The sequence below is a fragment of the Leptosomus discolor genome, chromosome 9, assembly GCF_034619465.1.
Source record: "Leptosomus discolor isolate bLepDis1 chromosome 9, bLepDis1.hap2, whole genome shotgun sequence".
Classification (NCBI taxonomy): Eukaryota; Metazoa; Chordata; class Aves; order Leptosomiformes; family Leptosomidae; genus Leptosomus; species Leptosomus discolor.
This window is the reverse complement of record NC_141399.1, coordinates 19,978,415-20,122,593: the sequence shown is the minus strand read 5'-3', so window position 1 is coordinate 20,122,593 and position 144,179 is coordinate 19,978,415. Positions and strand designations below refer to the sequence as shown.

Here is a 144,179-nt window from a genome sequence, read left to right as displayed (position 1 = left end):
AAATTTAACCCGTGCAGGGAAAGCCCCTGATCCAGGCTCAAGGAAACCGAGGTGGGACCCTCCACAGCAGAACCACGTGCTGAAGAAAAAAAAAAAAGTCTGGGGAGGGCAGACGAGGGGGAGAAGGAGTCCCACAGGAGAGAAGTTTTAGGACTCAGAGAGGTCCCCCCACTTGGAAAGCCGACAGATAACCCGCACACCCTCACGGCTATGGGGTGGAAGAATTCTTTCCCACAGTGCCACGGGACAGCAGGCGCTTCCAGTTGCCTTGGAGTAGCCCCAGTCCCTGCCAGCACCCATGGGAGCCCCATCACAACTATCTCTGCAACCACCTCTCAGCCGAGGCTCTGACAGGGCCCAGGGGACCCATCCCCTTGTAAGGGGGTGCTCAGGGCTGGTATGTGGGGCAGAGAGGTGCTGCACCGTCCCACCATGCTCAGGGAGGGCAGCTGGGGCTCCACTCAGGTGCCTGCTGTGCAGGGGCACTGTGCTGCAGCTGCCCGGAGCCACTGTGGATGTTTGCCAGCAAGTGGAAGCCCCTCATAGCAGGTCACATCTGGGGGCAGCTGCACCATGGAAGGGCAGCAAGGGGTCTCCAAGCTGCCATGGCAGGAGCCAGGAGAGCCCTCGCACTTCACCCTGGTACCAGAAGGTTAACAGCCAGGCCATGGCACAAAGCGTGAACCTGCGGTAGCTGAGCACCGGCCACCTCCAGCTGCTATGGCCACAGGGCTTGGGCTATGTCGGGGAACCCTGGGAGGACATTAGACAGCAGCACGGGGATGTGCCAGGGCCTGCTCAGGAAGCCCCAGGTGCTCTTCTGGAGAGGCAAGGAGCAGAGAAAATGGCATGCAGTCACAGGTACCACATCTAGAGCCATGGTGCTGACTTCCCCCAGCCTAATCTTCATGCCTTGTCCCAGCACAGAGTCACACAAAAAGCCCCATTCAGAGAGGACGTGGGAGGGTCCCTCAGATGAACCCCACTATCCTGACCACCACCAGTGAGGACGGGCTGCACAGGGCTCTGGTGAGGGTCACACTCCAGCCTCCCACACGCGCCCGTAGGTGTCAACACTTGCTACTCACGACAAGGAAAGCCCTTGCCTAGGTGCATTCCCCAAATCCACCAGAAAACTGACAGCCTCACAGGGATGCAACGGACATCTGAGCAAGCTCGTCATACAATCAGTGTCACAGGGTTGTGCATGAGGTGGACACACAGAGCACAGGAGGGCATGACTCACAGATGCAGCACTGTCAAGTCTTTGGAGAAACTTGCATGAACACCATCAGTTAATTTGCTTTGTTACTTTTGTGGGGGGGTTTGATTTTTATTTCCATGGTGCATCCAAAGACAAGTTGTCCAGCAGTTTGCTCAGAACCCCTCGGTTTTCAACTCCTAGGATATGTTAAAGAAGAAAGCACTATTTTAATGTTTGTTTTTTTAAAAAAATAATTAAAATAATTTGCATAGCTAAACTGTTGATCTAAGGCTTCTATGAATAGTGTGGTTATGTTTGACAGACAATGTCCATTAAACAGAGAAAGACACTAGGAAAGCCCCATAACATTTTTTATTATGTTTTTGTAACACACATGTGTGCACACCCCCCTCCCCCCCCCAGTCTCTCTCAGGAAGGGAGGTCCCCAACTTCCAGCAGCCCTTTGATGGAGGATGTCAGGACATCCTGCCCTTTCCTACACTTAGTTGGTCCCAGCAAACACCAGCAACTACAGCTGCCACAGCCCCAGAGGTCCCCTGAAAGCTACAACCGCTCCAACATCCCAGCCATGCTCCAGGGACATCCCTCACAGGTGAGCACATCTCCTGCCTGGTGACACCCAGGTTCCTGGATTTCAATCTCCATCCTAACACGTCCACACACACAGTCACACACACCAAGTCCAGCTGCACTTGGGTAGCCCAGCCTCTCCTCAGGAGCCCTGGCACGGAGGCGAGCAGCCAGCATGTTTGCTGCTGGGGCTAGAGCCAGCCTCTCACGTGTGTGGCCAGGCTGGGCTAAGTGTAGCTCCCTGCATGGGGCAAGGCGCTTCCCTGGCAGCAACTCTGCCTTCCCAACTCTGCACGCCTCACAACCTTCATCCTCACTGGGAATGAGCACAAGAGGCTTCCACATGTGCTTCTCCACCTGCTCCAATATGACACAATGACTCCATCCTCCCTCCAGCTGCCGCAGAACACCTGGAGCAGCTCCTCCCTGCTCTGGTATGATCCCCTGATGGGGCACACCCAGCCAATGTGACACGCATCTACTATATGCAACCTCTGCAGCTGGCCCTGCTTCTAGGCTATGCTTTGGTCAACCAGCTGCTTCTCCCCACACAGAGAACCCAACAAGCAACCACTGCATGACGGAGGCCAGCATTTTAATTTTTTAATATGGAAATTAATTTAAAAGTAGAAAGAAAGAGTCCCCCAAACAATAAATATGTCTTCATGAAATAAATTAATGTAGAGATTCTGTGCAGGGGGAAATCGTTCCAATCACAGATTTAACAGCAATCAGCACTGGGTCCAGTGTCCCCTCCCAACCTTTTCCACTGCCTGGCGCTGTTCAGAAGCAGCAGCGAGCCCACCTACCCCTGGATCTGGTGGGCCACCGTGGGGGGAGATGTGGCCTTCACACAGCCTGGCAGGCCTGCAGAGTCAGGGAAGTTGCCAGCATTCCCCTCCGACAGCCACTGAGATGTCTGGGACTGCTCCCCTCATCTGGCACATAGAGCTGGCATCAGAACCACAGGACCAACCTACCTTGGACAGAACCCTCTCCCAGAAGGGCCTAGGGGAGCCCCCCACCAGAGCCCTGCCTTCCTCACTGCAGCAGGAGCCTGCCTGGAGCCCTCACACTAGTTTCATGTGAATTTGAAGAGGATGACAAATTGTTTGTGGGTGGTTTTTTTTTTTGTTTGGGTTTGTGGTTTTTTTTTGGTGGGTTTTTTTTTTTTTTTTTTAACATCAATCCCCACACACCCCCCTGGCCCCAACATACACAATGTAGAAGCCCCCCCACTCCCTCCCCGGTAAAAATGCTTCTTCCCCAACCTCTGCTGGAGTCACCCTCCCTGGCCCACACCTCCTGGAGTGACAGAAGTTCACAGATAAGGCAGTTCGTGTGAGAGGGAGCTCTGCCCTGCCTGCGGTCAAGCCCATGCCTCCAGGCCTGAGAAGGGCAGTGACTCGCAACACCAGGCCTCCCTCTACCAGACAAGACAGAGAACAGAGACAGACAGACAGACAGAGCGTGGGGGGAGGCATTCCTACAGTTTGCATTGCTGCCTCCCTCCTCCCCTGGCTCTTGCTACCCCAGCCCTCCCAGGTCCACTCTATCCCCCTCCCATCTCCCAGTCCCTAATACAGTTCATACCCTTGACAGCTAAAAAAACAACAAAACTGAACAAAAATAACAAAACAACCCCCACGCCACACCCTTCACATCCTTCTCCACCCACTGCCGTGGCCCAGAGGGGAAATCCTGACTCCCAAAAAGGTCCTGCAACTTTTGCCTCCTGGCGGAGCTGAGACCAAGCAGGAGCTGGGCCCATTATTTCCCTGTGATCTCTATAACATCGTCGTCTTTGTCCTCATCATTAGAGCTGCATCCCACCTCTGGGACCTCCTGGGGTTCAAACTGAGGCACCTGGGACCGAAGGGGGCCCCCAGTCGGGTAGCCCGAATGAGGGGACATGTAGCCAGGGTAGGCAGATGCCATGCTCCTGGGAAGGCTGCTAGGCAAGACGGGGGCTGGGAAAGGAGCAAACATCCTGGGCTCGGGCAGGAGTGACTGTGTGAAGGGAAGCGAGTAATTGGGCAGCACCCCCGTCAGAGAAGGGTTTAGCATGAATGAGGGGACGCTGGCGGTGGCTGAGGTAGCAGCAGAAGAGCTGGCGGTGCCGGCTGTCAGCAGAGGGTCAGTAGTCACAGGGAACACCAGATGAGGGTCTGGGAGTAAATTGGGCAGCTGGTAATAAGAGGCGCCAGTGCCCATGTACAAGGAGTTTCCTGGTTGGGATGCAAATGGATGGGTTAGGTTGTGGTTTAAAGAGACAGGAGGCATGGCGAACCCACCAGAGACGGGGTACCCGTGTTCATACGGCTGCACGGACGATGTCAATTGGCGCTTCTTCTGCTGCCTGCGGGGTTGCTCCTCTGGAGCTGACGGCGAGGTCGACTTGCGCTTATTGCCCCGTAAGTCCAACACCGAGTGGGCATCGACGTGCTGGCTGGTGGCTGGCAGGGCCGAAGACACAGAGGGAGCCATGCAGTGAATCCCCACACACTGCTCAGCTCCTCGGGCTGCTATGCCGGGTGCGTTGTCCGTGCGGGCAGGGTGGCCTTGTGCTGCATTGGTGCTGGGAGAGCTGTGCCGGGACTCCCGGGCAGCCGCTGCCTCTGCATACTGCTGCAGCTCACTGATGATCTCAGGGCTGTCAGGGGATATGGGCCGAGTGAGCTCCTCTGCGCTGGGGAGCTGCGGTGATGAGGCACTGTGTCTGCCATTGCTTGTGGACTCCAGTGAAGAGCTCTGGGAGCCTGGAAACAAGGAGACGGAGCAGGTGAGAAAAACAACCTTAGAGAAAAACCTGGGGGCCAAGAGGCAACGGTGGAAAGGGAGGTGGGGATATCACGGGCAGATTGCAGGGCCAGCTCTGAACACAGGCGTGATGGAACATGGCCGGTGAACACTACCCTAGACGCTTAGGTAGGAAAGCACAAGAGCAAGCCCTGCTCAGAATTCACAGGCCCCTACCTGAGGCACCTGTCCGATGGTCTTCATTGCCCTTTGGCTTCCCAGTGGTCCGGATAGCAAAAATCCGCCCGTCGCTGGTCCGGATATATGTCCCTGGAACAGAGGCAGAACAACTTCATTCGTGGTTTCCAGTCTTAGCTTAGGACCCTGAATTCATGAGCCCGGGAAGCTGCCCAGGCAGGAATAGGACAGCAGTGCTGCATAAGGCCAGCCCACAGATCATTCGGGGCGATCAGTGGGGGTCTTCTGCTCCATTCCTCACTCCTCACTCCCACCCTCTCAGCTTTCCTGGGTTGGAGCTCACCCTGTCCCAATGTGCTGCCAGTGGGAAATGTGGAACTTCATGCTTGGGACTAAGTTTGCTCTGGGAGCACCAGGAAGTGTTTGGCTGCCCTAGTACACGCAGTGGGTGTAGTGAGAATGAGACACCCAGCCACAAAGTTCAACAACTCCTCCCAGAGGTAGGAGCAGCCACAGCTGCCATAGCCCTGAAGCATCAGCTACAACAGCACACCCAAAGCATGGACTACAACAGAGACACCAGAGTCCAGATCTCCTCCCCTTCTTGTTTCTTTTCCTCTTAAGGGGCTGATTCATGCTTTTACATCCTTTTCTTTGCTAATTAGCATTGTCTAGGACCTGATCCACAAGTCCTGCCAAGACAAGAGAGACTTACCTTTTGTCCCTCGGATGATATGGATGCTCTCGCCAGCACTGATTCTTGCCTGTACATCAGTGGATGTGTTTGTACCCGGAATCACAATATCTGTCAGTGAGGGAAGAAACAGAAAACAGTGGCCATGAAATTACATGCCAGGCACAGTTAGGAGCGGGGAGATGCACCACCGAACTCCTTCGCTTGCAGTGCAATTGTCTCTCCTATGCACTGTGCTAGAAGGCAGCAGAGATTCCAAGGAAGCAAAAGCCCCACACTGTTCTGGCACAGCACCTCCCCTATCCCAGCAAGGACAACTGGAGACAGCTTTGCAGGCCCTCTGACAGGGAGTTCACTCCCAACAACCTGCCAGGCCCATGCCCTTTGCACACCTGCAGGAAAAGTCCTCCAGGTACAGGGAAACTACTCAAATGCAGAGAGGCAGTATCCATGGCTCTGATGCCCATCTGCCCACAGGCCTTATGGGCATCAACAACTCACCCTGCTCCTCAATTCACCATGGGCATCACAAACCTGTGAACACCAACAACTCACCTGTGGTGGTGACAATCTTCTGCACAAAGACACCAGCTCGCTGTAGATAGTTGATGGGGAAGTTAACAGCAGGGTTGGAACTTGAGGTTGATCCTGCACTGCCCATGGGGACATGCCGGGGCATCATAGGAATGGGGGTGGATTGAACTGGGCGGACACTTGCCACTGGCTTGTCCTCACCCTTGAGGGCTGGTCGCCTAGTGAGAGAGGAGGGAGGAAAGTCCTGTCAGTAGGGGCACTGTACTAAGCGTCCTCTGCCCCCTCATTTCATGTCTACAGCACAGGAAGAAGGGGAAGAGGCAAGTACTCACCAGTTCCTCTGGCTAAAAGCAGGGATGCTTGTCAGACTCTGGTCACTGGCTGGGTAATACTGTGCGTAGGACGGCCGAGTGTAGGGGACGGATGCTCGCTTTTCCTCCTCATAGCTCTTCTTGGCTGCTTTCTTCTCTGCCTTGGTCAGCTTGTGCTCCTTCCGGTCGATCAGCAGCGACTCATGCTGAAAAGGCTCCTGCAACCCCACAGCACCGAGGTTTTGACACCAACAGACCACAAGAGGGAACCAACGTGCCCCAAACGGCAGCCACCCTGCATCAACGCTGCCTCTATACCAGGCTGCAGCAGGGAAGAAGGGAGTTGGAAGGCAGAGCTAGTCATGGCGAAACATATGTGGGACAAAGCATGGGTGTGACCAAGGCTTAGCTTGAAGAGTGACAAGAGTCACCTAAGCTATCGCTCACCATCACTAAGCCTGCCCAGCCAAGGCCATCACTTACCATGAGCACACAGCAAAACCCACAAGCCAAAGGCCAGGCTAAAAGCACAAGCACGGAGCCTACAGAGACATCACAGAGCCACCAGAGCCCCATGGCACCTGGCCACAGGCCCACTCTGCAGCACCACCCTACCAGTGAAACTCTTCACAACACAGGCAAGTGCTGGCTGTCTCAGCTTTGTTTTAAAGCCACCCCAGGAAGAGAGCTGGCAGCAAGCCGGGATATGCCACCGCCACCTTCCTGCCCAGCATCAAGTTGAAGAAAGGGATGCCCTATAACCTGCCCCCAAATCTCTCCATCAGAGGTGGCTTTAAATGTGTAGAAGATATTGCAAGGAAGGGCAGGGCTCTTAGGGACGTCTTTAGAGGATTTTTCACCTATTCCCAATAGCATACAGATGCTTACTTCTTGCCACCATGTCTCTATCACACAAGCAGACTCCTCCAGATCTCCTCCTGCCTGTGCAGTGCCGTGCCAGCAAGGAAGCAGGTTAGTCTTACCTTGGTGATGAGGTGAGGATACTTGAGACAGGCTAATTGTAGAACAGACTCCTTCATCTTGCTTGGATTGAGGGAGAGCTGAGCAGGGTCAGATTCCTCTTCCACAAAGTGCAGCAGGTTCTCCACCTCCCGTCGGGTGAAGTTCAGCACGGGGTTCAGATCATCCACCACCCGATCTGGAAGAGAAAGAATGGAGTGAGCAGAGAAAGGAAAAGTTGGGTAGTGTTGCCTGCTGCCCTTCCTACACTCCTGTCCTACTCCTTGCAACCTGCACAGTCCTCAGAAGCCTTCTGTAAATGTCAGGGCAGGGAGAAAAATCATCAGCCATGTTCAGAGATAAGCCTGTTTGACCAAATCAGGCTGACAAATGCCTTGTGCTCCAGAATGCAGTGCAGGCCATTGAGCTTCTGGCATGCAGGAACATGAAGCTAGTTATGGATGGTGTCCCATCTGACATCACAAGGCTAAAAACGTACAAGCCCTGGAACAGAACGGCAGCCACATCACTATGTGCCTTCCCACAAATCCCACCAAAAAGGCTCAAGTTAATAACCAGGTGCTGAAATTCACAGAACTCTGTTGAGTCAAAAGCTCAGAAAAGCAGCCATGGTCCCTCACTCACAAGAGCCTGAAAGTTTTCCTTGGACATTCCTGCCTGCACACAGGGCAAATGAGAACACATGGAGAAAACACCTATATCCAGGACTCTCCACGGAGCTGGGCCAGCTGCCAGGGGACTGCACCTCAAGTGCAAGACAACACACTGAGCCAATCATGCTGGGCTGCTGCCTCTGGAGTTGGGTTTCAAGACAAAGAAGGACACAGGCAGCAGAACTCTTTTTGGGTCACACAACCCTCAGCTGCATGCTCTACAAAAGCAACTCGACAGCTCCCACAAGCAGCACAAAAGATACGTTTGGTACAAAGGCAGGTCAGAACTGGAATGTATTAATTATTCTTGCCTCCTAAGTAAGCACTATCAGTCAAAGGTATCAATATATATTTTAATGTTGCTATTTTCCCTCTCTTGCTGCTGGAGAGAAATGGAGGTATAGAGCTATTTAATAAGTACTGCCCAGTTTAAGATAAGTAATGCCCAGGCACAGGGGAAAACAGGATTACCACCCGCCAAGTCTCCAGTCTTGTAGCAGCCAGGAGAGTCGCAGGGAAGGTAAATGGCACTGCACTGGACTGGTAGCACAACCTTGCTGCAGGATGCTGGCTCTACAACCCCTCCTGCTCTGTCATGAATTTCTTACAGGATCTCATGTCACTGCCAACTCATAAACATCAAACATAGCCCTAGGATAGTGTCTCTATCACTTCTTTGGCTGTCTAGTTTTCAACCTTAAAAAAAAGCACAGAAACAGGACTTAAAGGCGTTAAAGGGAGTGAAAGCCAAGAGTGGAGTGCCATGTCCATCCACACTTACCTGACATGCCCTGCTTGGAGATCTGACGGTCATAGATCTTCTTCTCAAGGGTGTAATCAGAAACCAGTCTGTAAATGTGGCATGGCTTCTTCTGCCCGTAGCGGTACACTCGGCACACGGCCTGGGCGTCATGGCATGGGTTCCAAGAAGCGTCAAACACCACCACTCTGTTTGCTCCAATGAGGTTGACACCCAAACACCCAGCACTGGAAATTAAAGGCAAATTTCAAATTGCTGCCTTGGCCAATTTTCAAAGCTTCTAGGCGGGGACAATAATCACAGCAAAGAGTCCATGAAGTGTCTACGGAAAGTTCCCTCCAGTTATACAGGCAACTTCAAACCCATGTTTGGTTTCCAAGACTGGTGTTAAGTTGTTGCAGAGGACTAAGGCTAAAATCCTACACCCCTAAGGAATTCAGAAGCAGAGGGCACTATCATCCCATAGAATCCTGAGTGCACGTTACAAAGAACTGAAAACCCATATGTGTGCAGAGCATAGTGCGAGTCCTCCATTGTGTCTTTCTGCTCCAGGCAACTTACCGTGTGGATAAAAGGAAGAGCCAAACAGAGGTGTTGCTGGGATCATTGAACTGGTTAATCAGTCTTTCCCGTTCCGAGGCAGAGGTGCTGCCATCCAGTCCTGAGAAGGAAATTAAGGACACATTTAAGAGCTCTGTATGTTTGGGGGAATCCCATCACAACAAAACCACTTCCCAAACACTGGGCTTTGGCACCGATTCCCAACCAATTCTAGGGCTTCCTCAAGTCATGCACTCCAGGCCCTCAAATTGGACCACTCTGCACCTCTAATTTGCCCAGCCAGGCAGGTGCAATGCATCCAGCCAGGTTGGGATTTGTTCAACTGAAAGGTCAAGCAAAACATTACTCAAGCTTGGCAAGGCCAAGGCTGGGAGTGCTACAACACACCTAGCCCATTAAGGCGCCATATTAGGCAAGACAGACAGCAGGAGCAGCAGACACAAAGGCCTCACATATGCTGGAAGCTCGAGGAACCAAGAGAAAGCAAAATTGTAAAAGCCTTTGGCAAAACCCCATAGACTGGATCTGTGCACAGAGAATACTAGTCTAAAGGAGTGCAGGGGGTGTCAACATCTCTGTTCCTGGGCAGCAGCTCATTTCTGGCAGCTCTGAAAAGATCAGATGCCATGCAAAGCAACAACCCATGCCAGAACAAGATTTAAAGCTGAGGAAGAGGGGAGGAGGAATTCACAGCCCCAAGCTAGTGAATGCGTTCCATAGTGATTCTGATTTGGGAAGCAAGATCTAGAAAATAGCCAAACAGGAAGCAAAAAGTGGCTTTTATAACTTAAAAAAAAAAAAAAAAAGCACTACTGTGTAAGTGAGATGTTAAAGATGCCTAACATCTTCCAAGTAAGATGTCAAAAAGAGGATTTAGAAATTATCAGTTAGTTGCTATCAAACTGACACTCTTTTCCCAAGCAACTAAAGTAAGAACAATCTGAAAGAGACTTCATCAGAAGAATGTTTCAGAAGAGCATTTTCACACCCAGGGACAACTACAAGAAGATGGTGGGTTACTTTCAGGAACCAGTCTGTCACAGAGATTCAAAGTGTCACACCAAAAGAGAGGAAGACTGTCTGCACTCACTGTAATAGTTGATGTTTCGGACCCAGTTGTGAACTCCTCCATCTGAGACTGGAGGATTTGGCATTGGTCTCTCTGCCAAAAACTCTTCAATGACGGATAACGTGGACAAGCTCTGGCTGCAAAACCAAGACCTCTGTTCAGGAGAAAGCCCCCACAGCAGCAAAAGCAGAGTATCAGGACTCTTCCCAAACCATGACAGCATTGCTGTTGTCAAACCCCATTTGTAAAATGCATGACAGCATTGCATTTGTCAAACCTCTCATTAGTAAACTTGATAGTGGCAGAAGTACAAAATCCACGGAGGAAAACCAGGATCTTATACAACAAAGAAGAAAAGGGGAACTGCCACACCACTCACCCTGTGTAACAACATCCTAGTATCAGGAGTGGTTCAACTACTCCAGCATTGAGTGACTGTAGGATCAGCTGTTGATACTTTGCTTACCTGAAGACCAAGATTTTGTCTCCGAGCTTCACACTTTCCTCAATTAGGTGGAACAGTAACACCATCTTGGGGGAGTTCTCCAAGACTCCTGTCTGGTAATTACACAAGATGTCTTTGGCCTACCAAGAAACGGGAGACTATTAAAGGTGGAGTTGCTCATTCCCTGTTTAGTTCAACAATCCTGCCTCAAGGTGAGAGAAATAAGTCATTGCAGAGAAGTTATATACATCCAGCCAGGTCGAGGTGACAATGTTACTTCCAACTACTGCTGCTACTTCCCATTTCAGAAGCTCTAAATGACAAACTTCTTGGGAGTATGGAGAAAAGGACATCCTCTTAACCTCTCTATCCCAAGACCTGTCCTCCAGCCCACTAGATTTACCACCATCTTATCTAGACTAAATTTCACCCTAACACCTTTTTTAGAATAACAAAGTCTACAGCCTTTTTGGTCAGATGAAAACAATAGTGTAAGAATATGTGCCTGCATTGCTGCCTCAAGAGTCCCAAAAGCCCTACCCAGCACCATGCAGACATGCTTATCAAGATGCTCTGTGGCAGAGAAAATGTAAGAGACATCCCCAACTCTTAAACAGAAGAATCTTTTCTTTGCTCTGCTTCAGAAAACTGCCCTAACAAAAAGAGGTACAGTCTTTCAGAGTAAGTATCTAGTCTACATTTATTATAACTCTCCAAATGAGGACTTTTCCAGCAGTGGTACTCACCCACTCGTAAGTAACAACCTGATTTGCTCTCTCCTGAAAAGGGTTGAAGCCAACGCTCTGGAGGAACTTGCTGTTGGTAGCTTCTCCAACTGATGATGCCAATGCACTACTCTCTGTTTTGACTTTAATTCCCTGAGGCTGACAGCGGGAATTAGTACTTGCTGTGCCAAGGTCATCCACATCCAAATCCTGCTCGTTTGCGAGATTCTCCTTTTGCAGAGCTTCATACAACACATCTGGATGGTTCCAGATCTGAAGGGGTAAGAAAAGAAAGTGGTTAGACCTGCACTGGCCTGCTGCTTGCCAGTGATTGTGGACTGAAAGGCCCCACGGCTATTCAAAGGAAAGAACTAATACTTCAGTCATCTCCTCACCATCCCCACGTGGAATTGTAAGACGCTGCAGAGAAAACCAGTCTGACTGCATTAATGCAGTGAAAACAGAAGACACGATTCTGCCATGACACAAGGTATAAACCATCTTAACCAAGGCTTTCCTGACTTTAAAACTGCCAAATCTTTTCCTTGAGAACAAACCAGAAAGCCACTATGCAATCCCACACAGCACAAACACAGATAAAGCTGCTTGTTTGCACTGCAGCAGGTAAATGGTTATGGTATCAGCCCAGTACTGGGTTCGGCTACTGGCCGCAGGTTTCTTGCACAAATTAGAAAAAGACATTTATTATCCCTGCACCCCAGTTCTAGGAAGTGGGGATAACAGCTCTGCTGGGCCATTACAAGGCACTCTGGGGAGAGAAGATGTGCCTAGCCAACCACACTTTTACCTCCTGTTTCGACTCATATTACTGTCTTTCCCGTATATACTAGAATATTTCTTTGCACCTCCTGCCAAAACCTACCTTACAACAGACACAGAAAGCTTTGAGTGGGTTCAGTCCCAGCCAGCCACTGTTGCCTGCATCCCGGAACCGGTTCATGAACTCTGTATAAAGGGCCCGCTGGATCTTTGATAGACGTACCAAAATGACGTGTTCTTCCTTAGATGGGAGCTGAACCTTCAGCACATTGTGGCCTCGCCTGTGGAGGAAATAAAGAAAGAGAGATAAATAGAGGGAAGGGAATTTCCCAATCTGATCTCTCTGTAGCTGCCTGTAGGGTAAGATTTTGACTTCTCGCCCACCTGGCTGCAGGGAGAAAGACCTCTAGTAGCATGCTTCTCTAATGCATGACACTTCAGAGATACTCCCCCTGCAGCCAAATACCAACTGTAAGCACAATTACAGAGATCTCAAATGTTACAATCTTCTAGCACAGGTCACAGTGTTAAGAGGGTGATGCAAGTCCTGTTTTCCATGGCAGCTGAAAAACAGAAATAAGACCCAAGGTCTCTTTTCAGCCCTGCCAATGACTAAGACACTCCATCCAAATCACTGGTCCAGCACCTTAGAACCTTAATCGGAGAAACAAAAACGCTTTGTTTCCAGAGTGCTGGAGACATTGTCACTTTTCATAAATGAGAGTTCATGAAACACTTTCAGATCCTTGCATAGAGGATGTGAAAAAGTGAACATCCAAATTAACCATTCAGACATCAAAATAAACCTGAGGTGGCTTTGGTGCAGTTAGAGTCGTGGCTCTCCATTATCAGAGTCTGTGGTACCAACACAAACCAACTTTACTTCTACCCCCAAGGCAAAACAGAGCCATAAGAACTACTTTGCAGTTGACAGATTGAACAAGACAGAAAATCTGAGAGAAAAATGGAGGTGCTAACCTAAGAATGTCCTCTGTGGTTTTCTCTGTATGCTTAAGATCCTCCCACAAAGACAGATAAGGTATCTGTTTAAAACTCAAGCCTTACGAAGCTGGATCGATGGGCCAAGGCCACTTGTATGAGGTTCAATAAGGCCAAATGCCAGGTCCTGCACTTCAGTCACAACAACCCCATGCAGCACTACATGCTTGGGGAAGAGCGGCTGGAAAACTGCCTGGTGGAAAAGGACCCAGGGGTCCCTGTCTGAACATGAGCCAGCAGTGTGCCCAGGTGGCCAAGGAGTCCAACAGCATCCTGGCCTGTATCAGAAACAGTGTGGCCAGCAAGACTAGGGAAGCGATCATCCCCCTGTACTCAGCACTGGTGAGGGCATACCTTGAATACTGTGTTCAGTTTTGGGCCACACTCTACAAGAAAGACATTGAGTCGCTGGAGCACATCCAAAGAACAGCAACGAAGCTGTTGAAGGGTCCAGAGCACAAGTCCTGTGAGAAGCGGCTCAGGTAACTGGGGCTGCTTAGTAGGGAGAAAAGGAGGCTCTCTACAAGCACCTAAAAGGAGGTTGTACTGACATGGGTGTCAGTATCTTTTCCCACGTAACAAGTGACAGGATGAGAGGAAACAGCCTCAGGTTGTGCCAGGGGAAGTTTAGATTGGACATTAGGAAAAATTCCTTCACTGAAAGGGTTGTCAAGCATTGGGACAGGCTGCCCAGGGAAGTGGTTTAGTCACCAGCCCTGGAGGTATTTAAAAGACGTGTAGATGTGGTGCTTAGGGACATGGTTTAGTGGTGGACTTGGCAGTGTTAAGTTAACAGTTGGACTGGATCTTAAGGGTCTTTTCCAACCTAAATGATTCTATAAGGCAGCAAGATTTGCTGTACTGCATAAACTCAGCAAACAAGCAGGCTAATTTGGGATGAAGGAGCTGCTTACATGGACTACACCATTAAGAATTCCTTGTGGACTCACCGCTGCACAAAGCCTTCCAGCAGGCTATGCAGGACATGACTGCGATACCTCATGAGACGGACATCTTGAGGGGTGCTGTCAATACACTGTCCATTCAGGATAGGGCGCTCAAACATGTTGCTGAATTCCTGTCGTGAGCCTAGAAAGTCAGGTCGGACAAAGTCTACCATGCACCAATACTCAATGAGGTTGTTCTGGAGCGGGTAGCCAGTCAGCACCACTCGCCGTCGGGAACGGATGTTCTTCAGGGCCTGTGAAGTGCTGGCATGGCAGTTCTTTATCCGGTGTCCCTCATCACAAATAACCACATCTGGCCCAGGGCGAGACAAAGCTTTCTCAATCCCTGAGGACAAGGAACATTATGTGTTAGTTATTCATGAATAAGATAAAGTTCTGGTTTTATACGGTCACCAGTTTCACAAAAAAGCAAAAGAGGGGTAGTTCTGAAAGACAGAAAAAGCAGTATTCATGGGTGGCAGAGAGGAAGGCTGACTCAGGAAGTAAAATGTGACTAGACACTAGCTCAAATTTAGCATAATGTTGTAATGACCAGACAGGACTGTCCCTCGATTTCTCCTCAATGACCTGCATTGCATCAAGTTGGGTGTTTTGCATCAGATCAGACAGGCAAATCTCACACAGACAAATCCCCAAGTTCAGTGTACTGATTTCCATGCTTATTTGCAGCTACCGCAAGAAATGACGATCTTAGAGGTCTCTTCCAACCTAATGGAATGAAAGACCCAACCAAAGCTCAATAACCTTCTGTCCCCAAAGACACAATCCTGCCCAGCAAAGTTTGATCATGTCAGGGATGCTAAAAGCAAGTTATAGGTTGTCTCCCTGTGCTGCTAGAGTTGACAGGGCAGGACAACAGGATCACACTCTCCGTCTCAAGGACTGGCCTCCCACCTTTCAGAAGCTCTTGCTGCCGGTCTTCCTCATCCAAGTCAATAATGACAGGGCCAGCTTGTTTCTTTGTTTTCTTCTTCCTGCCAGTGGCAAAGGACTTCTTCAGTGAGAGGAGACGGTACATCTCGTATCCCATCAGCAGCACACCACCTTCTACCACCCAGTCATTCACCACCCTTGCACGTGCAGCTGTTGTCCTGCAAAACAAAAAACAAACCAACCAAATAAACTGTAAGCTTTCTCTCTGGTTTCAGTTTGAACCACTGGATTGGAGTCTGCTGAGAAAAAAGACCCATTCAATTAATTAAACCACTCTCTCACATCAAACCAGACAGAGGAATACAATGAAGTTTCTTAAGGAGACAATCTGGTACAGAGAAAAAGAAAAAAGCCTTTTATGTGCCACAGGTAGCAGGGTTGAGAATGACAAATCCTTACAGAAACTGAACTGTAGAAGTTTGTCATGTACAAAAGCATATCAAATTTGTGAGCATCGTTTTTAAAGAGCTGTTGAGGAGACTAACTCTGCAAAAGTCATTTTCAGAACAAGCTGCTAATGCACTTTGTTGTAATTGTCTAGTCATTTATCCCTTGTTGTTGTCTCTTCCAATGCCAGTATCCCTCAATTATTCTTTCCCTGCTAGCCTGCTCCAAATTGGTTCAGATCAAGACACTGTCCTCACTCAATCCTTCCAGAGCACACCAGATCCCATCCAATAGTAAACACATTGCTGGAGTAGCATCAGCAGATTCAAAGTACATTCCACCCAGAAGGTGAAGACCTCAACAGATAAGTGTATAAACATAACCAATGAACTGAGAGTTCCCTACAATTACTACACTGTCCTGATCCATGCAAGAAAAATGACCCAGAATGAAGCAGAGATCCACGAGCCAAGAATACACTCCACACCAGGATGTAACTGCAATCACTAATCTCACCTTTCTGGACAAGGAGGTTTTGTATAACTTGCCAGAATCCCTCAAGGACAATACAACTCACAGAAAGTCACAGTGTCAGGTAGAGGAATCCCCAAGTGTGAAAAACCTCAGAAAAAACCCCAAACAACCCATATTTAAAATACAAGAGACAGGTGGTATAGGGGGCACATGCCTCAGGAATCCCAGGACTCTGACAGGACTAGCAGTGTACCACCAGAAACAAACCACAGCACTTCTGTTACTCTCCACAGAAGTAGCTTTGTCTCTGGAACAGGGTTCCTGATCTCAGCACACATGGCGGAACAGAAAGGCGCATCAGCAGTGCAAGAACAAAGTACAAGTTACAAATATTGAACGAAAGAGACAGTAAATCTCTCACAGATAGCAAAATCCTCCCCTCAAGACAGCATCCACAACAAACGCAGAGTGAGAAAGATCTGGGAGTCGAGGGAACAGAATCAGCTCCAACCAAATGGTCTGCAACAGCAATTCTGGTAATAGTTCCATAAGACACAGTCCAAGAGTTCAAAAGGGCTTTTACTGGCACCTACTTGTGTTCATCATTCAAGATGTGGACTTTGAAGGTGCGGGGCTGAACCTCTTTGGAGTTATAATCAGCTGGAAGGTTTTCAGGTGCTGGGAGCCACATGTTGAATTCTGCTAGCCAGTTTTGGAGCGTATTCACCTGAAAAAATTAGCCACGGAAAGATTAAAAATCCAGTTGAGTCACTCAGGATTTTAAGAGCACAAACAAGAACAGGGAATGACACTCAGCTGTGCACAGACAGAAGGAGCAGACCACAGCATGCGAACTCAGGGACACAGAGAATGAAAGAGGAAAAAGAGCAGTAAGGGTACAATAGAGCTCGACATGAGACAGGACATTAATCAATATTCTCTATGCAAAGAAAGAAGCACTGCAAGGAAGCCCCTCAGCCAGCCCTTCACGTGGCTACTTACAGGTACAATGGCAAGAACAGTCTTTGCCTCTGTGTGCCGAAAAAGTACATCCAAGAAAGAGATGACCTGTATGGTCTTGCCCAGGCCCATGCTATGTGCTAAAATACACCCAAACCCACTGCTGGTTTTAAATCTCTCCAAGGACTCGACCAAGTTGTCATACAGGAATCGGATCCCACCAATCTAGACAGAAAAGTAGAAAAGGTATTAGAATGGTGGGAGGAAAAACCAAGATGGGTATGCATTTACAGACTGTCAAGCACATTAGGATTGCATAAACCATGAAAATATAAATGGGATGTTTCAAGTTCACTACAGTACTCTAATCTAGGTAAGGCTCAGAAAGTCAGTATTTTTAGATACTCATAAAACTTCCTGAGAATGTAACAATAAATCAAAATTAATCTGTAGCGAGAGAATCAGAATTAGGGTTGATTAGTTTTTAAAAATAAAATTATACTTATAAACAATGTTCATCTAAATATATAAAGATTTGATGATAACAATAGCTAAAGTTATACATAATCCTGGCCTTTCTTTAGTTTGCTCCTATCACTTCACTGTCCACAACAGCCACCACCACAACTAGACAGGTCATAGAGCTCACCAAAGAAGTTCTGCTGAGATTACAAGGCAAGCTTTCCAGAATTCATCGCATTTTCAACGTTAATAGAGCCTACCTGATGAGGTTTTACTGCATGTGCAAGCTGGGGAGCCAGGAAAATATCCTCCTCATTTGGTGGATGATTGATGTTAACAATGACTTGCCCCAGAGCATCTGACTGATTTAAGGCATCATTCACATGAGAGCCACTACTCTCTTCACTGCCATCCTCCTCCCCTTCATTGCCAGAGTCACTGCTGTCCACAATTTGGAGGGCATCATCCTCTCCTGAACTCAGCTCAATCACTTCTGTAAAGTAACCAAAAGAGGAGAGAATAAGGGCAAAGGTTAACTTGACATCAGGGTTCATCATGCATGGGAAAAAAAAAAAAAATCATATTGGGAAAATAAGGCTACACCTTTTGCAATTCCACACTGACCTAATAACCTATTCTAACAAGTAGGCACAGTAAAGGCACACATCAGGCCTCTCAGACCAGCATATAAAAGCATGAGTATCCCTGAGTTTCCCCGAGTTTCCCCATGTTTCAGAGCATTAATTTGGGCTGATCCAAACAGAACATGAGACAGTTTCTGTAAGTCTTCTATGTTCTCCTCCACATGTTCTCTTAATTCCCAAACCCAGACATGCATTTTATCTGTGGATACAATGTCTAAGGACCACCAAGGAAATCAGGCAGAAGTACTCTACCAGAGTGGTATAAAGGAGTCAGGTTAGATCGATTTGGGACAAGTGACACAAAACCCATTTTCAGTTGCAGATCAGAATACTTCGATGCAATTTTTATACACAGCAGATAACACTCATCTCATGTAAGCATTCTTCAGCAGAGCACTGAGCAAAATTAAGTACATTTATAAAGCATAAATAAACACAAGTTTGCAAGAGTGCCTGATAGGCCATTTTATAAATGTCAGTTTAGGGCTCAAAGGCCAGAACTGGCCATATATTTGGAAACCAGTAGGCCTACAAAAATCTGAAGTTATTCTCTACTGGAGCATCTGACTAGATGAAAACAGGAGACTTGTGGCTAAATAAACAGCATATTGTGAGAAGACCAGGCTGAGGCAATTGGTCACTTACCATCCTTAATGCTATTTTTTCCTTTAGCATCATCTTCACTGCCACTGCTGGTACTATCTAGGCAGATCACTTCATCAGCCAAGACCTGAGGGGGGAGCTGGGTAGCCTCTGCTGTTCTGAAAACGATGTCCTCTACAAACATAAATTACAAACAATAAGTAATTCATAATTATGGGGAAGGAGACAAAACTGTTCAGAAACTAGACAGTATTTCCTTCCACTTTTGCTCCAATAACTTAGCCCTGGAATTTTCCATAACAGACTCTCACTGTCTGCAATACTGCTATGACTCAGCTTCCTGGGTCACAATCTCCTCCTTTCTCAATATGCTGAAACAATAGCCCATTGCTGATGGTACCCTCTCTGTTGTATGCCCTGGCTGGGACACACTGACCATGCAACATGGTAAAGCCCCTTTTTTTCATTCTGTTGTTTTTTTTTGAGGGAGGGAGGGGTGTCTCAGAAGTAAAAGCTGGTTTTCATCCAGCAGAGAAAGGGAACTGAAGGGAAGATAACTGCCTTTTGTTAGTAGGGACACTGTAATAATTACATCCCACATATCATAAACAACTTTTACTGATCAAGACTATTTGTTTGCATGTTTAAGTATTGCCATGTGGGGAGTGAGGCTAGCAAACAGGGCCAAATAAGCACCGCTGCAGTGACTCAGCAAGCAATGACATTCTTTGGGGCTGCAACCTACTCTGCAACAGCTAAAGTGTCTTAAATAGCTCTTATTCCTTCCCCCTCCCATGTAAAAATGTTTTGAACACTTGCACTTAAGGGAGAATATACATTTTCTCAAGAGTCTTTTTTTTTTTCTTCTCTTGTTCTTACCCCCGACACAACTTCCAACTGCACTTCTCTGTCCTTTACAACAGTCTGTGAGGCTGTGCTATAAACCAGATCTCTGAAACGATCCAGGTTAGAAGACAATGCAAGATGACATATTCACTGGAAGACAAGGGTGGTGCTTAACATTCATACTGCCTGCTATTTCACTGCTTTCTGAAACAGGTGAGAAAACACAAGGCTACAACATGAACATATGTGCATCCAGTCTATTATTCCACTATCCCTAGTAGCAGACCCACGCATTACAAGACCATTCACAGTACATATATGGTCTGGACCAATGACATAGCATTTCTGTCAAGTTTGTTGGTTTAAGCTTCCATATCATTTCAGCTGGAAAGACAAGAGACCTGTTCCAGCATCCCACTTACACACAATTAACTTGTCAAAATATCTTCCACAAAACTTACCCAGCACCTGTCCCCATGCAGCCACAGCATCTGGATTCAGAACTAGTTCAGAAGGGGAACTGACTACACTGAACCAACAAGTGGTTTGGAACTGCTGTTTCAAGAGTTTACATGCAGTATAGAATCATAGAATGGTTTGGGTTGGAAAGGACCTTTAAAGGCCATCTAGTCCAACCCCTGCAGTCAGCACAGACACCTTTAGATAGATCAGGTTGCCCAGATCCCCGATCAACCTGCCGACCTTGAATGTTTCCAGGGATGGGGCATCTACCACCCCTCTGGGCAATCTGTGCTAGTGTTTCACCACCTTTATCAAAAAAAATTTCTTAGGATCATAGAATTCCAGGTTGGAAGGGACCTCAACGATCACGTAGTTCAACCTTTCAAGGTGAAAATACAGTTTAAATGATATGGCCCAGCACCCTGTCAAGCTGAGTCTTAAAATTGTCCAATGTAGGGGAATCCACCACTTCCCTTGGTAGATTATTCCAATGTCTAATTGTCCTCATGGTGAAAAAGTTTCTTCTGGAGTCCAATCAGAATCTCCCCAGGAGTAACTTGTATCCATTACCCCTTGCCTTTTCCATGGGACCCCTTGTAAAAAAAAGGAGTCTCCATCTTCTTGGTAGCCACTCTTTATGTACTGATACATGGTAAGAAGGTCTCCCCTAAGCCTTCTCTTCTCAAGGCTGAACAAACCCAGTTTTCTCAGCCTTTCTTCATATTATTTCTATATACTTCCTTGTATCTAGTCTGAATCTACCTTCTTTTAGCTTAAAACCATTACCCTTTGTCCTATCATGGACAAGCATGGCACGTTTCTCTTCATTCAGCTTCTATCCTTAAAAATCCTGCTTCGGGTTGCATCTCCCACTGCTTACCAGGAAGAAACTCTAGGGGTACGGTTGGTATAGTGGCTGGATAATCCTTCCGCTGCTGCTCTAGCCGTTTCCGTCTCTCCAACTCTTCCTGCTGGGCTGCTTTTGTCACGGCTTCCAGTTGGTCCTCACGCAACAGCTTTCTGAACACAGGAGCAAACAGAGAAACATGATTTGGTTACACTCAAACAATAATTCAAAAATGTGAATGGCTGTACTGGCTCAAAAGATGATTGATGAGCTACAGGTAGTCTGTTTTAGCTACACAGGCTAGGAACATCATTGGCAAAAACTACAGACAAATTCTACAGCTATTTCAAAACTGTACTCCCCAACTATAGGTAACACTACTTTTAGTCAAGGAAAAGATAAAAGTTTGATAGAAGCAAAATAATGAAGGAGAGAAAACATGAGTGGTTAAGTATATACCTAAACTGGGTTATCATAGACTAGTTCTTCTGTCTGAGAGGCTGTTACTTATTGCTATGCAGTTTATAAATAGAAAATGCACAAAGTCATGCAAAGAAGATATATGGGAAGAAAAGGCATCAATTCCCCTGCAAAAAGTCATCACCCTGATTCTCCTCTGGCATAGTATTTTCAGGAACTAGGACCTCTAATGGCTTTAACAATTGTTTGAAAGGATGCTCTCAAAACACCTTACCTTTACAGGTAGTTTTCATTACTTCTGAAAGTTGCTTTCCCCCCCCTTCAGTTTCACATGTGCAGCCCTGGAAATGAAGGCTCTTCTGCCAGAGGAGAGGTGCGGCACAAGCAGTGGTAAAATCCAGCTCCCTCAAACTAGCCTTTAAATCTGCCCAATCCCACACTGCAGGAACATCTCCTCTGTCCTAACAAAGTCTCCATTTCCAAGGCCTACTCAATGCTCGTTCCTTCGGCTTTAAGAAAATCAATCTGCACAAGCATAAATATGAACCAAAGACTACCAGAATGTTACATACAGGGCAAAAGAGCCACTTGCTGCAACATGAGTTCCTGCTTCATTATGACTCTAGGCATTTTAGATCCCCTTGAACAAAATTTCATAGTGAATTAGCACCTCACAACCTGTGCCAGATATATATGGTGACTTAGGCAATCAAACAATTACTGCTTTATAAAATCCAGGTGAAACTGATTTCCAATATTTCAGTCACCAGTCACAGTATCAGCATTCCTGCCAACAAGTACCCAGGATAGTAGAGGGAAGGACTATATTTCAGGCTGTTTGCAAAAGGATCCTCATCAGCAGATATCTGAAACTGGATATTTACTTAACAGTGGTATTGTGTTTCAATTACACGTCTTAAAGGCCAGAAGCAAATACACAATTTTTGCAATATATTCCATAACCAAATATTCACTCTTCTGAAATATCAAACAAGTTTGCACCCACATGCAGCACTCCAGTCTAAGATCATACTACTCCCACTGGTGAAATCCTAAGGGTTTGGAAAAGAAAAGCCATCTGGTCTGCCAGCAATGGCAAAATGTAGCTCAGAAGCAAAGTCCAGAGATCCTGTTTTTACCCAAAGGACTATAGAGGAACCTAGCTCTTTCTGTCCTGCTGCTTTTTACCTTATGTTCCTCCGCATGTGAGACGGTTTCTGAGCCCTCTTCTTTTTGGTGTCCTCAGAGGCCAGGCTCTTGTGCTGGTTCTGCAAGAGTCGCTCTGCCCGCTCACTCTGAGATGAGGTAGTTGAAGTAGAGCGCTGCCATTCTCCATCCTCCACATGTTCAACATGGTCACTGCTGAACACAGCTTCCTGGGGTTGGTCTGAAAAGACAAGGAGGTAATGACATGAGAACAACTGTGCCAAGCTGGCAGCTGGCTTTTACATGAGCGTTCATGAGAATTTGAGCTGAATAGGAACCAACCAACAATCCCTATTTTCATTTGTTTGCAAGCATGTTTCTCTGAGGGTCAAAACGGAGGCCCTTTCCAACAGCCACTCAGAGAGTGTTAAAAAGTTTTAGAGTGAAGGGTCTGTTTCCAGTGAAAGCGAAGGCTAATGCCACTCAACACAGCCCACAAGTGTCCTGACAGGAAAACAAGGCAAAATTATTTCAGTCCATGTAGAGCAGTTGCTGCTCCTAAGGGCCTGTTTTCCTACAGGAGCCTGACGAGCTCTGATTAGAACAAGGGACTCAAATCTCTTTTTCTCTGTTTCACAGCATTCAAGTGGGGCAGAAATTTCCGTTTATACAACACCTATGTAATCATCTTCAATTTAACAAAACATACCATGCAAGAGGTTATCTGGTTCAAACACTGGGTCATGGCTTAGCAGGTAGCTCAGTGGTTTTATCATCAGGCTCCACTCTCCTGATTTAAATGGTAACTTCTGGCAAGCTTTTTTAAAAACCAAAAGTAAGTGGCAATACTCTTTCCACATTATAATTCATATATATTTCTTTTTCTCTGCATTCTCCTGTTTTCAGACTTCCAGTAGTGGCTCATTTCAGTCTTAAGGCACTATGTGAAATGACACCTTGTTCTAGTGACATTTTGCTCAACAGGCTGCCAGTGACCAAGCTAATGCTCGCAGAGCAGAGAAAGGAAATGTTTCTGTTCAAAAGGTTCCCTTAAACTGTTTCTGACAAGACTTGTAATAGCTTCTTTGAAACATCCTGTCCCCCTGTGTCAGGCAAAGAGATACCCTGAACCTCATCTCATAATCAGCTTTCTTGTTTATACCGTGTATTTGAGCTAATGACTGAGCTGAAATGACACTTAGACAGAACTCTGAAGGAAAGACAACATCAGCGCAGAAGAATGTGGCAGATGAAGTAATACAGAACCAACAAGTATCACATTGTGACTCCGTGGGATCTGGAGACAAAGACCATCCCTTCTCAGGAAGCCGGGAACTTAAATGAAGGATGCTTCAGTACAGCATATTACACATACAGGCATCTCTACAGCTGCCATGTAAATATGCCTATTAAATTAACCTTACCACCAGCATCACCTCTTAAAATCAAGATGACAAGAACTAGATTCACACCTTCATCAAAAGCACCAACTTTGCAAGCTTCCTCTCCAGACATCCCACCAGACCTGCCCCTGCATTTGCTCAAAGTCTATGTCAGAATCCATTTCAGGGCTCACCCCACCTTGGACCAACACCAAACATTTCTGTGAACATCAGTCCCAACAAGTCCTACACATACTGGAAAAACAGGTATCCACAACTTATGGGATGAAACACATCTCCTGATGAATGCAAGAAAGTTATGTTGCATGTGAAGATAAAGGCAAAGGTGTTTGCCACTACAGTCACAGTATTTCTCCTACCACAGCCAAGGTCTTGGAGCCCTGTCCTCCCACCAAGCTCAGACATCACGCATCACATTCACTTGCAGACAGAGAACTGTGCTGGGAATAAACCCAGTTTCCCAGGGTTCACAGACAACAGCTCTGCTATTTGAGCTACAGACACATTTTAGTCACATTACCTGCAATTCTTCAGTACTATTTCCTTCCCCCTACCCCTCTCAACTCCTGGTTATATAATTAGATGAAAAGATTGCATGAAATAGGGCAAAGGGAAGCAGGGAGGCTGCACATGTGATCACGTGCTCTGAGATGAGTCATTAAAGCAGTGGCTGTCCCGGAGACAAACACTGCCATGGTTTCACTGCTGCCATCTCACCCTGGGCCCAGGGGACCTTGACAAGGCATCAGAGAGCACAAAGTCATGCTTGTTTTGGAAGAGGAAGCACTTCTCTCCCCATACCCCAGCAATTACTCACATCACCTCCTTCACCAGTGACTCCGCCACCCACACTGTGCCAGGAAAGGGTGCCTTCAGGATGATGCTAACAAAATCCAAAGGCTCAGCAGCCCAAAGGTAAGGCCATTACGCGACTCCTCTGTACATTTTCATATTTGTTGTGCAATCCTTATGTAGACTCATTCCACCTCTGCATTTTTCCTTTTCTTTCCTCTTAATGATATGTAACACAAGGTCTGGTGAAACTGACACACAGCTGGATCAGACACGTTTTTATTAAAATATAATTGTCATCTGATCAGGAGCCTGAAGCCCAAAATTTGATGACAAATTTGGTCCTGCACTGAGTACAGGCCCTCATCTGCCACAGCAATGTCTGCTCAGGCTGGTGTTTGTCCTGCTAATACCAGCTCTGAGGTGAGGAACACAATCTGTGCTTCAGCCCACATTCCTGACACATATGCATCCAGATACCGAGATCTCTTCCACACTAGAGACAGTACCAAACATCGCTCCGATTCAGCTGCAGTGGGATTCAGAGGATGGCTGGCTTCCCGAGGCTGGTCCCATCCTTGCCACTACAATGAATAAATCTGCTTTTCACAAAGCTTAACTAACACAATGATAAAATCACAAGTCTAACCATGCAACAGCTCCCACCACACCTGTGACATGAGCTGGCAGTTACTAGCAGAAATTGTTTTGTCACTGTTTTGTATTAAACTCCTGATTGTGTATGCAGCCTAAATCTTACTGCTTATGAAAAGCAAGGCTCCCAGCTGCAGCCATGTGGCTGTGCTCCAGCACTGTGAGCTCCAAGCTGTGTAACTGGGACCCACACTGGGACAGAAACACATTAAGAAACAATAACTACACACACACAAATCTATTTTGTACAAGAACAGATTTGGTTTTTGAGTTGGAGGAAGTGTGGGAACAGCCTTGTTGAACAGGTCTCATCAGGTAATCAATGGAATAATTCTTGCCCCAATTTTGCCAAGCCTACATCTACAACAGAAATGCAATTATGGTTTTGTAACAGGAGCTCAACACGTTACTCTGACATGGCTATACAAGCAGCTTTTTATACAACACAAAAACTCATCAGCCATGTTTGCATGTTGACAACTGCCTGATCATGCTTAAGCTGTTAGTGCGCTCTAGGAAGACCTGGGCAGTTATCCACATTGCTGCAATAAGTACAGCATTGCCACCAGTCCATGGGTAACAAACCAGCACAGCCTTGCCCAGGGACATCAGCCACATACGCCCAAGCACAGCTAGGTGAAGAGCAGGCCCAAGTCTGCTCAGCAGAAGACAGCCATGGGTCAGTCATGGTCACCAACAAGGATGTAAACCCATCCCGTGCTTACACACTGTCGGCACTGAGACTCAGCTGGAACACCAGCTGTGTTGCATGTTTTGCACAGTGCTCAACAGAAGAGGCACCAGATCCAGAAAGAGGGTTTCCTGAGAGTACTGGTGATAGGATCAACGCCGACAGTGAGATTGTCAAGGGTAGTGGTGATAGGATCAATGCAGACAGTGAGCTTGTCAAGCAGCTGCTCCTTCAGGTGGGTTACAGCTCTCTGTCCAAGAGGTCCCCAGGTAGTTCCCACTGGTCCTCAGCTACAGACACCTGCACACACCCAGGCACTCCGCCCTGCCAGTTACCCTGAATGCCAAGGGGCAGGACTACTTTAGACGTTTAAAATGTGCCTGCACTATCAAAACCCAATAGACCTGATTACAGCACAGCTCTGCTTTGTGCTGCAGACCAGGGGTTGCCAGTTTTCTTTGCTCAATAAGCAGCAGCAACCACTGCCCCCAGCTGTACATACAAGCAGGGGGAGGTGTTTGGCTTCTCGACTGACACTCGCAAATTACAGTTTAGAAGTCTCTGTAAGGAGGAGAGTTCTGACTGCTCTGTATAACTCTGCTTCAGATGCTCCCTGTGTGGTGTGACTGCCGGAGCTGCCCCTAAACACCACACAGAGGTGTGACTCATGATGCAGAACACAGCAAAATATTTGTCCCACAGTCAGGCACTTCCTATTGCACCCAAGCTTATAAAACTCACCTCATCACCCCCTTCTTACAGAATACTCTCAAATTGCCCTTAGAACAGCATGGGATGCAGCCCGGAGAATATTCTTTAGCATCTTTGATTCAGCAGTGAGTTGGTTTTGACACATACAGCCTGCTCTGCTAAAAGGCTCAGGTTGCCGTGAAGTGTTGTGAAGCAGCAGGTATGTTTCTTTGAGATGCCAGATTTCTGTAACTAACATAGTCTTCTCCTGACACTGAGGTGTGTGAGAAACAGTGCTATAGCTGCATCCAATCTCCATGCTCCAAGGCAAACCTCAGTAAGTCCAATTGTCTGTGTACACACAAATAAACATCTACAGCTCAGCTCTAGCAACAGTCCAACACTCCTAGGAGTACAGAAATTGCCATTCAGGTTAAGACCCAAGGGTCCCCTACCCCAGGCTGCTGCACAAGAAGGTCCAAGAGATCCCTCAGTGGACAGAACACTGTCTAAGATGGTTACTTCCTTGCCTCCTCAGTTACCAGCTAGCTAGAGCTACACCCTCCTCCTGGGAGGCCAACTTCTCTGCCAGGGTAACTCAAATGACTCCAGGGAAGACATGCCACTGAAAACGAGACACTTGTTTGTTTCTAAAATCGTTTCACTATGGAAACTCAGGATACCAAATAGCACTATTTTGCTGAGTCTTTGGGCTTATTTCCTACCCTCAGGACAGGGTTGTGTATGCATGGTGAGGAAGGTAGCTGCACGCAGAGCAGCGAGGAGTTAATTGTTGCTTTGGGAGCTCTCTTGTCCGGCACAAAGAGCAAGGAACAGTTAAATATTATTGCAGGCCTTTTAGGAACTTCCATGTAGCTTGTGGGCAACAGCTTGTCAGAGACTAGCTAGTACTAGCTAGTACTACTACAGCCGGTACTGAGCTGTCAAAGCAAGAATGGGAGGAGCACTGAGGGATGGCACAAGAAAGACTAATTGCACAGCTCCAGCTGCAACACTCACAGTCACTGACACACTGAACTACAACTGTGCCAAAGGCTAGAGAAGCGACTCTGCAGAGCAAACCCAACTGCAAAGGCACTGACAAGCTGGCAGGTGCTCTCTGGGGTTATATGATGTTTTCCCAGTGCACTGGGCACTGGAGAGGTGTGTAGGCGATGCCAGAGTTCAACTGTACTTGGTACCTGAAGAACAGCAGTTCTCTAACTGCTGCACAGCAATCATCTCGGAGGCTGGCAACAGCCAGAGTGCTCTGGCTTATCCTGTATTGAGCTGTGGAATATAAATTAAATATTTTCAGCATATTCTTTCTCCATATGCAACTGGTGCAGCTGTTGTGTGGATGCCACGCACGAAGGCAGGAGAGGTGTCTGCACAGAGCACCTGCTCATAGAGGCGGAATTACAAAAATACTTGAACGCCCCAAGGCTGGAGGCAGGAAATTCCTTGTGAAACCCCTCAAGGACAGTGTAGGTGAAAGCAAGGGGGAAGCTCAGACTCCCTTCTTCCAGGCCCTACCTGCTGCAACATCCAGGAGAGCCACAAAGCCCCCTCCTGGAGCTTGACACACATCAACGCCCCGTTCCTTCCTCCCAAAAGTCACCCCAAGAGGGGACAGAAGGGGGACACAGCCCCTTCAGGGACTCTGGACCATGGCTACCCCCTGCAGCCACTCTCAGGACAGCTAATTAGCCACAAGACTTTGTTCTGCTCAGAAAATAATTGGGCACAGTCTTTGACGGCAGGACGCCCCTCCCAGTCACAACTGCTTAACAAAACCCTAATTATGTAAGCATTATATAAGCCAGCACACCTACCCCCCCTCGCCGCAGCACCCGCTTGGCTGCGCTCCCCGCCAGCACGCCGGGACCCAGGCACCAGGCGCCTCTCGGCCCTCTCCAGCCACCAACAGCCGCCCACTCACTGACAACGTGAGCCCCAGCGCTGAGCTGGGATCAGCCTTTTGTCCACACCAGTGGTTTCTTGCATGCGTGGGATACTCCTGAGCTTGTCTGGGTGCCCCTCGTGGATGTCCTCTCCTCGCCAGGACTGCAGGTGTGGGGAGCTCCCAGGCCAGGCGTGCAGCACCCCATCCAAGAGGGCAGCCACACTGTGCGCCTCAGGCAGCACGACCTGCAGCCCACCAGCTCCTCGCTGCATGCTGTCCCTGCTCAGTTCCAGCAAAAGGCAGCCCACTGATCAGAGGAATAACCAACTTCCACCATCACTCTCGCCCCAGCTCTGCTGCCAGCTGCAATGGTTGGTGTCTTGATGAGTCACAGCCACGGTACTGCAAGACACAAAGGCATCTTTCGGGCTGAGCCTGCCCAGACTCAGAGCTTGCCTGCTCCCAGGGGAAGCTTCCCTCACCTGTCAAACAGCAAGTATATCAGCCTTAACATCTTCATTCCTGTTGCTCATTTATCTAGGAGTTAACCACCTCAGGTCTGTTGTTCATACTTGTCACTGTAACCAGACACAAAGACTGTCATATTGGTATAACAAATAGCATTGTTTGAAGTCTGAGTAACACATTCTTCATTTCTCTAGGTATCTGTAAAGAGATCAGTTGCTGTGGGCTCAGACACCTATGTGAAATCCGCAGATTGCTGGTGAGAGATGGCAGGCTGCCTCCATCCCCGGCCCAGGACCAGAGGATGGAGGGGAGAGACATGAAATGAGCTCTGAAGAAAACACCACCAGCACAGGCTCTGCAGGCCACAGTACGGGGAGGGAGCCAGACCAGGAACACAGAAAAGCCAAACCCATCTCCAGGCTCCTTCTTGGGCAGGAAGTAAGCCCCAACTGATGGAAAACTTTAAAAGATAAATTATAAAGCAGCATTGCCCTTCTTTTTTTCCTTCAGATGTCTTTTAGCGTATCAGTTACTGATGAGGTTATGCTGCAGAATAAAAGTCCTTTCCTGGCCTGAAGGAATCCGTCAGGAACAAAAGGCAGCAGAAATGAAGGGCAGGAGCAAGGAAGATACCACCCAAAAACCAAAGGGAAAGGAAGCAGCCAAGAAGTGCTGAGAGGCAAACTGGAACATCAAACAGCTAACTTTGGTGACAGACGATATATCTTCTAACCCTGGGATTATGCAAGCAGAACTGGGCCCCAAATACTCAAGAGCTCTTGTTCTGGCCAGGCCTCAATGCTGCGGACGCTGAGACCCGGGTTACATAAACACCAAAGAGCACTTATATAACTGTTGTATGGCACCGGCTTGCAGCCACCAGGACCCAGTGCCACCGGAGTGTGGCAGGTAGGTGCTCTGGCCAGCCCCACGCTGGGGCAGCTCTGCCCAGCCCCTCTGAGACCTTGTTCCCACTCCTGCACAAGCCCCCAAAATGCAGCCCAGGTGGGGTGCCTGTCAGGTTGTCCTCCCTCTCACAGGCACCATGGAAGAAAGGTTTATGGTTACTGCGGAGCACCAGGCAATTTTGAGTCCATTTCCAGCTCTGATACGCTCAAAGGAAGGTTGTGAAATTTCAAATCAAGCATTTTAATAGTGCTTAGAGATGGCAGGAACTGGAGAAAAGCAGAACACTGCTACCTGGCATCCCTCTTCTAGATATATAAACAAAATTACTTTTCCCAATAAGAGTCCTCAAATCTAAAATGTAAACTGCCGCCTCCTCACACAAAGCCAGGAAACGCATCCGTTAAGGTAGCGCATGAAGCAGGGATAGGTTACATTTGTCCTTAAGCCAGGGGTGTGTGACAGCAACTGAGTTACATAAAACTACTGCACTGGAGTCAGGAAGTGTTTCAGGCCAAGTGCTGTGAAGTTTTCAACAAGCTGCATACAGGAGGGAAGTGAAGCCTCCCCTTTCTGGTTAATCCAGTTAACTAGTAACCCAGAATATAATTTTGCCAGACAGATTACAAAAATTACCTTAGGGATCTAAACCAAAGTAATCAGATTTAACCATCAGACCTTATTTATTTTCACAATAGTTCAAAACTTTAAAAAATAAAAAAGTCTGCTCTATTCTGTTAAGGTGGATAGATATTGATTTAGGTAACAAAGATAAATTTCCCCTCCCAACTTCAGAAAATAGATGTATATAGGGGCTTGACATGTTCCCAGCACAGTGAATCCAGCTGGCTGCTACCATGACTCTTCTAGGGATAAATTTCATGGACTAAGAAAAGAGGACGAGTAGGGGAACAAGCATTCTGCATTATGCAATGATTACATAAGCATTAGTTTACACTAGGTAGCTGGGAGTTGTGGTATTAGTTTTATACTAGTATACCCTCAGAGCAATGAGAAATAATAAAGAAGGGATTATTGCTGCCACAGGCTTCCAAGGCCACGAAAATGGCAAACAAAACAACAAGCACAAGTCAAACTTTAATCTCTGCCTCAAGCCCTCACCATAGCTTCCTTCAGGACCTGTTAACAGGGAGGGGGGGAGAAGACAGCTGACACTCACTCATCATTTAAAAGAGCAGCATGAGAAATAATCCCAGCATAAAGCATCCTTCAGCATCTGAGTGCTCCTTTGTTGTTGCTCACGATGGCAAAGGTATGAGAGAGGAGAGATTTCAAAATTATAATACCTGGCATATTTACACTAGTTCAGTGTCAAAGGACTTCACAAGCAAGACATGGTCCTCACAATAACCTGTGAAACACCCGCCTGTCCATCTTGCAGAGGAGGAAACTAAGAAATCAGGCAGGCATCAGCACTCCCAAGCTGTTGGCTCCCTGTCCTACAGTGCAACCACCAGGCTCTCTTTCCTCTCCTTAAATATAATTTCCTACTTGGAAAAACAAAACATAGTTGTGGATTCTTTTAGAACTGTAACAAAGCACAGAACTTCAACTGCATTCCCTTTTTCTGCTTCAGTCTCTAAAGTAATTTCAGAGGAATTTTTAAGGACTCTGTTTAATGAGGAAGGCATCACTTGGGAGAAAAATGCAAACTGTTGAGTTCGAGCCTATGTGCCACCACATTCCACCGGCATTTCTCCCATCAAGCGCAGCCAGAAAAGTGACTGAGAGCACTGCAGAAAGCTAATAAGACCAGGATGAAACACCATCACTCAAAGAACAATTTGTTTCTGCTTTTCCTTTTCAAAATATTGGTGCTGCTAAAGGAGTTTGACAAAGGGCTGCAAAGTTCATGCAATTGGACTCACAAAAACTGAAGCCACAATGTCACAAGGACACCCACATCAAAAACATGTAGTACCCCAAAAGCTAAGACCATTACAGCCTGGAAAACTGACAAGCACTGGTTCCTTCAGAAGGCTGCTAAAATTACAATTACCTCTATGGTAAAAAAAGAAGTGTGTGTGTATATGGGGAAGAGACAGGGCTCTTTAAATAAGACATTTTTCTTGCAGGGCAACAGCATCTTTTCGAATGGGGGATAGGTAGCGTACTGCAACAAACCTTGATTTACTAGCTGGTGGGTGCTACCATAAAAATAATTAAAATCCTCCCTAACTTTCTAGAAACACTTATAAAATAATAAACTGCATATACTGTGCTTCCTACTCTGAACACCCCAAAGAAGTGATCAGGCATCTAGAGTGAGAAAAAGCCACATAAACCAGAAAGCAAAAGAAATACTGACCAGTGGATGAAGCACAAAGGCAAGGAAGAACATGATGCCTCAGTTCTGCCCCAGACTCATTTTGTGACCTTGTGCAATTTTATCATCCTCTCTGGGGACAAGAACGCTATGGAGAAGTGGAACCAAGACCCTCCCTGGATCCACCAGCCAGAGCACAACCATGTTAGACCAGTGACAAATGCATTCTCAAACAAGAGATAATTTTCCCACTGGTAGACCAGACTGTGATAAACCTTGCCCCAGACTTATAACTTGACGAGCAGTGCTGTACAAGAAGGAGTTCAATTTGCACTCTTGTTCTCTTATGTTTGTACAAATGACCCCAAAATTTTTGGAAGGCCTCTAACCTTGCATTCTCCCTCCACCTACAGCCTACAGTCTCATTTCCAAAAGCATCTTCCCCTCCCCTGTCTTCCCTTTTTATACCTATTATCTAGACTCAGTTACATAAGCCACTTGTATCACCCATATTCCTCATTTATCCAAACCCATTTTGTGTCAGAATTCTTTTCTCAGTTCACTCTCACAGAATTAGCCTCTTTGTCCTGCCACCACAACCAGAAAAATAAGAAAGCAAGCTAAGGTGGATTTTTTTTTGCTAGAATCCACCTCTACCTCCCCCACTAACAGACAATAAATACTGCATGGCTTATTTCTGTAAAAACACCTCACAAAGACTACAGTGCACTGGACTCCTATAATTAACCAGAAAAACCCAGAGCTGGAACTCCTGGGGACCATTTTTGACCAGCCTATTAAGTTCACAGGATGAACTTTGGAGATATTTGCCACGTGAACAAGGTGAAAGAAGTCTAGCATCCCCAAGTACCTGACCTCAAAGTACAAGTTAAACTACAAATGTAGAAAGTTTTTCAAATCTCAACAAAGTTTTTTTTCCAACACACAACGTTCTCCCACCAGCAAGCAAACTAAGTGGCAGCCAAAACTGTAAATTCATGTTAGGGTTTCACCAGTATCTTCCATTTGATTGTGAGGGGGAAGCAGGGAGAGCCAAGTAGCCCTTAGTCTATTAGGCACTAATTAGGGGATCTGGAGCAAGCACCAACAGCTCTGCCTGGTGCCCAGACTGCTGCCCAGTCAGCAAGTCACGAAATATTTCACTGACAAAAGAAGCTCGCAAAATTCTTATTGAGTAGGATGTTGGGGGAAAGTATACACAAAAAGTTGAAGGGAGTGGGGGAGAGGACACTGGATATAAAATTATACCAATATTAACAGCTGCTTCCTTTCTTGCTAAAAATTGCTTTTGCAGCATTGCAATATGACAGCAGCAGAAACAGTAACAGCCGGACCCAGAATGTCACATCACCAGTGTCTTCAGATTTAAAAGCACAAAGAAAGAGTGAGCTTCCTTCTCACATCCCCTCCATCAAACCAACAAGCATTGCGAGATTCTGAAAATTCAACCATTTCCATCCCTGCCAGGTACAGGCAGCAAATTAAAACCTGAGCCCCTGAGCTTCGGTTCCTGATGCACTTTGCTAGTCACTAAGTAAAGTGCCTTTGCACAGGGGAGGAGAATGAATGGTCTGTAACAGGAAAGCAAGAGGGAACAGCAAACAGGGGAGGAAAAAAAAACCCCGAGCAAAAAAACCACAAAAAGCCAACCTGTGTCCTACCTGGAAACTGCTGCGACTCATCCAAGAGTAACATGCTGCTCAGTGCACTGAGGCAAGACCTCTGCCCCAACGCTCACTCACAGCCCTTCCGCTATTCTTGCTCAGGGTCTTCAGAACAAAAGTTTCCAGTCACTCCTGACAACTTATCTCTGCCTGCAGCCCAGCAAGCACTAAATCCACTCTCACTGGCTGTTCAGTTCGCAAGTGGGAAATGGCTCCTGATAAAACAGTCCAGGGTACAGGCAGGGAAACCTGCACTTAAGGTTTCTGAAAATAACTTTAGTAAATAGCTCCTAGTGCTTGAATCCACCCAGTCGGTGTGACAGTACGCATATATCCTCCCTGCATCCAGCCAAGACGGACCAGGGTCACTGTTATATAACTAGTTAAATATGCCTCGTGTTCAGCCTAAATAAAAATTGTCACTATCTCCTCCCCTGCTTGGAGAGGCAAACAACACAGCCCTGCCCGAGGTAGATGCTGCTCCACTGGAGACTGATGCCTGGAGCTGCGCTGCCCAGCTGGTTTGGCTTCAGTACACGCTCCCAATCAGTGGGAGCAACCTCAGTCATGTCTGGGAAAAGAGTTTTAAAAGAGAGAAGAGCAGCAGGAAGGCTGAGTGGGTGTGTACAGGGAGGTCTCTCTCCTCTTGAGCGGCAGAGCTGCACACCGTTCAGATCGGATTGGATCCCATTCACCCAGCCCGTGATCCAGTTCAACTAGTGGCAGAGACCAAGACTGAGAATAAAATAAAAATCCTTACATAACCATTCAGGCTCTGGCGGGGCCCCACGCAAGGGGAATCCCAACAGACAACACGACGTTCAGAGCAGGGGATACATGGGACTGTAACCCCGCTTCCAAGTTTCACACCACAGAAGGGAAAAAGGGCGGGGAATGAGCTGCAAAAAGAAGTACAGCCTTTTTGGCTTTGAAAACAATTCTGGTATCTGTGATTTTATGAAGTATTTGCATGATGTCTGCTAACTTCTAAGAAACCTGGACAAGTGAGACTGAAAACTGAGCAATTCGATGTGAGCTAGTAATCTGTTTGCACAGTAATAGGTGAAAGAGCATACCATTCGCTTCATTAAATCAGCGGCTTGTACAGCACTGGTACTCCACAAAAGGCTCTCAGTCCAGCAAATGGACTATCAATGAAATTTCCCAGCTTTTAGGAAACAACCCATCAGAACTCGCAGAGTGCAAGCTTATTCTAAGCAAGCCTTCCTCCCCATCATTCATCTGCACCAGAAGGACAGGTACACAGGAGAATAAGTAAATACAGGAAAGAATAAGCACTTTAAAGCTGTGGTTGAACCGCTAAAGGCTAACCATCGTGCCTAACCTTCTTCAGTGCTACAGAGACTGATTCCCTTTCACAGGCATACCCAATGCCAGTAACGAACAGCAAACCCAGACTGATAGACATGTAATGAAACCAGCTTGCTCCTAGCAAGCATGTGTCCATGTAATGGAGTCAGCTCTTTGCTTGAAACAACTGGCAAGTGAGAGTCGAGAAAACCAGAACAGGCACAAGAAGCCCGAAGCAGGCTGTGTCTGAACAGCCCTGGCACAGATCTTCAGGACTCCAGGACAACGAGCTGCACTCATAACAGTAAAGGTTGATCTAAAGGTCTGCAAACAGAGCAGAGCCCAGTCACCCTTTGTATGACTCCAGTCATTTTTATTAGACCTTTCATTTGAGAGGGTGGTAGCATGCAGGGAATGCTTCCTACCATCAAAATATCCTCATTGCTTCAGGGTACATCACAACTTTGAAACAAACCCAAGGTGCTATTTTTGTAATTAGAGCCATATAAATTTTACCAAAGAAAAGATGAACTGTATTAAAATTAAGAGGCTCGGTAACAAGACAGCCTTTCACCTGTGTCACAAATTCAAATAGCCTGGCTGGTAGACAAGAACATAAAGCGTTTATTTATCAAGAGTGAAAAGAGAGACAAATATATTAAGAAAAGTACACAGCCAAGGATCTTGCAGCAGGCCTTATAAGGACTTTGTAGGGTTGGAATAAATAACCAAACACGACCTCAGCATCTGACCTAACAGATTTATGAAACTGGGAAGCAAGATTTAAAGACAAGTATTTGTGTAAATACAACTGGGTACTTTCCAAAGCATGCTTATTACAGCAATCGAGCACAAGGAAAATGGAAGTTCAATACACTGCAGAAAACAGATGACCTATACCTGCCCTTCTGCACACAGCAATAAAAAGGGAATTTCATTCTTCACCTGCAAAATGGAAAGGAATTTTCTAGCTTTTCTCCTCACAACAGCCTACTGGTGAGGCCATCACTGCTAGCCATGATAAATACATATTCACACAGCCAAGAATTAGATCTGGCAGAAACAATCAGTTTATAAAATGATCTCCTCATGGAAGGTAATCTTGTTATAGATAAGCCCATTTACTGAATAGCTTTTCTGTGAGGCTAGCCTTGCCAGTAAGAAAGAATGTCCTCCCTCCCCTACGGGGTCTGAAATCTTACCTAGCTGTCATATCTCACCTACCTCATGCTCAAACCACAAGCTCTTTGCAACTATATGCCTGTGTATACATCAGAAGAGGCTTCTCAAGAAACTGTTGTCACTTGAGAGGTTCCCTTGCAAACAACATAGGAGATTATAGTGATTTTATTTTTTTTTTAAAGTTCGTATTTTCATAGAATACCAAGATAAAGGCCCTTCAGAACATGGTTTTTATTCGACTGACAGGTCTTTTCAGAAGCAATGTCAGCATCTCTGAGCACTGCAAATTCCCAAACTCACACCTAAATCTTCCTTCCCATACAAAAAGCTTGATTGTAAAGTTTTTGAGAATACCAGCTCTAGCTCTTCTATATAGCAGAGAACATTGGGGGTGGGGGGAATCAAACTAAACTCAGTTCGACTAAAAAGTTTTAACAAAATATCTTGAAACATATCACAAGTGACCCTCCTTCCCCACCCCTTCAAACTGGAATAGCTCCTTCTCCTTTTCTCCATCCTGAACCTGGTGCTCTGCAGGCTGAGCAGCTCTGGGACTGCTCAACATTGACCTGATCCAAGCCCACCAAGTGCAGTGCAGGTGAGAGGCACTGGATCCATAACGTGCCACCACGCTCTTGGTCCCTGCAAGCTAGGGTGATTCCCTGCTCTCGAATGACTGCCCTGTGTGCTGTTCACCTTCATCACCACCCTGCAGAACAGAAGAGACCTTCCTTGACCACCCTGAACTGCTCCACGCAGATATGCAGTCCCTTCCCTATCCCACAGCTTTCTCACAAAGTTATTGTTAATAAGTTATTAAACACAAACTAGGCCTGACAGCCAAATTTCACTCTTGATTATCAGCTCCTAGTCGCACATACAAGTATCACTAAGGTCACTTTCCCTATCCGGTTTTCCATGTTGTTTTAGCAACATGGAAAACATACAAGAATATCAGGTTTGAGTTGGTTATGGCATAAGATGGTGTTTATCAACCGAAAACAGTTCAGACACAATCAAACTCAAACTCCACAACACTGTTTCTTGGCAACTGAGTATTGCTGAGTTTTGAGAATAATTTGCTTTTTCAAACAAACACTGCACCGTAAATAAAAACTCTTTTTGAGTAAGATCTAAACCAACCATGGAAAACCAGAGTCTTTCCATTGGCTTTAGTGAGTTTTGGACTGAACTGTTAAGGCATAAAGTTTGATCGACCTGTTTTTTCTCATTTTATTTGTATTCATACAAATCTTGGTTTATTTTCTTTCCCATACTTACCCAAATCATAACTGGGGGTGAGGGGAAGTTGTACATAATGTAACATATGATCCCACAAAATACAGGTAGTGATGAAACTCAGTGCCTTCTGCAAATGCTTTTCAGACTGTCACTGTGGCAAAATGTGACACTGCTTCAGACTTCAGCCCCAGGCTTTCAAAGGTGTTTGAATGTATTGAAGAAAACAAGCTGTTAGTAGACAAGATTTAATGATTTTAAAGTCAAAGGATTTATACCATAGGTATTTACCATCATCTTAATCAAAGCTAAATCCTTTGAGTTACAATCACAGCTATATTCAAGAAACTGATTGTCATCTCTTCCTATAACTTGCTCCATTTCTGCTGCTGAAGATGACACAATGTATTTGTGCACCACCAAAGAGTGATTTTGTACAACTTTAATTTCATTCCAGTTTTCATTTAAGTGCAAATTTGACATAAATCACAAGCTGTAAGTACACAAAAGTGCCATTTTAAAATTGCTTCTAATAGTTCAAGTGTTTAAATATTTTAGCTAGGTGAAGATTATCTACAGATGTTTTAATTGCAAAATTTGTTTTGGCAGAGATTTAAACTAGAAGTTTCTGTTCACCTAGCCCAAAAAGATTTTACCTTGTAGCTTTCTCCTGTCTCAATCCTATTTGCATATTTGCAAGTAAAAATAATGTCTTCCGACTCCTACTTAGAATTTTTTTGAGACTAAGTCAGTGAACTGCATGTTGAAGAAAATGCGAGTAAGACATTTTCAACATCTGTAGTACAAACTCCTGTTATTAAAATAAAAAACAGGTATTGCATCAAAAAAACTTTGATCCAAACATGATGAGCCAGACACTTCTGAAAGTTCAGTGTTGCAGTTTTCTATAAAGCCTAAGCAGGAAATTAAAACAACAAACAAAGCAAATAACTGTGATGTGATACTGTGTTTTAAAATCTGAAGAATACTTCTAATCTAACTAAAACAGTTCCCTCTCCTTCCAAACTTGCTGCTGCTTCTTGGCTAAAAATATTATACTTGCACAACATATAGCCACACGCACATTTCATTTAACCAGTCATTAAAACAAGCACAATACCAGACGTTAAGGAAAAATTAAAATAAGGACCCCTTGCATAGTTTAAACTCAAATGCAAAACAGAGAAGTGTTTCACATAATATATTTGAAAATAAAAGGGGTGCTGCTTAAAATGTAAAGCAGAGGATTTTCACTTTTGCTTCATTACATTCATCAGGCGACCTTGGCAAAGTCACTTTGCCACTCCTTACCTGTTCGAGGGAAAATACTACATTACAAATTTGCTAATTAGTTTCCTTGTGATTTCATCACGGTTTCAGAAGTTGCAGGTGATGGAGTACGGTATCTATTAGCAATGACTAGGTGCAGGACGAAGCTGACTATGGAAAATGTACATGGGGAAAAAGGTACCAAACGTGACAGAGAAGTAAGTGCGACTGTCCTTAGAGATACTCTGGCTGCTTTGTGAAAAGAGAAAAGCAAGTTTTTGGCCAATAAAGCACAACCCCCACATCTTGCAAGGCCTATCAGAAAAGCAGGAAGTAACAAGATACTTCTCCTCTCCATGGAAGACTTGGAGCAATAACCAGCTAATAACCACTCACTCATTGACCCTGCTCCCTGTGCATTCATGCTACTCTCACGTTTGTGGCAGCTTTAAGAAAAGAGAGCATGTAGCCACAGGTAAAAAAACATTTGAAAAAATCCATATACATATAGAGAGATCTGAATGCAGAGCCATGGATGTGGGCTGTTCTTGAACTGCATAGAAGGATTTCTATTTTGTATTCCATCATACACAATAGATCAAAGGGAAGGAGGAAGGAAAGAAGGGAAAAAAGCGTAGCTAGTTCTAATACCACATCATTTCATGAGATCAGCCAGTCCCTTGCCTAATCAGCGGGTCTGAGGGAAGCAAAGCTCTGGCATCATCACCTCCTTTTAAAGTAGTAAAGCAAGTCATTACTCCAGGTTACATAACACTTAGACTATTCCAGACCTTGTGCCACCCTCTCAGAAAGGAAGCCACTGTCAGAGAGCCTGGAGGGGGGCAAAGGAGTCAGGATTGTTTTCGTCTGCAGCTTCACCCTGCTTGGGGTAAGTAGAGGAGACCGGGAAACAGTCCCCACTTTCAGACAGAGCAGGCAGACAGCGAAAGGCACAGAGTCTGACCTGCAACATCGTCAGTCTGTAATTCCCTGTGAAGGGGGCTGGGGGGACAGCACTTGTCAGGATCTCATCCTTCCTTCCCACAGCAGCCATCACCCCTCACCCTGCTGAGAATAACCTAGTTCACAGGGTTAGTTAAAATGCTGGAATCAGTCAATAAAACCTCCCAAAACCCCAGGCACCACTCCTCCCACAGTCCTCTCCGTTCCTGTTACCTTCCCCTACTCCTCCCAGATCTACGGGCAAACAGCCTGTAGACAAGGGACTTCCACCTGCCTCTATCGCCCTCCAAAAACTGAAACTGCCCCGACGTAAACAAAATGCCTGACAAGGCAATCCACAGCTTCAGGTTCAGCAGAAAGGGAGCTAACAAAGCGTACAGTACTGGCTGTTCCCAGCAAAACACCCAAGAGGATTTTTTTTTTTTTTAACGTCACTATTTAATGAGTCCAGTAAAGCCACTCCAAGTGAGCTGGATCCCTGCTACAGGGTCTGCAGGGGCATTAGCAGCTCCCATACAATATGTTGGGTATGTAGACACTTCCTAGCTGGGCAGGTCCAAACCCCTCAGACTGCACACAGAAACACCATTTGTTCTGAAAGACAGACTGTATTACAGCGATACTGCCAGAATAAAAATAATGGGTAAAATATGCAGCCTCCTGTAACAAAGCAAAGTTCCCACAGAAATCAGTGGGGGCTGTTGCCTGCATGAGAAGCAAACCTTCTTCCCTGTAATTTCAACGTAACCTTCCTGCATTACTCAGTAACCACGATTGCTAAAACTGCAAACACTAGTATGCAGTCTCTTTTCACCTTTGATACTAACTATATATTTTGTATTTTTTTCAGCTGGACTGCGGAAACATAGAAGACAGCCAGCTCCCAACTTTCTGGGGTCTTAGGAAACGAACACAAGTCTTGAACACAAGATTTGCAGAGGCAGAAAGCGTATGCTTAACAGACACAAAGCAACTTCAGAGATGCTCTTGCCCCTTTCACAAACTCTGAAAACAATAAAAAACCCTCAACTTAATTATAGTAAGATACCTGAGAAATGCATCTGATTATCTACAGTCAGACACATGTTTGCTGATGGAGTTATCCACAACCAGCTGACTTGACGTTGAGCCCCACAGTCTGCACCTCTATGATAAAGCACATTTAAACATTCTGATCCATAAGGATCATTTTCTCAGGTAATGCAGTTTCAATTAACAATTTGATAAAGTTTAAACACATGTCAATATGCAGGATATTAATTCACAAGTAAATTCTTTCATATGTAGTGATTACCTTTGTACCTGTGTGATACCATACATGCCATCCTCTTTACATGCAATCATTGGTTTGGGAGACAGCCTACAAGAAATCACTACAAGCATTAAAATCTAGCTGGTTGTTTAAGGACAGCAAAGTGCACAGTGGTATGTGGAAGTTCAGGTTTGGCTTACCAGCCTTACAAAGATCAGGGTCATTGCAGAGGCAAAAAACTTACTGTTGAGAAGAGGTTTGCTTCCCCCAGGATAGCCCTTCTAGCTTTCTTAGAAATAATACTGGTGGACTCTAGGAGCTGTACTCAGCGGCATGAAACCAAAATTAAAAAAAAACCAAAACAAAACAAACAAAACAAACCAAAAACCCCAAAACCCAAAACAAGATAGGAAAGTCCATAAAGAAGGAAAAAATGTAAAGATGTCAATCACCACTCTTCCCTTGCCCCAAGAAATACACCTTGTGCTCTGCAAACAGCAACTTGCAGATTAAATTATAGGACTATTACTTACGGGCACCCACAGAATACAGCAGAGCTTAAAATTAAAGGAACTCTCATGATCATCTTCAGCGCTATTCTAGATTTAGGGAAGTGCTGACTTTTGTTTCTTTCCACACCTTTTTCTCCAACTCATCCGTTTTCAACCAATAAAAAGAGCCTCATCTCCACTCTGAGCTTACTCCAACAGGCCTGCACCTTTCCTTAGCCCCTGCCACCATCCCCAAGCTAAACAACAAGGAAAAGATATCAAAGTACATGTATCACCAGTTTGAGGCAGAAAGCAAGAAGCAATCAAGTTCACTGTGCCCGTATACTGCAGCAGATTGAAGCATTTCATTAAAGGGTTCCTCAAAGAGCAGGCATAGTCTCTGAGGCTGCCTCAACCTTGGGATGCTCAATACCACCCGAAAACACAGCTGTGAAAAGCTGCTTTCTAAAAGGAGTTGAGAGATTAAAGAAATAAGCATGTATTTGCTCCTCCCCTTCTTAAGGAATGCATCTCATTTTCTAGTAGATAGGGAGGACAACTTAAAACCAGTTTCCTAAGAGAAAATGGTGTGCAGTCTGGTCAAAAGTAGAAGGCAAAAAGATTTCAGGTTGCTGGGACTAATCTTCATCTACCAATACAAACAGGACCATCCAACTCAAGTAAAAAGTGCAGGTAAATTACTTTCTAACAGAACCCCACCGCACCCCTTCTTTTTTCTCCCAGCAGTATGGGCCTTTTAAAATCTGGATATAAAATGATACAGAATAGGATACCATTTAGCAGGGTATTATTCAGGAAACTGTCTCCACACTCTCAGTTTCATACAGGCAAGTATAACATGACCTAGTTTATAAGAATAACTTCAGATGAAAAGCAAAAACTCCTGTCTATGAGAAGGAGGAGACCACTAAATGAACAGATTTGTACCAAAGACTTTCCTTCTTTCCCCTGTAAGGACAGAAATTTGCTTTATTCCAAACCTCACACATCCAGCTGGGGACTCCCACACATACACCCCACAGTTTTGTTTTGTTCCAGCACTTTGCTGGGGAGAAAAGATGTAACACTTTGGGGTGGGAAGCACATGAATAACACTATCTCCCAAAATGAGCAGCATCTTCCTGCACCTCAAGGATGCATTCATGTATCATTCAAAAAAAATATTAACCCACACTTCCACATGACTTTAAAAATAGATTTCCAAAATAATTTCAGCTTTAATAACTACAGGTGCTAATGAACTTTCTAGTAAGTATGGTGTTAACTACTGATTTTTCCCATCAGGTTAGACAAGGAAATTATCCAAGCAGCTACAAATTTATTTCACTTTCAATATAATTGCACCCCTTGCTGCATGCACCACGATGATGAGCCACAAAGAGCCACAAAGGAACATCACATTAAACAAAAGCCATTCTTGCTATAATTTCGTGCCAACATTTTTTTTCCCAAACACCAAGTGAAAATTGTACGCAGAGCTGAGCCAGCAGTATCCATTTAAATAAACAGGCTTTCATCTAGCAACAGTTGAAGGAAAGCAAAGATCTTTTCAAACCTGACTCAACAGTGGCTGTCATCTGAAGTCAAGTGCTCCTGCCTTGGTATCTTGGGAAACTCAAAACTGTGAGTACCAAGTGGCACACAAGTTTAAACAAAAAGCAGACATTGAAATATATTTTGGATCATGCTCTAGAAACAAGAGGTAACTCTGTCTGGTCTGTCATGATACTATCCAATGTCATAGACAGGGATGAGCACAGCTTTAAGAGGCTAGGGTGAGGAAAAGGGTCTCTCTTTCCCCTGACTAACCTCCTAGGCCAATCCTTCAGAGGTTCTAAGACTTGGCCCTGGTACCTTCACCCTACTAAGAAGCTGCAGTGCAAAAGAGCACAGGCACCCGTGTGTCCTCCACTTTCCTGGGACTTCCGACTCTGTACCACCGACACAACTGTGCTCCTCATTCACTCCTCTTTAAGGGTCCGTATATCCACAGAAACCCCACACAAAGCAGTTTTGCTTTGTCCCAGCACTTTGTCAGGGAGGATAAGGAACAGTATGAGTCTGAGGTGGGAAGAGGGAGCACATACTGCTTCCATCTTCTCCTGTTCTCTGCTAGTCAAAGAGAGATTCCATGGAGCTAGCACACCCCGAGCCCTGTGGAAAGAAAGAGAGGATGGGAAAGAAGAACACAGGCAAAGTGGACAACACAGGGCAGAAGACAAGGCCAATTACGTGGAGATTGTCACATCACAACAGTAGCATCTAATACACTATTATTTGGAGTTGCCTAGTATATCTGTACATTAGGAATTGCAGTACTACCATGGTACTGGAAAATTGTCCACTGCTATAGCCCAAAAGCACTGATCCCAATCCCTTCTGCAGTACTGCACACCCTGTAATACGAACACAACTAGTAGCCTTTGAGAACAGTGTCTGAATGCCTGTGCTCATTAAGGCATCTGCCAGAGAACTGAAACAACCAGCTCTTTACACTTTCACCCCTCAACTACACTTAAAAAGAAAAAAAGTGTTTAACCCATATACTCAGAGTTAAGAAAACAAGCAACTTGTGATCACTATTAATAGCAGAATTACAGCAATATGTATGAGTAAGAGATAATGAATTCCAGAGACTTCAATCAGAATAATCCGAAGACATTCAGAAAGTGGAAAAACAGAGCACTACAGTGGGATTCATTCAAACACTCAATAGCCTTCCTTGGGAAAGCTCTGAGGTACGAACAGTCCCTGCATTTGGAATGACTTGTAAAATCCATACTGGAGGTTTGTTTCCTCTTTGCTCAAATTAGCTTTTATTCCTATGGAATTCTACACAGTCCCAAGCAACTACCAGGATCAGACAAGAAGTGCAGGACTTGAAACAGCCCTTTATCTCTGCAGTCATCAGTACATCACAGTTCTAGTGAAAAGGGTTTAGGGAGTTAACAAAGAAAGTTCTTAGCAGTCACGCACTAATATCACAAAATAAAACATGATAAAAAAAGTGCTGCTACCCACAAGTGATGAGAAAACAGATGCAGTGGGTAGGGATGACAAGGCTGGAAAAGCAGTGGAAGCCTCTGGCTAGGATTGAAGCACGCTGCTAGGATGGGTGTGCAGTCTGGCAGCCATTGGGAAGCAGTTATATGTCCAGGTATATGTCCTGGAAGAAGTGCTCTAGAAAAAAAAAGACTAACGCTCTGAGTGCACCTACATATGATGCTAAGGTTCATTAACTGACCACCACCAAAGAAATGTACAAAGGATGTAAGCTAGGTGGTTATTAACTCCCACTGGTTCAGAAATATTCAGAAAACTAACCTTCTGTGCTCTTTTTCTTCCTTGAGGGCAGGAGGAGGTTTAAGAACTGCTTTCATCAAGATTGAAAGTTTGTACCATAGAAGTCCAAACTAAAGTAAATTCTAGACCATCTATGGGACAGCCTATACTAAATGCAAACAAAATCTTGAGCAGAAATGAGGAAAAACTGCACCAAAACTGAAGATACCACTCTTAATTACCAGAATGTAAAAAGAACTCAAAGAAAATTCTGAAACTGAAACCACCGCAAGTACTCATTCCACACACAACATATATCAAAAAGGCAAAAAGATGTTAAACGTGCAAAGCACAAGCCACTGCTAAGTCTGAGACTATACTATCCACCATCAACAGGTGTGGATAACATTACGTTAACCCTGGAAGGTTCTTAAGTAATTTGAGTCACCATCAAAACATGGAAAACCTATGTTCCTTAAACAAAGACACTATTTTGCAAGCAAGCAGTAGAAATGTTAGTTTTATAATTGTTATAATGACTATTATTTAAAACAAGTAATCAGTTTCAGTTTGGAGAAAACATATATGCAGCCTGTCGCCCTTCCAAGGAAATAACTGTGAAAGACCAATAACCTTCTAAACCTTGTAGTGATAGAAAAATGCAAGAGCCCAATCTCAAGAGAAGGATCCTTGCAGGATCCCCAATAGAACATCTACAGAACAACCACAATACCAGAAGGGGAGCAGAACAGCACAGTTGGGAACAGGGAGAACAAAGTTTTAAAAGAAATTATTGAAATTAAGCTTTTAAAAAGCTTCATAGTATAAACATTAGAGCAGTTCCTTCCTTCTTGTGAATAAAAGTAACTGTCTGTTCCTAAGCTGATTTTTACAAACAAGGGTCATCTACAAAGAGACAGGACTATAAACATCAGATGGGCAAAATAAAATGATCCTCTTAAATTCTGAAGTTAGCTATACTTCATAGGCCAAATAGGAGGAGACTGGTTTTATATTAGATCTAAGGTAATACAGATATCAAATGACATTTCTCAGGCAGTATGTAGCTGTGAAGAAATATCAGAAAAAGCAGAGTGGACACCTTCACAGAAAACAATAATTATACAGCTAAGCACACAGAAAGCATCCTGATATTCTGACAGACAGAATTAAAGCTGAAACAATCGGAAACCTCAGAGGCAATCTAGCTTTGCTCAGATTGTGCAAGAAAGAGCTTTTCCTGTACCTTATGAACAATTATAAAAACATTTTATCTTAGTTATATGTAAATTGTCTTTTTACTCTTCTTCATTATTTCCTACATTCGTTAAAATTTATTTTTAATTAGTTACTAAAGAAATATAAAGCATAAACATGTTTCTAGTGATTTAAGATGAAAATAAGCAGCTGTCATTAACAGTTAGCCATGTTCTGATATACCTACATTGATTTTGTTTGCTTTGGAAGGAATAATCCTGAAAAACAATTATGAGTATTCAGCCTCAATAATACAGAAGTAGCTGGTAAAATACATAGGTCTATGACAAAATAACCATGGGGAATGAGCCACTTGGACACAACATACAGCCACTCCTCTCTGTTAATAAAAGTGTCTACAACATCATGCTTCCTATGGCTCTGCTGGGTGCAGGTTCCCATGAACAAAGTGACAAGGTCTCCACCAGTCTCTTTGAGACAAAGTAATCTGTGGCCCTATAACTCTCTCCTGGGAACTCCCTTGTTTCTTACCTGAACTATCACTTCCATTTCTGCTACTTTCTCAGTAGAAAAAGCCATCACGTGAAAAAAACCAAAGGAATAACATTCATTTGTGTAAATATTTTATAAGCATTTTAAATCAACACAGCGCATGGCTGAAAGAAAAAAAGCCAAACCACCAACACTTGAGGACAACAATGTACTTTGAAACCAAAAATACTTTAGTAACTAGAAGGGGAGAGAAGTAGTATCTGTCTTTAACACATTCTACACTAAGAAAAGGAAGACTATTCTCAGTAGGTTTAAGTAGGTGCATTCAAAACTGCACACCCTTTGAAATTCCTAAAAATCACAATTTTAAAGGAAGCAAATACAGCATCCCCTTAGGCTTGGGCTGTAGTTTTGTGATACAAGCAGCTTGGTGGTAAATACAGTGCAGGGAATTCCCACCTGAGCCATACATTTCTGTCTATGTGCCCTAGAAAATCAACCCTTCTGCTGGACCAACAAACATATTTCTAGGATCATGCCACGAACCAGAACAGTTACCTAATCTTGCTTAAATGTAACTGCACAGCGCAGGTCCACAAACAGCTATATTGGTCCTAACCGAATAGGAGAGTGGGGCAGTTATAACTAGGTGAGGATAGAAGGTGACAACTTAGTCAGCACTGCCACCTTTTATATTGTAAAACAAACAGAAATAAATCCAATCTTTACGCTGTCAGAAAACAACATTTTCCAGCTGTTTAAGATGATTATTGTAAGTGAGCAATAATTGCCCATAGCATCCATTAAATTGTTCACCTATGGGCCAGCCAGTGATGTAAACATATTTAATTTAACCACATCCTTTTAATAATACAAGTAATTGTAAATTGATTTATTTACTTATTTATATAATTGCTTCCCCAGAATCTCTAGCTATTTAAAAAATTCTGTCCTTCTTAAAATTTATGCTTGTGTCTTGTTTTCATGATGGAAAATTTTTTTGGTCAAAAGTCCAAATTTAACCTACACTAAATCCCTATTTTAAACTAAACACTCACATAAGCACTTCTCCCTGCAAAGCGCTGGACAAATCCTAACCCCTATGCTATCTACCAAGGTGTCACTCATGCAAATTAGTAACGCCAGTTTTGTATAACAAATGTATGCAGAGATTGACAACCCCCTTCACTTACCACTCTCATCAAGTAAGTCCTCCTCGTCATCCCCGTCATTGTCCTCTTCCATCGCCTCCTCCTCATCTTCCTCCTCTTCCTCTTCCATATCCTCCTGCTCCAAGTCCGGGTCCAGGTCCGGATCACTCCCTGAGATTGACTCGTCTGACATGATTCCCAGTAGTGCTCCTTGTGCATTACCTGCTCATGTTCTACCGTGAGGCAGCCCTGCAAGAAAAGAAAAGAGCTACATAAGGAGTCCAGTAAATTCCAACCTTTGAGCCTCAAGGCTCAAAATCATAGCAGGATTACTGCATATAAAAACACAAATCTGCCATTACTCTTTTAAATAACAGTTATATCAGACTATGCACAAAATCCTGTGTAGAAAATGGATGTCATAAGCAATGTAGCATAGTGATATAGGCCCAGCATTGTAGAATCAATATCAGAACCAATATATTAACTAATCACTCAAAAACCACCTCTTTCTTGCTGTCCTTGACACATACACAGCAGAAAGATTCTTAGTATCAATGTCTGATTATACAAAGATGCAAAACCAAATAAATTAAGTGAACAATTCCAGAACACTACCTTCGAAACACGAAGCTTAGAAAAAAGGATCAGACTCAGAATCGCATATGGATACCCTGATCCCTCCGCGCTGCAAATCGCAGTACGCAGACCATGGGTCACAGACAGAAACCACCCTTCTGACTTAGCTGTACTGGTGGCGAAGGTCACCCAGCTACTCATCACAGCTGGTCTGAAGTCTCCGTTCCAACCAACAGAACAGAGACTGTGTTACCTTAATAACAGCACAGACAGAAGACAACAAAGATCCAGTAAAAAAAAAAAGTTGTAAATCCCTTTGTAAAGCAGGGTAAGAAGCAAAGTAAACACAAAGGAAGGATGGATCAGAAAGAATTTGCATTTCCTTTCTCTAAAGGACAAGAACCAAAGCTGGTTGTGCATAACTCCTCTGTTACGCTGCTCCAGTGCATCACAGCAGAAATCATGGTACAAAACAATGACAAAGCCTAAAGAGAGGACCAGGGCAATCATGAAGTCACAAGTTTATCTGTTCAGATTATGCTCTGTCACTTCTGGACAGCAATAGGTACTTCTCTTCCATACACAAAGAATTATCATAAAGGAGCTCTCTAAAACGGATTAAAAGAAAGAAACACAACCAAGAAAGGAAAATAAAGGTGGCATTTTGATCTCAAGGAACATAAAGCAAAGGATGTGTTCAAAAACCAAGCCTCAAGAAGAATTACTACCCACACATTCCCCAGAAAGCTTTAAAGAAAGACAAGGGATACATTTCCTCACTACTCATTTTCCTGCCCCTTACTTACACTACATTTCCAGTGTAAACTATAAAATGTTTGAGAACTAATCAGCCAATTTATAAAACAAACAAACAAAAAAAGCCTTCTAAACAGATACAGCACCATACCTGTCTACAAACACTTCAAGAAACAGAAATTTCATTTTCAGCTGTGTTTCAGCAGTAACTACATGAGCTCAGAAACTTGAAGGTTAAAGACACAAGTCAACAACCCTGTAGCAGGGCTGAAAAATCTAACTGTCAAGTGTACTGAATTATTGCCTCCTTCAGCTCCTCAGTGACACTGAAGAGTGTCTGAAAGAAAATAAACACATGGGAAGAACAGTCTTTGCAGAGACTGGTATTGGAGCAGAAAGCCTTCCACCACTAGGTCCCAGGAGCACTTGACCACCAGGCAGAGACAACTGAAGTCCCTACACTATTACGTGTGTCACACAAAATAAGTTGGCTTAGTCAAGCAGATGGTCGAAAAGGCCAAAACCTAAATTAGCTCAGCTGGAACTGTGCCAGATTACACAAGCCACAGAGATTCATTCAGCTTCTGTGGTCTGCTGGTAGGCAGGTACCAAACCCTGTTGCTGTCAGCCTGCTGCAAATCAGTGACTCCCGGGTGCTGCAAGGTCCAAGACTGCTTACTTTCTGACATCTGGTGACTTCAATCAAGGATTGCGGACACAAAGAAATCTATTATCAGAAGTTTTTCCTGTCAAATGCTGTGCTAAGGTCTATATGTATTTAAAAACAAAGATTTATTTTTACTTTTAAACAGCAACAATGTTCCCTTCCAGCTGATATTCAGCCCTAAGGAAAACAAAAAATTGATTTACTCTTTACAGGTTGTACTCAAACGCATAACTGTAACACTGTGTTTCCTTACATTTCAGGAGGAGATGGTCAGCAGCGTTAACCTTCATGGGGCTCTGCTGGTCTGGTCACCTGGGATTTCAAGAGGATTTATTTATTCCTATATTGTCCATACTGTGCTATAAAGCACCTCACATGCTAGCTGCTGAAAACCATATCAACAGAAGCATATTAAAACATTTCCATACTTTACTATCCCAGCAAACTAAGCATCAACCAAAAAAATAATAAAAAAACCTAAATAATACAAACACTACTAAAATGACAGAAATTATTTCTCATCTGCAAACAGGAAAAGCAAAGTGCTGTAATGCCACTAAATGCTCCAGGTCAAGGAATGACACATGACAGAGTTTCTCCCATCAGTATCCTCTTGTGTGCCATCTCTCATGTTTCATTGCTTGTTGCAGAACCTTAAAAAAAAAAACCACCACAGAACACTCTGAAAATCGTTTGAAGGAAGGGATATGGGTCTTTGTACTTCTATAAATAAAATCAAACCCAGTGGAGAGCAGCTATCTCTCAGACTGGAGTACAAAAGGGCTCTAAACTAAGCTTTATTTTTGTTTAGCAGTACATAGATGTTCTTTATAAGCTAAATCTTGACACCCGCTCAGCAGCCCCCACCATATGCGTAAGAGTTAAACAGAACCTTTCGAGAGGACTTAATTAAATCTTGCAGAAGCTCGGTGAATCAAAGATGGTTAACTTCTCTGTGCCTATTGTCATGCTGCTGTCTGTCTTCCTCCCTCCCATCCTCCTGCTTGGCTCCTCAATGCTCTCCACTACGTAAGCCCCTGTCTCAGGAGGGCTCCCACCCTGCTTGGTGGCACTGGGAGCAGCCAGCAGGGCCACAGCACAACAGGAAGGTAGGCATTACACAGCTGTGAGACTGTCCTCGTTTCTCACACGGATCTGACCCAGTTTGGAGCCTTCCACCAAGGGGAATTACACAACAGGACCAGACTGTAGCTGTCGCTACTATTTTATGGCTGAGTTATTCCAACCTGCCCCATCTCTTGCCTTTGCACACACAGGCATGCTGTGCTCAACATCTAATCACTGTAGGAAGGGCACTTTGCAAGAGATAAGCAGATTACCTTCAACTAATCAAAGTTACCGTTTGTCCAGCTGCCCCACATTAGATCAACCTATGAGCCTCCTACCCTGCCACAAAAAGCGAAGCTGCACCCTGAGCCGTATGCCGTAAGGAGGGTTACCAGCACCAAGAAATACAAACCAAACCTGCTGCACCACAGATGACAACAGAAAGCCAGGCCAGAAGTCCATACAGTGCAGTGTCCAGTTCAATAAATGGTGAGGCCGCTGAGAAAATGGGGTAGGGTATTCAGTTAAAACACTTCGAAAAATTCCTCTTGCTTACTCAGGGAGGAGAAAAGAGCTGTCATGTTTATCCCACCCAGGAAGTTAAACCCTGCAATCAACTGCACATCAAATTAACATCCAAGACAGACTCTCTCATATATTATGTCCTATCTTCCAACAAAGACAAAAATAGTTCTGAAGTTTTGGGGGCTTTGCTTTTTTAAGGCAGAACATTTCATATAGTAAGTAAATGCCACGTGGTGATGACTGCCTCCTCCTCAGCCTGCACAGAAAGAAGGCCCAGTTCTGGATGAGGAAATTTCAAGGGCTTGCAAATTTGGACACATTTTTGTTGTCCTCATGTCTTTCTTTCACTCTGCAAAGGTTTAAAAATCACTATTTCTTCTTATATATGAAGATGAGAGACAAATGCGAAAGCAAACTTTTTCGCTTCTAAATGACAGTTCTTCACCACAGGTTCATGCATGCCATGAGCCAAACTATTAAGTGAAATGGCAAACATATGGGATCTGGTGAATCTGCCCATTTCTGTACAACATCATCACATTCATCAGAAGACTCATCAGCACTATTAAAAACCCCCCCTATTATTTAATTAACTATTACAAATACAAACAAGTAAAAAGGAAAGATGCAGAACAGGGCAGACTGGAGATCTCCCCCACCTGAGCAAGGAGGAGCAGGATTCCCCTGTACCTCCAGGAAGCCACAGAAGCCAAGGTGGCTTTACAGAAGCTCTTTGCCTGCTATGACACAAGTGATTTAGGCACAGGACATGCTCATAGCCAAGTACTCACCCATCCCATACAAATCCCTTCAGAAAGGGCAGGTTTAACACTAATGCTACTATCGTGCTGAATAGTAAAGAGGATTCCATCACCTCCCCAATCTGCAGCCAAGCCCAATATCTGGGACTCATCAAGATTTGTACCCTCAAAGCCTGTTTTGTAACCAAGACTCCAAACTGGTCATTGTGGTGGATCAAGCATGCTGGCAAATCACAAGCGGATTTGCACAGACAGCTTAATAAAACCAGGTATTGCAAAGTCAGTGCTGCGTAACACTCTTCAGTTTCTGCTATACAGTCATGTTTTACAGTAACAATAATTTCCTTTATCTTTTTTCTTTTTTGTTTCGCAGTGAAACAGCAAAATGGTTGGTTGAGGCCGTAAGATTCCTCTTACACACTCAGCTCACACACAAACACTTCAAACTGGATGTGTACAAAGGTAACTGCTGGCTCCTCGGGAGAAATCTCATCTTTTTGCTAGACTGCTGCTAGCACAGTTTTGGTACCTTACAGGTAGCCTTCAGTAACTAATGGAAAATTACTATAAAGCATACCGATGCATCACTAAAGAAGTCATGAGCTTAAGCTTCTCTATACAATTTAAAAAAAAATAAGTCTTGTAACAGTCTGCAAGTAGTAACTTGCAATGTCATTGCAAAATAACAACTAATTTTAAAAATCTAACAAGAAATAAACCTGAGGTCAGTGGGTTTGGACAGTTTGATTCTACCAAATATTAGAACTTCTCTAATCTACGTTATGTAACATTAACACCTCTATTTATCGTGTAAAAAACAGGGGGGGAGCGGGAAAGCACTTAAAAGGAGAAACATTTTTTCAAAAAAGATCCAACAGTGTTACTGACCAATACTAGTCTAGCAGACCTCCTATAGGTTTTGAACAAAGCAAACTAAAGTGTTTATTGAAACATCAACAGGAAATTCTCTCCCCCAGCCATAACCCCCACAAGTTGCATTTAAAGCCGTCCTTAATTGATTACTTCATGATTTAAATCCCTTCTTCCTTTGCAGTCTGAGACTGTTAAGACTTGAGCAATATAGTTTTTCAGCTGTGACTCACTGATAACTGGTGGCCACACGCTGATAGCTGGAAAGGAAGAAAACAATTCTCCTTCATTTCCCCCTGTGCAAATCGCACCAAAACTAACTGGCATTGATCTCATCTCTAAGCAATGTGTTTACTACAGGAATTTTAAACTGAAGAAAGGGAAAAGCAGCAGCCCATGAAATTATAAACTGGAGAGCATCTGCTTGCCCTGGACTACCCTTCTGAAGAAGGCAATTGTGCTTCTCCCCACCCCACATAAACTGACAATGCATCTAGTCTTCCCCCATATTTTATGTTGAGTATTAAGTAGCCCACTGTGATTTGTGGGGAGCAGGAACTGAGAGAAAAAAATAACAAAGTGCTTTAAAAAACACTTTCATACATCAGTTTTGGAAGTTGCAGGAGCTGCTCTTTTATTCTCTCTAGGTTAACAATCTCCTTCCTACAAGGCACCACAATACTAAAACCAGCCTGAAACTAGTTGTTCCCTGACAACAAAACCAACAAAAGCTGCTGCAAGAAGGGGTGGAAGCAAGCAAAAAAACCCCAAAAAACCAAAAACAAACAAAAAAAACCCCAACCCTAAAACTAACCCACAAAGAAAGAAAAGGGAGAGCTAAACCTTCCCCTCTTCTGACATGACAGTGCTGGAACGGAGAATGTGACAATGAACGTTACATAAGGCCTGGCTCCCACTGCAATCCCGAACAAAAACAGCTAGTGCCGAGTCAATGGCAGCATCTGCAGATCGTTACACAACCTGGACTGGTGGCCGCGGCACACACTGGCATCACCCATCAACCACCGCAGGAACCTCCTGCCACTGAGTCTCTCCTGCATTTCAGAAGGGATGCAGGTACACCCTACTGCCAATGGTGTCAACATTTTGTAACCCTTAAAGAAAAAAAATGAATACTCTTCATGAGAGGGAGAGAAGGGGTCAGCACTCAGTTCCACACTGACAAGCTCTCTACCTCTAGACAGAGCCAGCAGTAACAGGCAAACTATTTTTGTGTTTGTATATATGTAGGTACATAATTATTTGCCTAAACAATGTTGCATGGCTTTTAAAAACAATTTTATTCAATCATATTAAAGTAGAAATTGGCTTCCTATAAATGAACTCTTTCCTTTGAAATACTTGAAATGTCCTCACCAGTCAATCACCCTATCTAGAAGAGCAGTTTATTTTGTACTGCATAAAAGTTCAGGCTATCTAAGGTAAGAAGCATGCAACCAGTTTTGCTTTCAGTAATTACTGATATCTGTCTGGATTAACACCATCACAAATGAACAAAAATTTTGTCTCTTACTTCACAGAATCTCCATTTATGTTTTTAACTCTGGCAACTTCTGTATAAATGGTACTTGCATTCCCTGCTGAAGAAAACATTGAGAAAAGGAAGCTTTCCTTCCCTGATCACTGTTTCTGATTTCAAAGCAAACAGCATTTCAACATAAACACACTTTCAAGTGTGCTTTTACAGGTTTTGCCCACGGTGCTATAGCTATAGAAAAACAACCAGTACCTGTGAGAGGAGTAAAACCCTGAGAAAAGATTTCAAATGACGGGGAAGACTCAATAGTAGGGCATAGCATGTCAAGATTCCAAACTATATGCAACACATTTTATATAGCAGATTAATCTGTGGCAAATTTGGCTACCCTGCATTAATGATAACCATTCTCAAATTCCAAAAGACATATTTTAAAAATTAGCTCATGGGAGAGGTATGCCAAGCCTTCTCTTTGTGAGCACCCAAACTATATCAAAACATGACCCCATTTCCACAAGCAAGGAAGATCCAGATAACTGAAAGATCCCTCTAGGACTTTGAGCTCTTGTTATACATAGGTGCCAGAGAAGAAGTTACGTAATAAATCAAAAATCAATTATGTAAACAGAAGCAGTGGAACAGAGAGGAGTGAAAAGGCAAAGAGCTAATCCCCTCTCAAGTAAAGATCAGTCACTGTCACTCTATGAAGACAAGCTATGGCTTTGGCCATTGAGATACGCCAACATTATGGCTTACCTCCTTGAAGAGTATCCTACAGAAACAGACTGATATAGCTCATAAACAATGTTTTCATCTTTCAGAATAGGGGAAATTGCATGTTTTCCCAATACTGAAAGGCCTAGTTGATCTATCCTGCTTTCTCAGTATCACCCCATCCACACACTCTTCTTTCTTTGCCTCCCAGACAAGCACATTTCATTACAGAGGAAGGATTCACCACCTTTGTGTCTCTACTCAGGAAACAAGCTTTGCCATCAGCAGTGGTCCAGGGCAACGCACTATCCCCTGTGAGACAGACACCAGCCACCTCACACACTGTCATCAACAGATCACAAAGTAAACACAACTTAACCCTTCCTTTGGTCGTGTGTCTGCATTTCACTACGAAGAGTTGCAGAGGTCTGGGAGTTTGTTTTCAATGCCTCATCTTTCTTCCTCTTCAGAACTGGACTTAAAACCTGAGGTTCTGGTTTATAGATTTTTTAGAAAACCGAAGAATTCAAATGGTTTTGTTGCTCTTTATTCCCTACTCCACCTCCAGCAATGATAATTACACTAGCAACAAGAAAGCATTACTTACGCCACCTACAGTTTACCAAAGAAACTTGAACACAAGTGAAAAAAGAAAGAAGAAAAGCAAAAAATCCTGAAGTAGGAGGAAATAGAAAGAAACAGTTTTGAACTCACATGATATGAAGATGACAATTAGCACATGTTAAACCCAAGTTGCTCCAGTCTGTCAAGCAATCAGACATTAAACTAATTTTTATTGGATTCCACTGTAGATTAAAAATCCATTGAAGGATTAAAAACTGTCAGAAACATGGGTTTCTTTCAGAGTCATTCCCTCCAACAGAACATTCTACTTACACAGCGCTGGAAAAACTTGTAAGTGCCACTTATAAAGGTCACTTTTCTGCTGGTTTTGAGAACAAAGTCACCAAAACCTGTTGATCTTTGCCTTTTCCACTAACGGTCAAAATAAAACACTCACACTGATTCTTGTCTATCCTGCACAAATACATTTGTTTTGATAGCACTTCAGATTGACACTATAGGCAGCTCACATGGAAAGCAACTGGATGAAATAGCCTCCTGCGTTTTTGTCCTTAGTAATGGAAGGGCCACTTCGGTTGCGTTTTGCTCGTTCAAAACCTCCCAATGGTTTGGACAGGCCTGCAAGGGAAAAGAATGCAGCTTACTGCCTCTCACCATACAGTACAAACAATCCAACACACTGTTCAAGGGATCATTTGCATACACACAGAAAACACACCCTAGGTAGAGATAATAATACTTATTTCACAAAAGAAACTGAGCTATGAGTCTCATGATATACATACTCCATTTTTAGCTATAGAATTGTGAGCATATGATTCTACATACTTGAGCTTACTTTCAAAAGAATTTCAAAAGCAGCACAACGCAAGTTTCGCTAGGGAGATAGGCAAATATTAACAGAAAGATAAGAGACCCTGCAGGTCACCATACCCTTCTGGTAAACATATCCACGTTCAGCCCCAACCTATGTTAAAGAGGACACTACCATTACAATCAGGAATGGACATATCCAATGCTAAGACAGGAAGGTGCAACTGAAAAGTAACGTATTAGCAAATTATTAAAAAACACTGTACGGTGAATAAGCACCATGACAGTCACCTACAGAAGTAGCTGCTGGCTACTAGACACAACTCTTTTAAACTAAAAATGTCACTATCCCCAAATGTACAAATTCACTTAACATTCATAAATGCTATGAATGTCTTTTGTAGTACTTGTTCTTAGGAAGAGACAATACTGTAGAGATATTCATACCCATGCAGAATCCAAATGTTATGTTTCCAAGATTCAGAAGCAGAATGATAAAGAGCATTCAGCTGCAATCTCCAAAAAAACAGAACCTTTTGGGTATTCTTTTTCTCAAGTTTTAAGTGCAAGTTTCAGTCAACTGCCCTCCCCAAGTGACCACTTTTTCTATCAAAGCTCATTTAGGGTTTGTAAACGCTGCTTGACTGGCAGACGTACAGAGCAAGCAAGTATGGAAGGAACCGCAGGCAAGCCAGTTCTTCTAACATCCTGTTGACATGTTAACATCCCAAGCGAAGGGGACTGTATGTTGTAAGAAGTGAACATCCTTACACTCAGCTGCCATCTCCCAAAATGTAACAGGAAAGGAATTTCTTGTCCCATCTCTACTTTCCTCCCCTCCTCTTGAATTATTTGTCAGAGCATTGAATTATTAGTCTTGAATTAACGTTGCAAGTCATTTTACTGAAACTACCCATTTGTCTAACTGTAGGAATTCTTGATCATTATTGATTTGGGCTAAACTCAGAAATTTGAATAGTAACTATAACTCTTCTTTTGATGGAAGTTCTTGGGTACAATTAATGGCATTCTTTAACAGAGAAAAATAATTACATAGCACTTCCAGAGCAGATTTACTGACAATGCTGTAAAAATCTGACTCAATTTCATTCATAGCTCTCTCTGTTAGGACTGAAGGAAGCAAATGATAAAAGTTATAGACTTTCTAGAGGATGCACCTTCTCATCACAATAAAAGTATGTACGTATTCACAAAAAGGTTCCACACTAGCAGCAGAGGCTAACAATTTGTATCTCATTCTGTTAAAATAAGCATTTTCCTGATCAGAAGTATTGATTTAGTTGAAATATAAGATCTCCTCTCTTGTTTTTCACAAGTGCTATGGTAAGTACATGAGAAAGAAAAAGGCACCTCTAAACAATTTTTTTTTTTAAGGGAAAGTCAGAAAAAACCCCACATTTTCTAACAGTCTGCATGACTAAGCAGATCACTCATTTCCTCAGTGTTCTCTACTCATTATCTGCTTCTTATTTCTCTCAAGTATTTAACTATTGTCATTACAGAACAAACAAATTCAGATCATATAATAAAGACCTTAGCTACTCACATTCCTTGGAGAACAGGATGTGAAGTTACAGTGGACAGAAACTTAAAAATGCTGGCTAGGGTAAATCTTACTATGCATTATCCAGAGTTAGGAGCTTTCCCCACCACCCTCCAAAAAAAAAAACATCTTCCCCAGGAAATTCTCCTCCAGAGATAACAGGACCACATCCCAAGACTGAGGGAAAAATCAGAAAAACCACCTCTTCTGGGATAACAGCTTTTCCCCAAATATCTGATTTCAAAAGTAGCTAACTTCTTCAACCCCAAATCTTCTCTATTCTATGCAAATCATCTTGCCATCCAGTTTTCAAGGCAATTGCTTTACCCTGTTTAGTGCTTGTGGCACACTTCATATGCTAAGTGTTGAAAGGCACTGATTTTGTAAGGTTTATTTTTTGGTCCTGTTCCCTCAATTTCTTTTCACCTCTGGACAAGAAACTTAAAACCTAACCAATGACATCACTCCTAAACAACTTCTTCATTTAGGAAAATACTATTTGTTCCTGCTATCTCCCACACCCCAACATCCCCTCCAAAAACAATCTAACTTTTCTTATTTCCTGGGCCCAGAAGCTTGTGTTTGGTTGCTGAGGTGCACTCCATAACCCTGGCACTTCTTTTAAGGCAGGCATATACAAGTCTTGCACTACCTCTGGAAAGGACAAGCCTTTGTGGTTTTTCACACAAGTGTAAAGTAGTGATGCTGCAAAAGTAATCTAAACCTCTGGACAATTACATTATTCTACAAATGCTGTTTCTTTCACTTTCATCAGCGAGTGACGCAAATAATAAATGCAAAGACTAAATAAAAGAGACCGATAAACAGAAGATGGCAACTGAAACCTGATGCTAATCCCACCAATTAGAGAGACAGTGACGTGCTCTAACATTGACAGATAGTTTTCAGATTTCACAGGCACCAGAAGGGTAATAAACATTTGGCTTTGATTAAATTACCCATTTTTCACTCTTGCTGATTGCAGCTTCTCAGGCCTTGGACATAGTCTCTGCAGCAGCTGCTCTTTCCCGCTAGCACACCACTCCTGTATTGTGCTAGTACAACTGTCTGTATGGCTGGACAGCAAACTGATTCAGCTGAAAACAACCTGGAAGCAAAATTCAGTTCCCAAATGTAATTTACTACAAAGTTACATGAACAGCTGTGCAGGCACAAAGCAAAAAACAGTCAGAGGGCGGGAACATGCAGCCCTGGGTATGGCCTGACCAAGCTGGCATCACTGCCCACAGAGCCACGGTCTAGGCAGACAGAACGCTGCTCCAGTACAGGGGACAGACAGCATTTTGATCTGAGAAACTGAGATGGTCCTCGTGACAAAGCTTCCTTAACTTTGTTACAAGCACCAGTCAAAAGGATGGTGCATGTATCCAAGGTGAGACATGAACATTTTCATACTTAATCCTCTAAACTGTCTCTTTCTTTTAATAGTCATGGTTGTTTGTGTGGAGGGGTATCTATTTCTGAAGTTCATTTTCTTGTTATTTTTAATTGAAAAATCAATGCAATTGACACTCAAAGGGCAGAAGTACCATAAATTATATCTTGCAGTTAGACACCCTTGGTGTGAGCATCTCTCTTCCCATAGCAAATACTTTTAAACTGCCCAGAGCTCAAAGCAAAATACTGATAGGCCTCCTCATGCAAGTCCTTAACATTTAACATTTAATTATAGCCTCTGTGAACAGGTCCTTGCAACTACATGTGGATACTAGCATTAAAGGGGCAAAGAAAGGATAATGCTCTGTTCTAGGGAGCAGGAAGATAGGCTGTCCTGACCTAGAGAAACTGGTAACTAGCACTGCCAGAAATTTCTCCAAGTCAGGGCAGGTCCTCTCCTAAATGCACTCAAGCTGGACTCGTGAAAGGAACACCTTGTGACAAAGGGAAGTGATGCAATCTGCACCATGAGAACAAACAGGTAATTTCTTCAACCTCATGAAGAGAAATTTCCTTTGGCCATGATGCCCTTGACCAAGATCAAGGGCTAATTTTTAGTACCTGAATAAAATAAAATCACTTCCTTCAGCATTCTACCTTTCTTCATTTTCATATTGGGTCTTATTATGTCTGGGATAAGTATATATTGCTGGGCTGTCCTAGAACATAGACCTTTCCCCAGGATCTTCAGGGAATCAGTATTTTCTTTTATTCTTGATCTCAAAAACCTTTGTGTTAATCTCCGCTGCACTTTGCTGCCTGCTTAAAAAGGTACGCACTGCATTCTCCACTTGAGGACTAACGTTCCCACAAAAGCAGGACCCCCCAATCCATCCTATGCAACCAAGGGCCACTGCAGAGTTCTGACCATAAATACATACCGATAAACATAGCTTCTTCCGCATCTTCTCTACTTGCTTTGTGCTCGTTTCACTCAACACTTGAACCTCACCCAAACTGCTCAAGGGGGCATAACCATCTTTGTCATAAAGTCCTAAAACGCTTCTCATATCTCTTCTCCCACTAGGAATGAAGTTGCCACTCCCGAAACTGCTACCCTCCGTCTCCATTTTCTGACCCCAGCCACAGGTAACCCTTCCCACATTTTACAGCCTCATACTAAATATTGTCACAGACAAGTGAAGATAACAGTGAGGAGAGAAGAGACAGGTCCCCTCAGCACACATGAGAAAGACACCTGTCTGGTATAGGATGTAGAAGGAGTTCCAGCACAGTAGGACAAAACGAGGCAGAAAAAACTTGACCCCTTATCTCCCAAGTTCTATAATCCTTCCCCCATACAATAATCTCATCCAGACTCCTGGACAACTAACTCTGTTCCTCCTCAATCTTCTCTGCCATAAATAAGAAGAAAGATGGAATTAGCTCATAATATTCATAAGGAGCAGCAGCATGAAACTGATGGCATTTTACAGAGGAACAGCCAAAAATTGTTTGCTTCCCCTCTGCCCTATTTTTTAATTGTGCTTTTTTATTTTCTAAGTAAACACAAATCAGAAAGCCACCCATGAAGAAAACAAAAACTAGAATTTGTAAGAGTTCACAAAGCCCATTAAATGGTAGGCTTGAGTTTCTTTTGGCTAGCATACAATGAATACAACCTAGCTAACCTGAAACCTAAAGACAGTAAAAAAATGAAGGCAAGATAGCAACACTATTTTTATTCAAAGAAAAGACAGAATTTCAACTTTCAAATCCATTTTCTGTAAAGTGAGGGTTTTTTCATTAAGTTGGAAAAAGTACAAGTTGATGTTTAAAAGAAAGATTCATTATTTCTGGAAATCTAGAAAAAGCATCTATAGCCAAAGGGGTTTCTTTTTTGGTATCAGTTTGGAGTTTTCTTAAGGAAAACAGGACAAAATGGTAGCTAAATTGCAGCTGCTTTATTTTCATCTCTCACTCTACTCCAGTTCTTGTGGTACAATTTTTCCACAATAACAACAGTTGTAGTTAAAGCAGTGAGGCTTGAAAAACTATATTCCATTAAAAGTACATGACAGTATATTTTAAGGAAAACTGTATTCCAAAATATTTAAAAATTGAAAGAGTCCAGCAACACATTTAGAAATAGAAGGACCACTACTTTCAGAACGATTCTAGTTCACAATCAAAGCAAGAGGCCTTGAGTTTAAGCTTTGTGTCCTCCCAAGTCTTGCCTGCTCTGGAGGCTGACAGCCCTCCAGAATGACAGAGACAGCTCAAAAATATTGTCTAGACTATGATCATAACTCATTTTTGCTGCCTTGTTTTTGCCAATCACCAGAATCTCAGGGCTACACGAGGAGCTGTATAACCTCTCCAAAGCTTGCGTTGAGGCAAGATGCAAGACTCCACCAGCTCTTCAGTGGCGCAACTGCCTACAACAGCCACAGGGAAGGAGAAAAATGCACACATGGGGAAGGACTTTCTAACTTAAAACACTCCTAGAGCAGAAACAACTGTAAAGAGAAGCCAGAAGATTACTTTAAAAAAGAAAAAAAAGCAGTCATTGTAAGACCACAAGTAAAGAAACTGTTCACTTACAACCACTTTATCTTATTTCATTGCCTTCTCTTTGTCAGCAAAATGGGTCAGACAAGATAACAGCAAGGAGAATGAGAAATACAGAAGGAGAGACATCCCCTCCAAGAGGCAAGGAAATTCAAAGATTAAAATACAAACAGCTTCCCTCAACAAATGATTTTATCTCTAAGACTTCCTACACAGGACAGCCCAAGAGTGCAAAGAAAAGAATACAAGACCTTGCCTGTCTTGATGAAATATTAATGTAAGCAATACAGGGGGAAATGTACCACTTGGCTGGAAAACGCTCTGAGGAGGTAAATTATTCCAGCAGGACAGTCTTTTTCAGAGGTAAAGTAATTTGCTACAGTACTCGCCCTTCCCCAAAACCTAAGCTACCAAACATATATATTATGTCTGATGCTTGCTGGAAACATCTCTTTTGCACAAGAGCTGTTCAATGTACCATTTCCTACCAAATTCAAGGAAGCACCTGCGGAAAAGGCAGCTATCTGCCTGCCGCGAGCAAAGCATCCAGCTCCTGCAGGCTGTATTTCCCACAGCCCTTCCTCCATTCACATGACTGGGCATGCACTCGTCCTGTAATGGGGGAAAAGATCAAGATGTCTGGAAAGGTACCTAGCAGGAGCAAGTTGCTGTCACAACTGCACTAGTTCCCACCACAATCCCAAAAGGGTTTAGGAAAACATCCCAAACTACCTGTCCTGATGGGCTACTGAGAATGCACAGGCAATCAATCATCTCCATAATGGCCCACGCAGGAGAGGACTTGAAGCTTTTTTTCTCCTCTCTACATCCTTCACCACTTTGGCAGATAGCACACAAGAGAAACCATTCCTTTTGGTGGACAAGGAATGCACCGATTTCATACCAGCAAAGAAACACAAGACACTGCATCCTTACACATTCACACTCAAAACTACCTCTGCCACCACGAGCACATGCAATTTATTCCCCCAATGAAAAAGTAATTTTTACAGAATGGAATGACTTAGCCTCCAATACTAACAATATAAAGTTTATGCTCACTACTAGTGAGTAGAGGTCTTAACACATTATCAGATTCTTCAGGAAAAATACAGAGGCAGATATTCCAGTTTGTTCAGGAAATGAAACAGCCATCCCTGTCCTTCCCCATCATCAAAAATGACAGTGCTTTCCCCCGCCCCCCCCCCCCCCCCAGAAAAAAAGAAGAGATCACAAACATTTGGTTTCATTTAAGCACATGGTTCATACAAGCACATTTATTCCCTTGACAGAAAATGTATACTTAATAGATTTAAAGCAGTGCTATAGATGAACAACTATCATAATCAGATCATTTGACTAACTCCAGTTTGGGCAAGAAGCCCTAGTCTGAACACAGTCAGGCAAAATCTGCTTGGCATGTGCAAATACTCCTGTACTTGTGTGGTTGCATGCACACCCATACATTTACAAGTATATGTATAGTGTACATGTGCAAATACTCCTCATGCATATCTTTCAAATGATATTTCACCCTCACTTGATGACTTCAAGTGACGGAGACATCCTAATTTCCCTTAATAGTTACAACCATCTTCCTAATGCCTTCAGTGGTTAATCACATGCATTGTTAACAATCTGTGCCTTTATCCTAATTTGAAATAATCTTTTTAACTTCCAGGCACTGGCTGCTATCATATCTTTTTCCACTAAATTAAAAAGCCCATTGGTACACAGCCTATTTTGCCCAAAGAAAATTGAGAAACTTAAATACCTCGCGATAAGCTAAACCAATTGAGCCACTTTAAGAAAAAGTTTTATAATGAGTGACTTAATCAGCCAAGCAACATTGAACACTACAACATCTTCATTGCTTTTCAACATCTCTTTAAAAACTCTAACATTAAACCTGGTCAAAATATTCCCTAACTGATTTCACCTCTCCGTCCTTATTCGGTATTTCCTGTTATTATGGATGCACATTAGTGATAAAAAAGTAACTAGCTTATTTTAGTAGCCCTCATACCTACAGTGTTACTCAAAGGATTCACATACTGCCATACACCTGCTCCACTCCTGCCATCCTTTCCAAGTTCACTGGTTTCTGGAAGCACAATTCTTTATTCTAGACCTACAGCCTCCAGTCTTTCCCACAGCGTGCATAACTGTGCTCGAGCTCTATACAAATATATTTGGCCATATTAGACCCAGTTACCCAAACAGTTCAGAGGACACTGTACAGCTGCCATTCCTTCTTCACGCTTCACCACTCAGCACAACATTTACATAATCCACAAATTTGATCAGCTCCAATTTCATGTCTTCTTCCAGGCCACTGATCAAAATACTACAAAGCCCTGGACCTACTATGAATCCCTGAAAATTCCTCCATTCATATTCTGTTTCCCACATCTACTATTTTTAATCTACGTTTTGACTCGCTGACCATACATGAAACCATATTCATTGAACAAGATTCGCTTTTCAACAACAACCTCACTGATTATCATTAGAGGAGGCATGGGAATATAATTATCACAGAAATCCCATATGGAAGTCTATGTTTGATACAAGAGCTTTAATTACAACTTTTTGATCTTCCAGAGCACTGGCATTCACCAGCCATGTAGCAGTTTCCTTTAGTTCACTAATTTTGAGTAAATCCTACCACTAGCCCTCCTCAATCAATTCCTTTTTGAGCAACATCCCTTTTTCCAAGTTGACTCGGCAGGTTGTGTGAGCACCTCCACCCCACAATACCTTTCCAGGCTTTGTCAGATTCATAGATTTTGTTTGGTTTGGGGGTTGGTTGTTTGTTTGTTGTAGTATTAGGCTCTGTGTTCAACAGACAGCTAGAGCAATTCAGATTAAATCAATACACTTTAACAATCTATTTATCCCAGATTCAACAACTCCAAATATAATAACCCACACTTAATTGATGCTGAAATCCTGGATAAGACTTGAGTTTCTCAGAGACTGGAGAAAATCTTTGATGAATTATCATGTCTCCAAAATATCATTTCCACAGTTCTGATGGGCTAGAAAAGCTTTCTTTGCAAGCAAAAACTTTAGGTAAAAATTTTCATTGCCAAGGGAAGAAAGTACAAGTCAAGATTACATTACATCACAGAACGGTCAGGGTTGGAAGGGACCTCTGGAGGTCATCTAGTCCAACCTCCCTGCTAAAGCAGGTTCACCTAGAGCAGGTCGCACATGACTGCACCCAGGCAAATTTTGAGTATCTCCAGGGAAGGAGGCTCCACAACCTCCCTGGACAGCCTGTTCCAATGGTCTGTCACCCTCAGAGTAAAGAAGTTTTTCCTCATGTTGAGGTGGAACTTCCTGTGCTCCAGTTTGTGCCCGTTGCCCCTTGTCCTTTCAATTATTTCCCATACTGTGCTTGCTGTACCAACTCCTTGTACCCAATCAGCCATATTGGCCAAGTAACAGAAAGCTTCTGTAGTATCTGTTAATTCTGCCCTTGTATAGCTCCAGTTCTTTGCTAATTAGATCAAGGTAGCTTTCTGCAGAGAATGACAGAGTAAAGTTACCTACCTGCCTGTAATCTGCCAAATCACTACAAAAACTTTTTAATTGCTTTTATAAGTTTAGTGCCTTTCTTAAGGCTCTGTTTTTATGTAAATTGCGTTGTTTTGCACGTTAGGCCTCAATCAAAGTCCTCCTCCCATTCAGCATAAGTTTCAATGTATTTGTAACACAAGAAAGCATGTGGGTATATCGAGCTTTTCCTATTTTGAGTTTCTACTTGTCTGCCAGCAAAAGTCCACCAGCATAGAACCAATTACAGTGGCAGAAGAGAGCTTCTGTTAATATGCTTAATTCTTGGCTAGAAATGTCACTTATAGCAGTAGAATGTGCTTTGTGCCTGTATCACTGTGTGTGCACATGTAGAGGAGGAGAAGGACAGAGTCCCATCAAATCATCTCATCAACTCTCCGCCTTTTCAAATAGCTGTTCAAGAAGCTAATGGTAACTGCAGTTCGCAGCTCAAAAACTCCTCCTAGGATTTAGGAACTGTTTACAAAGTTTGAATGCTGTACTCCGTGTTTACACTACAAGCCACACTGATAGCATCTAACACATTTCCTCGGCCTCATTTTGAAGCAACTGGATAAAAGTCTTCCCCTTAAGATTTCTGCATCCTTGAACGATATCTTCAGTCACGAAGTTATTCAGCACTTTTTTGACGTTTGAATAATCAACTGTCACTAATACCTAAGTAGGTTCATTCCTCCTTTCTTTGTTTCTGCATTCAAACTTGCAGATACACCTGCAGAATAGCAGCTTTGGGACAAGCTGACAGGCCACCACAGAGTGCTTCAAATCACTGCTCCTACTTGCACATTTTAGAGCATGCTGAAAATGCTGTTAAATTTAAGTTATGTCATACTTTGGGGGGGGGTTTCCACTCCTTCAAATAAGTTCTAGTTACCTTCAAAATGCCACAAGATTTTTGGAGGTGTCAGACTGACCCCAAATCCAGCATTACAACCAAGGAAGAACAAGATTCAAATTATCACAGCTGCTCTGAGATTACAATAGCACCGAATCAGTCTAGCTTGCAGGACTAAACTGACATTCTGCTATTCCACTTCAGATATAAAATTGAGTCAGGTATGTCTGACCTTCAAGAATTTCTAAAAGCCTATTTTCTATACTTTGAGGTATTTTTCAAAGCAACAACTCTTGATAAGTTTATATCTGCATGGCTGAAAGCAAGACATACTTTCTCATCCTTTTTTTTCCGCCAAAAAAAAACTTGTCTCAACTTCAGATATACTAATTTTGCTAGCAAATATGGGTGACTAGCATCTGCTCGTTACCACATAAGAAATATTGATCAGTAACTTTCTTATTATTACTTAGAATGTGAAGTCACCAGCTAGCTAGTTAAAAAGAACTATGACTTACAAAAAAAACCAACAAACCAACAAAACACCATCACCATATTCTCAGAAATCCAACCAGCTTCTAAAGGTGCCTATTCAACTATTTCTCCCCTCTCATTGCCACCTGTAATTCCACCTTCTTCCTTCTTACAGTATGCAGTAACACTTGATTTCATCAACTAATTCTGCTTTCTCATTATTTTATCATTCTCCTTCATCTTTAAGATTCTGTTTCTTAATAAGCATAAAACCCTAAAAACTAAATTTAAGGTTTCTAAAAGCTAACAAGAAATGAAATTTTCATTCGTTGTTTCGAATTACCTAAACATCAGATTCTACACATGCTACTGTACAAGGCTGAACCTAAATATTGGTATCTACTTCTTTTGTGTTGGTGCAAGTACTTAACAAACACTGATTTGGGGGACAGGGGGTAACCACAGTTCTCTATAAATTCTTTAATTTTTGTATAGCTAAAAATGTTCCTTAAACACAATAAATTCCTTTCTTGCAATGAGCATTCTCTGAAAAAAACCCAGCTGTACTTAACTCAATATACTTGTCAATCAGGAAAATATTATGTAGAAATTATCTTGCGTAAACAGAACACACATGTCTCAAAATTATATCTATACCAAGTATCTAGGAATATCAAAGGGTACTTAACCCCTGCAGGAACTAGATTCTCCAGAATTAAGTTTAAAATAAGAAACTTTGTTAAGAGAGAATATTTATCCTACAGGGTATTATCTCCCAAAAACATTCTAAGCACATGAAGGAAACAAGTTCAAAAAAATTACACGAACATAATTCCACTGCAACTAACTTAAATTCTTAAAAATATTGCATCTAAATGTTTCATTTAACGCAAACCCATAAACAACACTATTTGAAAACACACTTCCTATGTTATTAAATTCTGGATTTGAATTTGATCAAATGGGATTCAACTCAGCCCTCATGGGAAAAGTCTCACTCCACTGCCACTCTCTTCCTAGCCTAGTAACCTGATACACCTCAAAGAGGTATTTGAAACAACGAAATTTTGAGAAACAAAATTAAGGCAACACAACAGATAGACCAGCTGGCTGAGAGGCACAACCGGTCAAGGTATGCGTGACAGCAGAAGTGTTAGGAAAGGCCAGATAGTCAGCAGTCACCACTAGCGACAACTGGAACATGTGGGAAAAGATGGAAAAACTACTGGTAAGTGCTGCAAAACGTGTAAATTGATGCATGTGTGTAGACATACACATGTATGTGCATACACACACACATATTAACACGGCTCTTTTCAGAGATGCATGGCAGGATGAGAGACTACGGTTGTGTATGTGTGCATACAAACACATACGTGTACATGTACACACAAACACAAAATGTAACACGTGGTGGACAGCAGGCTAAACATGAGTCAGCAGTGCGCCCTGGCAGTGATGCAAGATAACAGCATGCTGGGCTGTATCATCAGCAGCATAGCCTGCGTGATCAAGGGCAGCGATTGCTCCCTTTCCCTTGTCACTTTTCAGACCCATCTGAGACACCACATGCAGTTTTGGACACCCCCAGGACAAGAAAGACACAAGTAATCCTGAGTGAGTTTAGTGAAGGGCTACCAAGATGCTCAGGAGGATAGAGCACTTGCTGTGTGAAGAGAAGCTGTAGGAGATGGGGTTGTCCAGACTGGAGAAGAAAAGGCTTTGGGGAGCTGACAGCAGATCTCCCATACCTACACAGAGGTTATCAAGACAATGGAAGGCTCTGCACAGAGGCATGCGGCAGGAGGACACGAGGCAAACTCCAACAGCAGAGACTGTGACCTGACATAAGGACAAGGTTTTTCCCTGCAAGAACAGTCAAGCACTGGAACAAGGATGCAGAGACTGATGAATCTGTTTTTGGAGGGTTTAAGACCTGAATGAACAAAGCGCTGGTCTGAACTTGGTGCCGATCCCACTTTGAGTGGTGGGTTGGACTAGATACCTCCTGAGGCCCTTCCCAAACTGAATTTTTCATCAACTTGGATCCTAGAGAACATCATACTGGCCTGTTACAATTTTCTATGCCAGATTATACCTCTCAAATCTCCACTAAAATGCAACCACTATTGAGATGAGACAGAGAACATTGTTTGGTTCTTCTCCTCAAAACGGCACATGATGTTCCACTCCAGGATCTGCAATACTCTCAAATATAAAAATTGGAATTTTAAGTGATTTTAGGGATACAGACATTACCAGTTACCCGAGTGTAGTGTAAGTGGAACACAGTGGCTAAACATTCAGCTTTTTTGGGGGAGGAGAAGGTGGTATTCAGTCTAAGGCAGTGTCAACACAGAAAACATCACATAGCCGCAACAGCTCTTCCTTAAAGCAGCAACTACACTTTTCTTGGAAATTTCACATTCAGCATCTACCGTTAATGACCAGTCCCTATACTCTGATGCTTATAAGGTCACAGGATAAAAAGCTACATTGTTTGCTCTGTATATGCAGGATGTATAGCTTCACATCTGGGGAAAGAAGCCTCACTTAGCAAACCAAGGCCAGGTCAGAGCTCCCATCAGAAGCACCTGCAATGGTCTACCACAGCTGTTTGTTTTCATCCCTCTGCAGGGTGCTACTGCCCCTAGAGCAGAACTACCATAACAAAGGCTGTTTATTGTAAACTAATTGATTTCACATTGAAGCAGACAGAGTCCTCACAAGGTCCATTACTGTAAGTCAGGGAGGGGAGTTACCACTTTCAGCCAGACAAGAACATCTTAAACCAATACACAAGTTTCTGCAGTGATTTCCTATAGGCTAAGTGATTATTCACTAAGCGTGATGCTTGGATAACCGTACAAAGAATATCCAACTTTAAGAAAGCTAAAAGGACAAGTAAATGTGATCATTAGCATGATGATGGAAGAGAGAGCAGCATTATCTCCTCTTAAAGATTTTTTTTTTTCAATAAAAATTCCCCACTTGCATATAGACTAAAGTGATACACCAAGAACTTTTTAAAGCACCAGTTTTGTATAAATCGATGAAGGGGCAGGAGGAGAAATCAATGGAGTTTACGAGCATTTGTCAAACATGAGCACTGAAACGTCCAGTCACCAGCGTAACCACCAGCAAAAGTAGCCCATAAACCATTCCATAGAGGGAGCAAGTTAAAAAGGGGTGAGACAGGATCAAGCGAGAAGAGATAACAGCTCAACACACCAAGCCTTCCCCCTCCAAAGCTCACCAACGTCTCACACAGACACTAAATTACTACTTTGCGTATCTGGTCACCAGTTTTACAGATCACTGCTGTCCTGTCACAGCAGGAGTGTGACAACCACTGCACCCGGGCACAGCTGGACTCCCTCAGGCCCTTTTGGCTCAGTATCCCCCTCCAGCATGGGCCGACACCCGAGGAGCCACGACACCCCACAGGAAGTAGGTGCAGCCCCTGCAGGCAGCCAGCCCACGACCCCCAAATTCAGAAACTTGCTTAGGCCCCGAAACGCGGCGTGCACCAACCAAAACTCGGCGGGATGTTGAGACAGGCGAGCTGCGCGCTGCCCTGCCGGCCCCGAAGCCCGGGCTCGGCGGTCTCCGGGCCAGCCGCCCCGCTCCCACGGTAGCCGCCGGGGGCCGGGTACAGCCTCAACCCGACCCGCTCCCCCAGGATCAGCCCCGGGCCCGGCCCGGCAGCCGCAAAGCCCCGGCTCTCTCACACCGCCGCACCGGTATCGGGACCCACCCCGGGCCCGGCGGCGCTGCCCCGTCGCTCCACAAGAGCGGGGGCTGTTGTCCCACCGCCCCCCCGCCCCCGCGCCCAGGGGCCGCAACACGACCCCAGCCCCTTCAGACCGGGTGGCCGTTTCCCCGCGCCCCCCCTGGCCCCGACAGTCGTTGCCCCGCCACCACCCCCGAGCTCAGCTGTCCAATCGCCCACCGCCATAGCCCCCCGGGCCAGGCAGCTGTCACCCCACGCCGCTCCCCACACACTCCCGGCGGGGCGGGCGGCCGCGGGCCTCCGCCGGCGCGCCCCTTCCCGGCCCGCTCCCATTGGGGCGGCGGCGTCCCCACCGCTGAGCTCTCACCTCGGCGGGGGGCGGGGGGCTGCGGGCCGCGGCAGGCCCCGGGAACCGGCGGCCGCCCGCCCGCCCGCCTCCGTCCCGGCCTCGGCACTCAGCCGCCGCTCGGGGGCCGCATCACCCAGCGTCCGGCCCCCCCACCCCCACCCCCCGCCGGAGCAGCAGCAGGATCCCCCGGGCAGCAACAGGCGCCTCCGCCGCAAAGGTTCCGCAGGGCGGAGAAAGGTTCCCCTCGCCACAGAGAGCGAGGAGGCGGCGGGAGCTGCGCGGCGCGGCGGGAACGGGGCGCCCCGGCCCTGAGGGAGCCCCGCTCCCCTCGGCGGCCGTCAGGTCCCGCTCGCCGCCGGACGGGGCTCCTTCGCGCCACCAGGGCCGGCCGGCCCGCCCGCCCGCCGGAGACGCGCGGGCCCCATCCGCCGCCTGGGCAGGCCCGGGAGCCCACTTAGGAGCTAGAGTGGGTAACGGCGGGAGCCGCGCCCCGGCGGAACGGCCGAGGGATGTGGGGCCTCCCCGGCCGCTTCTGCCGGTGCCATCGGCTGTGAGGAGAGCTACTGAATGGAGCGTGGGGGTAACCCCCCGCCCCCGGAGATGCTGTTAACACAGGCTCCCACGGTAATTAAGGTTGAGAGGCCTCAGAGGGTCTCTCCTGCAGCCTCCCCCTCAGGGCAGGGACAATACAGCTCAGGGCCTGTCCTGTCAGGTTTCTAAACGCTCCACGTATTAAATTCCATCAGCCTCTGAGCCGCTGCTCCAGCGCTGGACTTATACACAGGAAAGAACTTTTCCCTCATAGCTGATCTGACACAAGACCCGTTTATGTTTACAACCACTGTTTCTCATTCTCCTGCCATGAACCTGGCTCTGCCATCTCCACACCCTCCCCACAGGTACCAGATGACCATCACTGAATCTGCCCAAACTCTTCTCCAGCTCAAGCCACCAACTTTCCTCATCCTGTTATGCCCCAACCCTTTCACAGCCTCCACAGGACTCGCTTAAATTCACCTCTTTCACGTATTGAGGGGGTGTCCAAAACCACACACAGCATTTCAGATATGATCTAATGAGTGCTGACTAAAAGCGGAGCTCATCGCTCACCTCCATCAGCTGGCCACTGTCCCACAGAGAGACACAGCCCATAACCTTTGTTGCAGCACTGACAGGCTGCCGACACTGCACTCACCCTGTGCAACAGCAGGAGCCCGGTGTTTCCTTTTGTTAAAAGGAAGAAAAAGAACAAAACCAGCAAAGAAAGTGTCTGATGGTCCCTCAGCCCAGTACTCAAACGTCCAGTGCATGAAAAATAAAAGTGGGAGGCTGGTATCTGACTCTGGATATGTAGTGGCAGCCTGGGCATGATCAGCGTAACTCAACACTTAGTCCTTCATGGGTCTCCTGAATTTCAGGGAAGCTGGAGCTGATCCAGAATAAGAGGACTAACACCACAGAGCCATCTCACAAACAGGGTGCCCCTGCAAAGGCATGAGGTAGCACAGAGAGCCTTCACCCTCCTTCCCACCTAGACACATCCAATTCCTCTATGGGACCCTTCTGCTAAACCTAGCATGAAATTCCAAGTTTTCCATCCCTGCCCCAGCCTGTCACACAGAGGAGACATTCAGAGAGAGGGATGATGGCAGAGGCCTCAGAGGCAGAGTGGAACAAGCGCAAGTTAAAGCAGGCAGAAGAGCTGCCAGCAGATCAGTGAGGAGTTCTTGCTGGCTTTTATTCCACATTACAACATTAAAAAATGTCATGCTTCAGGCATTTGCTTCACAGTAGCATCGACAAGCACAGTCCAGCTAAGGATGGCTGCTTCAAGGACATGTCCTGTAAGCACTCCAGTACCTTCTCCTTATTTCTGTGAAGTTAACTAGGGCAGCTAAAACAGACCTAGAAAATTATTCGTAGCTTCTATAGGTGTACAACCACTATCTTTCAAAGTCAATAAACCTTTGCAATCGGGCACCCGTGTTGTCCGGTGGGTGTGTTGGGCTGCGTTTGGCACAAGGGAGCTGCCTGCACAATCCCACTGCAGTGTTTGCCCCCTTCATACAGCTCCACATCACTCGTGCTTTCTCAGCAGGTAGCTCACAGTGCAGCCTCAGGACACCCACATTCATGACACTGAAGCAGATGCCACCAGCAGCAACTACCACCTTAGTCCAAGCAGCAAGTCCAAGTTATTACCGCTGCTTTGCAACACTGAGGCTGGAGTTACACCATCCAGATAGAACTGAGGTATAAACCTCAGGTGTTATTCCTCAAGGAAACATAAGTACTCTCAAGTCCTACCACACATGGCAGCTCTGGCTCCTTAAACAGGTAACATCACTGTGGAAGATCAGGTTGAAGGAGTGGCTCCTCCCAGAGAAAGCAAATTAAGAAGTGGTCTGAAATTGTCCAGGTCGGATCAGTGGTTCCCACACGACTTGAGTGGAGCAGCTGTCCACACAACCCTCCAAGTCCCTTCACAGCCTTTCACACATACATCAACCATCATTATGGACAAGCTAACATGGTTCCTCTGGCCCGTGGCTGATTGCTCACCACAGCAGTGTGCCCGCTGTCCTTCCCTCACATCCTTTGCCTCAAGTGAATACTACTGGGCACCTACAGCAGGCTTTGCTCTGAGCTAGGCAGGCACCCAAGCATGGGGAGATTTCCCTAGCTGGGAGCTGGGAAACACCAAAGCAAAGGGACGTGGAGCACTCCTCCATCGCCAGGCTCCTGCCCTAGCCTGCACCAGTTATGCCAGTCTCGGAGCTGACACAGAATCCCTGGCTTTTGCAAACCCAGCCAGTGCACAGGCCCAATGGGAGACCCACAAGGTCTGTAGAGCACCTCCTTTTGATCTGGTCTTCTCGTGATGCAGCTGCACACCAGTATGTGAGGAACTTTGGCACATGTGAGCAGCAACAGATCATTTCCCAGCAGGGTCCCAGGCTTCCTCCAGCATCCTGCTGCACCAGCTCTCCTTTAGAGATCCCTGCGCATCCAAGGAACAGCAGAGCCTCATCTCTAGAGATAAATAGAGATTACTAATATCCTACAGCTGGGTCCCAGGAGAGCAAGGCAGACATCTTAATACAGGAAAGGCCATCAGATTTCAAAGCAACAGCTTCAACTTCTATCTCTTTAAATGCTCATATCATTTACAGTCTGAATTGGGTTCTTGGGCAGTATCAGTTACATGGATTAGGAGCTGTAGAGGACATTAGGACAATTCCTCTTCCTGAAGTTTTTACAGCTTAATGGACAGGAAGTGTTGCTGGTGAGCTTCCAGCTTCTGACACTCCAACCAGAATTTCCCCCAAAGCTCCCCATCTTCCCTTTGTGCTTTTTTCTGTCCTAGAATCACTCTCAATTAACAGTACAAAAATAGAACTGATGTCATCCATCCCTCCTAAGCTGCACATGCATTATTCATCAACATGCTCTAATTGATTCTCTCATAACCATGAGCGCTTCTGCACTTGGCTACGTCATTCTTGTCCAGCAGAGCACAATTTATGAAGTTTTATGCCTCTTGGAAAAGGCGCTTTGAAGTGTCCCCTTTGACAGCTTTTCGGATCAGAGCTTCAAGTTAGATCTCAATACACAGAGCCATCAATCCTTGGTTTTGTGTCCAGACAAGTGTCCATCAAGAAACTTTGCTGCACTGGTGCTCAGCATCCCGACTGGGAGATCAGTACTGCTCTGGATGCTCTGGGCCCTCTTCCCACAAGAAGGTCTTTAAAAGAGGTGAAAGGCAGGATTTGGGAGGGTCTCTGCACCTCTGAATAAATAACCTGAAATGCATAGTCCACAAAACACGTAGGGAGTTGAAATGCCCTTGCAAAAACTTTGCACCTCCTAAACCTACTCACCCTGCCATAGGGACAAGGTTCTGTGAAGTCTGATAGGTTCTGTGAAGATACATATCCCATCAGGAGGAGAACTCAGCTTTGCCTTCAGTGCCCTGACACTAAACACCTCTGGATTCTTCAATCCTAAACTCTATACAAGAGTTCTGGAAACTGAAAGCCTGTGATGGGATGCTTGGAAACAGAGCTGATACTATCAAGGTGTAGTTCACAGACAGAGTCAAATGAGCAGGTCTGAATTTTACTCTACAACCCAAGCAGCTGGGAGTCAGCATATGACATCCCTTTCAAAGCAATTAATAAATCACAAACCTCATCACTGGCAGAAGTGTTTTGGGTTTGACAGGACCATAAATCACAGCAATTGTTTCTCCAGTACTCTAGTTACAGCATTACAACAGCTATAGCACAATTCCTACTGCTGGTGGACATACCCTTTCTTAGATCCTGCTCTTTCAAGTGTTGGATCTAACCTGTGTTGCTTTACCTGACATGGAGGAGGCATAGTCATCAGTGTGCCATGGTGGCACTATGTATGCTTCCTGGAGACCCTCCCTGGCCAGTGGTGCTGCACAGCACTCTGCATCACACCACCATTCACCTGCTTAACCACATCGGTGTTTCCTCCTTTTCCACATGCCTTTACTTGTCTCTGACTTTCCCCATTTCTTTATTTGGTGCTTGCTTCTGGATACTGTTCACTGTTCCCTTTGCTTGCTGCTGCACCGCCCCACTGTGGAAGAAAGGAATGCACTCCGGCCAGATCCTTCACAGCACGCACATCCAAACTGCAAGATAGGAAACCTGCGACCCCTGCCAAGCTGTTTCCACCCTGAGAGAAGGACTCAAGCAGTCATGCAGAGGGAAGGAAAATGAAAAATCAAACCCAGAAGTTCACTCTATTTCTAACATCACACTTAATGTAACATTAAGCTTTGTGGTGAAGGACTTGGTCAAGGAGTTACCAGGGAGCCTCATCTCAGAGGAGCTTATTAAGTTCATGATGGTTCAGCTTCATGGACATTTAACCAGCATCGTGATATTTAGCTTGGATTTCACTTGCACTTGACGCTCAGTCTGCAGCCTTCTCCTTTCCCCACTAGAACGGGCTAAGAAACAGGCACTGGAGAACAGAAACAAGTGAGTTTCGTTATGGACAAGTTAAAGGCAATCCTCATTGCATGAAACAACTTGAATGCTTCCTCTGCATGTTAGGCTCTGCACTAGCCCAGTCCAGAAGAGATGCAGTGTTATTACAGAGCAAGATCTCTCTGCTTGGAGAGCAAGCATTTATTTTGTTTTCTTAACCCTATGGTGAGCTGCTTTGGGAAGGATTACAGTATTGATATACTGTAATGCTATTGCATAACTCAGCACAGCACTGCTCACTTGAAACACTCTTCAGCCTTCAACGCCCCATTCTCAAACACTGGGCAATAGAATTAAGTGCAGCCACCCAGAGAAGGCAGCATGAAGGTAAAACAAAGCACCATCTCTTGTAGGGGAAGGTGGAAGGGTTCACAGTTTTGGTCATAAAAGGGAATAACAAAGACGTGGCAATATACAGAATAACAGCAGGGAGCAAGGGCAAGATGGGGTGCTTTGCTCATAGGAGAGACAATGGTATATTTAAAGAAACAAAAGTAACGAGTTTAAGAACTAATACAAGGCAAGACCTTGTTAGAAAAGGTCACACAGCTGCTCCTGGCAATCCCCACAGCAGGGCACCTGGCTAAGGCAGGGCTCGCCCTGCTTAGCTACCTACTGCAAGGACTGTGAGGCCAGCAGTGAAGCCCACAGAGACCTGACGTGCTCAGACCTCCCATAGAGGGGAGCAAAGTTAAACCTGCAGCTCCAGCACATGCAAGTGCATCATCGAATTACCTGATTAGCAAATTCACAGCAAGGTCAAAAACATTTTAAAGTTGTGTAGCTTTCTTCTTGCTCTGCTTAGCCAGAACCACACACTGTATTACAATTGAGAAGCAAGCAAAACACAGACTTGCAATAAGGCATTACCAGATTCTGGTTTGCTTCTAAGCCCAGCCTGAGAAACCAGTCACTCTCGTGTTCTCTTCTAGGTTCAGCTCACTCCTTTAAAGAGCTCCTTCCAAGCCAGTTGGTTACACCAGGTGCCGCAAGTTAAGCACAACAACATCCACCTCCACCTCACCCCCAAAAATGCACTGATACTTTCCTGGCCAGTGTGGGCTTTCTGCATCCCAGGACATTCCACTCACTTAGGAAAAGAGGAGTGCACAGGGTAAAAAAATCATCTCCCCACCTTCCTTAGTGGCTGGTCTGGTCAGGACTGCCCTGCTTCCACCTCTGTTTTGGAAGCTACAAGGAGAAGGCAGCAAGGGGTTATGCCTTTCCAGCAGACAGCTCTTGTCTTGTTCTTATTGGAGGCACAACTGATATTTACTCCACTCCAAAGAGACAAGGCAACCTCCTTCTGCCAAGAGAGAAGCTGGGGCACAGACCTGGGGGAGGCTGGTGTTTGCTTTGCTTTTGCCTTATACCCAGCTCCACTTTTCTGTCATCAACTGTGGGGCAGAGAGGATAACACAATCCATAACCAATGTGAACAGGTTTTCACCACCAGTCCTCTGCCAAGACCTCCTTTCCAATGCTACAGTGAGCTTTCTCCTGGGGAATAAACTTTGATAACACTGTGTATAAGGGGGTTTTCCCCTATGTGATAACACTGTCCCTGTGCTGGGCTGCAGGTGTCAGGGTCCTAGCTAGTGGGCCTTAATGGCCTTGACCAGCCTCACCTGGGGCTTCCACTCACACCCAACCCCCCCCACCCCCTTCCCGCCCATTGGCATGGGGCTCTATTTAAACACAGCCCTGGGCACCCAGCCTTGAGCTATGCCTTGTGCTGGTTGGAATGGCTGACTGCGGTATGAGGCTTTGTTTCTTGGATTAAAGTTGGGTTTGTCTTATCATTGTGAACTTGCCTGATGATCTGGATTCTTGGCTGATACTGACTGCTTCCCTCAGCCTACTTAGTTCACCTGACTCAGCTATTGTGTATGAGCACAGACTAGTGAGACCCCTGTCCTGTTGGTCCTGGGATCCCCTTGGCTCCTAGTTTTTTCTTCTTTTAAGAGCAGCAGGTATTTGCTATTGATAGAGAACTGAGAGTGGACTACTCAGCCCCTGCTCCTCTCCTTGTGCTTGAAGCTGTTGGCCTCTACCCTCAGATTGTCTGTTGATGAAGACACTGGGGCTTCACCATGACTAGGGGCTGTGTATGGATGATGTTGATAGGCAGGATAGCTATAGACTAGCTAGAAACAGCAAGGTTTTTTCTGTTTTGCTTCCTTCACAACTACACTTCAATTGTTTATCCTAAAATTTATCCTCACAGATGAGGATGGTAAAGGAGTTTGTTTTGGGAGGAGAGGAGGATATTTGCAATTAAGTGACTAATAATAAAAGGTTTTTTGGTTTTGAGCAGATATAAACAAGCAGAAGGACTACGGGTGGATTATCAAGGTTTTGGAAGATACTTTAGCACACTTGTCATGTTAACACTAATAAGACCTGTATATGCTTCTTCATTCTGTATACTCATCCAGGGTTTGTTATTAATTGGCAACCATAAAAGAAGATAGTTAGGTTTTCTTTTAGCTTTTTGGTATGCTTTCTACTCTCTGTTCTTCATGTGGGAGCTAATCTTTTGTTCATTAGAACACCTGTAATCGCTGCAAATGCTTTGATTTTAAGCAATCCATATGTAGGGATTAGTGTTGACTTCAATTTTGATTTCTTAGCAGTAATGGTTCCTTTTTAGTATTGCAATCCTGAGGCAGTACACCATGTGAGACTCCCCGGTCATACATGTGACTGTTCAGACAATGAAGTGTTAGTGTTAGCAGGAGCTGCTCCTTTTCTGACACTCCGCTGGTATCTATGGTTGCATCCCCCCTGCAGCCATTGCCCACAATCCAGCATGCAGAGCCTGTTGTACTAGAGGGGTTTCCTCAACAACCTGTGCACTGCAATTAGCATTTTAATGTTTTAAACTCCATACAACTAAATGCAAGCCATAGATCTCCTGACTTGTACTTACATTTTCTTTGTTGTTACTCTGATGTCCTCCCCTGTTCTATTACCAGTAGATAGTAGTCACATTTCTTGTGATGCCAAAACGTTTTTCTAAAATGTTGGTGGAGTTGAAGAGGAACATAATCATACCAATGGCAGAAACTGATGTGCTTAAAATCCACAATGCATTATGCTCTACCATCCCAGCATCTCCTGTCTTTAGGAAGGGATCTTCACAGCAGTGCTTCTTTGATCAGTGGAAAGGTACTGGTGTAATTCAGTGCTCTCTGTGGTCTCTGTTCTCCTGCAGTGGGTGGTATCTGAATTTTTGAATAATCTAATATTGTAGTCTGGTTTTCTTCTGCAACAGGTGATTTCAGTCATTTGAAAAACAATCCCTAAACAACCATTTAAAAACTACGTTAAACAGCATTTCTCCCTTTCATTGATTACTCTGGCTTTACAATTGTTTCTGAGATTCAGGAGCTTAAGGAAGTATCTTTATTTGAAAAACACATTTTCATTCCTGCAATGTGCACAATCTCTGGGGTATGATTTAACAAAATAGTTTTGATGGTGGACGTATCTAAATAGGGAAATTATGTAACTATGTATGATGAAGGTAATTTTGGGGCTGCCTGTGTGTATAAAATGTCCTGATGCATAAAATGGGAAGCAACATTAACATGTTATTTCTTCACATGCATGGCTGGAGCCTGGGCAGGTGAATAACCTTCCTGGCTCAAATGCAACATGACCAGCCCAGCCAGGCCGTTGGCAGGAAGGAGAGGAGGACAATGTAATCAAGAAGCTGAGCAATTATTTTTGGAAACTTACTGTTTACAGATCAGAATAGCAGTTAAGGTGACAACATACCTGTTGGAAGTGGTTTGGGAACTGTACAGCACTCCCTTTCAGGCACTACCAAAGGGTTATGAAAAGCAAATGGTTACCTTTTAATAGTCCAGGGACTAGGACATGTGTTAAGCATGTGGGGAACAGGGCTCAGATCCTTCCCTTTCTCCAGCTTCTGGTGGAGCAAGCAGCCTCTGGGATTCCCCTCACCTCCCTAAGTGAAGACCCAGTATGGGACCCATGTAGATGTCCAAATGTACCCTTTCTGACTTGCAGTTGTACTGTGCTGCTTCCTTGCTCTCTTTTTACCCGCCTTCATCTACATGGCACTGATGAGAACAAAGTGGAGAGTAAATTATGCCATACAGTTTATATTACTGTCTGTACCCTGGTCTAGACCACACAAAGGATGTCTTTGAAAATGTTTAACTTGCTGAAGTTAATTGGCTCTAGGAGGGGGAAGGTATTAGTAACAGTTTTATTTTCAGTTTATTTCCAAGCATCTAAAGTAACTACACAAAAAAGGCAAAGGCAAATTAATCAGCAAAACATCCATGCTGTGGCCAAGCTGCACGCACCCATGGTGGGGGATTGTTACAGATGGCTGAGCCTGGAAACACTGCATAGCAACCAGAATTATGTGAAGTATTAGGGGAAAATTTTAGAAAATAACCTCAAAAGATGACACAGAAGCCAAAGAATGACTGGAACTGTAGCTGCAAAGGGTTAGAAATCAGCTAAGTAATAGGAGTGAAATGCATATACCTGCCAACAGCTTCTGTGGACACAGTGACCCTGATGTGCTTTGACATGGAGTCAAAAATGGACAGGACAGGGGGCAGAGGGCTGCAGCAGGAGGTGACAGCCCTGGTTGTGCCTTTGCACAGCCACTTACTCCACAAGAGTGAAAAGCAGTGAGCAGAGAAGGTTTTTGTACTGATACAGACTCCTGGAAGACCTCCAGAGGAGGTGTTTGTGAACATGAGTGCCATGTTCTCAGCTTTGCTGGGAAATGAACTGGAAGCAAGCACTCTGGCTCTTGGGGTGCTTTGATGTTATCAGGAGATCTGTGCACCTCTCAGGGCTTTGCGGGAGAATTGCAGAGCTCTTCAGCTGTTTCAGGCTGGAGAAATATTCCACAGCATACAAACTTGTTTTTCTTAGTCATCTTTTATTTCTTTAGTCATATTCAACTAGTCCATGCCCTGGGTTTAAAATCGCTTGCATATAGGCTGGGTGCAGAGCTGAGCACAAATGGACTGCTCCCAGCTGGTGCCTGCATGGGAAGGAGACTGCTGAATTCCTGAGAGAGGTTTGGGGCACAAGTGCTCCCAGCAGTTCCCCACTATCAAGCAATCAGAGATGGGATGAGTGGCCCTGAGCAGAACTTGCTGACCTGGACATAGTAACTGTGGCAGAAGCACAGGGTGAAGTCAAAAAGTCCTTCCAGAAAATGCAGGTCAGGGATGAGAATGCTGCATCAGATACTTGTATGGGGAAGAGGGGAGCCACAGCCCTCTCTCTGATAAACAACCATCAGCCAGCTGTGAATCCTTCCTGAGGATTATTCCTAACTGAGCAAATTCCTCCTATCAGGTAGTGTTTCCTGAGGAAAGGAGATATAAGCTGTGGAGTATGATAGTGTCTGTAGGGTGACATGTTCTCCTACATGCACAGGGTAAGGGCTACAGCTCCGCTGACTAAAATAATCCATGTGTTGCCAAAGTCTCAGTAAAGGTTCAGCCAGAGAAGACCAAGTGAGAAAAGCAGCATTGGGAATAGGAGCAAAAACTTTTCTCTAAAAGTGAAGCGTGGGGAGTCTGCAGCCAGTCCAGCAAGCCAAATAGTTTTGTGAACTTACCTGGCTGCAAGGAAGCTACTTTCTTTCTCCTTTGCTCCCATTCTACAAGGCTTTTGAAAGAGTGATGCTGATCACCTCCATGGAAGAAGGGAACTAGTTTGGAAGAGCTGGAGCTGTGAGACCTCAGCACTCCTTTTTTAGCTGTGAAACGGAGATAAGGGGAGTTGCATGGTGAGATCTGGAGATGTTGCTCTAAAGAAAACATTAATATTAATCTCCTGGATGATGGGTAACTGCAGCTGGTTTGTAAAACTTTCTGCAGCAGGTAGTGTTGTTCCCTGCAGCTCTTCCTTGGGGATTCATCTTCCAGGAGATTCTTTCATTGCTCATGGGCAATTTTTTGAGACCCAGAAGAATATAATGCTAGTTAACAGTAACTGGTGGGAGAATGCTGTATATCACAAGGAGCTTATCAGGCAGGTAGCATGGCCTGATGTACCTGTCTGCTATGAAACTGGCTGTGAACAATTCCAGCTAGCATGCTGGGAGAAGCTGGGATGGAGATGATTCAAAATATCTATGGTGAAATCTTGTCTTTATTATCTTAGTCACTAACATCCCACATATTTCAAGAAGACCAGCATTTTACTCCCACAATCCAAAGACAAAACAAAATAAACATTGGTACTCATAGCCACAATGCAAAACTGTGTTTTATGAAAAATAGCATCCTAGCCTCAAAAAGGGGCTAAACACGCCTCCCTTCCTGGCTCAAAGCTTTGTATCTGTACTGCTGAAATCTCCTGTGAGTTCTGCTGTCCAAACAGCCCGTAAAAGCCATAAAGATCTCTCATCACTTCCTCCTACCTTTCTAACTTCTCTTTGGGCCAAAACATTGTTTTCCTCCCAGTCTACACTGAAGATTATTGCCCAGACACTACATTAAATGTAGTGTTATATTATGATATGCATACAAACATTATATGAAACATAAAACACAGACTGTCAAATAAGATAACACAGGGGAAGTTCTTGTCAGTAGTACCCAGTCATGCTTGTGATTTGTTATGTCCAACAGCTCAAAAAGATCTTTTTCTCTGAAAGTGATCTGAAGCAGAGAGAATCAAGAGAAAAACTCTCAAAAAAAGATATATTAATTCTTCTCAGTGGGGAATGCCAAAATTATCCCTCCAGGTGCCCCTATTTCATAATTAGTTTTATTTTATCACAATTTAACAATCACATTGCAGTACCTAAGAGATGGCAGGTAGGCCTGGAGTAAGGTACCACTTTTTAAACTGTATTGTTGGCCATGTTTCAAGTTTTCCATGCAAAAGGAACTTGCAATATTGCTGCAAGTCACGTGTACTCACAGTCTCTGAATTGTACACGCTCACACGTAAATGCTCAGTACTAAATGCTCAGATATTTTTCTGGTTATCATTTACCAATGCTGGTTTTAGAATACACGTAAGGATCTGCATCTGAACAAGAACAGACTGTTGTATGAAATACCCTGCACTTCTATAAATGCAACTAAATGTTGACAAACAAAGCTCCCTGGAGAGCAAAGCTCATGAGTATGTCTCTGCAGTTGCTAGCACAGTGTGCTGTACCCTGGGAGGCAGTGTTATTTTTCTCCTTTGTGGGTTGGCACCAGATTTAACTCCTAAAAATTCAGTGTTTTTACCTTCGTCTTCTGCCCTGTCATCAGGTGCTTTTCTTTTATTTGTGCAAAGACGTTTATGAAACTTTATTCTTGCTATATTCCCTCCCTGCTGACCAGGGCTATGAAGCACCTTGAAGAAAGAAGAGACACTGTCATCTACATGAGGGGGCAAGGGGAAGAGCCCTTGACCTGGTACTTTGAGTTCAGCAGCAGAACCGGCACTTTACAAAGTCACCCATGACAGCAGGGATTTGGATCTGTGCCATTAACATCATATGCTGAGGCCAGCCTGCATTTCCAAGGTATGTGGGCTTGGTGGCGCTCAGTGTTTCAGTAAGCTGTGCTGAAACGTCCCTGTCCCGGAGCTTTTCTAGGGCTGCAGAGGCCATTCGGGGTCAGAGCAGCACAAAGAGAAGTGTTGCCAGAGAACTTCATTCCTTTTGGGAGAAAAAAAAACATGAACTGTTTCATGGGAGAGGGAAACTTAGGGCAAGTGTCCTGGGTAAATCCCAGCACAAGCTCCTGCAGCCTGTCCCTTTTCACAGCTTTATATTACCCCATTCCAGCTGACGACTTTTCCTGTGTTGCAAGCTGCCAAATGCTTTATACTGCTAGGGTAGCTTCAGAGCTTCTTCCTAGGTGTGGTTGAATGTAAGTGAGAGTAAAGTGATCTGTGTTCAGACTTTACAGCGGTCCAGGTCCAAATGTCTTCATAGTGATTGCAGTGGTACCATGCACACGTGGCTGCTTGGAGCTGGTAGCTGCAGAGCTTTGAGAGCTGTAACCACCACCACTGTCAAACTAAAGATTAGGATTACCAAATACTGAAGAACCTACACCACATAGTTGTTACTAAACCCCTTGATGGAATCTTTCAGCAATAAAACAACTCATGAATCTAAAATTAACATGTTTGCACATATCTCTAGAGCTTGTAATCGTTATAGCCCATATTCACCAATTTGCTTATTGTTTCCCCATGCATCAAAACTGTCACATACAGACACTTGACCCAATTAACTGTAGAGAGAAGTCATGAAGAGAACTGATACATAAACTGGACTTAAGGCCCAATAATCTCTCTTAAAAAAAAAAAAAAAAAAAAACAGAAAAAACCAAAACAAAGCCAACACCCTCCTTCCTCTTAAAAAAGATAGTTGTCTTAAAAACTTACTTTTTTTCTGGTTTTGTTTAGTCTTTGTTTTTTAAAGCTGCTGGCATTACAAGTAATCCCCAAGAGCCTTGTTGCTGCAAAACATTAGGAGGAATTTATTTATATTCCTGCTGTGTGTCTTGCAGGCATTTCACAGCATATTGTGCATAATCTTTTCTTGCTTCTTCCTGTATGAAGAGTTTTCTTTGCTGGTTGAGTGGCTGTTTCCTATAGTAGCAAAACAGATAAAAAAGGAACCCCTTGTTAAACCACAAAAACTAGCAAGGAATTTTGTGTAGTGCCTGAAATGAACTTTTAACTCATTCCCAGTTAGAAATTAGTTTAGTCAGAAAACCATGTCTCATTGCCATAATCCTACTTTCTGTGTACTTACTATCCCCTACTTTTTCTCCCTTGTACATGGCTTATCTTATCTTCCACTTTCACAACGTCTCTTCCCCTATTGCTGTATCGTGGATGCATCCCCCTGGGTAATACATAGCCCATACATCACAAGAGGCATCAATAACCCCACTTTACAGTGATTTGGGAGAAGGCAGAGGTATGAATATCTGCTTGAAGCTGCTAGATGCCTGTGAGAAGTGAGCATAAAGCTCTGAGCAAGACTCTGCCCGGTACTTGCTACTGTGCAGCATTACTGCAGTGTGGTCAGTGTTCAGGTGCCGTGCCACTGGAAAGTGAGAGGTTTATGACAGTGCATGAACCTCTACTTCACACAACAGTGATCACTTTGTATTATTTAACTTTCCTGTTGACTTTTAGCTTGGAACGCAGATGTGCTGTCATTCAGATGCTCAGCCAGGCACAGTTATGTGCTCTTGGCATCAGACTGAGTGTCTGAATGGAGGGTTTTGGCACTAGCCTCTTTGGAAGAAAGCTATTTGCCTGCTCATGTTCTTATTAGTATCTGAGCTGATGAACTACATTCTTCCGCATTTCTATGTTCCTAGATATATATCTGGATTCTCTCTTCAGTTTGGGCTAAATTCTCAGCCAAACCATTGCTCGGAGGGAGCTGGCTGGTGAGCCTGTCTGCACTATTGATCATGCAAACACTTGGAGAGCCTGAGGTGCACTGTCTGCCTGATGGCAAGTCCTGCAGACCCTGTGGGTGTCCGGAAGAGTGAGCATAGTTGGCCATGATACAGTCCTTGATGCTTTAAAGAGTGAACTGCTTCTACTGATCTACAGTAGCAGAACAATGCACAATGGTAGCTGTGTCTCTGCCAAAATGTATGTCTCTCCCTAGCCCCTCTTCATAAATACCTTCGCTGGTTTTAGCTTGTGTTGCTGTGTCAGCTCCAGCCCAGAGAAAAACCTGCCCCAGAAATGGTGCTATCACTCTCTCCTCTTCCCACAAATAACCAGCCTTGAACTCTTTTTGCAGCCTGCTGCCACTGTCCGTCATTCCATCTCCATCTGGGAAGCAGAACACTTTTATCTGCTGCAAGAAACGTCTCTTTGCACTTTGCTTGGCCTTTTCTGCTGGAAGGAAAACCCAAATGCTCTTTCCACACACAGGAACAGGCTTAGCTTTCACAAGAGATGGTGACTGCATTACCTGTGGCAACGTCTACTTCTGCTGCACTCTGTGCATTGCCTCCATTCATGAGTGGGTCTCCCACACCTTACCCACTATCACTCAGAAATAACAAAGGAGAACAGACAGAATTTGATTGAATGAACAAATTTTGTCTGCACTTTTACATTAGTTTTTTTCTCCACCCAGTTGTTGGATGCTTTTGCTCTATGGCTCTAAGCACATCAGTCCCAGATGATTGCTTCTTAACTTGTGCTTTGGGCTATTTGGCACTCTTTCCTCTCCTCCTAAGAGGATGCTGGTCTGGTGTGATGATCTTGGTGTGCCACCTAGTGACTGGACTATTCCCTTGTCGCACATCATTTGTCATGGGCTCTGAGTGCACACATTTTGGGCCCATTTGCCCACAGTCACCTGGACTGCAGGTTACCTGTGGCAATGCCTGCAGCCCCTTCACTGTGCTCAGTATGTCCAAGCAGGGAGGATCCCACCGCACTGTTTTCCCCTGCTTAATCCCATTTTCTTTCTCTTTTCCCCCACCTTTTGACTGTAGTATCTGCCCTCTCTCAGAGGTAGGCAAGAAATGGGAGCAGACCATTTGTTGATGTACTGGCTGGCAGCTTGCAGGTCACTTGTGGCCATAGTCTAATCCATCAAGCAATATTTTTGCACAGCGTGTGAAAATTTAGCATTATGTACATGGCAAGCGAGTGCTGTTGGGAAGTCTACAGTGTTTAAAGCCTCTGCAGCATGAGGGATAACATTGCAAATATTAGCTGACATGGTGCCACATCACACCTCATAAAACAACTTCTGAACTATCTGGACAGATCAAGGCTGGAAGTGCGATAGATGGTACCAAGGCTGGAGCTGAGGCCTTCCTGGGAGAGCTTTGTGTCTCCTGCTCACTGCCCAAATACCCACGGGCACTGTAGGAGACTGGCAGGGTGGAAGGGAGGAAAGCACTCCTCAGAGAAGTGTGTCACAGCCAGACTGACATGCAGGCAGACTGACCTCCACTGCACTCCTGGAAAATGTCCTCTCTTCCCAGGTGCATCTCCCCAGACCTCTGACTTCCAGCCTGGTTTCTGCAGTCCCCTGGGGCATGGGAGTTGTAAAGAAACACCCTTCAGTTTATGAGCATCTTAGCAGGGCAGGTTTAGACCCTCCCAAAGGTTCAGTTCCTGGCATTGTACCCTTTCCTAGATGCTGCCAGGGAATCCAACTGGGTGCTGTGTGTAGCGACAGCAGCAGTGTGATACAAGTGCTGAGAAGGGACTGAACTCTATTACTGGACTTAACTACTCACCTGCTACGAGTCATGCAGCAAAATTATGCTGCAGAGACTGGTAGCTGCTAAGTCAGTAATTACGGTCTCAGCTACCTTACAACAGAAACTCAAGTGCAAGTAGAAACATGGTGAGGAGCAAACTGCCTCCCACAAGCAGATGAGGCAATTAATAAAAGGTGAAGTGTAGGAAGTCAATGAAGTTTATCAGCGTAGATCTGTGTTGGAGGTTAAGGCAAGCAACTAACTCTCCTGAAAGCCTAAAGGGTCCTTCCTCTCCTGCAAGGGCAGCCGCAGTGAGGAGTCTCTCTGAATTTTGCAAGCTTCCTGATCACAAAATTTTTTCTCATTCTTGGAGCAAAGGTGTGTTCAGGCAGGAAGGTGAAGCTGCTGCCTGGAGTCATGGTCTGGGGCTCTCTGCCTTGGTCAGCAGCTGTGAGTGGATGAGGCATCCTAGCCACATACTTCCACTTTTAGCTGGACTTGAGGCATCCTCTGGAAACAAAGCTTGTGTTCCTGGCTTCTCCTACCAGTGCCATTCCTCCTCTGGTTCCACAATTAATTGTACTTAAGTCTAGAAGCTTATTAGAGCCCAGTGAAGTGGGTTTATCTTCTCCTTATAAACTGCTGATCTCACCACAGTATTGCAAGGTGATCTGGGATACGACAGCAATGGCAAGAAGTGGTTATTTTGTTCAAGGGAGCTCAAGCTTTGATTCAGGCTTAAGTCATCATTACTATCAGTTGACTATCCTACGTATGTTGTCTTTCTGGCTGGGAAGCCCGTAGAGGTGAACATGCAAAGAACTCCTTGTGTACCACAGGCCCCTCTCTCTTCCACCCTTCAGCTACAAGATCCCACAGGGCAAGAGGTGCAAGCTTACTGCTGGCCTCTCGTTTCTATTACTCTGCAACCCACAGTGACGTGGTGTTTGGGTTTTTTTTCCTTCAATTGCACTATTAAAGCAAACTGTTGGTGTGAGAGTGGGGGTTCAATCACTACATCCAGTGCTGAGAGGCATTTCTGCTGCAGGATTCTCACTGCTGCGGTCATTACCGTGCAGTTAATCAAGACTTCAGAGTCAAATATTTTAAGTGTGGTAGCAGAATCTGTCCAAATACTGCCTGGGGCAGGAGTTTATACACTTGTAGTGTAAGAAAGGAGGTTAATGTGGACACTGAGGGGCAGAAAGCATCTCAGCTGGGAATGGTGCCAGCGCTTGTGAAGTATTTTCCTGAGAAGGAGGACCCTGTTTAGGCTTATTTACTCATTTTTTACTGTTATTTATTATTCTAAGATAAGAGCTTCTGCCAGTACCTGGGCAATTACTGGAGGACTGCAGTACAAGCTGGGGTTTCATTGTTTTTAAAGAGAAGCCAAATGAAAGGAGAGCTCATACTCTCTTGGCCCTGCCAAGTGAGCCAGTAGGACACTCACCTGCCCTGTGGGGAGTCCTTCCCGAGTATCTCCTGAGGCCTGGAAATGCAGGAGCTGGAGCACTTGAGGCAGCTTGTATAGAAGGATGTGGCAGAGCTGCCAGGGGGTAGCTGCAAGCTATCCTGTCCTGACAATGTACCAGGCTCCTGCAATGAAGCACCAGCTCCAAACCTCCTTACCTGTTCAGGTGAGCCTGGGGACTGAATGCCACTTTCTCTCAGGAGTGACCCTACATCCAGTGCACCATAGATGTGGCAGGAACTGGAAACCTTAATTTTGCTCTTAGCCCTTTCAACTTAGGTGATAAGGAAATGGGAGCACTAACCTCTGCAGCCTCCTCCTGAGAAGCCCTGTGGCTGGCCTAAAGGCTGCCAGGTGCCTTGCAGGGGGAGAAGGTGGTGCAGCTGTGGATATGCTGCTCTTCTCTGGGTAATACCTTCTCTGGTCTGATACCTTTGATCCTCCAACCAGACATGGGGGAATGGGTGAGAAGTGTATCCTTCCAGGTCTTCCTCCCCCTCAGAAATGGTAACCTTGCTGAGAGCACATCGATCTTCCCCATGGGTAAGTTAATATGCCAGGGGCAAGGGACAGTGCAGAATAGCAACTTATTACCACTGTGAAAGCACACAGTGCCACCTGAAGAACTGGGCTACTCCCACTGCAGAGCCAACAGACAAGAAAAAATAAATCCAGGAATAATTGAAGACTTTGCATACAGAAAACAAACAGGGATGGGGCTATGCAATGCTGAAGGTTTTCTGTGCACACAGACTCCCTCTCATTGCATGTATGTGTGTAGCTTCTCTTCGGGGGTGTTAGAGGAAAGGACTAGTGAGAGGATGAACTCTCACAGCTGGGAGGAAGGGTGGGGATGTGGGAAGAGAGGCTTGTGCTAGAGGCCCAGGACAACCTGGGAAATGCTTCAGTCCAGTCTCTGTTTCCTGCTGTTGGGCATGGCCTAGGGCAGAGGTGGAGATGGGTGTTCAGCGCCACTGTGGGGTTTGGCTTCCACTGCCAAAAATGGTCCTTGTTCAACTGGGAAGAAATAGGACGGTGTTTCTGTCTTGCAGATAAGAAGAGGAGAAACCACTCTGGAGAGGGAGCTGAGGCAGGCACCCTCTCGTCATCTTAGCTCATACTCAAGCTGCCCTCTCACTAAAACACCCCACTGTCTACCTGGAAGTAACGTTAAGCAGGTGAAAAATGCCCAGGTGAACAACGCAGAAGTGAACACTCAGCCTTGATGTGAGACAGGAAGAAAAAGACAGAGCTGGTGACAGGCCCTGCCCTGCCCGTTGGGGCAGGAGGACGGGATGGCAGCGTGCCCATTGCTATACTGTTATCAGGGCAGACACCAGCATACCGGGGCCGGCAGCTGCTGCTCGGTGGTTCCTCAGTGCGAGCCTGGAAAAAAAGCCGAGTAAATGGCCTCGCTTCTCCCCCAGGAAGACGCCCCTTGGCCTAAGAGCCGTCCCGGCCGCCGTGCCTCGGGCTGGGCTGAGGGGGCTGCGATGGCGGCGCCCGCCGGGAACTACAACTTCCAGCGTTCTCTGCGGCGCGGCGCCCCGGCGAGCGCATGTGCAAAGCGCTCACCTCGCGCGAACTCCGTTTCCCGAGAGGCCTCGCGCGAGGCCGCCACCTCCCCCTCTCTCACCGTTGCTCGCAACACCTCCTCGCGCGCTGTGACGCGTCCCCTAGCCTGGTGACGCGCAAAGTGTGTGCCCGCCGTAGGAATCGCGGCCGCCGCGGGGTGTGCGGGGCCGAGCGCAGGGGCCGGGGGCAGCGGCGGCGACCCAGGGGGGCATCGGGCAGGTACGGGGCGCCGGGCTGGGGGGGAGGTCGCGCCGCCGCCGCGCTTCCCCCGGGGCGGGCAGGGCAGGGCCGGTTGGCGGCTGCGGCGGCCTCCGGGCCGGGCAGGGGGAGGGTGTCGCCTCGGGCTCTGAGGGACCCGCCGGGCGGGGAGGGGAGCGGGTTGGGCTGCGCGCCCCGCCCCTGCGCCAGGGGCTGCCCTCCGAGGCGCTGCTGGGGCGCAGGGCGGCGGGGGCCCGGCGGGGCGCTGCGCCTCGTCGTCCCCCGCGGCCTGTCAGCCTCCCGGCGGGGGGGGCGGGCCTGCGCCGCGCCGGCCCCGCCCGTCCCGGTCCTCCGCCGGCCGGCCCGCCCTCTGCTCCGGGACTCTTCCTCCTGCGGCGGGGCCTGCGGAGGCGCCGCTCCGCGCGAGGCTGCGCCGGGCCTGCTGGCGAAGGAAGGCTGCCCGGCTTGGGCCCCCCCCGCCGCCTTTGCTGACCGTTAAACCTTCAGTTCAAACGGGCAGTCCCGGCGGTTCTTCCCGCCGGGTCCCGGCGAACGATCCGCTCCGGCGGGGCGCGTGCTGCCGTGAGGAGCCTGTAGGAGCTGTCATTAGCGGCGGGCTCCCGGCCCCGGGCCGGGTCCCGGAGCTCCTCTGCGGAGGTGGGCTCCTCGTGTCGTTCTTCCTAGCAGTGCAGAGAGGAATGGGGGTGAAACGGAGCGCTGGTTTTGTAGATAGCAGGACTTTGTTCCTATTTTTTGGTGCCTGTCCTGGTGCGTCAGGACGGAGTTCTAGGTTTGTTTTGTAAAAGCAGAAATTCCAGGAAACTAAATAACTTTGTGGGTTTCTGTGGCCTTAAAAATATTCCAGCTGTTAAAATCGGTGAATTTTTGAACAAATATTTACAGCAACATTAGGAATAAGTTCTGTCGTAACAGCCAAGCTGGAGTTCTGTTAGGGTTTAAAGTGGAAAGTTGAACAGATAAGGACTTCTCTCAGAGCTTCGCTTATGTGAGATGCCAAAACGTGATTTTATTCTCCATAGATTGTGAAGGGTTTGTTAATTTGTGGCATACTTTCTTCCACAAGTGAGCTTCAGTGTTGACAGTTTGTTATGCTTCAGCATTAACTTTGGCATAGTTAGCTGTCTGGTACCTCATCCATTTAAAGAATAATTGTGATGAGAGGGACAATTTTTTTAAAAAAAAGTAAGGAAAATACAGAAGAAAGTACTGATATACTGCTCAGCTTGCTATGTATTTAACTAGATTCCAATTCATGAATTCTTAATTTTTATTTATGGTGTTGTATTGTTACGTTGGACTTCTCATCTACATTTTGTCCTCAGCCATACTTAGAATCATGTTTAGGAACAATATGAAACTTGATTGTTTAAGCTGGGTCAAAATGTCATTACTAGAATTTGAGTTGGCTCTATACATGTCTATATACAAATCCTCTTGTAATTTTTGTCCACATATGAATTCAAATGTGCAATCTTTCTACAAAGTTGATTTAAAAATAGATATTTTTTTTCCCCCTAAGGTATGATTTTTGTTTTTATGACATGGCTCTTTTGTTTTCCATTTAAGTGGCAGAGGTATGGATTTTGCATTTGTTTCCCAAGTAACCAAGTTGTTGGCATTCAGATTTTTACGACTAGGTTTATTTTCAACTAAGAAGTTTCATGCTTTAAAATATGTATCTGTATTGAAGTCAGTGTGTTTGGAACCTCATAATCCTTTTCATGAACACGACTTAAAATCAATAAGTGAATGACCTGTAGTAGTGTTGCAGTCAGTGTGATGCTCAAACATGTTGGGGAACAAAAGGGTGAAGTTGAACTGCTTGAACCATACTGTGTGCTTATCAAGGTCTGTAGTTAGAGGTCAGTGGGACTTGTATTTGTTGTTTAGAAGTGTCTGACTAAGGTGACACTAAGGTGTCTGAGATTTCAGAAACATGCTAGTACTTCTAGGTATCTGTGACTCAATACTTCTTTGGGTTTCCCTTTGCTGTCAGATTTTTACATCTAAGTTCAGAAGAGTAAAATGCTTACAAAACCTCTGCTATGGTATTGGAATACTAAGTAGTGTTTAATGTTAAAGCAATACCATGCTGTGCTGAAACATGCATATGTGGATTTTCAGTGGGAGTGTTCACAGTGAGTGATAGTTAAGGTTGTAAATGTTTGTCTTTCGAAGTTAAGTCCTTTGAGTAAGTGCTTTATGTTTTGTTAATATCAGTTCTATTGATTCTAAATATGATATTTGGACAGCAGTGGTGTTTTGAAAAAAAAAAATCCATTCCTTAGCTTCTTAGATATTCTAATTGAAATCTGTAGTAGGCCATGATTTTCAAAACTTATTGAAAAAAAATTAAAAACCCCTACAGATTTAAATCCACAATGAGATAGCTGCTCCCTGATCTGCTAGTTCCTGGAGAGCAATTTAAGATTGAATTTATTCACCAACTTGTCCAAGGGAAACAGTGAAAGTCAGAGTTACTATCACAGGCCTTCCTCTCCCAACAGGCTGAGGATATTTCTGACAGCTACAGTTTAGTTCATGTTGTTTCTGATCTTGTCCTTTCTTCAGAGTTCTTCACTTTGATTTAAGATGGAGTTCTCGGAAGAAATGAGTGCAGCAGGAATTTCTTTGGTTCTTGTATTTAAAAAGTCGTTCACCTGCCATAAGATTCCATCCATATGTATTTTACTGCTAATTTGCATTAATAGGAGAACTGTGGAAGTAGATGCTTCTGAGGTAATTTTTGTTGTTGCTGCTCTTTGCAGTGCTGTCTAGAATAGTCACGTTTATTTGGCTAGGTTGGGATGGATAAGTCCTTGGAATAGATGAGATGCCCTGGTGAGACATTTACTTTCATTGCTGTGTACCTATGGAAATGGTGGTGGTTTTGTTTTAACTTGATTTCAGGAAAAGCATTGTGTGTCAGCACCAGTTACTTAGACCCATAATGTACTTTAAGTGAGGTAATACTCCACGTTTTAGGGACAGCTGGGATTTTTCTGTTTTCAGTTGGTTATGGTATAGCACTGGGTGTCCCAGAGGGCAGTGTGAGCAGTTCCTGTGGTCTTCCTGACTGGAGCTTTGTTGACCTGTTGCAGGCATTGCTGGACCTTTTCTTATGTTCTATTTGGAATAATGAAGGGTTTTTAGGGGAAGTAAAGTGTTCCTCAGATTGCAGGAGAGCCTGTACAGGCCTTATACAAGCTCTGGGGTCACAAGGCACTTTTTTTTTCTGTATCCCTTGGGTATAGAATGAATGTGGGGATGTCTGGAATGGTTGAATGCAGATACCATTACAGCACTTGCATTCTGAACTCAGAGTAGGTTTGTCTGAATGTTTATCTGTGATGTTTAAAAGCTCAGAAGTGCTGCTGGCAAGTGTTGTTTAGTTAATGGAAAAGGGAATGGAGCTTTATGAGCTCGGAATAGTTTTCCTTTTCAAAGGTGTTTCGGGGGGTATGTGTACAATCTCATTATGTTTTGTTGCCTAAATTTAGGTAGCGTTTCTTCCAAAGCAAATTATGCATTTGCATCAAATTTCCCAGTCAAGTTCTGTGATGAATGAATAATGAATGATCTAGATAAAATCGTAATTACTTGTCATTTAGAAAACGTCATCTTTCTTTATGCTTAGGTAGGTTTTTTGTTAGCATGTGCTCGCTTCATATAGTACTTCTCAAAATGGTGTTTTTCAGACTGCGCGTCTTGTAGTTGCAAGTGTTTTCATGTAGGTTTTTTTGGGTGATGATTTTTGTGCAGTTTCTGCCAGTTTCATCTTCAGCCAGCCTCATGTCTTGTCTCCCCTTTAACGCACCAGTCACTATACATTAAATTCAGAAGCACCTATGAGACAGGAGGTAGAGCTGTAGGGTTGTTCATCCATTCCCCGAGTGAGAAAATGTTTTTAAACCAGCTAGAGGTATCCAGCATTCAGTTAAATGTGGTGATGTCTTTCAGAACAAGCTTGGGCTACAAATGCTTATGTAATCTACGTTGACCTATGGCTCCCTTTGTAGTCTGCCATTTGACTGATTTCTGAATGTGTATTTCAGGAGTTGATGTCTATGTCACTGTCTTAAACACTGTATTTAATGTTGTTTTGGAAAGTTCTTTCTCTGGGTCAATTATGACAAATGGGTATTTAATCTTGTGGCAGATGGATATTGGCCATGTTATGGCCAATAAAATGATGGAGATTTTTGTGTGTTTTTGGACGTGAAGGAATTTCTTCTGCTTTGATTTCTCTCCTCCATCTCCAATACAAGGTCAATTTATAAATTAGGATTGGCTGTTCCTTCCTCCAGAAGTTACAACTCTCCACAGCAATCACAGTCTGTCAGGTCGGAAACTAGGGGCATGGCAGTGTTTTGAGACAGATTTTTTTTCTAGTTTGAACTGTTAATATTTCTAGTAGACTTTTATCAGTGATGAAAATTGACACCTGGCTTAAACAGAACCTAGAGTGATAGTTCTCTTCATTAAATGATGCCTTAACAAGTCACTCAGTACTGTAGGGGTGATCTCACTTTTGAGAATGGGAAGATAAATCTTCTGGCAGCTGCTGTATTGCAAGTAAACGTTGATAAACCTGAAGTAATTGCTCCAGTGCTCCCTCCTGTGATCATTCTTCCCTCTTACTAGAGTCACTGACTTCTTGGAAACTTTGAACAAGTAGTGATGCGGCGACCTGCTCTGTTTCACAGCTAACACTCTTGATGCTTCTTCCACTGCCAGCAGCTGCTCAGTGCCACTGCCTTCTGCCTCTTTGGCAGTGTAAAGCTAATATGATTCTTGGCGCTTTCACTGCTGTCTGGAGGGTGTTAAACTGGAATGATGACACTGATCATAATCTTGCTGCCCTAGCTTTGTTGTTTCTTGAGTAAAACCTTAAGCAACAGCAAAAGACTAACTTGGGTCCACTCATGGAATCGAGGTAGAGTTTTAAAAAAAGCTTCAGTACCGAACACACTTGTGGTTAGGTGTGCGTACTTCCTGTTGTAGTTAGGGTTGTCATACACCAGTTAAGACTTGTGTTCAGAGTGTGCACATGTTCTTTATTCTTCAGGCAAAGGAGCAAAAAGAAACTTCCAACTTTGAAAGTGAAGTTCAGCAGTATTCTGTCTCAGTCTTCTCTTGCTCACTCCTTGTTGCTGACTATTTACTTGCCTCTTGCAAATGACTTGTAGTCATTGATTTAGATTATTTCGATGAATATACCCAAACTGTGCAGGATTTCTTGCTCATTTTTCTGCCTTTTTTTTTTGTGTGTGTGTTTTTTTTGTCATTGTAACCTCTGCCTTAGACTAAGCCATGACTTCAGGATCTGGGCATGTGGACTCCAAGGCTGAGCTCACTGCTTTGCTTGAGCAGTGGGAGAAAGAACATGGCAGCGGGCAAGACATGGTCCCTATTCTCACCAGGTAAGATTTATTAAATAAATTCCTAACTCTGAATATCTGGAGTTAGTTGACAGCAGCTTTTACCATGTTTTTGCTTGAGGTTTGAACTGTAAGTGTGGTATTTAAATACACATGATTTTTGTAAGAAATTTATATTGCAAAGATCTCATGCAGGTTGTCTCTAAAACATGAATTCTCTGAAATAATAGAAGTCAGGGGAATCATTAAATAGTTGAAATAAGTTTGGTATCTTCACTTTAAACTTGTGAAATGTTGATCAAGGTCAAAAGCTATGGGAATATTGTTCCATCAGAGTGGTGGTGTGGGGTTTACGATTGCAGTAACATTGGTCAGGTTAAATGAAAGGATGAGAGTGACTCCTTAGATGAATCAGGGGGATTACATCAGGAAGGTTTTATTGAAGCTCATAGGGCATGTTTAAAGTGCAATTTTAAAACTGGATTTTTTTTTTTTCTGTAAACTGGATATTGATTGACTGTCATTATGTTATTTGTGTGAGGAAAATATTACCTGGACAAATACAATATTTGTAGGACGTGTGTAGGTACTCGTAACACCATTAATTGTAAGACATCTTCTATTACAGGAAAAACAGTTGAATTCTCAGTTGCATTTGTGGTTTCCTGAGACAGGCCTCAGGTAAACTGGTATTACTCTTGCTTTAACAGGAGATTTACAGAAATTCCACCCAATTCCTCCTTGCGCCTCTGCTGGCAGACCTGTGGCCTGCCTTGTGTATGCAGAAGGACTTAGCTGCACTTGTAGGCTAAGAGCAGTCGAGGTTTCTGTGCCGCGGTGCTCTGTGTTGTTAGGTCAGGCAAGTTGGTACACAGATTCTGAGCTGGCACTGGGTGGAAGTAACATGAATCTGATGGAGCTTCTTTGCACAGATCAGTGCCATGCCTCACCTAACGGGCAGAATTTTTTCGCTGTTGGTACTACGTTTTAAAAATAGCAGCACAGAAGAGTGAGATGAGCAGCAGAAAGCAAATCCTAAATACTTGAAAATGAGTAGGTCTCTTGAAAATCGTGAGGTGTGTTTTGGTGTATCCTTGTGTATTGTCTGATTTGTGTCTTGAAGGAAACGTGCTATTTCAAGGCTTTTTCTTGCAGGCATGAACAGCAGAAATTTACTATATTATAAGAAATTTAAAGACATTTGAGTTAAACAAGTCTTTTTCTTGTGTTTATGGCAGTCTGGCACTCCTTGCTCCCTCTCATCTTCTTGGTTCCCTGCATTATTTATGCCCAGACAAGTCTGATAACTCATTCAGTTCTCCGAGGTTTCTGTGCAGCGAGCAGAGTGGTTATGGATGGTGAAAGCTTGGATATATTTGCTTTAGTGGAGATAATACAGATTTATTTAAGGTAGATCGCAAGGGGATCTACTGGTTCTGGCAAAAGCTGGATTTACAGTGCTTCGGGTATCAATGAAAACCGTGTCTCTTTGAAGTAGAGGGTTTTAGATACAGCACAGGTTTAAAAGAATTTGCTGGAAGAGATTCACCGACTGGAGCTTGCATTAGCTGCTGTCCTGAGTCAGGGTTATGCCCTTGAATATTGTTTTAGACTTAGGCAGAGGAAGCTGTGGTCATGCTTGTTGGTGAGTGATGTTTTTCTACTTCTCTCCGCCTTCTGAGCTAAAGGGAAGAAAACGTCCCTGTGTGGATGAGGGTCTGTTAAATGTGATGCCAAGGCAGCATATGTGAGAGTGCAGTAGTGAGTGTTTCAACAGTAATAGGACAAGAACAGCAACAGTGTGGCTTACAGGTCACTTCCAAGTAAGCTAGTTTTCTGGATTTATGAACTGTGGAGTGTCAGAAGGTATGAATTGAAGAGATTCCTTGAAAAGTGTGTCAGCAAACAACAGATATTTAATATATGTGGTTTTCAAAAATACTGTAAATGGAAATGATCCTGCAAGAGCATTAGTTCATAGCTTGGATGCAAGTCGTGTTCAACCGTTCTGGCAAATCCTGGGAGACAGATCCTTCACTGCGTCCAAAGAGCCCCTTTCACAAAGGGAATAAATCAGCAGCTTGACATCATACATCATCTCCACATACCAAGTCTGTTGTGATATGGGATCCCAGGGCGTCTTACACTGTTGCAATCTGTTGTAAAGGCTCAGGTTGGTCATTAATGCCAGATGATGGCATAGAGCAGTATTAGGATGGGTTTATATTATCCTATCTAGATCATTTAGAATCTTGCAAAGTTGACATACCTTTGTGTGTACCACTGCCCCTTCCTTTCCCACCCCCAAGGTGAGCTCAGTTTGTGGCAAGTGAAAATGAGGATCTGAGTAACTTTCCAAAGACAGTTCAAAAGAGGAAAAAAAAAAACTAGACGTGAGGGAAAAGAACCTTACCCCCATATAGAACCTACATCTTGTCTGCAAGCTCTGAAGCAGCTAGAGAACTGATATAATGCCAAGTGAGTAAAGGAAATCTTGAAATCTGAATAAAAGTTCAGTGTTTTTGTGAATTGTTTTTTGTTGAAGCCCTGTGTACCACATGGCTATGTTATGAAGCAGGAATGAACTTTGTTAGTTATTTGCCTCTCCTGTTGCTTCAACAGAGAATTGACAAAGCTGTTAATCTACATAAACTCATCCAAGTTATTTCACAAACCACCTTTGTATGCGTTAGTTAACAGAAGGGTATTGTAAGCAAGCTGAACTTTTTCTTTTCTTTTTGGAAGTCAGTTTTAAAGAGGCAGTCCTTTTTTATTTTGGTCCAGCAATTGTGACGAATTGTCTCCAAAAAAACATAATTGGTGATTCACATGCTGGTTTCATCTAGACTGTGATAACATTGTTGTCCCTGAAACCACTTGGCAGCTTCAGCTGGCTCACTGTTTGGCTGCCTACCTAAACAGGATGGACTGATGAGAATGTTACACTCACTTTCCATGCTGCTTGTGTGTCCTTTCTGGCACGTAATCAAAATGCTGATTATCACTTAAAAAGACCTGACAAGTCTAGGGTGCAGTTCTCAATTCCACACTTGTCCCAGTTGTCTGTCAGCAGGCACCCTTCAAGCTATTAATTCTCATGGAAAAAAATGAGGAGCTGGCAGTGGAGTATTTAAGTAACTTGCTTTTGCCAGAAATTTGTGAGAGCTCAAGCTGTGCCACCTGTTAGCAAGGGACTCAATTTACATCTCTTCACATTCAGGCTTACCAAAAGTAAATATTAGAACCCCACAGGATAAACAGTTTGCTGAAAGATAATTGTCAGATCAGAGACAAGCAGGAGAGTTCTCTGCTCATTCCCGATGAGCTAATTTACTGTTCCTACAATCTGGAGAGGCTTCATAACATCATCCTCTGTCATGCTGGCAAGTCAGTACAGTTCCCAGAGTACATTTTTTGCCTCTAATTGTCCCTGGGAGCACAGGATATTTTCTGGAAAGTAACAGGAATGGAGTAGGAGTCAGTGGCATTCTGTAAGGGAAATTCCCTGGTAAAGACAAATATTTTTTTCAGGGATTACTGCAGCCTTCCAGCAGTTTTCCCTCCTCTATAATAAACTCTGCCTAGATCGCTCCCTTGAGGTATTAAGACCTTGTTTTGAAATGCTGTGCTGCGTGTAGCTTCTGCACCCCACTGTAGATTTCAATAGAGGGGAGGGAATGAGGTTTTATACCAAGGAAATAAGATTTAATTTGCTAATGTTTTTTGAGTATTGATCTTCATTTCACCTCGAACTGTGTATATTTCTGCTGTAACACTTCATGGAGTGTTACATGTCAGTCAGTGGATGACTATGGAATTATTTATTGCTTGACCATGAGATAATCTCCCTCTTCTTCATTTTGTTTAAATGAAAAAGATAATTAGTTTCCTTACTGCTCAGTCAAAATTAATTAGAGCATAGGATTTCTTGTGTCTGCTGAGGCTGTGTATGTTTAGGGGAAGGCATAGCTTCAAAACAGCCTTCAATTTTTTTCTGATCTGGAGGAGCATTTAGTGTATTTTAAAGGTCTATGAATAGTGAGCTGGCCAAGTTTCTCCTTGTCTTATCCACTGCAGTAACTGATGTGCTAAAAAGTTGAGCTTTGGTAGAGCTGAAGGGATAAGCTGAATAGAGATTACACAACACTTTATTTAATACTTTTATTACTGCACAATATTATTAAAATTTAATATGCAAAAATAACCAAAGAAAAAATGCGTAGGCAGTTTGAGCAGCTGCCCCTGCCCAGACTGATAGGAAGGAGGACTAAGTCACCTGTTCAGGACTTACTGTACTGCAAAAGAAAGACTATGTGATGGTGAGAACCCCTTTACTTACTCTAGTTCTCTACAGTATGTGTCATGGAACATTCACTCAAACATGACTAAATAAAGGGTGTGGGCCACTCCAGAGTGTCATGCTTGTGCATCAGTGGGATGTTGATATGGGTTCAATGTGTTTTGGAGCACCAGGGGAGCAGAATATGAGATATTGGAGGAAAATCTCTTTTTCTCACCCCTTTATTGTGAACAGTATGAAATCCTCTGCTGGCACTGAATGCTGTTGAACTGAAAGTTGATGAGCTGTTTTATAGTACTTTGACAGATAGGCTATTGTGAGGAGCTGTGCACTAGGAGAAGACCGAATGTGCACTCTGCTCATTTGATGTTGTTCCTTCTGCAGAATGTCTGAGCTGATTGAGAAGGAAACTGAAGAGTACCGCAAAGGGGATCCAGACCCGTTTGATGACCGACACCCAGGTATGATGTCCTGAATAGTTTTGGCAGCACCAACTCTCACAACAGATACCTGGTAATTCAGATTTAAGAGTAAGCAATTTCTAGCCTGCGTGTGCGCACTGCTGATCAAGGTCTGATACTGCTTTTGCACTGGGTAATTGTGCTCTGTGGTGCTGATATTTGGCAGTTTTGATGTTTGCTGCAAGATTTTGAGGCCCTAGGTAGAGTTTTGGAAGAGTGTTTCAGAGGCTGTTTAGTGACATAAGGGTATGATGATGTTAACAAGTTGTAGTTAATGTAGAAGTAGTAGGTGTTAGATGGACAGAGAGGCAAGACTGTCTCAGATTATCTTGAAGTTGCTGTTAAGAATAGTTAAACACAGCCACTGATGCTTTTTATCTTGTTATCTTTAGAATTTTTTTTTTGGGAGATGACTCATTTCCATGTTACTGAAGCAGTTTGCCTGGCATCTGCAACCTCATTGTCTACAAAAATGACAGTTCAGTACTATCGGACCACTAAAATGTGTTGTGTTTTGACTAGTAGGCATTCTAGGGAGGTAATGCCTACTAGAAAAAATGTGAAGTCAGTGAATAATTCATATGATTTCTTGTCTAATTTTCCTTCTGAGAAAGGTCCTGCTAACAAGAGTATTCCACAATCAATTTGAAGTACTAATCTTGACATCTTGAGGTAGTCTTTTCCTATTCCTCCCGCAGGTCGAGCGGACCCAGAGTGCATGCTTGGTCACTTACTGAGGATACTTTTCAAGAATGATGATTTCATGAATGCGGTAGGTTTGCTTTGAGAATTATGTCTGTCAGTTCCTGACACCTTCTTATGATTTTTGTGTACACTGTGCTGGTTTACCCTGGTACTTATTTAATATTTATTTTACTGGTGTCAGGACTATCTCTTCCTTAGCAGTGGTTTTTAAAATGGGTTTAAGTGCAACTCATTTGCCACTGTTACAGTGACTTAAGGAAAGGGGAGTTCATGAGCTATTCAAGAGTGCTGGAATATATGTAGTAACAATTGAATTAGTTTTTCTCAAGGTTTATCAGTCTCTTTAAAGAAAACATAGCTCCTCTAATACAAGTTTAAAAGCATAATTAATTTCTATAATGGGAATTAATATCATTAATTCCAATGCCTTGTCTCTGAATACGTGGTATTGCTGGACTACCTGTAGAAGCAGAGGAGTGTATCAGCTCTAGAAGACTCAGGCAGAGAATTAGGAGGCAAGAGTCTGGCTTTCCTCTTGCATTTCTATGCTCTAACATGAATTAACAGCTAGAATTTTGGTTACCCTCATGTCCCTGCAATCACCTGTATCAGTACACATTGCTGTAAGGGTTCTGACAGACTGCTTGCATGTAGCTTTCTGTCTTAAACTGTAAGCAATAAGCAAACATAGATGCCATTAAAAATGTATAATTTTTTATGTTGGTTATTTTTTTAGCTATTACGTTTTCATTTTTACACTGTTACTGAACTGCAACTTTTTTTAGACATTTGTCTTTACAAATCAGTTCAAGATTGATGTTTAGTCAGGGAACAGCAGATCAGAGAGGAATTCTGTTTCTGTGAGAATTAATTTCAACTTCTGAGGCACTGGAGGGAGCAGGTTAAAGGCTAGTTATCTTGAGATCCAGGACGTACATACTGACATTTCTTACTTTATTGTTTTGCTGCCGTGGGAATTGTACAGCTTTCATGGCACTCATTTTGGTCAGAGTTCTATTGAATGCTATTCCTGATCTTCTCTAGCTAGTGAATGCTTATGTGATGACAAGCAGAGAACCTCCGTTAAACACTGCTGCCTGCCGACTTCTTCTGGATATCATGCCGGGACTGGAAACAGCTGTTGTCTTTCAGGAGAAGGTACTATCTATACTAAGGCTTGGTTTTTAAGCTTGGTGTGTTATGTACTCCAACAGTTCTTCCCATAGGAGAAACCAGTAAAAATCCGTAATGAAATCCTGTCTCTGGGAGACAATCTATTCAGTCTTACTAATGGTTTGGGGCTTTTTGATCTTGGCTTGTTCAAGATCAAATCTTGGATATTTCACAGCTTTTAGGGTCTAACGGGACTGACTCAAACAGAGGAGCTGGAATTTAGTGTAATGTTTTGGGAAATGTTATAATATGAATTGTTATTTTATGGGCCTGTGAATGAAACAGGCCATATAGAATGTGAAGACCTGCTGTAGGAGTCTTGTCCAGTAATCCCCAGCTACAGCACAGTGATAGCAGTATTACAGCTGAGTGATAAGCAAGTCGTACTTTAACTAAGCAGTCTAAAATCCACATGCTTTGTGGGGATTATCTGGAACTGTGATGGATGGACAGCTGAATCAGACTTCTGTATGTTGACAAGTGTGGTTTTCTGAAGAAATGCACAGAGCATTGAAAGTGAGGAGAAAGTACATTTCACTCCTGAGCCATAGTTTCCTCGTCTGTAGAAAGTAATGTAATGTTTGGAATGTAAAGTTTGGAAATCACATAGTGCTTTTATATAAAAGTTCTAAATTAATTTCTTTATTATTGGAAATATGGATATGAACTCTGAAGCATGGTAAAAGGAAAAAATAACGTGCTCCCTTTGTGAAGGATTTAATTTAATTTGAAATCATCCAAAGGCTAAGGCTGAGAGAATTTGATCCAAAAATGTTAAAGCAAAACAATCGTTCCCTATTTGTGCACAATATAGCTTTTTTCAGAGACTAAATATCTCTGTAAATTGAAATTAAATTTTGAAGTTAAGTTTTGCACTTAAGGACTTTTCTTTTTTTCTTCTGACTTGAGAATATATAAAGCTCTGTTATGACACTTTGGGTTCCTGTATGTAGGAGGCTTTAGGATAGCTCACAAATTGGTTGGAAGAGGGTACTGTTCTGGTAATACAGAGGCCCTCTAGTGACCAAGGTATTTCATCTCTCATTGTTTTCATTTTTTTTAATGACATGAAAGCATTTAAATAATAATGCAGTTTTCTTTAAATACATAACTCTTCCAAAATCTGTAAGATGAGAGTTCTCATGGACGCATATGTCTATTCCTTGTTACTTTTAACTGATTGTTTCTTGTATTATACCTATGAATCAAATTATGTGCAAGATTTGTGTCACGATAGTATTGTACGATGATGTAGTGATTTAGAGGAAAAAATGAATCTTTCATACCAAACCATTGTATTCTTCATTGACTCTTTTAATTTTCAGTTAATACTTATCCAGCCCTGTTAAGAAAAGTTGCCTGTCAGGCTGTGTTCAAACACTGCTGATTTTGTTGCCATTAAAAATATTAACTACATTTAACATTAAGATTTTCAGATGTACAGATTGGTATACTTGCATGTGTTTCTCTCTTCTCCAAACATTATGGAGATTTTGAAATCTGCTAAATTGCTGGAGATTTCTACTAGTGAAACTCACAGGAGCTTTGGCCTTGTTTGTTTTGACTAATCAATTTATACCTGTAGTGCTTTGCTACTCCTAGGCAGTAGGTTGGCTGGCCGCTTCACAAGATTTTTGTAGGTGTGCAGATCCTGATTCCAAATATCTAATGCCTGGGAATAGTTTTATGCAGCTTAAAATGTTAGATTTCTTTATTATTTTTCTAGATATTTTTGATTCGTTGTATGATTGGTAGGTAATCTAGCCTGGTCATTACTAGAGATAGGGAGAATTGTTACCAACAGATTCTTTCACTGAGACTGAGACTGATGGAATTGCTTTCTTATTTTCTTCATTCTAGGAAGGCATAGTTGAAAATCTCTTTAAGTGGGCACGAGAGGCTGATCAGCCGCTAAGGACATATGCAACAGGGCTATTGGGAGGAGCTATGGAAAACCAAGATATTGCTGCAAATTACAGGGATGAGAATTCACAATTGGTAATGATCTCTCGAGCACTCTCCTTTTTTTAGAAGGCAGATACCTTTTCCTTTTTCTTTTTTTTTTTTTTTTTCCATTTGTGCGGAGCTCAGATTCCTGAGTTAATATATGGGTCTCACAGTGGTTGTGATAATACCTGTAAAAGTCACTAGCTCATGCTTTCCATCCTTTCCTGATTGCAATTGCTGAGGCTGCGGCATGTGGCCTGATTATTCTTTTATACCAATAGTGTTAAAAGTGCCAGTGGAAACTTAAGGTGGCAAATACTTTACTTTTAAATGGGACTCATTCATAGCTTCCTTAAAGAAAAATGTTCAGAAGCTTTACATTTGCATGTCATGATTTGCGTACCAGACAGGGGTTTTTAAAATGAAAGGTAAATCAACATGGGGACAACTTAATATGAAATTGTGTTCACTTCTACTCTAAACCTCTCACCAGTTTAGTGTTGGTTCTGTATAATGTTCATCAGCAATTGAGATGGCTTTTGGAAGAAGCTGGGATAGGCAAATTTGTCTCCCAGGATGATGTACAGTGTGTTGAAGTGTAGGTGAATTCTAATTCTTGCATAGATAAGGCTTTTAAAAGTAAAAGCATGACCTTAGGTTTTGTGGAACTGCAATTTGTCAGAGTTGCTGCTTCGAAATGGAATATTGCCTTTATTCTAGGCTAGGCAGGGATGATGGAAGGATGGTGCAAGCTGGTATGTGGTTCTGTTGGCACCAATACAGCTCATCTGCTCTTGATGGCTTTCAAGCCACTTCCTTCTCATGCAGGAGACTAGGAGCTGATATTTTTAGCTATTAAAGTAGCTGTAGCAAAAAGGGTTGGAGTTTTCTTATTCACTTTGAAATCATTATTTCTCTGGGCAAATGTACACCACAGCATACTTGACACTTTGCACTGTGGAACTGGTTGTATGATAAGAACAAAAGATATGGCCGATGAGTTGCATGATTAAAGCAAGAAGCGTGTTCTCATGCATGCTTCTTTTCTGAAACAGGTGGCTTTGGTGCTTCGACGGCTACGAGAGTTACAGGTTACTGAAATGACTACAAAACAAGAAAACAAGCGTCCCAGTCCTCGGAAAGTGCCATCAGATCCTTTGCTGCCTCTGGATGAAGAGGCTGTGGATATGGATTATGGGGAGATGGCAGTAGATGGAGAGCAAGAGGAAGTTTCTGGTGATATGGAGATCTCCTTTCATCTTGATTCAAGTCACAAGACCAGTAGCAGAGTAAACTCTGCTACAAAGCTAGATGATGGGGGACTGAGAAAAAGCAAATCGGGGAAACAGCATGAAAGAGACGGCTTCCGGAAGGCCAAACAAAAGCTGGGCTTCTCCGCTTCAGAACCAGAGCGGATGTTTGTTGAGCTGTCCAACAGCAGCTGGTCAGAAATGTCCCCGTGGGTGATTGGCACTAATTATACACTTTACCCTTTGACTCCCGCCATAGAGCAGAGGCTAATTCTTCAGTACCTGACTCCCTTAGGGGAGTACCAAGAGGTGAGCATATGAAGGTGGAAGGAAGCAATCTGTGCTTGAATTCTGACAAAACTATGAGTGGTATTGTGGGGAAAAAAATGCAGAACTGTTATATCGCTCTCTGATGTTCCCTGATGATTAAGATCAGTAACCTTTCCTGAGTTGTTGATGAATTTCAAATTGATGAAGTCATTAGTTTGAGTATTACTTGATAGGTGATACTGAAACCTGAACCTAGCAGATGTATGGTCTAGTAGTTGGAGCATGGCAGTTTTATTCCTGATTCTGTTAAATTTTGTGATTGTTTACATGACATAGGGCAAGTCACTTTGTTTGAAATACAGAAATTTTTCCCGTTTCCTCTGTGGGATGTGATAAAACTCCCGCAATTAGAAGTCTGAGGAGGTAATTAACTTGAAATTCTAAACGAAGTGGTTTGCGTAACCTCTGCAGTAGTTGTGATGAGAAATGGCAGTGCCCATGTTGCGCAGATGCTTTTGAGAGCTGTTGTTACTTACATGGACAAAGTAGTTGGGCAGTGTCAGATTTACCAAAGTGTGTTTCCTTTTTTCTTTTTTTACTTTAACCATAAAACTCAAGTTAGCATAGGTCTGCAGGCCTCCTTTATCTCTGTCAAATCTTTTTTTTAGGTGGTTTAACTTAATTTGAAATAGAACAAAGCGACACAGTTTTGCTTTGTGATACATATATTTCATGTGTGTATGCACGTGTGTGCCTTGCTTCTGAGAGAGCCAAAGAAACCATTATCCCCCTAATACCTTGCATGCTGACTGGATCACTTCTTATGCCAGCCATAATAGAATATAAAAATAGGAATTAATACTATAAAGCTGTTACACAAAGAATTATGTGAAGGGTTTTGGTTTGTTGCCCTCCTCTCCTGTTTTTTCTGTTCAGTTGTTGGGTAGTTGTCTTTGCACAGATGGAAAGTGGAACCTATCGCCAGGGTGGTATCTGTGTGGACTTTCCATAGCCGCACTTGAAGGAGAGTCTTAAGATTTCCATGTGGCAGCTGTCATGCACCTTGCTGCAGTCAGCAGATGTATTACAAGAGGTCTGTTAACCTTTATTGCTTCCTATGGATGGAGCTGGTTACCACTGACCTCTCCTAACAGGTATCTGCTAATAGGGGAAAATTGGGGGTTTGAGAGAGTAAAAACGAAAACAGATCTTGTATTTCCCATGAAACATTCAGCTACTCTCCCATTTTTATTTTTCTCAGCTACTGCCCATCTTTATGCAACTGGGGTCAAGGGAGCTGATGATGTACTACATCGATTTGAAGCGAACCAATGATGTGCTGCTCACTTTTGAAGCCCTTAAGGTAAATTACTCTTGCAACGTGTAAAACGTACCATAAACATTGTGAAAGCATTGAATATATGTCTGCTGCATGCATCAAAGGCAAATGCTCACCTTTTTTAGGCCTGTGTGTCTTGCAGCATTCCCTGGGATTGGAATTGGCTTCACTCAAGGCTTCACTTGAGTGCATTGCAGTTTTGTTGTTACAATTCTCAAGTATTTAAAATTAAAAAATGAAAGGGGGAAAGGGATAAAAGTATCTTATTTGTGCAGGAACTGCCATTAATTTCACCTGCTGTTGGCCTATCCGAAGATGATAAAAATTCCTTTTTCTGTCAAATGCTTGTGTTCCTGCTGCCCTTAGATGGCATTTCTGAGTTGTTCCACTGCCTGTCATCTCAAGGGATATTTGTGAGGTGTAAGAAGCATGAGTGTCTTACTCCCAGAAGCCCCAGCATGAAATCTCTGAGCTTAATGTTTGAAATACAATAGTTTTGTGAGTGGCCTTTAAGGTTACCTCCTCAACGTACAAAACCACACAAAATAACCTTATTCAAGCCAAACCTGCAGTGCAGCAGCACAAGTTATATTTTTTCCGTGCATTGTTTCCCTCTTTCACAGTAACTTCTCTGCCTCTGATCCTCCAGTGTCATCTTTCTCTCCATTTCATTTTTGTTTGTCCAAGAATTTATTTCCAAGGAGCAGTGTTCCTACAAAAGGTGTAGGTTACCTCAGTTGGGAGTGGGGTGGGGTTTACAGTTGTTCTCGCTGTTTCCTCTTAAGATGTTGGTAATACAGAAAAGTAGCGTGTAGTAAGCTTCAGTGCAGCTGCAGACTTCCATTTTAACAGTAGCCTCCACACCTCATTTTGTAAAATTCATCCTACAAGCAATATGGTACATACAGAGTGTGAATGCAAATTTAAATATTTCTTAGTGATAATAGAAAGTGAGTTAACATGAAAAGAACAGGAATACTTAAGGTGGCCTATTGGACAACTTTTTGAGTTGCTCTGCTTTTCTTGTACTTCTTTTACAAGATGTGTAAAACAAAGTGATAGTGCCTTTTTTGCTTTTGTCATTGGGATAAATATTACATTCTGCAGTTAAATATAATGGGAGGAGAAAACAAGGTGGACAAAGCACAGAGCAATTTTTTTTCTGCCGTCTGTTTTTCTGTGGGGTGAGGGATGGAATTGATGACAGGTTGAAGAATTACAGTCTAATCTGCTTTTATCCTTCCTTAGCATTTGGCATCGTTGCTGCTGCACAACAAGTTTGCAACAGAGTTTGTTGCTCATGGAGGAGTGCAAAAGTTGCTGGAGATTCCTCGTCCTTCCATGGCAGCAACAGGGGTCTCCATGTGCTTATATTATTTGTCTTACAATCAAGATGCTATGGAGAGGGTAAGAGGCATTCTTTTACTGTAACTGCAGTGATTCTCCTTGTTTCTTAGTGTTTCTACCCATGTTCAAACAGTGAATAAACATCTCGGAAGCTAAGAAGAAAATTTAGCTAGAAGACTTCAGTATGTGCAGAGGCAATAGGAAGTGTATAAATAATGATATATTTGAGTGTTTTGATTCAAGGGTGTGGTTTTCAGTTCCTAGAGAATTAATTGAAGATTTCTGTCTTGTCAGTATTGTCTCAAAACTTTCATCACCCTCTTTATCCTATTATTCCCTCTTTCTCTCTCTCAAAAAAAAGATAAACTCCATTCTCATTTGTCTTTCCTTTCCCGTCTGTTCCAATGGACTCCTATAGCTGAGATTTTTTTTTTCCATGCACGGTCCCAGTGTGGATAGCTTCAGTGTTACACAGTACCTCAGTCAGATTCCAGACAGCGGTGTGACTTCTGTGATGGTGTTAGAATGCAATAGAAGACCAATGCAGGTCTGGTCTGCATTGTTCAGAAAATCAAATTAAATGATACTAAGTGTTCTCTGTGGCCTGAGCTTATAAACATTAAAACAGCTGATAATGAAGGTAAAGTTCCTCACCTCATATTTTAACATACAAAAAAAATCTTAAAAGAAATCCTTCTCTCAGTTCAGTTGTGTTCTTCCAGCCAGCATCCCTTCAGACGGGTTGATATGATAGTCAACCCTTAAGCTTCATTTTCCCAGGTACTTTAAACAGTGATTCTATTTCTCGTTTTATTTTTTGTACTGGCAGTAGCACATATGTGCTGAGCCAGATCTATGAACTAATCCAGTTTATTCTAAAGTTGCTACCATGCTAAGAAGAACAAAAAGAAGGTGACCTTTCTACTTGTGAGTGTTAGTACGGGAGCATCCTGCTCTAAGATTCATTCCAACCAACTGCAAAGTTGTATCCTTAAGCCTTCCAACTCTGCTCTGCCTTGAGTGATGGCTTTTGATTCTTGGCCTGTCCCCGGCATGGTCTAGTTTTGGGGTTTTTTTCAGCTGAAAAAGGAAGCAGTTAAACTAGTAGCTATACATTTCTGCTTATTCTTTCCTGATTTTTGATGCTGTCTGAATGTGTGTTATGATTTAACACACTTAACACTCCTGAGCATGTAGAGGCTGGACTGGTAGTAGTTATTTAAGGCCATATCTGTATGGATTCTGCTGGCATTTTGTGTTCTGCAGGCATTTGTATAAGTGGGTTCAAAAACCTTTTGGTAATCACAGTTGACAAGGGCTATCTGTGGCCTGTATTACATCTCCCTTATGAGGGCAAGAAAGGTGAAATGGTAATAATGTTCCCTCCACTTCTTTTTGCCTGTTATGTCGGAAAGATGGACCCTGGCTGCATGTGACCTGCTTTGATGTTTCTCTGAACTTTGTAATGAGAAAACTGCTGCTTGCATGGTTGTTCAAAAGGAAAACCAAAAGCCTTGGCTGGGTTCTGCATGAGGGTTACTTCTGCTTGACATCTTCAGGCTGTGTCATAAAACCATGCAGATGTTTTGTAGTGGTATTCTCATCTGCCAGATGTTATCCCCAGTATCTCAGATACCAGGTAGAGCAGGTTTCCCTTGTTGCTTAGACCATGCCAAGCCCTCAGGTCTCGGGGTGGAAGCAAGGCTGAAGCTGGTAGCACCGTATTCTCTGAGTATGTCCAACACCAGCAGAGAAGAGACAAACAAAATCTTCTAACCTGGCATATAGCAGCTGGTGCCAGTACTTCTCTGTGCTGTTCCTCTTGGCGCTGACTCTGGCAGAGGATTCGGAGTCCCTCATCATTAGAAGCTAACAAACTTATGCAAAAGTGCAGTTCTGAGCACATGGTCTGCACATCTCAGAGGCAGGGTCTGAGAAAAGAAAAAGACCAGCTCAGTTGTCTGTTTCCAGAGAAAGTCAAGCTTTAGATTTGCATTTGATGATCCTTGCAATTCCCCTAGACTTCAGTGCTACCAGAGTTTGCTAGAACTTCAACATAGTGTCTGATATTGTTACACTGAGAAGAATTTTTGTTTCTTCAGTGGAAACTTTTCTTCCTTCTCTGCCTCTAGCAAAGCGTTCTTTGGATAGCTTGAAGTGGTATGGAGAAGGACTCTCTGGAATTATACTACACTAAGACTGCTGTATTTATTGTGTTTAGGCCTGGGGGGACCAATTGCTAGTCCTACATTGCCACATTATAGCCTTTATTAGTCTTTGTTTTACTGGTCTGGAAGTGGGACTTTTTATTTCATGTGTCAGATGTCCCAAGTCAAGCTGGGAGTCACTGATACTTGTCCTCTGTTTGCCTCTCAAAGAACCCTCATTCTCCTTGGACAAATTCTCTTCAGCAATCTGTTTGAAGTCCTTCTTACGAATGTTCTTTTGCTTTCTAGGTGTGCATGCACCCCCATAATGTGCTTTCAGATGTAGTAAACTATACCTTATGGCTAATGGAATGCTCCCACGCATCAGGCTGCTGCCATGCTACCATGTTCTTCTCCATTTGCTTCTCCTTCCGTGCTGTCCTGGAGCTCTTTGACAGACATGATGGCCTTCGACGTCTGGTTAACCTGGTAAGGCTTGTAATTTTATGTGGTGAACAGGGTTTTAGTGTCAGGTTTTGCACCCTTTACCTTCCCACTGCGGAGACTTCTGTTATTTTGTTTGGTTTTGCTTGATTTTGTTTTAGTCCTGAAGATATGGAGAGGTGGGGTGAGTTTTCTAAGCCACATCCAGGTGGATCCCTTTATTATTTTTTTTTAATCTTTATTATTTATCTTTATTAGTATTATGATTATTGTCCAGAGACTTAATACCTTGTGAGAGCTTTTTGGTGCAACTCCTGGGTTTAGCAGTACTTATTCAAACAGTAGTGTCTCTGGTAGTTCGTTTCTTACCATTCCATATACGTGTGCAGTATTGTCATGCACCCTTTTGGATGCAGATAAATCCAGCCTTGTTCCAGGAGAGGTACAACTGTGCTTGTGCTGTGGTAACCACATTACCTTATGAGCACAAATTATACTGTTTATGTACAAAAGCTGGTATGTCTGCATGGTATTGCTGTGCAGCCCTAATAGCTTGGTTTGTATCTAATTCAGAGACATCAGCAGTGCAGAGTGTAAGTATGCTTTGTGTTGTGTCATATAACGTCTAATAGTATTAGGCACAACACTGCCTCCAGATCTATATTGATGTAACTTCTGGATTTCTTTCTTCATAAATAGTAAAGGAGGGGGAATAGTTCTTTTTAGACTCACTATTTATCCATGCAGATAGCCTTTTCTGTTCAGACAGCTTTTGTCAGCTCTGGGTGTGCTTGTATGTCTTATGTAGCAAAGTAAGTTTGTTTGGGATTAGTACAAGTGCAGCTGAGAATTGTAGGTGCTTTTTTTTTTTTTCCTGAAGAGTGAGCTGATGAAACTTTTTTTGTTTCCCCCCACCTGACCTCTTTCTGAAGATAAGCACTCTTGAGATCTTAAACCTGGAAGACCAAGGAGCCCTCTTGAGTGATGATGAGATCTTTGCCAGTCGCCAGACTGGGAAACACACCTGCATGGCCTTGCGTAGATACTTTGAGGCTCACCTTGCTATCAAACTTGAACAGGTGAAGCAGTCACTCCAGCGCACTGAAGGTGGCATTCTGGTCCATCCGCAGCCCCCTTACAAGGTGAGTAGCATGTTGCAAGCTTTTATCACATTCATTGCCTTTTTCAAGCAAATCCAAGCTGCAGGAATATGTCGATGTCCTTTGAAGCCAGTGGAATAACTAGGCAGTGTGCAATTTATAGGGATAGGGATTTTTTTATTTGTACTTTTTTCCTGCCTTGCGGAATGACATTGCAATAGAAAAATACAGAAGAGCCTTTGAGGTTCATCTGAACAAACTTGAACTGAAATTTGATTAAGGTTCCTGCTCATCTGCTGTGATTCCCTTTCCATCTCTCAAACACTTAAGTTAAAGGCAGGTTATTTTTGATACTCCTGTTTTTTTTATGCTTTTGAACTCTGAAAGGACAAAATCTGCATGTTTAGAAAACTGCATAATGTTGGAAAACCTGTAAATAAGTTTGGTTTGATATTGACAACTGAAATGTGTCTTTTGGACACCATAGTTCTTAGGAATGACCTGGAAGATCCTTGTGGTTGACCTTGAAATTTTTTTTTTTCCCCCCCCTACTTTCTCCCTGAAAAGTGATTTTTTTTTTTTTTTTTAAGTATCTTTTTTAAACTTAATTTTGTGGATGCTTGTTTTGAGGGAGCACATTTGCCTATGGTTTCTGTTTTAATTTATGATGGTTTTCTAGAAGACCTGAAATAAGAAAACACAGGGGATTTTTTGCTTCTGCAAAAATAACTTATTTTCAGTAACTAAAGAAATATGTATTAGCTGTTGCCTTCTGTAATTTTTTAAAAAAATAATGAAAGGCAAGCTTGTTGGGAATTTCCTTTTTTTTGTATGTTTTGTAGTCAGAATGTAGAAACTGTTATTGAATAATTTTTGAAGCCTTTTTTAATGTTTTAGCAGAAAATTATTTTGAATGATGGTTTAGTAACTACTAGAGTAGTAGCTTAAAAGCAGAGTAGAATTTTAATTTAATGTCACTTTTTCTTCTTAAATTTGCCTAAGCCTTCTGGGACTGCTACGAAACTTAAAGGATGTTATTCTTAAGCTTATTATTGTATATTATAGTGACAATTGCTGTATTCTGTTATAATTGGGGAATAAACCAGAAAGTAAATACTTAATCTGCAAGAGACAGTGGTAGTCTGCTCTCTGTGGATGCAGTTTTGAGTTAAAACCCATCAGTGAGGGACTTGATGTGCAAGTTTGTAACCCTTGTGATCTCTAACACTTCCAACTCACTTTGCTGCAGGCCTGTTCCTATACACATGAGCAGATTGTAGAGATGATGGAGTTCTTGATTGAGTATGGTCCAGCACAGCTCTACTGGGAGCCAGCAGAGGTCTTTCTCAAATTGTCCTGTGTCCAACTCATGCTTCAGCTCATTTCAATAGCATGCAACTGGAAGACGTACTATGCAAGGTGAGCCATTTGCTGTAGTACTGTAGTTTAGTGCAGTAAGTTGTGACTCTGGGGCAGGATGTTACATTTTTAGATTTTCTACCTCTCTGATAGCATTTAAAACAGGCACATACACCTGTATCTGCTGTTAGGACCTGTGCTGTGGCCACACAGTGCTTATGAAAGTTAACACCGTGGAAAGCAGGGCTAAAATTTTGAAGTAGAGAGGGATGTCCTGAGATATCTGAAGAGCCAGAATGCCTCAGGCCTTTAGTTTCTGAGAAATCAGAATCATAGTAGAGCTTAATCACAATTCTGTGCTGCTTCTTATCTGTCTCAAAATTTATTTACCTTTTTGTTAGAGAAAGGCTAGAAAACCTTCCAAGTAGAGGGTGAAATGAAGACCTGTCTTAATCCTAGAAAGAGGTCAAATGTCTGTTTGGGTGTAGTAAGTTTAGCTGACTCAAGAGAGGGCACTATTGCTTTAATTTGTTGGTATTTGAAGTTTACTGAACAGATATAACTGTGCAAAGGAGTTGTGTGAATATGTAGCAAGACAGCATTTGAAAGAGCAAAAAGACTGAAGACTGTTACTGTGCATTGCTCAGGTTCATGTCCCTGGATGATACCGCACCAGCTGTTAAAACTCAACATGTTGATAGGGGCTCACCTTATGATGTCACTTTTAAGTTTCTCCCTTGTCTTGGCCGCAGACAAGCTGTCGGGGCACCATGATACTCTGTTATCTTTCGGTGGCACCTCATCCCCCCCCACCTCCCTACCCCCCAAAAATCTGCAGCATCATTAATGTTACAAAAGAAAGGGAACTACCTCCAGGCTCTGACAGAATACCATCAGGATCCTGTCCCCAGTTCAAAAGGAGGATGGGTGCAAAGTTCCAGCCTCTGTTTATCCTAATGACCATCTGTTCTCCAGAGTAAGGCTGTAGTCTTCTCTAGAGATATAATTACTGGTGAGTCACTGTCTGCTATAACTAGTTGTCATCAGTGCTATTCTTGTCACCAGGACTCCCTCCTCCTTATTTCTGCTACCTGCAGGAGCTTCTTGACTAACTTCTTGAAAGCCTTCGAAATCTGTTTTGCTTCTGCAGTCCCCTGCCTCCCTCTCTGTCTCTCAGGTTGCACTCTCCTGAGTAGCTTCTGTTCTCCTGTTTCTTACTCTCTGCAGCTGTTTCCTAATTGCTACCTGGCTTAACTCCTACCTTTCCATACAGGCCTACAAACCTTCCCCCTTTTTCTTGCATTGTTCTGCTCTTCCACATCTTCCTTAACAGCCCATTTCATCTTACGCACACCCGTGTCTCTCTTAAACTGGTGCCTAAGTTGATGCCTTTTTCCCTATCACAATTGTCTGTTTTACTGCTAACAATTTCAGAAAAACTTCCTTGGTAGTTGCCTGCTGATGGAGTATTTTAGACAACAGTGTTTCCCAACTAAGATGTAGAGTTAATTAGATTTAGAAGTTTAATTTAGAATGCTTTTGTGGGTAAGTTCTAACATTTTATTTTTATAAATACAGTGCTTTTAGGAGCCTGGGGGCAGTGTGGGTTAAATGTTGACAGACTGCAGGCAATGGTGTGCATGTGAGCCCTGCCTTCTGTGGATACCAGCCCTTTAAGAGTGGAACATTCTAAAATCAAAAGGCACCATCAAATACATGGGATGTGACTGATTTACTCGTATTTGTTGCAGTAGAGTAGATTGAATTCTGGTTTATGTTATTGGAACAATTCTGTATATACACCTCTAAGAAGTTCTTCTGTTGTTTTCCAGGAATGACACAGTACGATATGCTTTGGATGTATTGGCCATCCTGACTGTGGTTCCTAAAATCCAGTTGCAGCTGGCTGAACCTGTGGATGTGTTAGATGAAGCTGGAAGTACTGTTTCCACTGTGGGTAAGCTGAATAGGGTCCTTATGACTTGGACACTTATCAGTTGTCTTCTGCTACATGGTTTTTAGCTGGCTGTTCCTTACCTACAGTGAGACAAGGGTTAAAATAATTCAGGTATTTGGAGTTGCCATCAAGGATGCAAATAAATAGGAGAGCAGACTGGTTAAAATTGTGGCATGATTAGCAGTGTGGTTGGATTACAAATTTGAACGCATGGTCTTTGACTTGCACTTGTTTTCAAGAGCTCATTAAATACAGGTGGAGGTAGATCTACTTTGTAATGGGACTATTAGGTTCCTTCAGCTTCCCAGAAATTTAGGTCTCCTGGGGATATGGCATTTGAGAATATGGGAGAGGAATTACTACTGTTTGAGTTATGCTCTAACTGGCTACCTGCAGATTCTGTATGCAAACGAATGATATGTGCCTGGATTGGATCTAAGGCTTATGCATTAACTGAGGCCTGACTTTTTTTTTAAGAAAAGAAAAAAACAAAAGGCAGGTGGAGTACTAGATATAGGCAAAAGACAGTTTCTTTTGCACAAAACCTTTCTTTGGACAAAACACCAGTTCTTTCTTGAGTGAGGGTTTTGATCTTCTGAAGCAGACATGAAACTAACAGGAACTCTGTCTGGGGGGAAAAAAAAAACAAGCCCAAAGCTTCATTTTTGCCTGATTGCTTTTGGAAGCTGTGGTATGATTTATATTTTTTTTTCATTTCGTAACATGGTCCCCTTCCTTACTCTCTGTTTCCTCATTGTTAGTATTTATACAATTGAGTTGCTTTCTGCAGTAAGAACCAGAGGCGTGCATGTGCATCTTTCTCTGTGCCGGGTATCTCAGATTTTGCATTCCTGGCCATCCCTGATCACAGTCTCTGAAAGATTGTTTGACTCCCTACTTGCTGATGATGAAGTGGAGGAGCATCAGTGTAGGAAAACATCTTGCCAGGGAGGTAGAAGAATACGTCTTACACTAGTTAGCAGAACTTCAGAAATTCCCAGAATGAAGAGAATTACCTATTTTCCTCAAATTCGTTGAAGACTCCCTTACTTGTCTGATGAACTGTGTGAGATATATTCTAGAGTACTAAAAAACCTATTTTTTTTCCCCTCACTAGGTATTAGTATCATACTTGGAGTTGCTGAGGGTGAATTTTTCATCCATGATGCTGAGATTCAGAAATCAGCCCTTCAGATCATCATCAATTGTGTATGTGGCCCAGATAATCGGATCTCCAGTATTGGCAAATTCATCTCTGGAACTCCTCGGCGAAAGCTTCCTCAGGCCCCCAGGAGCAGTGAGCACACGTTAGCTAAGATGTGGAATGTGGTACAGTCCAACAATGGCATCAAAGTGCTGCTGTCACTGCTGTCTATAAAGATGCCGATCACAGACGCAGATCAGATCCGAGCATTAGCCTGCAAAGCCTTGGTGGGGCTCTCACGCAGCAGTACTGTCCGGCAGATTATCAGCAAGCTCCCCCTCTTCAGCAGCTGTCAAATTCAGCAGCTGATGAAAGAGCCGGTGCTTCAGGACAAGCGCAGCGAGCATGTGAAGTTTTGCAAATACGCTGCTGAGCTGATAGAGCGTGTCTCGGGGAAGCCATTGCTGATTGGCACAGATGTCTCTCTGGCTCGGTTGCAGAAAGCGGATGTGGTGGCCCAGTCAAGGATCACGTTTCCTGAGAAGGAGCTGCTGCTTCTGATTCGGAACCATCTCATCTCTAAGGGCCTAGGAGAAACTGCATCTGTCCTTACTAAAGAGGCTGACCTACCCATGACTGCAGCATCTCACTCATCTGCCTTCACCCCTGTTGCGGCTGCTGCCTCTCCTGTGACCCTGCCTCGCACTCCTCGCATAGCTAATGGCATCTCAGCCCGTTTGGGTAGCCACCCTTCTGTAGGTTCCACTGCCACTTCTGTCCATGCTCAGGCAAGGCCATCTGCATCCCAGGGTCCACTTGCCCTTCCAGGCCCTTCTTATGCCAGCAACTCTCCTCTGATTGGCAGGATCAGCTTTGTCAGGGAGAGGCCATCTCCCTGCAACGGCAGAAAAATCAGAGTGTTGCGACAAAAATCGGACCATGGCGCCTACAGCCAGAGCCCAGCTATCAAAAAGCAGCTGGACAGACACCTTCCTTCCCCACCCACGCTGGACAGTATAATCACAGAGTACCTTAGGGAGCAGCATGCCCGCTGCAAGAACCCTGTTGCCACCTGTCCCCCTTTCTCTCTCTTTACTCCTCACCAGTGTCCTGAGCCAAAACAGAGGCGCCAAGCGCCAACTAACTTTACCTCACGGCTGACCCGCAGGGCAGCCTTTCCGAAGTACGGGGGCGTGGATGGTGGCTGCTTTGATAGACACCTTATATTTAGCAGGTAAGGAAGAAAAATGTTTCTTGATCCCTCTCAGGAGGTACCCCGTGCTGAAAAGCCTTACCTGGATTCAGGCTGTGCAGTCCCACAGTGGAATATGCTTGGAGAAAAAAGTGTTTTAATTCGAAGTGACAAGTGGGAGAGCCTTGAAAGGCATTTTTAGAAGTTGTTTCTCTTGTCCTTAGTATATAAGGGATGCTTTATTTTCAGTTATCATGTTAATTTATTAGCAACATTGACTAATGAAGCTCATAGATCTTTGTTCTCCTTTGGAAGGTAAGTATGTAATGCCAGTTGCATTACATACTGATGCAGGGTGACAGATGCAGGGTGGTGGAATACATATTTTACTCTTGCAACTGAATCCGCAGCACTGCAGGTTGCTAGTCTTTTTATGTGGCCTTTCTTTGCTGAGGTTAAATTGGAGGATGATGTCAAGTTTATAAAAATAAAGATGACACATAGATGAAAGCATCTTCACAGTGAAACCAGTATCACCTTTATGATGACAGGAGGTTATTTGGCCAATGTGCCATGCAGTGTTTCTCAACTGTTAGAAAATTTTTCGCTAGCTGTCTGTACTTCTCCAGGTTATGGCATTACAGGTTTTCCATCACTCCAACTTTGAAGACGGACTCTAAGTGCTTCAACTTAATGATGTGCTTTAACAGAAGTACTTAATAGTGCTAAAAAACCCCCTGAAATGTTGCAAACGCTGTTGTAACATACTCACTTGAGCACTAGTCTTACAATTGACACTTAGCTTGTCCTAGAAGAAAGCTATAACTTGTACCTACGTGATTTTTTTAAGTACTGGATTTAATATCACAGTGTTTCAGTTTTGCTTTTCTTCTGTCTTTTGGGTGACCCTTGTATTTCTGCCTTCTTTAGGTTCCGTCCGATTTCTGTGTTCAGGGAAGCAAATGAGGATGAGAGTGGCTTTACCTGTTGTGCGTTCTCTGCAAGAGAACGGTTCTTAATGCTGGGTACTTGCACGGGGCAGTTGAAACTCTATAATGTATTCAGTGGACAGGAAGAGGCCAGTTACAACTGCCATAACTCTGCCATCACGCACCTTGAGCCATCCAGGGTAAGTAATCAAAGACCTGTTTGGAGTTTTAGAAGTTCTCACAGCCTAAGCCTTGGTATGGTTTGGGCCCATCTGCATGTGTACGTCTAAAATGCACCTATTGGCTGGCCTGCAGTGCCTGTCATTAAAGTACTTGTAATAGTTACATACTTGGTCTCTGTGAATTCTACAATTATTTTTTTTCTTATCAAAATAATAGGAAAGATGCACAGTGGCTGTGTACCTTCATAAGTAATGCATATATATGTCTGGAAGTGGAAAAATGCTTAAACTGACTATGCATTTAAAATAAATGTGCGATAAGATACCAGAGTTTATATAACCTTACTTTGTTGGAGAAAGGAATCTTTTGGGGGATGATTCTAGGAAGAAATAAATGGTAACTGATTTATAACAACAATGAACTCCACTCACAGGGCATCAAAATTCAGGCATGGATTAGCCTAAAGTAATCCATGGATTATTTTATCTGCTGTTAACATTGTAGATCATTCCCATTGTTATTTGTAATGTTTTACTTTGTGTGCCAAGGGCTTTTTATATATATATATATGGATACTCTTTATAGCATACATAGTATTAGATACCTAGACTTTATCCCCATAGGAGTAGTTTAGTAAGCACAAAATCTGCTATAGTTCCTAAAGTCAGCTTGTAAGTGTAAGTTAAAGTGTACAGGTAAAATTATAACCTCTCTTTTCCCTGGTATTCTTTTCCTTTCCTCTCCCTCCACTCCCATCTGGAAATACAGGATGGATCTTTATTGCTGACATCTGCTACGTGGAGCCAACCTCTGTCTGCATTGTGGGGAATGAAGTCTGTCTTTGATATGAAGTAGGTATACTCTGATCCTGCTGTGGGGTATGTTACAGTTAGAAGAACCATTCAATATAGGCAGAAACCCTAAGAACAAACTCTGTGAAAGAACAGTGCAGCACAGCTTTCACAATGTCTGTTGTGAAAAAATAAAATGTGCTTCCTTTCTTACGTTTAGTATCTTCCCTATTTTATTTGGTACAGACACTTTTGCTAAATTCTAACTACCCAAAGTGCTATTTAATGCGAGAGAGATCAGTAAAATCACTGCTGTCCCTGAAGGCAAAGAAATATATTTGTATTTCTCTTCTCATGTTTGTAAATTAGCTTGACAATATTTCTGTAGCCAGATACAGAATTTTACTAGGATGGTGATTTGGATGGTGAAATTTTCAGACCTGGATACAAGCTATATCGGAGCTGGAGAAAGCTATTTAAAATTTATTTTAGTATTTACAATTGTTCCTTCCCATAAAAAATGGGTGGAACACTCTTAATTTTTAAAAGGTTTGACTGTTGTCTACCTTAGTTGTAAGCAACAGTTTTGGTGTGACCTGTTTTAGGTCAGTTACAGGGTATTCGTCAGTTAAAAAGTTTAACATGCCTCAGGCCTGCATGTGTGTTTGAACATTCATGATGCCATTCATTGCTTACTCCTCTCCATAGTGTTATGTTTACGGCTGACTCTGTTGATGACAAGTCTGTGAATTTGCTGCTTGTGGTTTTTTTCACGGGTCTGCTGTAAAGGCTGTGTCTAATCTTTTCCTGCAAATGGCAGGGGAGCAATTGTGAAAATCTCTAACGGTGAAGGAAAGTCTTTCTACGTTTTTGGTTTTCTGTATTGTTGAAACCTCTGCTGGAGGTGTTGTGTAGTGTTTGATTCACACAGGTGGTTTGAACCTGCAGCTCCTTGACTTTCTTATTGACTCTATCTACAGACATTCCTTCCCTGATGACCACTATGTGGAGTTCAGCAAGCACTCTCAGGATAGGGTCATTGGCACAAAAGGAGACATTGCCCATGTAAGTACCAGTAAAGATCATAGTTGTGAAGCTGTGACAAGAGTATAATTCTTCACAGGACATTTATTAATGGATCTGAGTGCTGTGATGCTCTGTGTAGGTGATGAGCTTTTCCTTTAGAGGAGAGCTTTGAAAGTGTCAGATAACTTCTCCCTGTGTCTTAGGGTCTAAACTTGACCATTCCAAATGGGCTGTAGTGCAAGCAGTGTGTAATGTGTTGCCTCTGTGGTTAGTGTTCTGGGCAATTGTAGAATCTGCTTTGTTTTGTTCATTTGAGAGTGATCCTGCATGACTGCCCTGCCCCCCCCCCCCCCCCCCCCCCCCCCGCCCATCTGATGTTGGGTCCTTTACCTTATTTTTTAGTAATAGTAATAATAATAGTAAAAGTTCCACTGTAAACAGCAGCTCAGTTAACAGCTGTGGGAAATGGCTGGTTAAAAGTATCCTTCTTTTGCTTGCCACCCCACCCACTGCCCTGATTTGCAGCTTGCTTTTGAGTAATTTAATTTTACCAATATTTTACCAATATATTTTCAGAGGATACTGTTGTACTGTTTTGCATGAATACCTGCAAATTTGACAGACGCAGGCTTCAGAGTGCATCTGCTTCTTCTCGGTGCTAATTTGTATTCATTGTAGGCACTACTGCTTTTGAAAGAGTATTTGCATAAAAAATTGTTGTGAAACATTCGAATTACTTATGATTTTACTTATTACTCTGATTTATTTAAGCAAACTGTCCATTCCTGCCAAGTTTCTGAGTTGGATTTATCTGGAAGTCAGATCAGTTTGTGTATTGTGTTTATCTGGTACGCAGATTTGTTTTCTAATTCTAGAGAATTTTTTCCTCTCTGTAAGTGTGAATGAGAGCTACGCTCTGAGGGTTGTTACCAATGAAATTTGAGAAGATGGTCATAAACCCTTTGTACTAGTCAAAGCCCTTTTTATCTTCCAACAATTTGTTGGGGCAAAGCTCAGAAAGTTGCCTTTCCGTGTAAATGCCAGGAATTTTAACTCCTTTTCTGTAGTTTCTGACTTTTTTTTTTTTTTTTTTTTTCCCCCTTACTGTGTGCTTTGGAGTTTCTATGTTTGTAAATACTGTCTTTGAAAGCAGTTCCATTTCTGAAACAGTTTCTGGCTAAGTGGTACCTTGTGACTGCAGCTTCACATCTCACTTTTCATAATGGGGTTAGTTTCTTTGGAACTAATCCTGATCTTACTGAAATGTATCAGTGAACATGCAGCAAGCTAAGTACTGACCAAAATGTGTAGTGAGACTTGATTCTAGCTGTGAAAAACTGTTAAAGGACTGGTAGGAAGGGTTTATTCCATTATCTTTGGAATGCTCTCATATGAAATGGAAAAGCAAAGTGGGAAATGGGGTGATTCTGGAAACAATCTAGAAGGGGGAATGTGGTGTAGTCTTAGGCACAGGTGTATTACAAATTGTGACTAATCTTTCTTTTTCTTTTTAATCTAAAAGATCTATGATATTCAGACTGGCAACAAGCTATTGACTCTGTTTAACCCAGATCTTGCCAACAACTACAAGAAGAACTGTGCCACCTTTAACCCTACTGATGACCTTGTCCTAAATGATGGTGTCCTCTGGGATGTCAGATCAGCACAAGCCATCCACAAATTTGATAAATTCAACATGACCATCAGTGGTGTTTTCCATCCCAATGGGCTAGAGGTCATAGTCAACACAGAGATTGTATCCTTTGGCCACTGTAGTGTGCTGGGACCTAAAGAATTTGTATGGATAAACAAGTGGCTGTTTGCAGAAGTTGTGTTAATGGTCTGCTGTGTTACAGGTTATGTATGGTAACAACAGTTTTTGTCTGTGAATCACGTAAATAGGGACTGTCGGACAGCTAGCTAATTTAAATCTAGATTCTGCTTCTGATATGGCCTAGAGGAAATACTTAACAGACAGAGAGAGCAAGAGAGATTTTCTTTTCTAATATACTCTGTGGTACCTCTGCTCTCTTCCCATCCCTTACCAAGATAACCTTGAAGCTACGGCAGTAACTTCTCATGACTGGGAAAGACATTTTGAGTAAGAGCTTTTTCATTTTGAACGTGTGGAGGGGGTTGTAGTGCTAGAATTGGACTCTGGTTCTGTCATATTTGCAAGAGGGTGACAATGAGGTTTCTTGAACATGACTAATGAGTTGTTTGCCACTGTGTTGGAAAAGAAATAGAAACTTTCAATTGTTTGTTATTCCTTAGCCTGTATTTTTTCAGTGGGACCTCAGAACTTTCCATTTGTTACACACAGTACCTGCACTGGATCAGTGTCGTGTGGTCTTTAACTATACTGGCACAGTTATGTATGGAGGTAGGACTTCTCAGTCTTATATTACTCTCCCTGGTCACCTCTGATTTGAGATAAGTACATGCTTGTTCAGTGAAATTGGAAGCTTCAGAGGGTCTGTCTGACTCCAGACCTTACTGGCATGTGTGAACTGGAATTTTTTCAGGATGTTTATGCTACAAAGACAGTTTTCTCTGTCTCTCACAGCAATATCACAACTCATTTATGATTAAAAATCAGCCTGTTGAAAAAGAAAATGTGTATAGCGGCAGATCTGATGATGCCTGAGAAAATAATTTTGTCATCTGTGTTAAGTTTCAATGGTCTGCAGTGTTAATAATGGCAGCTCTGGAAGAGCAGATATTGAGTGGGTCTTGCCAAGTTATTAAATAAGAAGAAAATTCATGTCAGAGTGATTTCATCTTAAGTTGATTGGTGATAGTGACAAATGGAAGGAGGATTTGTGTAATAATCTTTCTTTGTATCAGCTATGTTGCAGGCAGATGATGAAGATGACCTTCTGGAGGAGAGAATGAGAAGTCCCTTTGGCTCTTCTTTCAGGACATTTAATGCAACTGATTATAAACCTATAGGTAAGAGAGGAGCAAATAGGTTGATCTGGAGGTTTGAAGGTTTATTGAAAATTCTCCTTAGTAACATTCACTTCCTCCTCTCCTTTGCATGCGTGACAAAACAAATTCTGCTATGACCTGTTCTGATTGAAGCACGAGAGTTGGGTTTAACACTAAAATAGGTACAAGTATCATATCCTCTTCAGTGTGTGATTGCCTTACTTGCTACTGTTCAGCAGTTCTGGCTTTATTTTCCTTTTCCCCTTTCCAAGTAGGGCATAATCTGAGATGATAGGTCATTTGGCCAGGATGTCACTGGTCTCATTTCAGGAAGGGTGCCTTTTTTTTTTTTTTTTTTTTTTTAATTTTTAGTTTTGCTTTTCCCAACAGCATTTCCCTATGCTGGTAGTTCAAAATGCTATCAGTTTGGCCTCCAGCTTGCAAAGTTCATGGAGCTAAGCTAGTTGCTGCTATGGACATAAACATATGTGGCTTTTGCTGTTGAAAGGAGACATGGCTCACAGCTTGGTTGCCACCTATCCTGGAAGATTATCTGTTTACAGTGCTTAGAGAAGCCAATAAATGTATTATCAAGGGAGGAGACACTGTGCAGAGCAGGTTAAGAACTTACCTGTCTCTTTTTTGACAGTCTCCAACATTTCTGTTCTTTATTACAGGTTGAATTAGTTACAAATGTTCATTTCACTTGTATTTCAGCTGTTGTTTCGTATCCCAACATTTTATGATCTGCTTTTAGACATATATTGTTAGACCTTTTCTTTCAGCAAGCATTAACTAATATGCAGTTAACCACTGAGGATTTTTGTGATGTTTTCCAGCTACCATAGATGTAAAGCGGAATATCTTTGACTTGTGCACAGACAGCAAGGACTGCTATCTGGCTGTCATTGAGGTAAAGGAGCTAAGAATAAACTCTGGTCTCTGTAGCTGTAGTTTGAGTGCAGTGCTTCTTGTTTCTTTTGAAAACCTGCAGAAGTGATGATTCTGGAGTTCCTACTATTAAATTCATGACCTAAGCAGTGGTGGTGTTTTGCTGATGGTTAAAGATGCTGTTAGTTTTTTGTTGACCACCCACAGCAGTCTAGTTTTTCTGCCTCTGACTCTTCAAACGTTTTTCCTCTTTATAGCAATAATTTCCTATTAAAATTTGTGCTATATCAGATAACTGGGAAATGCAATCTTCCTGGGGCTTCCTATGGAGCTTTGCTGTGAATCACCCTTATTGTTCCTCTTTCGCTTGTCTTCCTAGCAAAATCCCAGAAGCTAAGGATTTGAAGCAAAAATTACTGAGCAAGACTGCTGGTTTGTTAGGGGGGAAGTAAAATTAAATTAATGGGTCCAGTTCTTTGCCCAGTAATATGTTGTCAACTTTTAGCATTCTCTTGAGGCATATGGTTCAATGATATAATAGGGAGGCAGAATTGAAAGGAAGTGGTGTGCAGTTAGGTGAGAACTAACCCAAAGCACATTAAGGATCCAGTAAAGGTTTTGTTAAGTCTACTAATAAGAGTGGACTTGTGGATGACGGAAGCAGAAGGTAGGTATTTACATCACTGCTGGGCAAAAAGACTTGGTTTTAGTGCTAATTGTACTGCTGCTAGTAAATGAGAAGGAAGGATTTTGGTACTGTTTCTGTAATTGAGACCAGATGTAGCATTGAATATGAATGCTGAGCTTAATTCGTGGGCTAACTGCTGTGTGGGCATCTCGTCTTTAGAATCAAGGGAGCATGGATGCCATGAACATGGATACAGTTTGCAGACTGTATGAAGTGGGCAGGCAACGTTTGGCAGAAGATGAAGAGGATGAAGAAGAAGATCAGGTGAGAAGTATAGCATTAACCTGGTTGTTCAAGAGTGGCTGTTAGCTGTCTACGTGTGGGAGGTCACAGGTGTTCATTTATTACCCATAAAGTACAGATGCCTCATTCAGTCTTACTTAATGATTACGATTACTGTCAGTGTAAAGTAAGACTATCTATGCACAACCTGTGTGAACAGTAGCTTTGTGCACTGTAAACTGACGTGATAATTTATAGTTTATTTATTAATTTCCTTAAGTGTTTCAGTCTTGATCAGAAACTTTGCTGTTTGTTCTGCCTTTTTTTTTTTTGACACCAGTAGAGACAGTAGTGTTTGAGGTTTTCCTTTTTTCAATTCAAAGTCTTATATTTGGGTGTAACTTGTCACCAATTTCTGAATGAGGCACAACTTGTGACTACACAGTACTTTTACACAGCAAAATGTTTTAAGAACTCTAAAGAAAGCTGTAGGTTTGCATTGGGATGTGTTGGGTTTCCTTCTCAGATCAGCCATTTGATCTCTGGCAACTTAATAAAAGAGATAAGAACTGCAATAAGTGCTTTTCAGGGTACAGTTGGTAGAATACACAGTAGCACACAATACTTACTACAGTACAATGAGAATTAAAGTAAAATTTGAAGCTTTTGGGGTGTTGGGTGTGGTTTTTTCTTTGGGTTTTTTTTTTTTTTGAACAGGGAAAGACCTTATGCTTCAATTCGCTAAAGATTTTAAATCCATTATTCTCTGCTCTTTGGTGTCTGCATTCTAGTAAATCATATATTTGTATCTCCTGTGAGAAAAGCTGACTTCACCTTTTTCCAAAGAATGCCAGAAGGTAATATTTTGGTGGGGTTTTTTTGCAGACTGTGGAAAGCTGGATTTCTGACACCCTTTCTGCCTCTGAATCTTCCTGTTGCTAGGTTAAACTTTTACTTTCCAGTTCAGAAGACTGGATAGCAGATCTCATGAAAGTAATTTTCTTTGCAGTTAGTTGTTATTACTACAATTTTACTGTAATTCTAAAGATAAAGCAGTAGTTCTGCTCTGTGTAGACAGTTTGCTGTCATGTCCTCTCAATGTGCTACAAGGTTGCAGGTGAAGTCTTGATGTTCTTATGAAATCCTTGGTCACTGTTTCTGTCCCTAGATTGGATGGATTCTGTTCAGGAACTTTCAGGATGGGTGAAGAGTAGAATTCCTTGGGAAGTAATGAAGGGGGAGGGAAATTACTGTTCCTTCCAAAGTGTTACTGATTTCTAGCCATCCAGTGCTTGCCTTGGGCAATAGTTTCTATTTTTGTCTCTGCTTCCACTGTTTTTTGTTCACATTCAGTATATTTTAGTACACTTACACACATTGTCTTTATAAAATCTCAAAAGATAGTTTGTAGCTGAAATTGATTTTGCATTGTACAATGGTTAACTAGCAGCTATCAATACACTGTTTTGCTGTATCGCTGGTAGAATGTTGACTTAAGTGGAGATCTGTTTGTATAAGAAGATGCAGTCCGAATACTGTTGTTACAGGCTGTAACACAGGGTACCAAGCAGAGATAAGGTGTCTGTCATCCATCAGGTGTGACTGGGAATGCTTCCTGTCTTACAAATGGTGGTGGCCCCAGGCAGAATTTAAGTATGCTAAAAGCTTTCCTGTAAAGCTTATGGAGTATTCAAACAAAGCTGCTCCAGGATCAATTTGCAAGCTAAGGGTGACTAGCTGATATTGCATAATTGCTGCTATTTATGGTCTTCATTTCTGGGATGTGTAGATGTTTCCTGGAGAGTAACTTCTTGGGATGGTTACAATCAAGTTTCTTTAGTAAGAGAGATCTGGTTTTAATATAAACAACACTATGAACCCAAATTTGATTCAATCTATATATATAGCTTTTGGCTCCATGAAGACATCCAGCATTGAGGTACAATGAATAGAGGTTTTCCAGAATAAAGACAGAATCTCTCTGACACACTTCTCTGTTAAGGCAAACAAGAGTAATTTGTTTCCTGATGAACAGGAGTTTTCTCTGTATATATATGCTTACACATATGCAGATATTTACTACTTGTCTAGTTAGCTTCTGTGATTTAGGCTTTGAAAAATTGAAAATAAACTTTTAAACTTGGGATTTTTTGCAGATATTCTAAAACACCTTATGGCTAAAAGAAGATCCTTTTTGATCTTTTTCATGTAAGGGATGTAGGAGGAAATCCATGTGAATCAGCTTTATTCTGCTATCTCCTTGGTCAAGATTTTTAGAGCAGATATTAATGTTTGGCCCCTGTATCTTCACACCTTGACTTTATGCATATATATATATTTTCTACATTATCTACATGGGTCCGTGAGTACAGGTTTTTTGCCTGTACTGAAAGTAATAAATACTGAAATAGAAGCATGTTTGATGGGCAAGCCTCGCTTGGAAGTCAGGTGATGCAGAATTAAATTGCTTTAAAAATTGTGCTTGAGACAGTTTAAGAACTGTGGAGAAAAATATCTGTCTAACATTTTCTACTTTAAATTTTGATGCCTCATCATGTCAGTTTTGACAAGTGTCAACTGATAGCTCTGTGACAGATTTTTTGAAAAGCAAAAGTCTGAGTCCGTAAAATGAACCTAGCAGGGGTATTTGGCCTATAGGTATCTTTCAATTCCTTCTCTCACTTAAGTGAAAAAACAACTATATTACTCCCCCTTTCTCAAAATAAACCTTGTAAAATCAACTGATCTGTTACATAAATTACTTACCCTCAAAAGATCAGGCTGACTTACTGGCTTGTGCATGGTACTGCTGCAGTAAATGTTTATGGTTTTGTTTGAAATAGTTGACAATAGCACCGCTATAGCTGGGCCCTTCCTTGGCTGTTATACTAGATTTTTGAATGAGATCTCTGGAAAGCTGCCTTTTCCTAGTTACATCCAGTAATCCAGATAATTGTCAGGCCTTGTTAAACAGAACACATGCTAAATGGATATTGATACTCTGTGGTCTGTACTTGCTACAGTAACTGAGGGAAAGTGAAGATGTAACATGCTTAGCAAGAGCTGGTTTGTGAGCTTCTTTTGTTGGATGTTTTACTCAAAAATACTAGTCTTTCTGCCTTGCACTTTCATGAGTTTTGTGTATTATTTCATTGTTGGGTGGGTGTCTAAACAGGTGTATCAGTGACCGACAGTCTCACAAGTATTTGCAAAATTATGTTCAGTCTATGGGGAAATAGACAGTGTTTCCTATTCTTCGATCCTGCAGCAAGATCCTCCTCCTCTTCCTCCTATACTTGCCACTGTTTTGATACAGTCCTTCAGAGTCAGACTTAGCAAAAATAAGATGGACATGTGAGCTACTGGTACAGATGCTGGACCATCTTTTGGTTGTTACTTGCTTAATTCCTGTTTGTTTCCCTGTCTTGGCTGATTAGTATCCCCTGTTTCACTCAGTTATCTACTGTCTTCTGTAGTGAGGCAGACCAGGAATTTCAGAGGAAATGGTGTAAAGGAAAGTGAGCATACAGATCTGGTCTAGAAATGGCACATAGAAGTTGCTACAGGCTAGAAGAAGAGACTTCGGAAATACTAAGTGATCAGAAAAGCTAAAACCAAGGGAACTTGGCTGACCACAGAGTAGACTCAAAACTGTGAAACTTAAATCTGGATGACATGATCTTCTGAGTGGATTACAGGATTTTCAGTCTGTGCATTTTTACCTCTTTATTTCAGTTTTTCTTTCTATATTAGTTCTTTAAGGCCTGTTTTTTCTCTGTGGCACATGTGGATGATGTTGCATCTGTGAGGCTTAGGTAGTATTCTCAGTTATTGTCATGTTCAGAGAGATTTATGGCTTCAGCAGCAGATTGCTTTCCCTAGCTGTCCCTGTCCTATAAAGTGTGTTCTACTTCTTTTGCCAGAACTGAAGAACTGTTAATTATCTTGCAGTGCTTCTGGCCTATCAAAATGGTGATGGTAGGTGTGTAATTTGTCTTTTTGCGTTGGTTTAGAAAATTCTAGGTGATTTGAAATGAAAGCTTTGGAGATAAGGCAATAAAGACTCGATAGACAATCACTATTCTAACATGTGGTTTAGCCAGGGTGGAGAATGTTTTTCCTCAGTTTTCTGTGGTCTTTATGATCCTATAAAGATCCCACTCTACTTTTGTTTCAGGACTCTCCCCCTGTTTGCCTGCAACAGCAATTCCACAGTACTTTTATTGCTGTTGGTTTGATATAGGTTTGTTTTCATGTGGATACTTATTTGCTGGGCAAAAAACCTACAAACGTTAATCCATATTGGCACATGTATTTGAGAACCACCAGACCATGGTGGTGCTTTGTCACTATAGGCTGCCTAAAATGATTTATGTAATCAGGGACCCTTAGTTTTTCAGGAGCTGTTCCTAAAACATTTGAAGATAGTTTGTTTTGAAATCTTGCTTGAGATGAAATGGTTTACTGGATAATAGCTGGGAATAAGTATTTTCAGACAACTGATAATATGATAAACACGTGTTTATTGCACACTTCGATAGGAATCTTTGAACTTAGTTGCGGCCAGGAAGGTGAAGTAAAGAGAGGTTTCCATCAAAGACCTGTTTACATAACAGACACATCTTTTCAACAGTCATCCTCCAAAACAGATATTTATTTAAAAAAAAAAAAAAAGTTTTCCCAGTACCTGTACAACTTAACACATTTTTAGATAGTAGCAAATAACTGTGACTGCTTCAGCCTATTCTGCTGTTTCAGAATCTAGTTTCACAGCTGTCAGTTAATGCAAACAGTTGAAATTCTTGGAAGGGGAAAAGTAATTGGAGTCTTCAGAAGGCTAGACATAGTGTTATGGAAGAAAACAGCTTCAGCAGACATAAAAGCCTGTTCAGTGACAGAAATCAAAGGTTGACTTCCTCCCACTGAACACATCTTTCTAGAATTCCTAGAGTATCTGGGATCCAAGAAAATAAAAGCTGCCTCAGCTGTGATGATAAATGTCAGTCAGAAGCTCAAGAAAGTAAAAGAACAAATTCTTATCCATAGAAGGAGGTTCATTTCCCTTCCAAATTTTAAAATTCCTTTACAAGCTATTGTTTTTTGTCATGCAATTAAAGAAATGGGCTTATTTTTGTGAGTGAGAGTAAGGGATCAGTGAGAGAGGAAGAACGAGAAGCTGATTCAGAAATTGCGCCTAGTTGTGGACTCCTTATAGTATTTCTGAGCCCTGCAGCACAGAGAATATAACAGTCACATTAGAATACATTTATCCCTAGCGTTAAGGAGTGTATCAACTGCAAAATGATGGACTTGCACATGCCTCAAAGAGGACAGTGACTCTGGAGTTGATTATCATCAGGTACATACAGTCATGTTAAAATGAAAACATTTCATAGGCAAAACCAGAATATTGGTCAAAAGAGTCCCAACTGAACATGCCAATCCAACAGAGGCCTAGTTACTTTATAATTTTTGTTTATCTGCCATGGATGTTTTTTTCATTCATCACAGGTAAGTAGTCGTTAGACAAGCTAAACCTACTTATATAGACTAAGAGAATAACTGCCTTTTTATTTCTTCACGCCATGTTTTGCCTCTGTGACATACTGTATGCTGTGTGCTGTTTCCCGTATTAAATGTGCACATACCTACATCTGCATAGAAGCCTGCGGTAAGATTCCTTGCTTGTTACATGTATTCATGTAACAAATCCTGCGCATTCCCAGGCTTCTACATTTTTAGCTCTGTGACCTCGTTAATGGCTATGAAGAAATAGAAATTCTAACACTGAAGTAGCCAAGAAGTTGCAACCTTGTAGTGTGAAGGAGATGAAAAATTAATTTAATGGTATCATAATAGGAAGTGAGTTTGGGCTTGCTAGCTGATGGAGACAGGTAATCTAGGATGTAAATTCCTTACATGCTTGACCCTCTAGAAGGATTGTTGGCTATGTTTAAGCTTTTTGAGCTGCCCCTTGTTCCTTGTTTGGGGAGTGTTAAGAAGGGGAGGAATTGGATAGAAACCCTTAAGTGACTGAAAACTAGACATTGCCACTTTGTCACTCCTGAGAATTGTATAGCAAAGGATCAGAAAGTACCAGTATACTACACAGATGCTTTGGAAGCAAAGAGAACAATAGTCAGAAGATATGACAAGGGGGTTGTCTGTGGAGAAACGTAAATTACTAAAACGAGGAGAGACTTACTCCTTTGGAATGAAACATTCTTCAGTGAACTTTTATTTGAACAACAATCATGTGGGGTTTTTTGTGAAAGCAAAGCCCCTTCCCCTGCTGAGAATAGGTAGTAATTAAAATAATACTGATAGTTTGGCAGAGGCCAGATTGCTAAAAATGAGTTTGCTTTTCTCTAGGAGAAACTTGGGGGAGGAGTGTGAAAGAGAGTAAACTGGTAGGTGGTTTCTTGCAAAAGCAAATAAATTGACTGAAATAATGAGGGTCTGGGAAACATGAATTTCTTTTAAAAAAAAAAAAAAAAAAAAAAAAAACCAAACCCCACAACAAACAAACAAAAAAACCCACCCCAAAAACCTAGAGAAAACAAACTGTTTGTAGAAGCAGATGCTTACCAGCAGATGATTAGACTTAGCTACAAATAGCAAAAATTCAATTAAATACAAGTTGAAAGACTTAAAATTGGGAAAAGCATCACTGATGTTTGATTAACTGTTTTACAGGTGGAGAAAAGGCAGCCTTGTAGATGAAAATAAGAATAGTTAGAGTAGAGTAATACCACATAGCATGATTCGAACTGAGAGGTGCAATAGACATTGTGTTTTCAGAGGAAGGGACTGTTGCTGGAAAGCATCTGCAGGTGAGAGGTGTTGACTTGGAAGTGATGACAGGAGGTGAGCATGGGGCTGAGGAAGGAGCAGCTGTGAGATGGCAGCTGAGCAGTTCATAGAGCAGTAACAGAGGAAGCTGGGCAGGCAACTAGTGATGTAATTACTTGTTTTGGACTGTGAATCAACTCCTAGTAGAGGAAGAAATAGTGAATGAGGTGTTAGATGAAAAGATGAAGCTTTTTGTAACAGCTGAAACTGTGTCAAATAAGCAAAAAATCAGTGACCTGTAAATCTCAAAACTGAGTTAAGGTTTCCAAACCTAGTACTGACAGTCAAAAAAACCCTGTGGGATCTTCTCTTGGTAGCTAACAGCTAGCCTAGTGTAAATTTGAGAGATTATGTAATCTGCAGTTGAGAAGACTCAAATTCTGTTCATCTGGTCATGAAAAATGTTGGGATTGAAGAAATGTAAGTAAACTCTATGAAAAGTCTTAAGAGTGCCTAGCTGGTGTATTTTTATGTACTGCAGATCTGTAGTGCTGTAAGCCATACTTCCTGAAAGCACTTTGTACATACACTGATTTAATGTTAAAATGCAGTGCAGAAATATATTAAAATAAATTTTATTAAAATAAAAAAAATGAAGTTCTGCCTAGTTAACATGTATTTTACATCAGAGTTTGAATAAATGAAAGACTGGTGTTTTCCTGAGCCTTCAAATGCTTTTTGAGAGTTGAACACCAGTGAGTATGTTAAGTATCAATAAGCTGTACTACTCAAAAAGACAAATTTTGTGAAATTCCTATGTGCAAAATGACTGGGTAAAGGGGAACAGGAAGAAAGCTTATGATGATGATGAAAGTCTATGAAGCGTGTGCAAACGTGCATCAAAGAACAACATGGAAGACAATACATAACACTTGAACAGGAGCAAAGGATATTTACTAAGCTCTGAGCGGGCTATAAATACTGGCAACATGAAAAATTAGGTCAAGCATGCTGCCATCCCTATATATGCCATTCCTTTAGGGGATGTGGTTTAGGTTTTTTCCTTTGTAGTTATAAATGATAAATTAGTTGAACCAAATCTACTTGGTTTTCTGAATCTTTACGTAAGATCTGGTAGTAGAGTTAAGTTACCATTAATTTGCTTTGAGGTGATCTTGAGATAATCCTTTGCTGTGTAATCAACTTTTCTGATTCTGTAAGTTAATATCCAGCTTTTCTTGTACTACTACATCTCTGTAAATCTGCCTGTAAGCAGGCATGTTAAAAAGCCAATATGAATCACTTTTGCCCTCTTAATCATCCTCAAAGTAGTTCCAGGGTCATAGACTGTGTATTGAAGTTATCTATGTGTTACTGTGTAAGTGAATTAGTGAGTTAGTGAGTGTTGAGAGATTCCTGTAAGGTGCACACTTAAATTAACTGTCCCATTTTGCAGTCTTATCCTAGAAGAACTGATAGTTTCTGCATCCTTTATACTTGTCTAAAGTGTGTAACTGATGATGCTATACATTACTGACTTATACTCTTAAGACTTTTTGAGTTAAACTGTTAAAAACCCTTTGTATAGGTGGTCTTTTTCAGCCTAAGCTAGTCTTTATTAGTTGAGTGGAACAATTTCTAAGTTAAACTGGGGCCTGTCACTGAGTGGACATCTTACTTACATCTGTGGGTAGCTGTTACGCACTGAAGTTGCAGCCTTTCTCTCTGCTATCCCCTTGCAATAATAACCAGGGTTTTGTTTTGTTCTCTTGTTCACTTGAAATTGTCAGCTTTGTCCATTGTCTTATTTTTGCAGCCTTTTTGCTTTAACTGGGGTGAATCAGCACTGTAAGTATTTATGCAGAGAAGTGGGGCCAGTGTTGCAAATCTGCAGGGGGTAAGAAAAACTTACCTATACTAAGTTAGATAAGTAGAGACATCCTTTAATAACGATGTGCACTGGGGACATGGGATCCTTCCCAAAGATGTCCACCAGCACATTGCAATCAACATATATTTATACATTAAATTCATACATAGTTAATTTCTACAATACATATTTAATTTCATCCTCTCTGAGTGGTTCTTCTTTTCTCGCTTCTGATGCAAATTAGCACGCAGCCTTAGTTATAGTCTTCTATTGTTCTCTTTTGAGTAGGTGGTGTAATTTGGGTAGGTGGACCATGAGTCGGAGGTCTCGACCACTCCCCAAATTGACCACATATGGTCAAGGAACATGTTCTTGGCTCGTACCTGCTCTGGTCATGATTCAAAAATTATACACAATGGGTACCACCATAAATCCTGTCTTGCAGACATCTTGGACTACAACATACTATCCTTGTTTCTAACCACTAAGAGATTATTGGTTAATGAATACCTTAGGTCTGGAATTTTACAGAGGCATGCTAGCAGCATAAGCAATACAGATTTTATTTTATATTTCATCATTTATTCTATTTGAGACTGATCTACCTGAAATTATCACTAGTCATCCTTACTAATATCTAGTAATTAGAATTCTTGGTATTCAAACCAGAATAAGAGGAATAAGGGGTTTTCAAACAGCATCACTGGTGCATAACAGGTTTCAAGTTTCTCTAGTTTCTAAACTGCAATCACCTGGTTGAGGTTTCTATGCTTACAGATTTCAAAACACGCACACAGGTGTAACATTTTAAATTTAATGATTTTATGCAACACTAGGAAGCCATTTTGTGTATGAAACAGGGTGGGTGTTTCCTTTATTATAATTGTGGTGCTGCGTGTTTGAAGAGCAGAAAGAGTTGGTCATCCAGGTATGTTGATCCTATAATGACCTCTGCATTGCAGCTGTTCTGTAGTGACATCTGTGTATGCTGGAGATGAAGAGTAACACTGGTACAGTGTTGTGAAGACAACACAGAAAATGCCTAGTATCCATGTTCACTGTAACATGTATAATAAAATTAATACAAATCTATATAATTACAAATTTGAGTCTCATTAGGGGTCAGTGGGTACACTAAACTGTTCTGTTCTTGGCATCTATCAGGGTAAAGCTCCCTAAAGTTAATCATAAGTTTAAGTATCTACAAACAATTAATGTACCTGAATCACTGTGTAACTAAAATGGGTAGCAATGGGACATCCTTCATTCAGAAGCTGGGCTTCATCATGTCCCTCTGAATGTTGCCTACTCAATTTAAAAGGGAGCATTAGATTTTTTTTTTCTTTTTTTCCTCCATCATAGCCTCAGATTTGGATTGTTTGTAATCTTACATGAGTTATAGGAACATAGTGGTTTGGTCTGGCTGTATTATAGTAATGGTGCACCTGGCTGTAGAGCAGTCGCACAGAAATATGGGGCAGTGAGTCAGAGTGCTGATAATGAGGTAAAATGTTTTACAGAGGGAATGTTACAAGATGATCAGTTTGTGATTCTACAATACTACCCTTGGGCCTTCTGTAAAGATAACGGGCAGCTGTGAACTGGCTTCTGTTGGAGAGATAAAAGAATATTCTCTAAAGAAGCAGAGGAGGGATGTGAGGACTCCATGAACAGTTCAAGTTCTGATCTATTTAGCTTTTACAGAGAACAACCCAAGTAGAAGAATATCCTGAGGCATCTAAAGGAGTTAGTGATGGCTGAAACAGTTTGCTGACATTAAGTCACATGGATTGTTTTGGTTCATGTGTTCTGTGGATCAGTTTATTCCAATGAGGAAGACAAGCACAGGTGCATGTCTTGTTTTGCATAGATGTGTGTGCTGGTTCTTTTTTCTAGCAGGACCTGTGTCATTGCCCAAAGCTCTTGGGAACTACTGATGAGTAGGCAGGAGCTTGCTTTTGCAGGTTTTTCCTTCACAAACCCAGGTATGGTTTGGAATAACCATTCTGCCTATCTTCCCTTGTGACATTGCACAAGGATATTTTTCACTGCTCTTACTCGGTATGCTTGTATGAGTCAGTGGGGAAGGCATGCCATTTTTTATCTATATGTGGATCCCTTATGCAAGACAGTTGTGGCATGTGATGAGAATACAGCCTAGATACCCATTAACAGACTTGGCATCACTTACATATGATGGTGTTAGGTGTGAGGAAATACCAGGTGGAGTCTTTCTCAGCTACATGTCCCACAGATTTGTTTTGGGTGCAGAAGCTCCGTGTGTTTTCCCAAGAGAGATCTCACCACATATATGCAAGCCTTGTGTTTCTAGACTGCAGTATTGCTGTGTGCCTGTGAAGGTTTGTGCTTGGAGATTGTTCAGAAGCTACTGCAGAATTAATTTGCCTGTTAGCAGAAGCACCACATTTTTCCAGGTTTGTGTTCTTTAAGACATGAGAAGGTGTACAGGTTTTTCACTACTCAAGATCACTCCTCTTGAACTGTGTTCTATGTCTAGCATTCAGCTTGGTAAGAATGCACGCTGTGCCAAGGACAGGTATAATTTAGATCTTGTCTTACTGTTCTTAGGTGGTTTTTAAATGAGCGTGGCCTGACCTTAATCACCCACTTCAGATTACATAATTTAAACCGGAAAGGTAGAAACGTTGATTTCAGTTCTCTAGTCTTCTGTTGCTGATGGTATTTTCACAAAGGATTTTTTCCTTGCTGGTTGGTATAATGCTTCAAAGTTGATTTGCAACTAAATATACACCCTTTCTGTGTAATTAGGCCCTCATTCTTGTCAGCCAGGGGAAATCTTTAGCTTTATGCAACTATATTTCGTTTCATCCTATATTTGAAGGGTGACATTGCAATGTATGCCTTGCTTTAAGCTTGAATGAAAATGTTGATAAAATAGTATTTTGGTTTCCAATAAATGCATTAAATTTAAAATATATTAAAATTCAGTAGTCTTGACATTTTCTTTTAAGTCATTGTGTACTAGATATTTAGGAAAAAAAATGCTTTCAGAAATTCCACAGATGTGGAAACTGAGAGGGTACCTAACTCATTTCAGAATCCTTTAGGTTTCGACTACATGGACTCTGAATCTTGTAGACAATATACTTTTTTCCTAATGTCTACACTTGAGTGTCTATCTCCAGACACTGAAAAACTTGGCTTAATTTTCCCAAGTTTTTTAAATAAACTGTTTTCCTCCTTTCTAGCTTCAGAGTTGTTTAGAGACTGAAAAAGGAAAATAAACTTTATTACTCTATTCAGAATTGAAAAACTGATTAAAAACTGTAAAGGCAGGAGAGTTTAAGACATTGGTTTCTGCAGATACTGCATAGAACAAGAGTAAAAGTTAAGGCAAAGGCTTTTGTACTGCATTCAATATATTTTATGGAAAACTATGCTCAGTATGGCATTGTGATTTAAAACTGTGACCTGCAAGTAAGATATTGTCTCTCCTGGTGTGTATGCGATTCAAAAAGCATTGTCCATTTATTTGAGGACTCATTGACTCAAAGTAAAGTTTGTAATTGCCTAAAATAAGCATAGGCTTTAACAGAGGTTGTTTTAATTTTATACATAAAATAAGCTCTTTGAGGAGGAAATCTATGTAGGAAGACAATACTTTTGTACTGTAATCTCCGTTTAAATAGCACAGCACATCTTGGTCAGTAGAGGAGACTTGGCTGCCTTTTACAGATGAAGAAACAATAAAATTTGAGTCTTTTTGGTATTCCTTGTTTCTTTTGCCTGTGACAGATGTTGGATTTGTTTGGGTGTGGTGGCTTTTTTTTATAGCACTGACTGAAGAAAAAATAGATTGGGGAGAGAACAGTAAGATCTTTTTTCTCTGTCCTTTTAGATCTTAAAATGCAGAAGTCTGAACAGCACAGTGTAAGTGTGGAGAGCTTGAGGACCAAACTAACCCTTGAAGTGGGTCTTAACTGCTTCATAGTTTTGCAAAATGTGTTCCCTCCCAAAACAAAGGGGCAATTAAGTCTCAATGACTCGAGCTGTCTTCCTGCCACATGAGAGCATTCTGTTAGAGAAAAAGGGTGTGACTCTGAGGAGATGTGCAGGTATATTGAACACTTTCTTTGAGTCTTGGAGGCTTCCTGGAACTTGGCTTCTGATGGCACTTTTTAGCCTCTTGTTGGAAGAACAATATGACTGTAACAGCTTCTTCCCACTCAGTTTTATCTGCTAGACACGGATTTCTGGACTTGATCTGTACAATGAGAAATTCAGTTGCTTTATTGAATGCAAATTCTTATGGTTTGATAAAGATCTTGATCCACAGGTAAATGCCAAAGATGAGACTTTTTTTAAACAGTTCTATCATCTGAAGCTGAGTGATTAAGGGATTGATTTAGGCTAATAGTATCTTTCCCTACATTTAACATCTTATCTAAAGCAGGAATGACTGAGAGACTGAATGTCCATGCTGCGTGCTGTTTGATGCTAAGTTAGATGTTTTGGTCCAGTTGAAACTAAAGCAGTTTGTACAAGACTAGCAACAAAGCCATGGATTAACAGTCAAGAGGGCATTGTGGTGGTGACACATGTTGATGGTCAGTATTGGAGAGCAGCTTGAGCCAATGATACCTGTGTTGCACCAGCATTTCTGCAGATAAGGCTTTGGAGTCCTGCAAATGATCTAACATGTATCGTGTTCTGTAGCTGTGGAGAGAGTGCTTACATGGGTGATAGGAAAGTGTAATGTGTGATGTCTGGATATGGGGAGAAGTGAAAACTAGAGGTATGTTTTCTTCAATTATTCCATTTTGCATTTGTTTTAATGTCTGCAATGGACTATTTTTGCTGTCTTTATAGGAGGAAGAAGAGCAAGAGGAAGAAGATGATGATGAAGATGATGATGATACAGATGATCTTGATGAACTAGATACGGACCAGCTGCTGGACGCTGAGCTAGAGGAGGATGAGAACAATGAGAATGCTGGTGAGGATGGAGAAAATGATTTTTCTCCCTCCGATGATGAAGAGCTTGCAAACCTCCTGGAAGAGGGAGATGAGGGTGAAGATGAAGATTCTGATGCTGATGAGGAAGTTGAGCTGATTCTTGGAGATAGTAAGTGTGTGCCCAGCTTGGTGACCACAGGTGACCTTGTCCTCTGTTTAATATCCTGATAAATATGCAACACCTAAGTCTTCCCTGAAATGACTCAGCTGACTTTTCCCCTCACTGGTATGAAAGGCACAAATCATCGTGCTTGTTCATGTGTGGACTCTCAAAGTAATCTGTTGGTAAAAACAGCTCTTACCTGAGAGGACAACTGTGAGTTCTGGAAAGGAAGCTATCTCCTTTCTTCAAGTGCTCCCAGGTGCCTGTGTGAGAACTTGGCATGCCAAGAAGCTCCATATGAAGAAGCCTTGTCTGATTGCTTGCCTGTCCTGCCCTTCAAGGGGACACTGCTTGAACTGTTACCTCACCTGTCTTCTCTGCCTTATTTGTACATGTAAGGACAGAGAAGCTTTTTTGGTCCTTGGTGCTATTATTTCTCTTTTGTAATTGCTTAAAGTGCAGAACTGACATGGCATTTCTGACTTCTTTTCCTTTTTTAGACTGTTCTGAAGCTAACATAACTGTTGGGATAAAATTTAAATTATTCTCTTTTTCTGGCATTCCACAGATACAGAGATTTTAAAAGTTAACGAAGTGTGTGTGTGTATTTATGTGTATAAGAAAGAAAGGTCTAAACTTTTTTATGTAGCAATTCGATTTGAAAAAAGACTTCACGAGAAATAGAAGGCGAGTAGGATAGCATCAGGCTTGGGATTTGTGACACCAGATTCTGTTCCCTTTTCTGCAGCACAGTTTTTGAGTATGTGTGGCCAAGCCACGTAGTTCTTTTTAATTTCCGAGCTGTAGACTGGGGATAATATAGTTACCTTAAGTTTAAAGGATGGTAAGGATGAGTCATTACAGTGTGCAAGGTGTTTGAAGTTGTGCAGTGATATGAGATTAATGTGCGAGCTGAGGTGGGGATCAATCTTCTCTGCCAGCGCACTGGAGGATTAAGCATGCCAGACCTCTGTTTTGGCACTAACATGGCTGGAAGACTGACTCATGTCCCTCTTTTCTGCTAGAATGTAGCCATTTTTAAGGATGCAGCTAGATCAGGTTGCCAGAGTTATTCTGTGGGGTCAGTCTGCTGTTCTCTTGAAGGTCATAGGTATACAATGAAGGGCTGTATAGGACTTTTACAAAGGTCAAAATCATTAATAGCGTATTGCAGTTCAACATTTTGGGATTGTGCGTAACTTCTGCCTGTCCCAGTAGCTGGCAGGACCTTCTTGACACAGGTCTGTTCTTGTTTCCTCAGGGGATGCAGAGCCAGAAGTATTGAGAGCACCCAGCGTGCTGTAACTTGAACTGTCCAAGGGGCAGAATGGAGGAGAAGTTCAGGCCATTTCAGTAACTATTCCTGTAACAAAACTAGGTGCTACTTGACACTTAGTTATTTCAAGTGCGCTCTGCAGACCACTGTGTGTTTTGAAATGGCTCCATCTGTACACCATTTCTGGATAGAACCACTTGATCTGGTATCGCTGTGGAGCTGCAGCCAGCCCATCCTGTGGCTGTTAGGTTGCTTAGCAGCATCTTTGGGAACTTAAAGCAGGGAGTGCAGCTCTGCCAGGCTGATATATGTGTGGTCCTTGCACAGGGTTTGAGCGGGGTGTGGCTGTGGCTTCTTCTCTGTGACTTCAACTTCATCTAGCTTGCTGTTGTTTCTCAGCCAGGAAGAGTGATTAAAATTTCCCTCTCCTTTGCTTATGCTGTGTTCCAGAATTGAAGGTTGTAAAGGCAGTGACGCTGTTGCCAAGTACAGATCTGAGGCACGGTGATGCATTTGGAGTGCTTCCTACTGCAGACCCTTGCTGTACTTTGGAAGAACATCCATAACATACAGTGGGTGTGCTTCAAAACAAGATAATTCAAAGAACAGTTGAAAGAGGGCAGTGAATGGCTTTGGTTCCTTGTGCTTTAGAAGAGGCTTTATTCCCTTTTCAGGAATAATTCATGGAGAACCTTTTTAAGTATAAATTTGTCGTCTTCTTCCTTTGTCACTACCTTGGGGAGGGTAGACTTCTTTGTCTTATCTGAAGCAGTTTATACATTGTGCAGATCTTTCAAGAGCTTGTTGCTGGGCCAGTGGAGTGTCCTTTTAGAAATGCACGTGTGATGTGGGGTGGAAGAAATATATGGAGTTCTCATCAGCAATGTGGCTGACTCTTGTTTGCTCTTTTCTGTAATTGAAAATGGCAACTTCCAGGCAGGTCTATAAGCTTCTGCAATCAGGTTTACTTATAGACATGGAGCTCAAAATTGAAAGGCTGTGTCAGGGACTGGAGAATAAAGAGTTAGGAGATCCCCTTTCAAAGCTTTTCTCTGGTGTTTTTAAAAAAACAAAACAAAACAAAAAACAGGGCCAAATGTTTTCAGCTTCTCTTCTTCTCCAGAGTTTCTGGATTGTTATCTCGCTTGTGCTTCTTTCCCTCTTACTGTGTAAGTGTAGCTGCTGCAGCACTGGCTGGTGTTTTCCAACTCCCCTTACATGGCTGTAGCTGTTCTGGGAGCGTTGATGACCCCTCAGCTGAAGCTCAGTATGATGGGTGGTGAGACTGGAGCCATCCCTTGCTGATCACAGTGGAAGGGCAGTTGGTTGATCGTCAGGGAGGAGGGTTGGGGGAAAGGGTTTGTCCCCTCTGCTGCTTGTCTGTGATTTTTTCTTTTCTTAAGGAAAGCAGCTGAGAAGGGGTGAACCTTCCAGAAGGCCTTGACAGGCATTCTAGAGATCCAGTGTAACTGAGATGGCTAAAAGGAAGTCTTGGTGTCTTTTTTTTTTTTTTAACTGTTTTTAACACCTAGTTAACTGCAGCATCCAATGAATTCACATAAGAGCCAACATCACCTCTAAGGTAAGGCAGGAGACCTCTTGCTGCCACAGCTGCTACCACTTCCCTCTTGCACAACTGAGGGAGGAGAGATCTTATGTTTTAAGATAAAAAGCAAGTGTGTGTGTGTGTGACTGCTTCTGGCAAATCCTTTCATGTCTTCATTCTGTACCACAATGAAGAAATCCAGGAAAAGCACAATTTTCAAGTCATCTTTAATGAGTGCCATGCAGTTAAATTCATTACAGAAGCCTTCAGGTTGCTAGAAGAAGGTTGTAGTTGTGAATGTATGGATTGCTTCCGCCTAGTGGGGAGGTCTCCTGCTGTGCTGTCACTAAGGGGAGTGACAGGCCAAGAACCTAGTACTGAGAAAGTCTGGGTCTAACTTATTGCATAATGAGTTAGCCCGATGCACATTATAGAGGCAGTATTTCACCACATCAGGTTGGTGGAGCTGTCAAGCTTGTGTTCTAATAACAGCTGTGAGGATCTGTCCAGGCCCCAGCATGAGGAGCTCTTGCAGTTAGATGTGCACAGTAAGTTGTTGCAGGCAGCTTATGTGCAAGTAATTTACTGCTGGTTTCCTTTTCCCCATCTTATCATGGGGAAAAAAACCTGCCAGCTACTAGAAACTGCACTTGCCAAAGCTGCTCTCCTCTTGGCCCTCTGTTTTAACTGGGGAAAGCAAGCTCTGTTGCAGATTTGCTAACTGCTTTTGATTGATTTGAAATGCACGAATGGTGCTAGCTGCCTCCTGTACTGCTGGGGAGCTGCTGGTCTCAAGCAGCTGGTGGCCATCTCGTCTAACTATGAATGCATTGCCTTGCTTGGCTGCCCTGACAGTTGTGGTCTTCCACAAACCAAATGTAACCTACGTGTCTCCTTTTCAGCCGACAGCTCGGATAACTCTGACTTGGAGGATGACATAATCCTGTCTCTGAATGAGTGAGGAGTGACTGCCAGGCGGGGTGTCAACAGCAGAAGACCGGAGGCCAAATTGGAAACTGATTCGGAGCACCCCAACCCTTTTTCTCCTGGGAAAACCTGAGGAACTCTGGGGGTCTACAATAAAGAGACTTGGTGTTAGGCCTCTTTTCTCTCTGCCTTTTTTTTTATTTTTTATTTTAGGCTGAGATGACTCTCCTCTTCAAGGAAACTTCTGAAGATATTTCACAATATATTTTCTTTGTATAAAGTTCTTTCCTAAAGAACAGAAATAGTTTTATATAAAACAAAAAAAAAAAAAAAAAAGGCAGGTGTTCTAGTAAAGAGGGGATGAACTTTGTATTCCTGTAGTACCTTGTTACCATGGGGTAGGTTTGGGTGAGAAAAATTCTTTAAAATTAAGAGGCATTTTTATGCAACTAATAAGTGAAATAAGAGGATCTTGGTTTCTAATATTGTTGAGGAGTGAGAATATTTTTATTTTAAATATGATTTTATTTAAAAAAAAAAAAAAAGGCAACAGGTGTTAACATCTGCTAGTGTGCCAGGGTGTTTCGGATGCTTTTGTCCTCCAGGGAAGAGCCCTGGTCTAAAGTGGAGATTCTCGCTGTGATACCAGCTATAGTGGGAAGCTGAAATCCTGGCTTGGGCTAGTCACAGCCTGGTATTCCTGAAGACATGGGGATCTGGGATTGAAGTTGAAGACCTCTTTCTCCCCTCTGCCCTTTGTGGTTCAAGTTTTTATCTTTTTTTTTTTTTTTTCCCCCCCCTCCCTCTTGCCCTCTGTGTGGAAACTGCAAATTGAAGGCCTTTTTCTTTAATGTAAATTGTATTTATTAAAAAATTAAATACAAA

At 43.1% G+C, this 144,179-nt stretch overlaps 2 protein-coding genes across 3 annotated transcripts; one reads left to right on the top strand and one right to left on the bottom strand.

Moving 5' to 3' along the window:
• Positions 1 to 3,374: 3,374 nt before the first annotated feature.
• On the bottom strand, positions 3,375 to 47,942 carry RAD54L2 (RAD54 like 2). Its single transcript, XM_009958600.2, has 23 exons — positions 47,792 to 47,942; positions 45,515 to 45,530; positions 28,480 to 28,482; positions 22,439 to 22,612; positions 20,864 to 21,003; positions 18,718 to 18,849; positions 17,689 to 17,921; positions 17,009 to 17,191; positions 16,600 to 16,733; positions 15,107 to 15,303; positions 14,195 to 14,537; positions 12,349 to 12,526; positions 11,487 to 11,738; positions 10,762 to 10,880; positions 10,317 to 10,432; positions 9,227 to 9,326; positions 8,687 to 8,892; positions 7,255 to 7,430; positions 6,293 to 6,489; positions 5,982 to 6,178; positions 5,448 to 5,537; positions 4,772 to 4,864; positions 3,375 to 4,554 (listed from the first exon to the last, which is right to left on the bottom strand). Exons 1-23 carry the CDS (start codon positions 47,940 to 47,942, stop codon positions 3,566 to 3,568), a joined length of 4,419 nt encoding a protein of 1,472 aa, XP_009956902.1. The 3' UTR covers positions 3,375 to 3,565.
• A 42,637-nt stretch (positions 47,943 to 90,579) lies between these two features.
• On the top strand, positions 90,580 to 143,471 carry DCAF1 (DDB1 and CUL4 associated factor 1). Of its 2 annotated transcripts, none has more exons than XM_086469713.1 (24): positions 90,580 to 90,605; positions 95,911 to 96,028; positions 100,671 to 100,747; positions 101,446 to 101,519; positions 102,497 to 102,610; positions 104,486 to 104,623; positions 105,628 to 106,131; positions 107,354 to 107,455; positions 108,680 to 108,838; positions 111,235 to 111,414; positions 112,302 to 112,511; positions 113,719 to 113,888; positions 115,661 to 115,785; positions 116,903 to 118,163; positions 119,052 to 119,250; positions 120,002 to 120,084; positions 121,005 to 121,089; positions 122,573 to 122,806; positions 123,340 to 123,433; positions 123,898 to 124,002; positions 124,821 to 124,894; positions 125,720 to 125,824; positions 139,296 to 139,551; positions 143,270 to 143,471. In XM_086469713.1, the coding sequence occupies exons 2-24, from the start codon at positions 95,919 to 95,921 to the stop codon at positions 143,326 to 143,328; spliced, it is 4,518 nt and encodes a 1,505-aa protein (XP_086325839.1). In that variant the 5' UTR covers positions 90,580 to 90,605; positions 95,911 to 95,918; the 3' UTR covers positions 143,329 to 143,471. The 2 variants fall into 2 exon arrangements, with proteins under 2 accessions (XP_086325839.1, XP_086325840.1); XM_086469714.1 differs by having other exon boundaries at positions 142,354 to 143,311.
• The last annotated feature ends 708 nt before the right edge of the window (positions 143,472 to 144,179 follow it).

Bases quoted from the DNA above. Each gene is read 5' to 3' on its own strand.
- DCAF1 (XM_086469713.1), top strand. From the start codon at position 95,919: ATGACTTCAGGATCTGGGCATGTGGACTCCAAGGCTGAGCTCACTGCT. The intron at 107,456-108,679 runs GTAAATTACTCT...ATCCTTCCTTAG, and splicing joins TCACTTTTGAAGCCCTTAAG to CATTTGGCATCGTTGCTGCT. The intron at 108,839-111,234 runs GTAAGAGGCATT...TTTGCTTTCTAG, and splicing joins ATCAAGATGCTATGGAGAGG to GTGTGCATGCACCCCCATAA.
- RAD54L2 (XM_009958600.2), bottom strand. From the start codon at position 47,942: ATGTCAGACGAGTCAATCTCAGGGAGTGATCCGGACCTGGACCCGGAC. The intron at 12,527-14,194 runs GTGAGTCCACAA...TTTCCTCCACAG, and splicing joins CTGGAAGGCTTTGTGCAGCG to GCGAGGCCACAATGTGCTGA. The intron at 5,538-5,981 runs GTGAGTTGTTGG...CCTCACTGACAG, and splicing joins GAAGATTGTCACCACCACAG to ATATTGTGATTCCGGGTACA.